This window comes from Myxocyprinus asiaticus, chromosome 13 (genome assembly GCF_019703515.2).
Source record: "Myxocyprinus asiaticus isolate MX2 ecotype Aquarium Trade chromosome 13, UBuf_Myxa_2, whole genome shotgun sequence".
In the NCBI taxonomy this organism is placed as follows: domain Eukaryota; kingdom Metazoa; phylum Chordata; class Actinopteri; order Cypriniformes; family Catostomidae; genus Myxocyprinus; species Myxocyprinus asiaticus.
In genome coordinates this window covers 45816068-45960246 of record NC_059356.1, presented here as the reverse complement: position 1 = coordinate 45960246, position 144179 = coordinate 45816068, and the positions used below count along the sequence as shown (strand labels likewise).

At 38.8% G+C, this 144179-nt stretch overlaps 4 protein-coding genes across 16 annotated transcripts in view; all 4 read left to right on the top strand.

The window, feature by feature from the left end:
- The window catches only part of LOC127450214 (adenylate cyclase type 9-like), a 56391-nt gene extending 16239 nt beyond the window's left edge, over positions 1 to 40152 (top strand). Inside the window, exons 2-10 of the mRNA XM_051714102.1 lie at positions 22036 to 22190; positions 23505 to 23597; positions 25440 to 25675; positions 29572 to 29674; positions 31958 to 32166; positions 32444 to 32603; positions 33636 to 33778; positions 33917 to 33940; positions 35175 to 40152. Coding sequence (XP_051570062.1) covers positions 22036 to 22190; positions 23505 to 23597; positions 25440 to 25675; positions 29572 to 29674; positions 31958 to 32166; positions 32444 to 32603; positions 33636 to 33778; positions 33917 to 33940; positions 35175 to 36462 — 2411 coding nt within the window. The 3' untranslated portion in view covers positions 36463 to 40152. The remainder of the gene's footprint in view (positions 1 to 22035; positions 22191 to 23504; positions 23598 to 25439; positions 25676 to 29571; positions 29675 to 31957; positions 32167 to 32443; positions 32604 to 33635; positions 33779 to 33916; positions 33941 to 35174) is intronic.
- A 4221-nt stretch (positions 40153 to 44373) lies between these two features.
- Positions 44374 to 109241, top strand: LOC127450211 (histone lysine acetyltransferase CREBBP-like). 6 transcript variants are annotated; one of them, XM_051714092.1, is made up of 32 exons: positions 44374 to 45176; positions 57174 to 57624; positions 65207 to 65862; positions 73223 to 73384; positions 76136 to 76379; positions 76691 to 76804; positions 82019 to 82249; positions 82821 to 82911; positions 86635 to 86772; positions 86875 to 86992; positions 87215 to 87383; positions 87515 to 87577; positions 87693 to 87817; positions 89363 to 89545; positions 90207 to 90533; positions 92875 to 93048; positions 96627 to 96804; positions 96900 to 97018; positions 98480 to 98719; positions 99284 to 99372; positions 100063 to 100173; positions 100275 to 100331; positions 103000 to 103077; positions 103170 to 103237; positions 103327 to 103477; positions 103892 to 104038; positions 104130 to 104243; positions 104400 to 104565; positions 104670 to 104837; positions 104919 to 105080; positions 105193 to 105474; positions 106033 to 109241. In XM_051714092.1, the coding sequence occupies exons 3-32, from the start codon at positions 65278 to 65280 to the stop codon at positions 108271 to 108273; spliced, it is 7095 nt and encodes a 2364-aa protein (XP_051570052.1). In that variant the 5' UTR covers positions 44374 to 45176; positions 57174 to 57624; positions 65207 to 65277; the 3' UTR covers positions 108274 to 109241. The 6 variants fall into 6 exon arrangements, with proteins under 6 accessions (XP_051570052.1, XP_051570050.1, XP_051570051.1 ...); XM_051714090.1 differs by lacking the exon at positions 57174 to 57624 and having other exon boundaries at positions 90210 to 90533; XM_051714091.1 differs by lacking the exon at positions 57174 to 57624 and having other exon boundaries at positions 100093 to 100173.
- A 10909-nt stretch (positions 109242 to 120150) lies between these two features.
- On the top strand, positions 120151 to 125371 carry LOC127450998 (butyrophilin-like protein 3). Its single transcript, XM_051715479.1, has 6 exons — positions 120151 to 120223; positions 120938 to 121010; positions 121121 to 121545; positions 121995 to 122267; positions 123405 to 123431; positions 124827 to 125371. Exons 1-6 carry the CDS (start codon positions 120151 to 120153, stop codon positions 125369 to 125371), a joined length of 1416 nt encoding a protein of 471 aa, XP_051571439.1.
- Positions 125372 to 140813: 15442 nt separating this feature from the next.
- Positions 140814 to 144179, top strand: part of LOC127450223 (butyrophilin subfamily 2 member A2-like) — a 145373-nt gene continuing 142007 nt past the window's right edge. For all 8 annotated transcript variants that reach the window (XR_007898933.1, XR_007898932.1, XM_051714129.1 and 5 more), the window contains exons 1-2: positions 140814 to 140945; positions 141114 to 141189. Coding sequence is in view for 6 of the 8 variants with exons in the window: in XM_051714129.1 (XP_051570089.1) it covers positions 141132 to 141189 (58 nt within the window). In the remaining 2 variants the exon portion in view is untranslated. The remainder of the gene's footprint in view (positions 140946 to 141113; positions 141190 to 144179) is intronic.

Below are 144179 nucleotides of genomic sequence, written 5' to 3'. Positions count from 1 at the left end.
AAATGAAATGACCCCTGTTCAAAAGTCTGCATACCCTTAGTTCTTAATACTGTGTATTGCCCCCTTTAGCATCAATGACAGCATGCAGTCTTTTGTAATCGTTGTCTATGAGGCCCCAAATTCTTGCAGGTGATATAGCTGCCCATTCGTCTTGGCAAATTGCCTCCAGGTCATGCAAAGTTTTTGGTAGTCTTGCATGAACCGCACGTTTGAGATCTCCCCAGAGTGGCTCGATGATATTTAGGTCAGGAGACTGTGATGGCCACTCCAGAACCTTCACCTTTTTCTGCTGTAACCACTGGAGGGTCAACTTGGCCTTGTGCTTAGGGTCATTCTCGTGCTGGAAAGTCCAAGAGCGTCCCATGCGCAGCTTTCGTGCAGAAGAATGCAAATTGTCTGCCAGTATTTTCTGATAACATGCTGCATTCATCTTGCCATCAATTTCACAAGATTCCCCATGCCTTTAGAGCTCACACACCCCCAAAACATCAGTGAGCCACCACCATGCTTCACAGTGGGGATGGTATTCTTTTCACTATAGGCCTTGTTGACCCCTCTCCAAACATAGCGCTTATGGTTGTGACCATAAAACTCTATTTTGGTCTCGTCACTCCAAATTACAGTGTGCCAGAAGCTGTGAGGCCTGTCAAGGTGTTGTTGGGCATATTGTAACTGGGCTTTTTGTGGCATTGGTGCAGTAAAGGCTTCTTTCTGGCAACTCGACCATGCAGCTCATTTTTGTTCAAGTATCATCATATTGTGCTCCTTGAAACAACCACACTGTCTTTTTCCAGAGCAGCCTGTATGTCTCCTGAGGTTAACTGTGGGTTTTTCTTTTTATCCTGAACAATTCTTCTGGCAGTTGTGGCTGAAATCTTTCTTGGTCTATCTGACCTTGGCTTGGTATCAAGAGATCCCCGAATTTTCCACTTATTCATAAGTGATTGAACATTACTGACTGGCATTTTCAAGGCTTTGGATATCTTTTTATATCCTTTTCCATCTTTATAAAGTTCCATTACCTTGTTACGCAGGTCTTTTGACAGTTCTATTCTGCTCCCCATTGCTCAGTATCTAGCCTGCTCAGTGCATCCACGTGAGAGCTAACAAACTCATTGACTTTTTATACACAGGCACTAATCGCAATTTAAAAAGCCACAGGTGTGGGAAATTAACCTTTAATTGCCATTTAAACCTGTGTGTGTCACCTTGTGTGTCTGTAACAAGGCCAAACATTCAAGGGTATGTAAACATTTGATCAGGGCCATTTGGGTGATTTCTGTTATCATTATGATTTAAAAAGGAGCCAAACAACTATGTGATAATAAATGGCGTCATATGATCACTATCCTTAAATAAAAGACTTTTTTTTGCATGATCAGTTATATTTTCAGAATCAATGCCAAAATTTCACAATTTCTGCCAGAGTATTCAAACTTCTGAGCACAACTGTATATACACATATTTCCGACACTTGACCAAATTGTGTTACAAAAAAAATCACACGTTTTGCGGGGCTAGCAAATCTGAACAACTAGCCCAACTTGGCCAGCAGGAAAAAAAACTTACTGTTTAGCTCTGCAGTACTCTGCAGTGGTGAAGACAAGGTTAACTGTCACTTAGCAAATGTTTTTTTTATTGAATTTTTACCCACAGAGACTCAAGAGTACTCTCACGACAGTGACTGTCTCCGGAGAATGCACTGCGATTAAGTGCACTCTTCAAGGGTGACATGATTATAGCGGAGTTTAGCAGACCTGCCCTTCATTGTTCGACCTTAAGAGAGTTAAACCAGAGACAGAATGACTGACATGCCAGATTCATAAAGAGGTGATCGACCTTACCAGATTTTTTCTAGTGCAGTGACTTGACCCATAGACTTTCATTGTAAGTGCATTACTGTGAGCTTGATTTTTGCTTGTTTTATAGAACATAATAGAAAATAATTTTGATTTGTCCCTCAGTTTGTAAAAACAAGCAAAAATCAAGCTCACAGTAATGCACTTACAATGGAAGTCTATGGGCAAGTCATTGCACTAGAAAAAATCTTTAAAACACAAAAACTGATGAAGCAATTTGCACAGCACTCTAACCCCTAACCAACCCTAACCCTAAACCGAAGCATACTATGGCTTTAACACATAACCATAAGTTCATCCACCTAGAAAAGTAGTCCAACTGCCAAAAGGGTAATTAAGACAACTTTACAGCTCAAATAACACATTTTTAGGCAAGAGTTAACACAAGTGATTTAACAAGAATACAACCTGCACATTTTTGCTTTAAACCCTCCCGAATGACCTGCCTCATAGACTGCCACTGTAAGTGCATTGCCCTCCCCACCCCCTGCATCATTTCTTGTCATCTCTGTACAGATTCTTTTAAAAAAATTGCACCCACCCCCACCCTAGAGAATTCATTATGTAGTTGCATGGAATCTACAATGTAGCATTTTTGCGGCACACAACATAATTGTCTGTCATTGTCTGTTTAATGACCGTGGAGAGTTGCTTCATTACAAATTTCCACTCTGGCTTTGTGAAATAATGTGCATAAAAAAGTTACCCGAAAAACTGAGTAAGGCTTGACTCAGCATAACAAGTCGCGGCTGTTTTTTCTCTTACGAAAAAGTCCAGAGAGATAAGCTGCCTCTTACAGTATTAGATGGCCAACCTGTTTTTACCAGTGTTTCTCTCTGGCTTGCTACACAATATGTATTTGATTGCATTTGTTACTGATGTTTGTAAGATTTAGTCTGTCATGTGCTTAGTAAACCGTCTATAACTACTGTATATAAAACCAAGCCCTTGGATATCCCTGCTGAAAAAACAGCTTTAAACCAGCCTAAGGAGGTTTGCTGGTGTTAGCTGGTTAACCACCTGATCTGCACATAAAACCCTTTAAAACCAGCACCCTAAACTAGCTTGGACAAACTGGTACATCACCTAAGACTGGTTTAAGCAGTTTTATCAGCAGGGTGTCCCACCCCAACTTCCTGTTTCAACAGGAAATACGTCAACGCAGGACAAAAATCTGCACTCATCAAGCCATTTCATTGGGCCTTTGAAAGAGAGACTTCATGTTCAGTGTACTGAGCACATCTCATGAATTCGCTTACCCTATACTGATCCTTTTTAGACACACAGACACACTCTTCATGCTCTTCAATGGCTCCATGCTGCTGCTAATACCTCGTTAGCACGCTCTGCGGGGAGGTCGCGTGATAGATGGCGATGTGAATAAAAAATGAGATGCAATGAATGGAAGCCAGTCCACAGGAGAGACCCTTTTAAAATAATTATGAAGCAGCTTAAATGTTTGTGAACGGGCTCATTATAGACTAGAAACACCTGGAGAAAACCAACAGCACAAAGGCAACACCTGAAACATGCAGGCAGATTATCACAATAATGGTGAGTCTCGCAGCGCCATGATACTGTCAACCGTTTTCATGAACACGAAAGTGTTCCACGATTCGACTGTTTTCCATTTACGGTCGCCAGTGTTTTCACTCGCATCAGCGTATATTGTTAGCGAGTCATGTCATGTTTAAGGTATTACATCGAGATGACAGTGCCTCACCTGAGTGTGTAGATGAAATGAAGCGATGGTCCGAGGTTAGTTATACTGATATCATTAACTACTTTAAGTTGTTATAACAGACAACAACTGCACAAGTTGAGCCTAAAATGAATTTTTACTCCAAGAAAACTTAAATGGTTGTTATTCTCCGTCTGGATTGCTTGTTTTGGTAGTTTTTACACTGTGTCTCGAGACCGTGAAAATATGTTCTCCTATACCAGTTTAATGCACAATAGACAACTATACTGTAAATAAGCCATTCGTTAGTTGACTTTCCGAAGATTGTAAACACAGTGCGGTGATTTCACTAAACAGTTGTGCCACTTTTGTGTGGAGTATTTCAGTGCAAAAACCTGCGTCTTATTCACTAACCACCTGCAGTCAGCGCTGAAATAGCTTATTATCATTCCTTTCCACGCAAACACACCTCCTTTCTATGTAAATAAGGCTCATTATACTTAAGATTGCCCTTCATTCACAAAACTCATTGTATTTTGTTCGTTGCAATTACATTGCACTATTAACGCCCGAGGAAAGCAGTCGATAAACTGAATTTTATTTAAAAGAGATGTTTGTGTACATTTTCTATTGATAATGGCAGCAATATTCATCAAATAATGATCAAATGATGTAGGACAGTGTTATAACCTGGCATATAATTTATCTATATTTGCGGTGTAGTCGAGCGCACTTTCGGCATGTTAAAGAGATGATTCAGGTGTCTGGATCACAGTAGCATCCTCCGCCAGGGCCGTACTGGGATATCATTTTAGGCCAGGAGTCTCACACTCATCCAGGCCACCCAGTAAACCCACAACAAATTTTAAAACCACTGCTGATGTTGGGGAGAATGATTTAACAATACACTTTACGCTAAGGTTGTATACGTTAATGCGTGAACGTAACATCCCAAATTAGGTTTAAAGACATAACAATGAATATTTTTAAATGCATTTGTTCATCCTAGTTAATGTTAGTTTATACATATTGTTCATTGTTAGTTCATGTTAGTTCTTAGTGATGTTACATTACTATTTGTTTTATAATAAACTGTATTAGTATATGTATACATTAACGTAAGCCAAGATTAAAAATGCAGTAAAAGCTGTGTAATGTTAATGGATACACAACCTTATTTCAACGTGTTACCAATACATTTAATGAACGGCAATCAAACAATGCCTCCATTGTGAGATTACCTTATCTGTAAATATTTTCATGCACTTTTCAACGACTACTAAATGAACCTGTCTTCTTTGTTCCCTTTCTCTGGCTCTTGTTGTCTTCACTGGTTGAATTCTTAGTACAAAAGGAAGGATTTATTTATTTGTTGTAAATATCACTCCATATTGCGATAATTTGCTATCATGATAGGGCCTAAATGAACTTTTACATGGATCAAACACAGTGCTTTTGTGACTACGGTTATTTTTACAACACTACCACTAGAATATTTAAAAAAGAAACATGAATTAATTGTATTTATGCATTATTCTTAATTTTATTCTGTATGATGTGAGAGCATTTATCTGATTTTTATTACTAATAAAACACTACAGTTTTGTTTCTTTCTTTTTCTTTCTACCCTCAATGATGATTCTGAGAAAAAGACGCGCCTGCAGCCTATTATTGCTATAGTAATTAACGCAACTTCCGCAGGTCTGATTGACAGGTAACGTGCTCTCTCATTGCAGTTAATTTTGCGGTTATTTTTCCTAATTGCAGCAGACAGTTGCTTCATACATTAGGATAGACAGCATTATGTTAAAGAGGGTAAACTTTATCATTCAACTGAACTGTGCACAAGCATTTAGACACTTATGTTAGCTGCGCTCTGTCCATACACTGAATTAATGCGCGTCCTTGAATGAGCGGGACGGGTTTTCCATGCATTTACTGAAACCACTCACACAATGTCAATGGTATGACCCATTTTAGGGGTGGCCCAGACTATTTGTATTTAAATTTGTTTATTTTTTATTTTTTTGGATTTTCTCCCCTTTTTCTTTCCAATTTGGAATTTCCAATGCGCTCTAGGTCCTCTTGGTGGCGTAGTGACTCGCCTCAATCCGTCTGAGACCGTCAATCCATGCATTTTATCACGTGAATTGTTGAGCACGTTACCGCGGAGACATAGTGCGTGTGGAGGCTTCATGCTGTTCTCCGCGGCATCCACGCACAACTCACCACGCGCCCTACCGAGAGCGAACCACATTATAGCGACCACGAGGAGGTTACCCCATGTGACTCTACCCTCCCTAGCAACTGGGCCAATTTGGTTGCTTAGGAGACCTGGCTGGAGTCACTCAGCACACCCTGGATTGGAACTCGTGAACTCCAGGGGTGGTAGACAGCGTCTTTACTCACTGAGCTACACAGGCCCCCTGAGTGGCCCAGATTATTAAGTAAATTTGTCTTGTTTTCCAGTAAAACTATTATATTCTTAAAAGGAAATTAATTTACTTGAGAAGCAAAATTACAAGATATTTAGTCCTGTTTTCAAAGATATCTAACTAGTAACATTTATACTTATAATAAGAAAAAAAACTATTTGCCAATGAAGGGAAACAATGCAAAGGGAAAAGAAGTTTATTTTTCTAATGCCACTGGCAAATAATTATTTCTTGCTTTAAGCATAAACCCCACTAAATTGTGTTAGATTTCTCTTAAAAAAAAGGATGTTTATATGGGTTTTTTTTTTTACCAGAAAATAATACAAAAATACTCATTAAGAAAATGAGTGTAGTGTAGAAATGAAATATTTCTGTCCATGTTGGTTTCATACATTCCTGAAAAACATTTTAATCATTTAAACATTTTTTTTAAAAAGGTATCAGAAGTACAGTGCTATGAAAAAGTATTTGCCCCCATCCTGCTTTCTTATGTTTTTGTGTATATCTCATACTAAATTGTTTAAAAAAATCTAACATAAAACAGACAATCTGAGTAAACACAAAATACAGTTTTTAAATGATAATGTTATTTATTGAAGTTATCCAATACCAACTGGGCCTGTGTGAAAAAGTATTTGCCCCTTTAGTTACTAAATCCCCAGTTCTATGAAACTGCATTCATAATGGGATTCAGCTGGACTAGACACACCCAGGCCTGATTACTGCCAGCCCTGTTCATTTAAATCAACACCTAAATAAAACTTTTTCAGCAGCATGAAGTTGGCTAAAAGTTCTCGTCCAGTATGCCAAGGTCGAAAGAAATTCCAGTAACGATGAGCAAAAAGGTGATTGAAAGTCTGGGAAGGGTTACAAAGCTATTTCAAAGGCTCTGGGACTCCAAATAACCACAGTGAGAGCCATTATCTCCAAATAGAGAAAATTTGGCACAGGAGTGAACCTTCCCAGAAGTGGCCGACCTTCCAAAATTCCCCCAAGAGCACAGCGACGACTCATCCAGGAAGTCACAAAAAAGCCAAGGACAACATCCAAGGAACTGCAGGCCTCTCTCACATCAACAAAGGTCACTGTTCATGACTCCACTATCAGAAAAACACTGGGCAAAATATGGCATCAGTGGAAGAGTGGAGAGGCGAAAACCACTGCTAACACTGAAGAACATTAAGGCTCATCTGAATTTTGCCAAAACACACCTTGATGATCCTCAAACCTTTTGGGAGAATGTTCTGTGAACTGATGAGTCAAAAGTGGAACTGTTTGGAAGACAGGGGTCCCGTTACATCTGGTGTAAATCAAACACAGATTTCCACAAAAAGAACATCTTGCAATAATTGAGGGAAACATGAATTCTGCTCTCTACCAGAAAATCCTAAAGGAGAACATCCTGTCATCAGTCCGTGAGTTGAAGCTCAAGCGCAACTGGATTATGCAGCAAGACAATGATCCAAAGCATAGGAGTAAGTCCACCTCTGAATGGCTCAAAAGAAGCAAAATTAAAGTTTAGAAAATGACATTAAAATTCAAATGAATTAGAAAATGATAGAATAGAATGTATTCTGATACATTTTTATGTTTTATTTTTCATATATCAAAGAAATGATGCAGCATTTTCACATAGGAATTTCATTAGATGCAACTCTTAAGCTGCACACAACACATAAGCTACACATTTCTCAGGCATCTTTTGAGTTTAAATAAACTTTCAGTAGTACACCCACATGGCAATAGCCAAATCATACTTTTCATGTGTTATATTTGCTATACTTTACTTCTATGCTGCTTCTCGTCAAATGCAAATTAAATCAATCACTGAAACATCAGCACAATTTTGAGTAAAAAATAAGAAAGTATATTATGTACGTTTATATATACATGCATATAAAATACTGATAGTACAAATATAGTACTCATTTGTCTTTTAATATAGAAATGTATATCCTGTGACAGTGAACTTAGAAATGAAATAATCATAAAAATATGATTAATGGACACAAACAAAAAAAGCAACATGATTACATACTTAGGGTCTCTAATGACCCTATACACTTTTGTACTTAAGCAATTATAAATATATATATATATAGCCATTTTTTTTGTTACACTATTCAGAAGAGCAAGGTTAAGGACTTCTAAAGAGGTATGGGCACAACTCAAATAAATGGATGAAGTAAAGGGGGTGGGATGAGGTCTCAGATCAATAAAGACTCAAGGTATACGTTTAAGGGTTAAACCTAACAAACCTCTATTTGTTAAATGTTTGGCTTGAAAAGTATGCTTGAGCTATCTTTCTTAAAAATAAATGCCACTTGGTTTGATATTTAGTTTTCTAATGCAATTGCATTCATGCATTTTTTAAGTATGGTGCAAGTGTCCAAATACTTTGTGATGTCACTTTATATTATATCTTCCTCATTTCCGCATCTCATGGATTGATGGTGATCAAGGTGTTGAATTCTAACTGTAGAACAGCTATTAAGTGCACATAAGCCATGATTCCAAGAATCTTGATTCCAAGGTGAAACTATCCATCCAAAACACCTTGATATCTCAGTTCGAGGGCAATATGCATGTGTTCACATTCACTTTATAGCTCTTCTAGTGCAAACAGAACACATGTTCACAATGCTCACATTCACAACAAACCATAAAAAGAGCTCACATCCCATATCTACCCTCCGTTGTACTCGGTTCTCATTTTTTCCCTTATCTCCCAAGAGGCCTTGCTGCCTAACAGCCATGGCCATGCAGGAGAGATGGTCGAAGAGGTTCATTCAAGGACAGAGAAGCCGAGCTGTGTATGTGTGTGTTTATGAGCAAAAGTATTTTTACAGGCCTCTTGCGTATAATCGCCATATGCTTACTGGATTCTCAGGAGTAGCAACCTGCTCCTGGATGGAGATCTTTAAGCATATGGCGAGGCAGCAGGGGTGAGCTGTGTGGATCAAGAAATGGAATCTTTCTTCTCTGATATGAGGGAATAAAGGAGACCTTGTGATTACAGTAAAGCCCATCTGTATTTTGAAGGGCATACAATATCGGTTTAGGTTTGCATTTTTATTATCTTATTTTTTTTATCCCCTTTTCTCCCAATTTGGAACGCCCAATTCCCACTACTTAGTAAGTCCTTGTGGTGGCGTAGTGACTCGCCTCAATCCGGGTGGCGGAGGACGAATCTGGATTCGAACTCGCAACTCCAGGGGTGCTAGTCAGTGTCTGTACTCGCTGAGCTACCCATACCCCGCACATTTGACTTAATAAAACCTCCATCTAAAATTCACCTTAACCTCGGCTGATTACACCCTCATTTCACATGGCTTTGGCGCCCCCCGCTGGACATTTCACTTGAAAACTGCAGCCAAACGTTTAATGAAGCACATAATTTCAGTTTTGCAAAAACGTTGCAATGCTCACGTAAATTTCATGAGACCAGACTGTAATTAGGACTGCTGATTTAACACGTTAATTCAGTATGATAAATTATATAAAAAATAATGCGCTAAAGAAATTAATGCAATTAATCATGTCCCCGGACCATAACAAGGAGTATTACTACCATCGGAGCAATTCAAGCTTGAAGTACCACCTGTTTTCAGCAGGAGGCAGTAAGTGAAACTCCAGCTGTATAGACAACATGCAGCTCTACAGACAACAAACCACACTCAGGCTTGCTTGACACTAGCGACAGCACAAGATAAGGATGTGTTATTGTTCTGTTCTTCAAAAACAGCTGGACAGAGCACAATTCCAAATGCAGGGATTTTAAGACGTGTTTTACTAAGTTTAAAATTGCAGTTCAAACTTGACACAGCGAACTATACTGTAAATGCTGTGTTTATGATGCGATGCAACCAAAGTGAGACGCTCCAAAATCATTTGTCTGACGCATTTGTACATGCGTCCTTAGAAAAGCACTTATAATAAGTCTGTCTCTGACAGACTGATTAATTCAATTGCAAAATGGATTGCAGTGGACTGCATGTCAATGATAATGTTCAAGGCTTATGTTCAGAAATATGGAAACAAATATACTGCCTTCTAAAGCCACTTTTATCCTTAACAATGCTTTACTCATCTGCCACATTAATGTGATCATTATATATTGAGTTATTGTTATTTGAGGGCCTTTCTCATCAAATATTTATATATGTGATTAATTAAATGAATTAATTGCCATATCATGTAATTAATTTGATTAAAATTTGTAATTGATTGACAGCTAAAATATATATAATATAATATAATATAATATATGACAATTAATTGTGAAATCTCTAAAGTAGAAAATTAAGTGCCATAATCGCAATTATTTGTGTGACAATTATTCGTTAGCCAAACTTCATAATCGTGACATCCCTAGTCTCGTGCAGGGGAGCTGCGTTTTATACATGCTGTGTCAAGTTAAAAATAGCTTTAAAAATGCTTTCAAGACTCTTGCATTCTACCCTATTTGTGGCACTGTCAAGCTTTTTTAACGCCGTGCCACTGCGTTGAACGGCCCTTAACTGAACGCAAACCTCTGAGAGTTTCACAATTTTCAGTGAATAATGAACATTTATTGGTCATTTTGGTCTATTGATCACACAAAACTATCACATGACTTCTGAACACATAGAATGTAGTATACAAGTCTTATGAATTACTGTTGTGGTACTTTCATTGTGTGTGTGTTTTTTTTAAATTATTATTATTTTATTTTCACACCTTAACAGGGACATTCTGCCAAATGTTTCACAACATTGTTCCAAGACAGTTTGGAACAACATAAGGGTGAGTAAATAATGACAACATTTTCAATTTTGGGTGTACTATTCTTTCTAAAATTTCTATAGCCTGCCCTTTAAGGACAACACCGTGCTATAGTACCTGAGAAAACCTTTTTTTTTATTTATTTATTTATTTTATTTATTTATTTTTTTTTTTGAGATTATGCTGAGATCGTCCAGTTAGCACCGAGCACCATTCCCCCCCGCGTTACAGGCCAGAATCTCTCTCTCTGCTCTAATGAGAGCGTGGACAAAACCTCCTCTGAATCACACACATACTTGTCTTGAATATCTGCAGTGGGCCAATACCTACTTACCCTCCTCCTGCGAGAACTGCAGTCTCTAAATATAACCATTTGTTTAAAGTGACTCACATACTTTTATGTCCACTAAAAGCCGCATCAGCTACATAAAGCGATGTGTGTGGCATCTGGTAATATTAAATTATTAAAAACAAGACCTTTGTTTGAAAATGTCAAGCTACCCTGTTGAAAAGAATAGCTTAGCATTAATTTTTTGCTGGCCGTGGTTGATTTATGCTGGTTAGTGCTGGTTTAGTAATTTTCTTACTCAGTAAAATATATATATATATATATATATATTCTTAAAGGGGTAGTTCATGCAAAAATACAAGTTATGTCATCTCTTACTATTTCTTTAACACTAGATAAATTTACTTGAGATGCAAAATTGTGTAAGATATTAACCCTTATGCACTGTTCATCTTTAAATCACATTCCTGTTGTTCCTGGTCAAAAGTGACCGGAAACAATAAACATGTAATGTTTTAATTGTTATGAAATAAATGTAACAACTCAAAATTAAATAATGTAAAAGTACTAAAGTTGTGCATTTTGGGTGGGGTTTTGGGTATTTAGAATTTTTTTTTATTTTTTATTATATACTAATTGATTTACTTATATGACCTTTAACTTGAGCTTGAATATTTTCTCAAATACTGAACCAATCCTCATAAATTATATACCATTTGAAAGCTTAAAGTCTCCAGAATAAAACTGCTTTATGAGGTTTACGAGGACTTTTTTTTTAGTTTACAAACTGGTAATTACAAGGGTATTATGCTATTAATGTGGTTTATGAGGACACTTCTACTGGGGTGTTCAGCATTGTAGATGGGTTATGGTCTCACCAATTCATTTCGGTGTGTGTGTGTGTTCTGCATTGTGGCTGATTTATTGATTTTTTGGACCAAAAAAAAAAAAAAAATCGACTTTATAGTCTGACCAGTTCAGATTTGTGTGTGTGTTTTGCACTCTTGAGGTTCGGTAGTCTTGCCCCTTCATGTCTGTGTGTATTTTTTCTGTATTGTGGCTGTTTTATTTTAGATTTTATATAATAAATGAAGAAATAAAATCTCAGATTTTTAGTGTTTCCCAATTATTAACTATGGCCGTCACTTTTGAGCAGAAACAGTACAAGTGTAACTTTTTATTTTTCTACCACTTAGACTGATCAAATCAACTTCTTTGTGTGTGTTCACATATCAAATGGAAAATTCACCAAGTCTCTTACCCGTCAGATAAAGGAAACCACTTTTATTGAAGAAACAAAATTGATTTAGGTCAAAAATCACTGAACACTGCATGAGAGTTAAAGGGACAGTTCACCAAAAAATAATTCTCTCATCATTTACTCACCCACATGCTGTTTCAAACTCGTATGACTTTCTTTATTCTGCAGAACACAAGCAAAATTATTTTTAAGAATATATTATGTGTCATTGTCCTTACAATGGAAGTCAATGGGGCCCAAAACTTTCAAGCTCCAAAAAGGCCAAAAAGGCAGCACAAAGTTAATCCAAATGACTTGAGTGGTTTAGTCCATGTTTTCTGAACTATGATCAATTTTGGGTGAGAAACAAACCAAAATGTAACTCCTTCTTAGTGTAGTCTGAGAAGTCTTCTTAGTCCATTCATAAGAGAAGCTCATTCACACTTCCGCTCTTGGTGCATGCGGATGAGTAAATTATGAGATAATGATCATTTTTGGGTGAACTATTACTTTAAAGCTTGTTTTCCAAAAATACATCTTGTATATAATGTATTTTAGACAGCCCTTATTTATGTATTATTCTCACCCCAGTGGCAAATTACTTGTTCTAAGCATGAACATAATGTAACTTAGATGCTCAGCCCATTGATTTATAGCTTCTAAAGGACTTGGACCTTTCTGTGTTTTTACATTTACACTGAATAAATTTGGAATTTATCCAAAGCACCAGTATGCACAGTTTATCCGTTCTTTGACCATCAGCATTGTTGGTGCCATATCCTACCAGTTGAGCTTCATGAACGCTGACAGGCTTGTTGCAGCATTGCTAGACCACTTTCTATGCATGAAATAAATGTGTCCACCAGCACTCCTTTTCTGCACCGCAATAGAGCATTTCTGCATTGAAAATAAATGTCACCTGTCCAAGCATCACGCCCTCTCTTTATTTCTTTTGTGATTTGCAGTCAAGACTGAGAGGGAATGCATCCATTATAAATCTGCAGGAATCAGCATACTGTTTTTGTTCATTCCCTCTGTTTTCTGTCTCTCTTTCTCCCTTTCTCTGTTTATTTATCCCCAACCCAGTCAGAAACTTTCATTTATAAGGTGTGAAATCTTACTTAATCAAGCAGCCATGCTAATAGGTCACTTTCAGTCTTAACCACTCCCTCCCCCAGTGGGCAATCCGACTGGAAGTGTACCAAGTGTTGGGTCTGCCAACACTGTACGTAAGCCCACCTGTTCCAGTCTTCTATCTGAGTTCCAGTCGACAGCATTTGTGGCATAATGTTGATGACCACAAAAAAAGGTTTTTAAATGTTTCTTTAAAAAAATGTACATCGTGGTAATGAATTTTATTTAAAAGAGATGTTTGTGAATATTTTCAACCAATCATATCAGCAGTAATTAATCAAATAATGATCAAATGATGGAGATGAGCATTAAAGCCTGGTATATATCCAGGTGTGAGCGTCAAGCACACTTTCGGCATGTTTAAGAGATGATTTAGGTGTCTGGATCACAGTGATGCTGTAGCTCAGAGGTCCCCAAACTACAGCCTGCGGGCCAGTCAAAATAATTCGGAGGGCCATATTTGGCCCGCGGGCCATAGTTTGGGGACCATGCCTGTCACACGTTTTGACCAGCCTGGACTGGAAGCGTGAGATTGCTTTGGTGGCTTTTCATACCTGTAAGACTGACTATAGGCTGAACCAACAGCATTCGAGTGCAGGCTGTTAAGGATCATATCATTGGTTTCACCCGCTGAACGAATACGCCCCTTCACTAAAGTTCGAGACAGTCCATTGAACGAGATGATGTCTCATTCAAGAAGGAACTGAATGTACTGGTACACTTGTTTGCGAACGAAATGCATGAATTAGACATCATTAACGAGGATCTGCTGAACGACTAAACGAGAGGAGGTGGCAAGTCGTTTGTTCAATTTGTCAATCTCGTTCAACAAGAAAATTGGCCAGATGAATTATGAATCAAATGAAGTGATAAACAACTTATTACAATGGCATACAGACTTTTATTGAAACTCATAATTATTTTTTAGGCTGGTATTGTCTTTTTGTATAGCTTGATAAAACGTCATGCTCAGCAGTTCACAATATGCTAGATATTTGTTGTAATTTGTGGGGAAATGCAGTGCTGAAGTCTCTTAGCAGAACTGTAGACAAGCAAATTTTAATAAATTATAATTAGAATTGTTCAGATCATGAATAACTCTGCTTTTTCCTCGTTCAAAGCAGAAAAGACGGTCATACTGGCGCAAAAGTGTAATTTGCAAAAACGGACAATGAACGAATCAATGAACTAGTTTGAAAAAATCTTTTTACGTCAGTGAACAGAGAAAGCATATACAATGACAATACAGGCCTACCTTAAAGCAAGTTGCTAAGAAATGTATACAATAAAATTACAAATATTAAAATTATGTTCTGTGAATGGATTTTAACTGTAAAATTAATCCATGTAATAAAAGCAGAAGAATAATCTCTATGACAAAAATACCGTAGGCTCACACCAGTCCCCCTTGAAAACACTGCAGAGTGACCTGGTCCCGACAGCAAAAAGTTTGGGGACCCTTGCTGTAGATTCCCGGCAGCGTGTGTCAAGTATGGTGGTCTGTTGCATCCTCTGATATAAAGCGATCAGAATCAGCCTGCAAGATCAGAACTGCACATGCAAATTGCATTTTGTGGGTGTGTTTGCGCCATTTCCGTTGCTAGCGACAAGCTCCAAGTAGGATTTTGCTTAGGGCCTCCATTTGCTCAGAAACAGCCCTGATCTGCATAATTTCTTTAGTGAATCAGGCACTAAACGAGGGCAGAGAATGTGTGTGTGTAACGGGAGCCAGCTGTTAGAGGTTGTAGCCTTTAGCCTCCTTGTTAGGGCACCCACCTGCCATGCTGGAGACTCCGGTTCGAATCCCGCTCGTAGTGGGTTGAGTAGGATTGATTACACATGCAAAAAAAAACAAGAAATATTGTACATTGCACATTTAATTCTTCACTTGTTTCAGAACTTGTGTTGGACTAATTAAATTCTCTAAATAAAATTTTCTTCCTGTCATTATGATAATATGGGGCATGATTAATTGCATTAATTTCTTTAACACATTCATTCTGTCTCGATTTATTCTCTTCTTCTGGTCACATTTCACAGCGAGAGGACAGATGCATGCTAACTTGTCACAATTTGTGAGTAGTGAGTGTTGCATTCATACTTCTTGCAGCATGGTTGAAATAGAGCGACTCTTCACATTGACCTTTTGGCGCTGTCGGCAGGTCCGGGTCAGGGTTTTCTATTTTCCGGTGAATTTTGCCGAAGAGTATCTGGGTGGACGGATGGACAATGAACTGGTGTGAAGTGCCACTTTTGTGTGCGCTGTAAACTGAGGGACAAAGCCATTGATTGGGTGATGAATGGAAAAGCCGACACCAGTGGGGGTAAGCTGATTGGCTATTCATCATGCTGTCACAAAGGTCCTGTGGGAAGGGAACTGGCTACTTCAAACCCACACAGAAAATGATGAGCAACCTGAAAGGTATATACCACAGTATAATGGATGGGAAACAGAACCTTACCAGAAGTAATTTTTCCACTTAAAGGGATAGTACACCCAAAAAATTAAAATTCTATTATAATTTACTCACTTTCATGAGACAAACAAAGTGTTGGAAAGCTGGATTTGGTTTAGACCAATTCAGCCACTTCCCGCACACACGCACTCAAGGGTGTTTAAGAAAGCTTCATTCCCCAGGTACAGACTAAGAAAGGCCCGTGTGTCAGAACTATCCGGCACAATTCCCTCTCAGTTTGAGGTTTTTAAAGCACAGAGGAGTGATTTATGCGGCTCAGCCAAGACTTGTGCCATCATCAATATGATCGTTCAGCCTGTTACTCTGCTGTCTGGGCCAGGCCACGTTAAGCGCCTCACTGTGTGAGTGAGCAAGCGATCCGGAGACAAGGGGTTGTAAGTGGGATGGCAAAGCAAATTTTTAGGGTGCCAGCTGCCACCCCATGCCACCCTTGTGGCCACACCCTTGCTGAGGAGATTGAAGCTAGCGAAGTTATCTTAACACAAAAAATGGCTAACTTTAAAGCCTGTCTCACCAAGGTTGCTTAAAAGTACACTTTTTTTACATATATGATGCTCAACTCAAACTTCACAAAGACAACGAGGCCATGACAAATGCGTGGAGAGAGATTCAAAACAACGCCACGTGTAGTATAAATTTAGACTTCGTTCACCTGGGGTGCTTCAGTTTGTTCAGGAGAAAAAAGTTAGCATTTTCCATTGTATAAATTAGGCTTAAGAGCGATTTGTGCAAAGGGACAGAGTTTGGCTGGTTAGCTTTGTCATCTAGCATCAGCATCGTTTTCTATTGACAGCAATTCAAAAGCAGTCATATATTATGTGGAAATTTGGAGAAATATTGCCATTGAGACAAACAGGAATGCTAATGCTAACAGATAGGTCTGTCCCGGTGTTATAGCTCCTTGGTGACCCAGTGGGAAAGGAAAGTCATTTCAGAGGCAGAGTAAGTTATTACATTTTAATGAAAGATTACGAATTCTCTTTTTCTTTTTTTTTTTTTTTGAATAACATGCACTAGTGAATCGCACACAATAAGACCAAGAATGCATACTTAGAAAGTAACAAGGATCCATTTTGAAAAGTGACATTGCAAAACTTTATTGTATACACTGTTCTTCTCATTTAAATTGGCTTTGATGTTTGGCTCATTTGTTCTTGCAACCCCAGGCAAAATGTCAGTAGTATTGAAACGATGACTCATTAAACATCCCATTAAATGATAAAAGATGACCAGCGACAGCTGGCCGTGACAGCAGGGTGTGATTCAGAAACATGCTCATTGCTTATTCATTCTGAGCTGTCACACTGTGTCTTCACAGAAATTATTTTCCAAGTTCTCTGGTGGTTTATCAGTCAGTGCACTGATGGAAAGAGACAATACTGCATGAATAGAAACAATAGGACGTATTTTTAATAGCCAATTTCCACAGTAAAAGAATAGTTCACTCAAAAATGAGTCATTTAGTCGCCCACATTTAGTTTCAAACCTGACTTTTTATTCTATGGAACACAAAAGGGGTTGTTTGAATGAATGTTAATGTTGGTGTTTTCCATACAGTAAAAGTGGGCATGGACTGGGTCTGTGGAGTTCCAAAAAATAAATAAATATATAAATAAATGTAGTCCATATAACTTATGTGCTATATTTCAAGTCTTCTGAAGTCAAATGATAACTTTGTGTGAGGAACAAACCAAAATTTAAGTTGTTATTCACTGAAAATCTGGCCTTCTATCAAAGCACCATGGCAAATCATGCAAAAACTGAAACATTCAGATGTTATTTGATGTAATTACATTTAATTGGTGTTTTTGGAAATTTAGGCTACTTTAAAATGCACAATGTCTGCAGTGTTGTTTACATTTGCTGCTTTTCGTAGTAAATGTTTACATTTATACAGTCGCCTATAAGTAACCAGCGTAGCATAATTGCGTTAGCTTCTTTATAACTTTGTGATCAGCTCAAACTATTCAACTGCAGACGTCTTCTATGAGCAAATCTTAACCTTGTATGTGTTCACCGTTAATGTCAATACCAAAAGTTTTTCTGCCATTAAGGGAAGTATTTAAAGGAATGTTTCAGGTTCAATACAAGTTAAGCTCAATCAACTGTATCTGTGGTATAATGAAAAAAAAAAATCTTTTAACTCATCCAAGTTATCAAGTTATTTCCAATATACGCTATAAGTGATTTTACCACACTAAAATCATGTTAACACATATAAAGTTTATGTCTTGTGGCTATAGTTTTGAAACAGTATGTATTTTAATGTTTATTGACTGGCCCTATTCACTTCCATTGTAAACGCCTTCCTGTAACCGCAACTGTTAAATAAACGAGGGGCGAGTCAAAATTAGTTTTGTAGTATTCAACATTATGCCACAATTGCTGTTGAATGAATTGGCATTCAACAAATGTCCTTTTCACATATAACCTCTAAACAGAGAATATTCTGTTAAAATTTTGCCCTGAAGACTCATATTGTGAGCGCCTACTGTCAGTAACACCACGAAAGCCCTTGACGCTTCTCGTTTTCTCTTTGTGCTCTTTTATTGCACTCTCTCTGAATTGATTCTCTCGCTGGCTCAAGGTTTGGAGTGCAGCTGAGGTGTTGCGTCTGGAGAGATGACCCGTTTGTGCTGACGATTTTAATTACGTGCCAGATTTTGTTGGAGGTGAAACGTAATCGTCTGGTAATTATGTTGAAGATGGATCCGAGAGCTCCATATTCTATGTAACTGCCTGTTTCTTCATTTGTGATGGAGTGGTGGAGTAAAGTAGGCTATGAATAGAGCCAAGAAAGCACTCGGTCACATTGCTCCCCCAAAATGTAAAAAAGCCTATTTAGGGACAGTTACATGACATTTTCATGACAATTAATAAAGGAGTATTCCAGGGTTCAGTGCAAGTTAAGTTCAATTAACATGATGTTGCTTTCCACAAACAAAAATCACAGTTACAGTGAGGCACTTACGATTGGAGTAAATAAGGCCAGTCTATAAACATTAAAATACACACTGTTTTAAAGGTAAATGATGAGAGAATTTTCATTTTTGGGTGAACTATCCCTTTAATAAAAGGGATGATGGATGGATGGATGGACAAATAGATTAAATGGGGTTTAAATGTGCTTAATTGTCATAAAAATCTTAATGGTCCTAAAAACAGACTTCATTTTCTATATGTAAAATGTAATTTCATATGTTTTTTTCTTGTGCTTTCGGGCTGAAATATGACCTGAAAATTTGTTGACAGTTTTTGAGAGATTGAAAGCATCTCTTACACACATGTTCAGATGTGTGCGCTGCAGCTAGTGTGACGGCAGCACTGACCTTGTCATTTATTCAAACAGCTGTACGTTTTTGTGTATTGAACACAATATCCTGTCCCTGAGAGAGAGAGATAGAGAGAGAGTGAGAGAGAGCGAGCGCGCTCACATGTTCAGGTGTTTTGATTGCTGTGGTGATGAGTGGACACATTAGCCATTCTAAGTGTTTTTCTTTTCTTTAACCTTTTCTAAAAAATTACTCTTAGAGGAAAAAAGCAGCTCACATACAGTGGGAGAGTTGTCTGAGCTACTGTTAAAGCTTGCTTATTCACTTGGCCAGTTTGAGAACATCAGCATCTAGATTTTGACACTTAGTTTTACACAAGTGTTTTTGACCACCAATAACAGTCAGAACTTTCCATCCTTTCTACGATTCTTAAAAAACAAGACAAAAGCATTGATTTTGAAAATGCGCTTATGTCGCCTCAAATTGCTAACTCTGACTTCTGGTCGCTTTATGTTTTAGAAGAATAAATCCCAACACATTTTTTCCTACCAGGTTTTTTTCTTCAAGGTCATGGCAAATGTCCGAAATGTTTTCAAACCTCACTAAACATGCATTCATTTATAAGAGCACATTATTCAGTGGCCCATATGGAGCTGTAGTGACTTATTCCATGTCTTGTTTCTCAGCACTCCCTCCTGATTTCCACACCAGCTCGTGTATCTTCTGCCAGCGTGCCGCTGTTCACTGACAGGTGAATTACGTGCACAAGGACAGAAACACAGATGTTATGTCTAAACAGTGACATTGGACCAGACATTTTTAGTTGCTCTGCTGTCAGCCCGAGCCGTCTTGGTGGAACTGGGCGTATTTTGGTGTAAAGTGAATTTTTCCCTGTCTTGCAATCTCCTTGATGTCGCTATAAAACACTTGACCTCTCACTGTTGATTTTTCTTGTTTCCATCAAGCTTCGTTGTGGGTTTTATTTTTTATCTGGCATCTTTTTCAGGGCTCTCCAGACAATAGATGCTTTCAGCAGGAGACTATGAGGGCGTTTCATCATTACAGTGACTGTTGATTCTTTGTAGCATCTCAATTGAGGCCTGATTACTTCAGAGACAAAAGCACTAATGGCTTATTGATGATGGATGGAGAATTCAACACATATTAAAATAAGAAAAATTTACCTAATCTGGTTTCCATCTCTAGTTTGATGATTTAGAGGAGTTTAGGCTGGAAGAGTAACTGGCCAACCAGTTAAAGCAGCTTAATTCCAGCTTGGCAAGGTTAAATTAGTCATGAGGGGCTGGCTACCAACCTAGTTTCCACTGGTCAGGCTGGTCCAGTTTGCTGGTTTAAGAGGGGTTTTGGAAGTTCAGCTGGCTGACCAACTAAACCACTTGAACAGCTTGGTTATTCTGGTAGACCAGCTAAACCAGTCTTACCACCAGTACAGTACAGCCATATTATATCTGGCATTAATTGCCATGATTGAAGTGAAAATATTTGATCAAGTCCTAAAAAGATTAAATTAGCATCTAATTTCCCAATTAAATAATGTGTTTTTTAAAAGCCTTGTCTTCTTTTTTCCCCACAATGTGTATTTTTACACAAACTGTAACTTTTCCTGCATTAATCAAACTCAAATCATTTAACCCTCTTTCCAAAGTTATTTTAAGAAAAAAATATCAAAGAAATATTTTCTTTCACATTAATGTTTATCAAAAACAACAAACCAAACACACCAAGATGGATGGATTGATGGATGGATGGATGGATTGCATGGACAGATGGACAGACGGATGTATAGATAAATGTACAGACAGACAGACAGACAGACAGACAGATAGATAGATAGACAGATAGACGAATGGACAGATGCATAGACTGATGGATATATATATGTACAGACAGATAGACAGACAGATGGATGGATGATGGATGTGTAGACAGGCAGACAGACAGATAGCCGAAGGACGGACGGACAGATGGATGATGGATGGATGGATGGACGGATGTATAGATAGATGTACAGACAAACAGAGAGACAGATAGTTAGGCAGACAGACAGACAGATAGATAGACGAATGGACGTATGTATAGATGGATGGATATGGATAAGTAGATGTACAGACAGATAGACAGATGGATGGATGGATGGATGATGGATGTGTAGACAGGCAGACAGACAGACAGACAGACAGACAGATAGATAGACGGACAGATGGATGATGGATGGATGGATGGATGGATGTATAGATAGATGTACAGACAGACAGAGAGACAGATAGTTAGATAGATAGATGAATGGACAGATGCATAGACTGATGGATATGGATAAATAGATGTAGACACAGATAGACAGACAGATGGATGGATGGATGGATGATGGATGTGTAGGCAGGCAGACAGACAGCCAGACAGACAGATAGATAGATAGACGGATGGATAGATGTATGGACAGATGGACGGACAGACAGATGGATGGATGGATGGGCAGAGAGACAGATAGTTAGATAGACAGACAGATGATAGATAGATAGATAAATAGACAGATAGACAAACGATAGACAGATAGACAGACAGACAGACAGATGATAGATACGTAGATAGATCTATAGTCTATGTACCTGTATACTGTTGTCTTTTTGGTGCTGAAATTGTGGCAAAAATTGTAGTGTGTGCATCTGGCTTTACACACACTACTCTGTTGCAGTAACTCTCTCTTCACGTTCACACACCATGTGTTTGCTTAGAGTTGATTGATGAATCCATTTAAGCGCTGTCAACACCGGTCAATGCACAATGAACCAAACTGATCTGAACAAACACGGCTGGGATTTCATGGTCACTGTTTGTAATGTGTGTGTGTGTCTATCTTCTACAGGTCTCAAGACATATCTGATATCCGGGCGTAAACTGAAGCATGCCCAGCGGAGCTGCCCTCAGTCTGGTCTGGCAGGTGCAGCCACGTCCTGTGGCCACACTCCTGACTTTACGACCTCAACCTGCGCTCTGACACCTGGCCCGGACAGAGTTAAAGTCAGTATTGCCAAGACTTTGCTCACAATGTACACAAATCTGAAAATATAACTTCATAAATATGTTCATCAAATAATTTGGTGAACAGATCAATATAAATGAGCATATGAATAAAAATTGTTTCTGCATGTACCTCTGTGATGTATTTGGTTTAATTTTATGTTTTAAGTCACTCTTGCATGCTGCTTTCTTTCAAGTGATTTTGAACTGGGATATTCCATTTACTAATGAAAAGAGCTCACTGGAAAGAAACACAGAATGCTGATGTATTGTATGAAACATTGCCATGATTTGTGACTTCCATGAAAGATCACAATAAGCACGTTAATAAGTGACCGTGGCCAGACAAGCACTGGTGGTAGATCTTTGTGATAATAATGTGCCTGTGTGCCATATATCCACCTCTTCTTTTTTTATTTTTTTGGATTTCCTCCCCTTTTCTCTCCAATTTGGAATGTGCAATTCCCAATGCACTCTAAGTCCTCGTGGTGGTGTAGTGACTCAATCCGGGTGGCGGAGGACGAATCTCAGTCGCCTCTGCATCTGAGACCGTCAATCCGCGCATCTTATCACGTGGCTTGTTGAGCATGTTACAGCGGAGACCTAGCGCGTGTGGAGGCTCACGCTATTCTCCGCGGCATCCACGGACAACTCACCACGCGCCCCACCGAGAGAGAGAACCACATTATAGTGACCACGATGAGGTTAAACCAACATGACTCTACCCACCCTAGCAACCGGGCCAATTGGTTGCTTAGGAAGCCTGACTGGGGTCACTCAGCACGCCCTGGATTGGAACTTGCGACTCCAGATGTGGTAGTTAGCATCTTTATTTGCTGAGCTACCCAGGCCCCCTATCCACTTCTTTTAAATTTGATCGATCTTATGCAGCTTTCATTCATCCAAGCAAGCCTTTCAAAGGACACCATTACGCAGCAGCCTTTGCAAAGCATACTCTTGTCGTTGCACTCAATACTGATGGAACCTTAGGTTACAAGCGATAAGGGAGGGCAAAATTCGGAATTTTAACTGATATTATTTTAAATGAAAAGGATATTGATTTTCAGAATATAATTTTGGCTTTTCTCTTTTGACTTGGGCCAAAGCTTTTTTTTTTTTTTTTTCAACAGGGCTGGCAACCACCCATAACAACCTTACAGAACATCATGATCAAAGTGTTTCTCTCTTCGGGTCAATGACTCTTTCCATATGGAATATTGTTTGTAACTTTGTTTGTCTCTTAACAGTGTTTGTCTTGGCTTTTTCCATTGCATATAATACCGTTTCACATTTTGCCTGCTTCTCTCCCATCAGTCTGCCTGTCCCTCGTGTAGCATGTTGACTTCTGAAGACGGAGCGGTTCTTAACAGCTGCACAGATCCAGATCACAAGACCATCAACAGCAAGGTGCGTATCTTACACCTGCCTGATTATAAAGTATAATTACTTTACACCCAACTAAACTACATTATTCAAAGCAACATATACAATATCAGGTTGTTTCAGTAAATAAGATAACAAGAACCTTATTGTAAACAAATTGAACTATTTATTCTCATTACTGTAATGCAACAAAAACAATGATATATAAATTAAATAAATACTTCAATTTTATATATTATGATAGTATTTGTTTCACTGCCTTTAAATAAAATTATTTATATTATATTATGGTCATTTTTTTATTTTTGATGTATTTTTTTGGTACTGCTTTTAAACCAAAGGATTTATACTATATTATCGTTGTATTTATTGTACTGCCTTTAAAAAAGTGTTTATAATATATTATGGTATTATTTGTTGTAATGCCTTTCAATCAAATTATTTATACTATATTATGGTAGTATTTGTTGTACTGCCTTTCAATCAAATTATTCATATTATAATTTAGTAGTATTTGTTGTGCTGGCTTTAAATCAAAGTATTTATACAATATTATGGTAGTATTTATTGTAATGCCTTTAAATCCAAGTATTTATACTATATAATGGTAGTATTTGTTGTTCTGCCTTCCAATCAAATTATTTATACTATAATATGGTAGTATTTGTTTTTCTGTCTTTAAATCAATGTATTTATAATATAATATGGTAGTATTTGTCATACTGCCTTTAAATCAAAGTATTTTTACTATATTATGGTAGTATTTGTTGTACTGCCTTTAAATCCAAGTATTTATAATATAATATGGTAGTATTTGTCATACTGCCTTTAAATCAAAGTATTTTTACTATATTATGGTAGTATTTGTTGTACTGCCTTTAAAGTTGCCCCCGGTATGTTTTTTGTTGTTGTTGGTGCTAAACTTAAAAAAAGAAAGAAAACGTGCCTTTTAATGCCTACATATACAGTATAATGTATATTAGCCTTATCAACACAAAGGAGTGAGCCATTTTATTTCAAAAACGTTAACAATATCATTTCCATCAGTGTCATTTCCACCACAGAATTTTATTAAACACAATACAGAATTTGGAATGAGCTGGAAATGACACTGTGGTGGGAATTTTCATGACTTTCAGAAAACAAAAACCCATAAATCTCCTGTGGTGAATGTACATACACCGTTGGACATTGTTAGTAGACAAATTAAATCAACTAGTAAGAGTGTGAACAATGTTTTAATAAGACTTTACTTTCTAGATGTCCACAGTGCTAAAAGTGCCCGAAGAAACACCCAATTACAAAACAAATCTCAAAACGAAACTGTCCGAACACATTACAGTAAGGAGAATTTGGAAATAAAATGCACTTAATTGAAATCATGAAAATAATGTCCCAATCCAAAAAGTCCCAACAGTTCTTTAATAGGACTGTTCATTTTCCTTACGTAAAATATAATTTCTTATTATTTTCTTTTGATTTTGCCACGAAATGTGACCTGGACATGTTTTTGTGAGATTTACACATAAAGGGCACAACACTATTTCAAATTCATCGCCAGCTCTGTCATATTATAGGTGATGTACCTATATGTAAATAAATTGACTCACACGGGGCGTAGATTCCAGGGGGATGGGGGGAGGTAACCACCCCCCCATCCCACCCCCAATAATAAAAACAAGCAAGTACAACCCCCCCAATATTTATACCAAGATCAATGGAAAATTAAAATTCTTCACACTGTAACCCCCCCAATGTTCAAGCCAAATCTACGCGCTTGGACTCACATAAGAGCTCTTGTTACTTTATTTTATTTTTAAATGCCCTCATATTAACAGCATTGTGTGCTTACTCAATCTTCCTCAGGGGCCCCAAGGCCAGAGTCCCAAGACCTTTAATGGCTTATTAAGCCCTCACCTGGAGCAGCCGCTGACCCAGAGTCAGACGTCACTGTGCGAGATGCTCCATGAGAAGAAATGGGGCGGAGGGGGCGGAGTCAGTGGCATGGGAGTGATGGACCATTCCGCCCTCATCCCACTGCGCTCCAAAAACTTCCGTGAGAGGAGCGACGCTCACTTCGTGGACGTAATAAAGGAGGACAGGTAAGACACGGCAGCAGTTTTAAGGTCATGTAAGGACAGTGTCCACTGGGACAGAAATGGCACACAAGATTTAATGTTTTTGTTTAAAGGCTGCCAACGGAGGTTGTCTTCGTCCCACTGGGACACTGGATGCACTGTAATGTACTGTACAGCGATGTACTGCATGCGTCGTCCCCTCCTGAGCAGTCCATTTTTCTCATCTTCCTCTCAAAAGCAGCGACTTCACTAAATAATTGCACCACTTTTTATATGTACTGTTTGGTGATTTTTCTTTTGACATTTAATTACTTGCAGAATATGAATTATAGATATCTATATTTCAATTTTCACTGGATAAAATGCTAATTCTTGATATCAGTTGATTTACTACTAGCGAAAATGCATATTTGTGAAATTAGTAATTAGGTTTGCACTAGCAAAAACATAATTCTTGAAATGAAAATGACGTCATTACTCACGCAAATACCCATTCTTGATATGGAATTTCAACTAATAAAAAACAATTACTGATATCTGTAATTGCATTCTTACTAGCAGAATTTCACAATTATCCATCATTCACTCCTGTTCAAAACGCAAGAATAGATATATATAAAATTTCTTACTAGTTAAAAATCCAAATATACATATCAGCTATGTACTGCTTACTAGTAAAAAATATAATTTGATATCCATAATTAGATTTTTGCTAGTAAAAAATATCCATTCAACAATTCTTTTACAAGCAGTACAAAATCAGCTAATTTTTGATATCTGTAAATTTATTTCAGCATATTAGATTTTATATTTCAGATACCTGGAGATGGATTTCTGATATCAATAAAATGAAGAGTAATTAAAGACATCTTAAATGGCTTTCTTACAAGTTACAATATGATTATCTATAGAATAGATACCTAAATAACATTACTGATATCTGCCATTGGTGAAAACCAAATTACAGAGTTTTACTATTTGCAATTCAGTTGTTGATATCAGGAATGGACATTTGCACTAGTAACAATGTCATTATTGATATCAAAAGTTATAATTTTTACCAGTAAGAAGTGCATTGTTGATGTTTATTTTGAATGTGAACATCTAATAAAGTTATTATAGATATCTATAATTGTGTTTTAAGCAGGAGTGAATGACAGATCATTGTAAAAAATGCAGTTGCAGATATTTAAAAAAATACATCTTTTACTACTACTTTTACCCCATTGTTGATTTAAAGCAGGGGTCGGCAACCTATGACATGCCAGCATTGGCACGTGGAGGGGTAATCACTGGCACACCAGCAACGGCGAGAGAGAAGTAGGCTATTTTAAAAAAAAAAATGTATCCCTTTTCTCCCAATTTGGAATGCCCAATTTCCACTACTTAGTAGGTGGCGTGGTTACTCACCTCAATCCGGGTGGCGGAGGACAAGTCTCAGTTGCCTCTGCTTCTGAGACCGTCAATTTGTGCATCTTATCATGTGGCACATTGTGCATGACAACGCGGAGACTCACAGCATGTGGAGGCTCATGCTACTCTCTGCGATCCACGCACAACTTACCACGTGCCCCATTGAGAGCAAGAACCACTAATCACGACCACCAGGAGGTTACCCCATGTGACTCTACCCTCCCTAGCAACCAGGCCAATTTGGTCGCTTAGGAGACCTGGCTGGAGTCACTCAGCACACCCTGGATTCAAACTTGCGACTCCAGGGGTGGTAGTCAGCATCAATACTCGCTGAGCTACCCAGGCCCCCAGGAGTAGGCTATTTTATTTATATGAAGTTGTTCGCACCTGCATTCCGATCTACATCTTGATGTAATCCTTCCTCATGATCATGCAGCATGTTTTCATGAGCTGAATGGGAGGCTAAACAAAAGTTAAAATGTAACGAGGCTGCAGAACCCAACAGACTCATGCAGCGTGTGCAAGCCATTTGCGCATCACGAGCCGGCAGCACTTCACTTTTGGTTAATCGTGCGAGTAAACATGCCCGCTTTGCTTCGGTCAGACTGAGCAGATGACATCCTACATTCAGTGTTTCATTTGTTTCTTTTTGCTTTCAGAACAACACATGATGTAATGAAAACACCACTATTAATCCTTGAAATTTCGCATACAGGTACCCTTAAACCATGGTCACACTCAAAATTACATTAAACGATTAAAAGAGAAAACATAAACCCACATCGTGGGGTTCAAAAATCTTTTCAAGTCTATTCAAAATATAAATTAAACCTGGAAATAAAGTTTTAGGATTTTGCAGGTGCGATTCACATTTTAAAAGTGTTTAGCCTCCCATTCAGCTGATGAAAACATGCTGCATGATCATGAGAAAGGATTACATCAAGATGTAGAGATTGGAATGCAAGTGCGACAAACTTCATATAATAAAATAGCCTGCTCATCTCTCGCTGTTGCTTGCGTTGTGCTAATGATTACATGATTACAATGACATAATATAAGAAATATTAAAGATTCCACACAATTTCGTGATCAGTAATCGGGGCTCGACAATAAGGACTGCCTGATGGCCCGGGGCCAGTGTGAGAGAGGTCCGGGCCAGTTGCTAGAACTGTCATTTGCCCGATCGGGCAGTGCTGTATTTATAACATCAGTGCAAGCAAACAACAAGCGAGAGAGCACAAAAATTACACGGAGTGAAAAAAGTCTTCTATACGACAAGCGAGCGTGATTCTGTTTAGCTCGCAAAGATGCGCGAGTGCATAATATACTTGACGTGCCAAGGCACAGTCGCGTGGCCTAATGAGGCCTAATGTCTACCTACTGTATATTACACATCACAGCCAATTTAGTAGCAAGGTCTCCTCTCTCAGGAATTCATATGCTTATTACATTCAGCCAATAATCAAATCTTTAACTCAGTGATTAAATCTTTGATCCTGTGTGTGAAAACACTACACATGGCCAAAAGTTGCATGACAGCAGGACTAAACGGGTGACCGAAAACACATAATCTCCTCCACAGAAATCCTCACTGAACAACTCATGTGTAAATGGCAGGATGGCTGAGGTTAATGTGATGTATTTATGAATTTATATCTGTAAAGCGCTTATACGATCTTTTTTTTTTTTTTTTTCACCCAATTTGGAATGCCCAATTCCCAATGTGCTTTTAAGTTCTTGTGGTCGCGTAGTGATTCGCCTCAATCTGGGTGGCAGAGAACGAATCCCAGATGTCTCCACTTCTGAGACCGCCAACCCGCGCATCTTATCACGTGGCTTGTTGAGCGCGTTGCCACAGAGACATAGCGCGTGTGGAGGCTTCACGCCATCCACCGCGGCATCCACGCTCAACTCACCACATGCCCCACCGAGAACTAACCACATTATAGTGACCACGAGGAGGTTACCCCATGTGACTCTACACTCCCTAGCAACCGGGCCAATTTGGTTGCTTAGGAGACCTGGCTTGAGTCACTCAGCACACACTGGATTCGAACTAGCGAACTCCAGGGGTGGTAGCCAGCGTCTTTTACCACTAAGCTACCCAGGTCCCCCAAAGCACTAATGAGATTCCGCATATTTTATGGTGAAGTGTGTAGTTTCTTCGCAACTTGTATCACTTGCAAAAATACTGTAGTTGCTGTTTTCAAACAGGTTTCCTCATTTTTGATTGGTTGGGAAATATAGTCCCGTCCCAAATTCTCGCCATTGGTTGTGTCACTGTTGCTGTATCAGGCTGGTTAGGATGCTAAAACAAACAGAGGAATGTTTTGAAAGTGCCATAGAGCCACAGTGTTAACACTTGTCATGGAAAACAACTTACAAATGGATTACTTGTAGTTGTCAAAGAAAGACAGAATTTTAACATGAAAAAATGACACACTTTACCTGTAAAACAAGTCATTGTTTTCACAATGTGATGTTGGATTTGTGTTTTGATTTTGCAGTCTAATGAAAGATTACTTTTTCAAACCACCCATTAACAAGCTGAGCCACACATTCATAGACAAATCTCTAGAGTCGGCTTACAAGACCAGCTACCAGGAAGAGGTAAGTCACTCTTTCCATTTATCTGTCATCTTTCATTTCTCGTCAGTGTACACAATATTGCAGTTTCATTTGTAAACACTTAACTCACTGGTCAGTGGAAGACTGCAGCAGAGGAAGATCATTGCAGGGCAAGATGAGGACAACTTTGTTACCCTGTCTGTACTGCCCTCTGCTGGTGTGTCTTTTGAAATGCTGAAAATAACATGCATGGATGCCATTAGGGTCCAAATATAATTAATTGAAGCTGTCAGTGGAGGGTGAATTGAAAAAAATACACAAGCCTTAAATATTTCTTACTGGCAATGAAACTTTTTTTGTATAGTATGTAGTCACTTTTTCTCCCTTGCTTATTTGTGACAAACAATTATAAGGCAGTTTCTTGGTTTAGACATTTCGATTTTGTTCCTTATATATGCGTATTGGTGGCTCGATGTGAGGAATATTCCACATATGCATCACCACATGGAGTTCTAGTGCCTTGAAAAGGGCATTTAGGCATTCTAGGTAAACTTTTGATGTAAATTTTCCACTGAAGTAAAACTTGTTGAATTTAGTACCCAGTTTATATGTCTTTAATTTGAATCATTTTGTTGCTTTTATAACCGGTCCTGCTCAACCCGCTCCGAACGGGATTCAAACCGGTGTCTCTGGCATGGGAGGTGGGTGCGCTAATGAGAAGGCTAAAGGTTATAGCCTCTAGTGTTAGTTGCTAGTGCGTCTCTTGAGGCCAGGGGAGTGAGGTTTACACATAGCACAGCACAGCTACCTACCAGCTGGCAACTATTACACTCACCCCCCTAAACCTCACTCCCATATGGGTCACGGCATCACTGTAACTGGTCCTGCTTGACCCGCTCTGAATGGGATTTGAACCATCGTCTCTGGCATGGGAGGTGGGCGCACTAACGAGGAGGCTAAAGGCCACAGCCTCTAGCGTCAGTTGCTAGTGCATCTCTTGAGGCCAGGGGAGTGAGGTTTACACACTGCACAGCTACTTACCAGCTGGCTACTGTTACACTCACGCCCTAAACCTCACTCCCATCCGGGTCACGGCACCACTGTAACTGGTCCTGCTTGACCCGCTCGGAGTGGGATTTGAACTGTCGTCTCTGGCATGGGAGGTGGGCGCGCTAACGAGGAGGCTAAAGGCTACAGCCTCTAGCGTCAGTTGTTAGTGCGCCTCTTGAGGCCAGGGGAGTGAGGTTTACACACTGCACAGCTACCTACCAGCTGGCTCCTGTTACACTTTCATCAGCAAGGTTCAGATTATTGCTCTTACAATTCAATTAAACAGTTTTTACAGTTCAGTCACTAGCCAGTAACTGTTTTATTTACTCACAAAAGCCAATTTTTACATCGCAAAAAAACTCGTACTCAATATATTTGTCTTGTTTTCCAGTTTTTTAAGCATGAATATTACTGAATTTGTTAGGTTTCTCTGCAACAAGACTTAGTATCTAACGTCATTTGGCTTCTCAAGTAAATGTATCTTGTTTTAAAGATGTTTCGATATTTCTACTCTAAAACAAGCATTAATTTAGGACCCTCCATGGCGTGCTTAAAGGAAAATGTATCTGTTGAACACAAATGGAGGTTTTTAGAAGAATATCTCAGCTCTGTTGTTCCATAAAATACAACTGAATGGTGACCAAAATTTTGAAGCTCAAAAAGGCAGCATAAAAGTTATCTATAAGACGCCAGTGGTTAAATCCATGTCTTCTGAAGCGATGTAGGTGTGGGTGAGAAACAGATCAATATTTAAGTCCTTTTTTACTATAAATCTCCACTTTCAAACAGCCCTCCTAAATGCTTTTCTCTCCTAAGAGTTCTTCTTTTTGTTTTTGCCGATTCGCATTCTTCATGCATATCGCCATCTACTGGGCAGGGAGGAGGGATTTATAGTAAAAAAGAAATAAAATATTGATCTGTTTCTCACCCACACCTATCATATCTCTTCTGAAGATATGTATGTAACCACTGGCAATGTATGGATTACTTTTATGCTGCTTTTATGTGCTTTTTGGAGCTTCAAAGGTCTGATCACCATTCACTTGCATTGTATGGACCTACAGAGCTGAAATATTCTTCTAAAAGATGAAAGTCATACACATCTGAGATGGCATGAAGGTGAGTAAATGATGAGAGAATTTTCATTTTTGGGTGAACTATCCCTTTAACAGTGCACTTCATGACAGGTTCTTCCTTAGCAATATTCTTTCAATTAGAGGTCTCGTTTAATTTGATTACAAATCCCCCTCTTTTTGTCTTTCTGCTCATTCTCAGGTGGAGACACAGGCTCCTGTTCAGACCTTTGCCAGTCCCACATTCAGCTCTTTTCTGGACATGCTGCTATGTTGTTGTGTTCTTCTGGCTCTCTCATTGGCTTGCTTCCTGCGACCACTGGTTACCCATCAGCCGTTGCCCACACCGGCCCTCATAGTGGCGGCAGTCGCAGCAGTGCTTGAGTGTTTGGCTCTATTGCTGGCAATCCGGTGTGCATAATGTTTAAAGGAATAGTTTAACTCAGCCTCATGTTGTTCCAAACCCCTATGATTTATATTCTGCAAACCATTTTCCATTTTTTAAACTTTGTTACGCCAATCTTACAACTACTTGAAGAGTCAGGACTATAGCAGCATTATATGTTGCACAAAATGCAATAACATTTGATATTATTTTTGGTATATTTTGCATCTTTTTTGAAGTGCACATACTGTAGCTGTTGTTGTACTGTCCTGATGAAATACAATCACATTGTGTACTGTGCAGAAGAGCATTTTACCTGGGCACGGTTGTGAACTGCACCAGAACTCTCCTCTGGGCGATCTCCGGCTGGATTCCCCGTCACATGATCGGAGCCGTGCTGGTGTCTTTACCTGCAGTGGCTGTGTTCTCTCATATCACCTGCAATATGCATCAATCCATACAGGTATATAGAAAACCAAACAGATTTCCAGATTTGTTGTTTTTTTTTTTTCTTCTTCTTTCTTTTGGTATGGTATTTTGATTAGAGGTCTGCATGGGCATTAAGTTGAGGCATAAGCCCTGCCTGTACCATCTGACCATCTGACCTGACCCAACCAGTACAAATCACTTACTTATATATGTATGTATATACTTTATTACACTAATGAAAATGTACATATATATAATAAATACATTTTTATTAGTTGCAAACCCGAACCTAAAGTTATACGGTTGTATGAAAAAATATGCAATGGTAAGTGTGACGAGGAGGAGGGTGGGGTCTCCTCGGCTGATAAGCCCGATTGGGGGCTGGCCCGGCCCTGCCCTCCTCCTCATCACAGTATCATGTCCCAAATTTATAGTGATACCATGGTATTTTTGTTAGAGTAACATTATAAATAGTGCCTATTAAACTGACATACCCCTCTCCCTCTCCTCCTTTATTACACTATAGCCCAGAATAAATATGTTTTTGGAATTTTTGCAAAAAGTGTCCAGATCTTTCACTGAACTAAAAATAAGTATTTATAAGTATTCAGAGTTAATATGTGTTTCGTGGAACACAAAGGGAGATGTTAAGCAGGATGACAGCCTCAGTCACCATTCACTTTCATTGCATTGAAAAAAATGCAATGTAATTGAATGGTGACTGAGACTTTCAATTGGCCTATGATCTCCTTTTGTTTTCCTTGAAAGAAAGAAGTCATACATGTTTAAAATAACAATAGGGTGAATAAATGATGACAAAATTTTCATTTTTGCATGAACTTTCCTTTTTAGTGTTTAGGTGAGCACAGATCAATAAGGTTCATCTCCATTAGGCCTCGCTACAGAAGTTATAAATATGCCTGGTGACTATTGAATCACAAATATGCCATGATTGAAGCAATTTTATGCTACCTTCAGGATGCTAATATTTGCAGGCATTTGCAGATTTCTGCTAACTGCAATGCTAACATGAGCATGTTTAATTCTGTCTAAATCTGTTCCCTAGTTCACCATGTTCACCTGCTGTGCTGTCATTATCGCCATCATCCAGTACTGCAATTTCTGTCAGCTCAGTTTCTGGATGCGTTCAAGCTTGGCGACACTAACAGGACTCACTTTCTTTAGCGTGCTGTGGAGCCCCCCCTGCAGGTTAAAAGATTCATGTTTGTGAATTATGATGTAATTTCTAGAGATGCTTTTGGCCGATGAGGTTAGTGTCATTGATAAGTTAACATGTTATGCTCATGCTAATTCAGTGCTAATTCTTGTCTCTCATTTTTTATTTAGCACTTGGGAACGTTTATTTTTGAGGTAAGTTTGAGACACACTTTGACCACGTGGGTACGTACTTCTGTACCTATTTATTGTTTTGATTTTGGCCCTGCAAACCTTGTAAAAGCTCCCTTACAAAAAATCTAAAGTTCAGATGAACTTGCTAGTAAGTCTGGTAAGTCTGTCTAGTCTAAAAGTTTGAAAACAACACTTGAGGCACTGTACCTCACTTAGTCCACTTGGGGGGACAAATTTAGTACTTGACCAACATGAATACAAGCAGTGTTACAGGTAAAACGTTGAAAGAACATTTGAGTAACGTTTTGCATACCGTTTTTATAACCACTGAAAAATATTGAAAGAACAAGTGCATTGAACGTTCCAGTAATGTTTTGCATAATGTTTTAATAACTTACTGAAAAACATTGAATGTTTCTGTAACGAGAGCATGGAAGGTTCTAATAACGTTCTGCAGAGCGTTCCTATAACCAAGGAAAAACGTTTAGAAAACATTTGCATAATGAGAAAATTTCACATTCCAGAAACGTTTTGCATAATGTTTTAATAACCATTGAAATACATTGAGAAATTGTTTTATAACAAGAGTATGGAACGTTCTAATAACGTTCTGCTTAACGTTCCCATAACCAAGTAAAAACGTCAATACAACGTTTAAAAAGCTAGACGTTCTTAAACCTTTCAGAAATAACGTTTTCACAACCTAATGGTAACATTAGGAAAATGTTCTTAGAACATGAAATTGTTTGCTGGGTTATTTATTGTTTTGATTTGGGCCCTGCAAACCTTTGTAAAAGCTCCAGCTTTAAATTGTTTCTCTTTTTTCCCTACTGTAAAATACAGTTTAATCTGGAGCTGCATTTTGTAACATGCTAGCTGGTTTCTAGCTGGCCATTAGCTGGTCCAAGCTGGTTGACTATTTTGAACTAGTAAAAACCAGCTACCAGCTGGTCATACCAGCTTTAAGGCTAGCGTTTACTTAAAAATTAAGTAAAACATGTCTAGCATGGCCGAACGCTCTAGCCTTTCAAAATATATTCTTTATACTGCTTTGTGATGACGAAATTTATGTGTCATGTGTACTGTGCATAAGGTGTAGCGGCACGTGGAAAACCATTGTATATTTTGGCCTTTAAGTTGCTCAAGTTGTTTTTTACACAATTCAGGTTTAAGCTTGATTCTCCAACAGTGTTGAAAAGCTATGTAATTCTCGCTTTGCTTTGCTAGCTTTGTCAAATATTTCCCTCTCAACCAGATCCAGTGACTTCAACAGCAGCGGTACTGATGTCCAGACCTCTGCAAAAGATGTGGTCCAAGTCCAGGACCTGCTCGGCCCAGAGGCTTTGGTGGCCTTTTTCCTGTTGATTCTACTCGTCTGGTTTCTCAACCGCGAGTTTGAGGTCAGCTACCGGCTACACTACCATGGCAACAAGGAAGCAGACCAACACCGCATTAAGATCCAAAACATGCGCGACCAGGCGGACTGGCTCTTGCGAAACATCATTCCCATCCACGTGGCCGAGCAGCTCAAGGTAACCCAGAGCTACTCAAAGAACCATGACAATGTGGGGGTCATCTTTGCCAGCATCGTCAACTTCAGCGAGTTCTACGAAGAGAGCTACGAGGGCGGCAAAGAGTGCTACCGCGTCCTGAACGAACTTATCGGGGACTTCGATGAACTCTTGCGCAAATCGGACTTCTCCAACATTGAGAAGATCAAGACGATTGGTGCCAGCTACATGGCAGCATCAGGCCTCAATACGCAACAGTGCAGCGACCAAGCACACCCTCACGCCCACCTGCGAGCGCTGTTTGAATTTTCCCTGGAAATGATGCGCGTGGTTGATGACTTCAATAAAAACATGTTGGGCTTCAAGTTCAAGTTACGGATCGGGTTCAACCACGGACCTCTTACTGCTGGAGTTATCGGCACAACCAAGCTACTCTACGACATTTGGGGCGACACTGTAAATATCGCGAGTCGGATGGACACTACAGGTGTGGAGTGTCGCGTTCAGGTTAGCGAGGAAAGTTATTGTGTTCTCAGCGGAATGGACTACGAGTTTGATTACCGTGGTACCGTCAACGTAAAGGGTAAGGGACAAATGAAGACCTACCTTTACCCAAAGAGCACAGACAGCGGTCCCGTGCCGAAGTACCATCTCTCGGTCTCACCAGAAATACGAGCGCAGGTGGACGGTAGCATTGGTCGCTCACCCACCGATGAGATCGCCAATATGGTGCTTGCCGCCAATGCCGGTAGAGTTGGTCCATCGTTTTCTGTGAGCTCAGGTCTTACTGGACAAGGATACATTGGGAGAGACTTCACTGAGAAGGTATCTGGCAGTGATCGTACATCCAAGACCCAGCGATCCGCATCTGCTGTTGGCCTGACTGGTATACCAGAGACCACCTTGTGTGGAAGTCCAGCTGCATTTGGTAGACCACAAAACCTAACTAGCCAACCAGAAAACCATGAATCAAAGGCCACGACAAAAGAGAACAAAGATGTGCAGTACACTGGTGAACTGACAAAACTTTAACTCTAAACAAACCAACAGTGTTGTTCTTGTTGGTTGTCCCTGCTGATAAAAACAGCTTAAACCAGCCTAAGCTGGTTTGCTGATATTAGCTGGTTTTAGTTGTTTTCCCAGCCTGGCCAGCTGGTCGGCCAGCTGGTCTCCAAGCCTGACCTCCTAATAAAACCAGAAAACAGACCAGCTAAGACCAGTAATCCATCTTGGGCTGGTTTAAGATTTCTAATTTAGCAGTGTTAACCCTTTAAAAGTGGGTTTGCAACCCTTTAAGTTTGTAAGGATAGGCATGTTTAAGGATGTACGTATGCTAGCATAGATTTGTATCTGTGTATGTGGAGTGGAGAAGTCTATATAATTTAAGCACATAATCTTACAACTAATGTTTATACTGCAAGCCCAATACTGCAGCACAAACAGACCTAAAGTACCCTCCTTAAAGGGATAGTTCACACAAAAAATTAAACATCTGAATATCTTTTTTCCATGAAACACAAAAGGAGATGTTAGGCAGAATGTTAGCCTCAGTCACCATTCATTTTCACTGTCTATAAAGAAGAATATGGATTTTGGAACAACATGAGTAAATTAGGACAGCATTTTCATTTTGTGCAAACTGTCTCTTTAAACAGGCCATTTTGAGCATTATTTCCCTTTAGCTCTTACTATTTTCTGCCTTTTGTGAATTTTTTTCTTGTAATGAAGTGCCTTTATGATGATAACAATATGTATGAGGCATTTTTTAAAATGGAAAACCGATTTATCAATCCAGTGTTGCATGTAAATTTAATGTTAGAAAAAGCTTTCGTTTTTTGTGAAAGCAATTGACGTATTTTGGAATATTTGTAGATATTTTTTGAGTTCATCGATCAGTATTTACGAGGCTGCTTTGACAATTTTACAAATCAAAACTCTAATTGCAATGAGTTTACAGTATATTGCAATTTTTAAAAGAATAGTGCATGCATGGTGAACAGTGTCTGTATTAGCAAAATTGAATAATGTAGAGCAAGCTATTGGCTAAATTCACCTAGAATCCAAAATATCAAACATTTCTACAGGAAATTTTTCATCTTTACTTCATTTAGCTCTACTGTAGGTCCATGTTTGCTTTGCTGACGCTCACATTTTTGTGTCCTCCTAATATTGTTTTTTATTTTTTTTGCTATTCATTCTGCAATAGATTGGATGGCTGACCAAAACCTGAATTGCAAACATTGCAGAATTTTCAGAATTGCAAACAACGAGGTCTTACATGATGTGGGAACTTTGCCATAATGCGCATGAGATCATTTAGTCTTAAAGGACAAAAATCTACTGTGACTTCTAACAAAGAGACTAAATGTGGGGAGTTGGTTTCATAGGGAGTCAACATTTCAACAGGTTAAAGTTAACATTCACAGTTACATGTACCTGGTCTTATTGTGCACGATTCATCAGTGCACATTATTTTAAAGAAAAAAAGTCTTTGTAATTTTGTAATCTAAATGTAATCGACTTTTCCATCTGCCGTCATCCTATAGGTGATGTTAAAATGGGTTGTGAACACAGTTTCTTGTAGACTTTAACTGCTATAATTGTTGACTTTCATGGCTGCACTGAGATCTTGGAGAAGAAAAGTGAATAAAATTTGTTATATTGTCAAGAAAGAAACTTTATTGAAAAAGATTGGACATTTTTATGATTGGATTAATGAAGTCATTTTGCCAAATAAGTCACTGCAGTGGCAGAACAGTGGCATGAGGACTGGCATGAGCGCTGTAATGATCAAAGTAACGCACATTTTCTGTGCCAGATAAATGTAAAAACTTCTGTGAAAATTAGAATAGGTTAAAGTATAGCTTTGACTCTGCCTGCTTGTCAGTGCAATAGTAAAGGGTAAATTATTGTATGGGATATTAGAAAAAGGTTAACATTGTGTCGTCGCTATGTAAGTCATTTTGCACTAATATAGCATTCGTTACATGTCACTGCTTTAGAAATTTGCCTTTCGATAACAGTTTGATTTATTTGTTTTGTCCCCTTTGACTTTGTAATGGGCAACCTTCTTTGTTTAAAAGGGTTGTGTGTTCAAGGTTTTCTCTTGTTGTATTTCATGTAAATTCAGATTTAAATGAAAATGGACATAGTAGTGATATTTTCAACTGATTTTACAGTGAAATCAGAAACCATAGGTTGATTTTTCTTTAGCCAAAATCGGTCTGTGCTTACCGAAATTTGAAACACTGCCCCCGGTGGCCAAAGCGGTAAGTGTTGTTGGACATATGGGAATGTGTGAGCTCCATTATCAACATGATGACACAGGAAGTCTGCATGTTGTTTCCGAGAGTTCCAGTACGCTATGATTCGCCACATTATACCAACTCACAGACAAACGGCATCTCCTATTGAATATTTTTGCATCGGCTCCAGTATGTTTACCTTCCCTTGTTAAGACCGGAAGTGTGTTGCGTCAACAGCGTAGGTGACTCGGGTTCAGATCTCACGTTGAAACCAGCATAATCAGTGACAAGTGCAATTCAGAGGATTCATTTCCCCTCTACCATTACATTTTTACTCCACTGATGGTTATGTTTAAGTTTGGTGTTTGGGTTGGGGGGTAAAGTTTATAAACCATGCATACCTGTTCACTGTATTACAGCCTGTACAGCTGAAAACGACTCGCTTCACAACTCGCTTTTGGCGCCCCTCTGTGGACATTTCACTCATAAAATGGTGCTCACACATGCCCATTCGCCCAACAACAGTTATGGCTTTGGCCACTGGGGGCAGTATTTCACATTTCGGTAAGCACAGACTGATTTTAGGTAAAGAAAAGTCAACATACTGTTTCCAATTTCATGGTGAGATCAGTCTGGATGTTTATAGGGATTGTGCTCTGATTAAACGATTGAAAGAAAATGGGAAATATACAACGTTTTGACACGTTTGTGTGAGTTTGCTATCTGCCAAGGACACATACTAAAAGGGAATTGTTATAAAAAGGTGATTGATTTGCCAGTATTTCTCATTGTATGTATTAGTGCCTTTTACTCGTTTAAAATGCATCTAAATGGTCAAATGACGTCATCCTGTTCATTTTCCTACACAAATACTATATATTCACTGAATTCTTGTGTATGATAAATGTCATCAGATTTTTAGCGCCGTGCCTTTTCTTAATAGGAATTTGCTTGACACGTCCATTCCCACTGTATAGTCTTTTTGAATGTGAATTAATACTGTGTTCATTTAGTTTCTGCTGCCTGAGACTTTAAGTACGGAAATCATATTTAGGGAAAATTAAAGGGCTGAACTATTGCATGATAACAGAAGAGCCAATATTGTAAAAACTTTGTTTGTTTTATTACTTTAGCTGGACCAATTCATGATTCAGAGCAATTTGACTTTAGAAATGTGTGTACGCTACTTGACACGTAAACTTGTGGCTTTAATTGAAGTGTTACACTGGGACTTCTTGCCAAAGAGTGTATTTATTCAATAATGTATGATTTTGACTTGGTTTCTTTGAAGACAGCTTAATAGGTCATTTATAAACTGTGTCCATCTGTATTAAGATTTCTCTTATGTTTGTACATATGCATTGCTCTGTGTCAGCATATCATTTTTTGAATTATTTATACTGATGCATGTGCCATACTGTTACATCAAAGCCAATGGATGAAAAGGGAAAGCTAATAATATAGTGTTGAAGTCTGCCATCTGTCTTTTGATTTGTAATGAATCTGAATGAAAAATATCCTGCATTCACACTACATCAGAAACAAATAACCATAAGTTTTCATGCCATGTTCACAAGCGTAATATTGTAACACTTTTGTATAAATCCAGCCTGTTTGCTCAAATTTAAAAAACTGTTTCTGCTAAAATACCAAAGTTATTACAATTATTGCTACGGTTAATCAAAAATAGTTCACCCAAAAATGAAAATTCTCTCATCGTATACTCACCCTCATGCCATCCCAGATGTGTATGACTTTCTTTCTTCTGCTGAACACAAATTAAGATTTCTAGAAGAATATTTCAGCTCTGTAGGTCCATATAATGCAAGTGAATGGTGACCAGAACTTTGAAGTTCTCATAAAGGCAGCATAAAAGTAATCATTTGTAATATTATAGGTGTTGGTGAGAAACAGATCAATATATAAGTTCTTTTTTTTTTATCATAAATCTCTACTTTTGCTTTCACATTCTTCTTCTTGTGTTTTTGGCGATTCACACTTTTCCTGCACATCGCCATCTACTGGGAAGGGAGGAGAATTTATTGGAAAAAAATGACTTAACTATTGACCTGTTTCTCACCCACACCTATCATATCACATCTGAAGACATGGATTTAACCACTGGAGCCTTATGGATTACTTTTATGCTACCTTTATGTGCTTTGTGCAGCTTCAAAGTTTTGATCATCATTCACTTGCATTGTATGGACCTACAGAGATTAAATATTCTTCTAAAAATCTTTGTGTTCTGCAGAAGAAAGAAAGTCGTACACATCTGGGATGGCATGAGGGTGAGTAAATGATGAGAGAATTTTTGGGAGAACTATCCCTTTAATGTGCATGACATTTTAAGCAGTGCATGCTGTGTCTGGCATTGCGTCTAGCTATACACTATTTTAAACATATATGTATATATACAGGTGCATCTCAATAAATTAGAATGTCGTGGAAAAGTTCATTGATTTCAGTAATTCAACTCAAATTGTGAAACTCGTGTATTAAATAAATTCAATGCACACAGACTGAAGTAGTTTAAGTCTTTGGTTCTTTTAATTGTGATGATTTTGGCTCACATTTAACAAAAACCCACCAATTCACTATCTCAAAAAATTAGAATATGGTGACATGCCAATCAGCTAATCAACTCAAAACACCTGCAAAGGTTTCCTGAGCCTTCAAAATGGTCTCTCAGTTTGGTTCACTAGGCTACACAATCATGGAGAAGACTGCTGATCTGACAGTTGTCCAGAAGACAATCATTGACACCCTTCACAAGGAGGGTAAGCCACAAACATTCATTGCCAAAGAAGCTGGCTGTTCACAGAGTGCTGTATCCAAGCATGTTAACAGAAAGTTGAGTGGAAGGAAAAGTGTTGAAGAAAAAGATGCACAACCAACCGAGAGAACTGCAGCCTTATGATTGTCAAGCAAAATCGATTCAAGAATTTGGGTGAACTTCACAAGGAATGGACTGAGGCTGGGGTCAAGGCATCAAGAGCCACCACACACAGACATGTCAAGGAATTTGGCTACAGTTGTCGTATTCCTCTTGTTAAGCCACTCCTGAACCACAGACAACGTCAGAGGCGTCTTACCTGGGCTAAGGAGAAGAAGAACTGGACTGTTGCCCAGTGGTCCAAAGTCCTCTTTTCAGATGAGAGCAAGTTTTGTATTTCATTTGGAAACCAAGGTCCTAGAGTCTGGAGGAAGGGTGGAGAAGCTCATAGCCCAAGTTGCTTGAAGTCCAGTGTTAAGTTTCCACAGTCTGTGATGATTTGGGGTGCAATGTCATCTGCTGGTGTTGGTCCATTGTGTTTTTTGAAAACCAAAGTCACTGCACCCATTTACCAAGAAATTTTGGAGCACTTCATGCTTCCTTCTGCTGACCAGCTTTTTAAAGATGCTGATTTCATTTTCCAGCAGGATTTGGCACCTGCCCACACTGCCAAAAACACCAAAAGTTGGTTAAATGACCATGGTGTTGGTGTGATTGACTGGCCAGCAAACTCACCAGACCTGAACCCCATAGAGAATCTATGGGGTATTGTCAAGAGGAAAATGAGAAACAAGAGACCAAAAAATGCAGATGAGCTGAAGGCCACTGTCAAAGAAACCTGGGCTTCCATACCACCTCAGCAGTGCCACAAACTGATCACCTCCATGCCACGCCAAATTGAGGCAGGAATTAAAGCAAAAGGAGCCCCTACCAAGTATTGAGTACATATACAGTAAATGAACATACTTTCCAGAAGGCCAACAATTCACTAAAAATGTTTTTTTTTTTTTTTATTGGTCTTATGATGTATTCTAATTTGAGATAGTGAATTGGTGGGTTTTTGTTAAATGTGAGCCAAAATCATCACAATTAAAAGAACCAAAGACTTAAACTACTTCAGTCTGTGTGCATTGAATTTATTTAATACACGAGTTTCACAATTTGAGTTGAATTACTGAAATAAATGAACTTTTCCACGACATTCTAATTTATTGAGATGCACCTGTGTTCAAAAGTTTTGAAACACTTGACTGAAATGTTTCTCATGATCTTAAAAATCTTTTGATCTGAAGGCGTATGCTTAAATGTTTGAAATTAGTTTTGTAGACAAAAATATAATTATGCCACCACATTTATTTCGTTATAAAACAAATGTTATAAAAAAAAAAAAATTTTTTTGAAATGGATGACTTGGACCAAATAATAAAGCAAAGCAGCCAATAAGTGCCCAACATAGATGGGAACTCCTTCAATACTGTTTAAAAAGCATCCCAGGGTGATACCTCAAGAAGTTGGTTGAGAAAATGTCAAGAGTACATGTCTGCAAATTCTAGGCAAAGGGTGACTACTTTGAAGATGCTAAAATATAACACAGTTTTGTTATAGTTCCCATAGTTCCATAATTGTTATTCCATAGTTTTGATGACTTTACTATTATTCTAAAATGTGAAAAAAAAAAAAAAAAATAGAAAAGAATAAAGGAGTAAATGACCCCAAACTTTTGAACGGCAGTGTGTGTATATATATATATATATATATATATATACATATATACACACACACACACACATATATACACAGTACTGTGCAAAAGTTTGTGGTCATTTACTCATTCTTTATTCTCTCTTTTTTTTTTCTTCTTCACATTTTAGAATACTAGTAAAGTCATAGTAACCTATTGTCTATCTTATTATTTATATCTTCAGCTTTAGTGTGTCAGTAGGAAATATAAATGTTCGACTCCCAAACATTATGTTTGCAAATAGAAAAGATTAGAATAGAAGAACAGGGAGCCCTGCAACAGATGACATGGCCCCCACAGAGCCCCCCACTGAACATCGAGTCAGTCTGAGATTACATAAAGAGACAGAAGCAATTGAGACAGCTGAAATAGATAGAAGAACTGTGGTGAATTCTCCAAGAAGCTTGGAACATCCTATCTGCCAACAACCAAGAAAAACTGTGTCCAGGTGTACCTAGGAGAATTGGGGCTGTTTTAAAGGCAAATGTGGTCACACCGAATATTGATTTTGTTTACTGGACTTTGTATGACATTAAGTGATAAATGAAAACTATTTATATCATTATTTTTGAAGACATCCTCACTATGCAACATTTTTCACAAGTGCCTAAAACTTTTGCACAGTACTGTATATATGCATTTTTTTTTATTTTGGTAGAATTATTATACGTCCAGTTTATGACCTAATAACAGAGAGATGTGTGGAATATGTGTATTTTTTTCCCATTAATTTGCCACACCCCTGGACTATGTAATCGAACTTCTAAAAAGGCAATTCAAATGAAGAATTTAAACTGTGATTTGTAACAGCATCTAAATATGTGCACCCTCCTCTATGCATTCATAATTAAATGCATATTCATCACACTTACATGAGATCTTCTACAAACAGTACATTCTACTTACATTTTTATTTTATTTTTTACGCCAGAGCTGCCTAATGCTAGTTTATTACAGTTTTATTGTATGAACAATGGCTGTAGTTACCTACGTTATGTAAAAGGTAAACTAAAAATTGAACAGACCCTCTCCAGCTTTATTTCAATGTAAACCACGCCCCCTAGCGGCTGTTATTGTTGTGATCACGTTACGTGCGCGTTTGCGTAAGGGGCGTGGCTGCGCAGCCCCTCCCCCTCAGTCTGGCTGGAAAAAGAAAAAAAAAACTTTTTTGTATCGGAGGAATCAACAGCCGCCATCTTGTCGCGGACGAGCGTCAGGATTTCGGGAGAGCATTAATTCATTTTTTACGTACCCGGATCCGTCGGAACCAGCCCACCTATCTTCCCTGCGACGACATCGACCAGCTCCGGGCCAAACCGAGGATATTTGCTGGGAATATCAGCGGAATGGAGCCGTTTTTGTGGTCGGCTGGAAAGCCCCTGCATGTCTGATTTTCCCCTTCAGCGCGAGCGGCGCTCCTGTGCCACTCGCAAATATTAAAATATAATTATTTCCTCGCGTTTTCCATTCGTATTTACGGACTTCGTTTATTATTCGATTCGAGCTGGACATGGAGCTCGAAGGTCTTTATTTTTATTCGCAGAAAAAAGCCTCTTTGAAAAGACCCACACGAACCACTTGAAGGAATCGGAGGCATCGGTGTTTTTCCACGTCGTTTGTTCTCGGTTTTAACGATGATATAATTGATTTTCGGGGGGTTTGGGGCGATCATTACGGTTAATTATGCGGGTTTTGGGTGTTGGATTATCATGGGGTGACTGGCGGTGGCGGAGCGGGGCGCTGTCGAGTCGCTGTTAATTATTGGCTCCTGATCGCTGAATAATAATAGAAAACTCGAGGTTTGATTTGATTTATTTCGCTTTGTCCCCCTCTCCTGGGCTCTGGAAAGACGCATTTATTGCTTTTACGTGTTTTTTTGTCAAGTAAGGCAACAGGATGGCGGATAATCTACTGGATATGGGCCCCCCGAACGCAAAGCGGCCCAAACTGAACTCACCTGCGCTGTCCTCCTCCGACACTCCAGGTAAGATGCTCACATGTCCCATATGAAATCGTTCAGGTCGGGTCCTTTTAAACCTGTCAATCTCAAATCGATTAGACCAGGTCTCTCAAACTCACCTGTCCCATAAGAAACCGTTCAGATCGGGTCCTTTTAAACCTCTCCATCACAGATCAGTTAGACCAGGCCTCTCAAACTCACCTGTCCCATATGAAACCCTTCAGGTTGGGTCCTTTTAAACCTCTCCATCACAGATCAGTTAGACCAGGCCTCTCAAACTCACCTGTCCCGTATGAAACCATTCAGGTTGGGTCCTTTTAAACCTCTCCATAACAGATCAGTTAGACCAGGCCTCTCAAACTCACCTGTCCCATATGAAACCCTTCAGGTTGGGTCCTTTTAAACCTCTCCATCACAGATCAGTTAGACCAGGTCTCTCAAACTCACCTGTCCCATAAGAAACCCTTCAGGTTGGGTCCTTTTAAACCTCTCCATCACAGATCAGTTAGACCAGGTCTCTCAAACTCACCTGTCCCATAAGAAACCGTTCAGGTCGGGTACTTTTAAACCTCTCCGTCACAGATCAGTTTGACCAGGTCTTTGAAACTCACCTGTCCCATATGAAACCGTTCAAGTTGGGTCCTTTTAAACCTCTCCGTCACAGATCAGTTAGATCAGGTCTCTCAGACTCACCTGTCCCATAAGAAATGTGAAGAAGCTGGTTAGATGCACATATCCCTTTTAAAACCAGGTCCAAGTAAGACCATCACCTGTCAGATTCAGTGTTGGGTAAGTTACTCTAAAGAAGTAATTAATTACTATCCACTAATTACATCTTCTACAGTGTAATTGGATTACTGTACTAATTACTCTGTCTGAGAAGTAATTGCATTACTTATTATTACTAATTACTTTCTAAAACCCTGATCAACCTCGACCAGATGAAAAATACAATGATAGACATGAAATTGTTCTTTTAATTCAGATAAATCATATAAAATCAAATAAATTATTCATGAACTGGCCAAATAATTTAAAAGGGCAGCATTAAATTAGAAAACATATTTTAACATTAGACGTTACATTTCTATTTTAAATTCACTATTGTTTTATATAGAATTGTTCTATATTCTATACAGTATTTAACACAATTACATCAGAAGTAACTGTAATTAAATTACTGAACAATTAAGAGTAATCCCTTACTTTTTTCAATGGAAAAAGTAATCTAATTACAGTTATTGATTACTTAGTAATGCATTACACCCAACACTGGTCAGATCACAACCCGGACCACGTGAGACTTTCACCTGTCCTTCGGAAACCTGGTCCAGATCGTGGTTTTGCTCAGCATGACTCGCCTGTATCGTAGCAATTCAAGATGTCCTTATTTCCCGGTGTGAGAGGTTTAGTTCACATTCAGGGATGCAGAATTAGTGCATGAACAACCAATAAATGTTATGCATTTGAACCTATATACCTTAGAATGTACACCACACACACAAAAAATTAATTCTACTAAGTTTTACTTTATTTTGCACATTTTTGCACAGTTTTTCCTAAGTAAGGCTTAATGGTATAAAATAAAGTAAAACCAACTTAACTTCCAGGGGTGGGAGAAAAAAAATCGATTTGGCGATGCATCGAGATACTTTCTCCAAAGCATCTGAAGTGGCAATTAAAAAAAAAATCGATTTAGAATTTTTTTTTTTAGATAACCGATTCAAATAGTTTGGGAATTCTAAAAATCGATTCTCAAAAAAAATCTGAATTGATTCTGAGTGCGGTTTAAACTGAACTCTTATTTTTTTTTTTTTAATCGATTCAATGATTCTCCAACCATCTGAATCGATTTTCAAAAAAAAAAAAAATCTTAATATATTTATTTTTCTCCCACCCATAAATAACATGACATAATATTGATTAAATACTGTAACTTTTACCCACAAATACGATATACATGGTACTTAAATAAATGTAGTAAAGTTTAAATGAACATGTCACGTTTAGATTTTTCCTTAAAGTACTTCATCTTTTCTGCTAGATTTACTTCACCACAAATTATCAGTTTTTTTCAGTACAGTTGTTTGCATTGAATAATGAAAAATGTAGTAACTCTTTCAAACATATCCCTGAGTTGTAAAATGGTCTATATTAATAATTGAAAATTGTGTATAATGTCTTAAATTGCTTTGAGAACCGATAGTGACTTTAGATCAAGATTGCTCTGGTTTTGCTTTGAAACAGCTGGCCGTGCAATAACTGTTGTGGTAAGTAATGATACTGACCAGATCTTATCTTAATAAGCTCTTCTGAAACGATCCTGTTGTTCTAGACAAGCTATTCCTGAAGAGGTGACTTCCAACAGTCTGTTCAGGGTGCATATAGGTGCTAGGACTGTGAATTAGAAATTCAATGACAATTAAAGAAATCATTCTTGGAGAAAAGTAGAAGTTTGCGTGCACCATCTGTTGAGATTTTTAGTCAGCGGAATTTCAGTTTTATGCAGGGACGTTAGTTCATGTGTATGCACTTGCATATCTGTAATCAATATCTGATCCTTCTTTTGGCAGTTTTGTTTATGATGATTGATTAGTTGCATGTGTTCTCGTTATGAGGGTGCAGACATTTATAATGTCTGACACTTGCAAATTTGGCTATAATCTTGAAAGGAATAGTTCATTCAAATTCTATTATTTATTCACACTTAAGTTGTTCCAAACATGTATTAATTTCTTCTGTTGAAGCACTAAGTAAACGTTAGGCAGAATGTTAACCTCAGTCACCATTGACTTTCATTGTATGGAAAAAGATGCTATGAAAGTGTATGGTGACTGAATGCCAAAGTGTACCTGTTCTCAAATGTAGGTACTTGCATTTCGTCTACGCTATTTTTATTTGTCTGTTTATGTACATGTGCATCATAAATGCTGCGTTTTTTAGGATACTGTGTCAAGTAGTTAAAACTTTGAAATTTGCATTTCGAGATGCGTTCTGTTGTGCTTTGTCCAGCTGTCTAAAATGCCAGAACTTTTCTACCAAGTGGAGCCTACAAGGTTAGCAACAAAAATTAGACATTTAATGGGCGGTACACTGGCCATCTTTTTTAATTGATGTCTTATGGAGGAGGCGCTTAAGTGTGTTGAATAAAGTGCTTTTTTGACCGGCTGTCCGCTAATCTTCAACATGTTTAACACTGAGCAATCCTTTTGGAATGAAATATGTGGCGTTTACAACGAGAATGTAAAAAAAAAAAAATATCTTTTTAAGAGAAGACACCGACAATTTTGCGACAGGTAGGTGTCAGTTTACTGCTCTCCCCATTCATTTGTATGAAATCCGCAGACGGTGACTTAGGGGCCGTTTACACGACAATGTCAACTAAAAACTGAAAACTTTTTATGCCTTTTCGCTGTTCGTTTACACGACAACTGCGTTTTGGGGCCTGAAAACGGGTTTCAAAGTGCAAGTTTTTGAAAACGATGCCGTTATGATCTCCGTGTAAACATACAAAAACGAACAAAATTTGTGAAAACGATGACGTCATGTGCACGTGTATTACCTGTTCAGTCTATAGGCATGCACGCGAGTACTTCAAAACAACACGCGAAACATTCAGAACTACACTGGTGGACTACAGGACTGTTTGTGCTGCTCAAGACTTGTAGTAATAAAGCAACCTCATCGTCCGTCCAGACAAAATTGCTTGATGCTTTCGCCATCTTCATTGTTTTTTTTCACCGCTCTGTGGAAGAATGCTTATGTGTGCAGGCACATAGTGTTTCTTTACAAAGTGACATCGCCAACTACTGGCCTGGAATGCATAATACAGCATTTTTAGTAGTTTTTGCGGATCCAAGTGAACGGGGATCGTTTTGAAAAAATTAATACAATTAAAAACAGTATTGTATTTTAAATGGTAGATAGCACTTTCTTCTGATTTCTGTTTAGCCATCAAATTTTAGTAATTTATTTGCACATGAAGAAATTGTTAATACAGTTGAAGTTAGAAGTTTACATGCACCTTAGTCGAATACATTTGAACTCAGTTTTTCACAATTCCTGACATTTAATCATAGAAAACATTTCCTGTCTTAGGTCAGTTAGGATCACTACTTTATTTTAAGAATGTGAAATGTTAGAATAATAGTAGAGAGAATGATTTATGTCAGCTTTTATTTCTTTCATCACATTCCCACTGGGTCAAAAGTTTACATACACTTTGTTAGTATTTGGTAGCATTGCCTTTAGTTTGTTTAACTTGGGTCAAAACATTTTGGGAAGCCTTCCACAAGCTTCTCACAATAAGTTGCTGGAATTTTGTCCCATTCCTCCAGAGAGAACTGGTGTAACCGAGTCAGGTTTGTAGGCCTCCTTGCTTGCATACACTTTTTCAGTTCTGCCCACACATTTTCTATGGGATTGAGGTCAGGGCTTTGTCATGGCCACTCCAATACCTTGACTTTGTTGTCCTTAAGCCATTTTACCACAACTGTGGAGGTATGCTTGTGGTCATTGTCCATTTGGGAGACCCATTTGTGACCAAGCTTTAACTTCCTGGCTGATGTCTTGAGATGTTGCTTCAATATATCCACATCATTTTCCTTCCTCATGATGCCATCTATTTTGTGAAGTGCACCAGTCCCTCCTGCAGCAAAGCACCCCCACAACATGATGCTGCCACCCCCATGCTTCACGGTTGGGATGGTGTTCTTTGGCTCGCAAGCCTCACCCTTTTTCCTCCAAACATAACGATGGCTATTATGGCCAAACAGTTCAATTTTTGTTTCAATAGACCAGAGGACATTTCTCCAAAAAGTAAGATCTTTGTCCCCATGTGCACTTGCAAACTGTAGTCTGGCTTTTTTATGGTGGTTTTGGAGCAGTGACTTCTTCCTTGCTGAGCAGCCTTTCAAGTCGATATAGGACTTGTTTTACTGTGGATATAGATACTTGTCTACTTGTTTCCTCCAGCATCTTCACAAGGTCCTTTGCTGTTGTTCTGGGATTGATTTGCACTTTTCGCACAAAACTACATTCATCTCTAGGAAACTGAATGTGTCTCCTTCCTGAGCGGTATGATGGCTGCGTGGTGCTATGGTGTCTATACTTATGTACTATTGTTTGTACAGATGAATGTGGTACCTTCAGGTGTTTGGAAATTGCTCCCAAGGATGAACCAGACTTGTGAAGTTCCACAATTTTTTTTTTCTGAGGTCTTGGCTGATTTCTTTTGATTTTCCCATGATATCAAGCAAAGAGGCACTGAGTTTGAAGGTAACACCTGTTTATTATTGAAGGAACACGATGGCACGTAACAACAAAACGAACTGTGACTGGTTGTTTTCATGTCTCAGTCGCTTCACATGCAAGCAGGCGATTCTCGGCGTCCTCAAGAAACAAATAGTCCAAAGGGGAAAATTTATCGGCCGATGCGATAATTAAAAGAAAATGCAGAATATTGCCCGATTTATCGGCCTCAGTGATATATCAGAATCAGCTTTATTGCCAAGTATGCTTACACATACAAGGAATTTGTCTTGGTGACAGGAGCTTCCAGTGCACAACAATACAAAAACAGCAGCGAGACATAGATAATAATAAAAAATAAAAACTAATTATACACATACGTACAGTCACACACATACATACATACATACACATGACATATCAGTCGACCACTAGTAAAAACGCGTAGGTTGTTACCTTGGTATAAAAGATCTCTGAAGAACATGTCTCTGTGACCAGCTCTCTATAGCTGCGCTGTTTGTTTTAAGGTGCACTGACTGCCCCCTGCTGACACGGCTTGTAAAAACACACGTACTTCAACCTTGAATTGCTCTGATGGTAGGAGAATTCAGACTTTTATTACAGAATTTAATTTACATATGAGACAGGGGGCATAATAATTTTTTTTAACATGTAATTTTTTAAATATAATTACACTAAATTCTGAATTCTGATTCTGTTACAAGTTAAGCTCAATAGACCTTATTCACAGCAGCGCCAACTTTGATTTTTAACGGGAATGACAACGAGGCTGTGAGTGATAGATGTACAGCCTCTTCAGTGGGCTGTACTGCAGTTTAAAGTGTGTTTGGATCATTCTGCAGACAAAATGTTGAAAAATATCTTTCTAAGAATATTCAATAGACAAAAAACTCCAGACAACATGAATTGTGGAAAATCAAATGTGATCAAGCAGCTTTTTACAGGTTTATACCGTGTATGCCATTGAAGAGATGGTAAGTCTATCGCTCACAGCCTCGTTGCCATTCCCATTAAAAATGGGAAAAGATGGCGCTACCGTGAATAAGCTTAATCGACAGCATTTGAGGCATAATGTTGATTTAACACAAAACATTTATTTCAACTCGTCCCTCCTTTTCTTTAAAAATAAATAAATAAAAAATAAAAATTAATTAATATAAAATTAATATAAAATTTTATAGAAGCACTTGCATTAATTCAGTGAAAAAACGTTAATTATTTTAGCTGGAAATTTGTTCGGTCATTTTTGGAGTCGTTTTAGGGTTAACTGCATTATGTTGTCATGGAAGTGAAGTTGTAAAATTGGATATAACTTTACGATTTTAAGTGATTTTTATCACCCTTAAATCATGTTAACACACATTGTTTACGTCTTGTGTATATACTTTTGAAACAGTGAGTATTTGAACGTTTACGGATTGGCCCCGTTCACTTCCATTATAAGTGCCTCACTTTTTTTTTTTTTTAAGAAAAGGAGGGACAAGTTGAAATGATTATTATTTTTGTTAATGAATTTAGTTCAAAATTTTAAGTTCAGGCTGATGTCTTGCCTAATAACAAATTTGCACTTGTCATTTCATTAGTCCTGTTTTAGAAAGCCAAATATACCAGGCTTTTTTGCCTAATCACATTTTGTTGAAAAGCTCCGAGGAGAACACCAGACTTGCATGTTAGGCTGAATAAAGGTTGGGCTATTTAGTGGATCGTCCTAACGCAAGTCAGTTTCTCACAAAGCAGCATGAGTCAGCTGTGTTGTTTTGTGCCAGATAGTTTTGTTAAAGTGCATAACTTAAGACTTGCACCAGGCAATTTCACAGCTCGGCATGTAAGAACCGTTATATCCTGCCTCCCTAATTCCTCCCATGTTTTCGTATTACCTTGCAGTTTTAATGCTAGATGAATTTTGAGATTAAAATCACAACAACATATCAAAGCGACATCTACAACTCTTGCAGTTGAAGCATAAAACTGCAAGTTACTTGTGGAGGAACACTTTAACGTCAGTTGTGATTCGGCGTTGCTCTTGTAACGGATGAATCTCATAGTTTGAAGACTCAGAGATTACCTGCAGAGCGGAGTCATGACAAGAAGTTAAACAACGCTTTTAATTACATTATATTTTAATTTGATTATTAAAGTGTTTTATCCTCTACACAATACACATTAATGTTTGTGTTGTACTACACACATCAATTTAAGAAGTGAAACTCGTGAAATGGCTTATATAGTCCAGTTGAAGTCCCTTCATTTTCATATTACAATCTACAGACTCAGTGGAGAATGCAAGTGAACCGCAATCCTACAATGGCGGGTCTATGCACTGCACACAATGAGACGATAATATAAAAATGCAAAATGAGGTTTTAATGATGATGATAATGAAATTCTTTATTGAACATTAAAATAATGCAGACATATGCAGTGTAACAATTACAATAAGAAATGCTTAATCGTTTATGTGGAAGTTACAGTAGAGAGATGGTTAAACACTAATCAAATTAATATACATTACTGTACTATGAAATCGGTACATTATGAACAAATTGAGATGAGCGTACATTCATGGGGATCTACCTTGTACCTATAGTGGCTTTAGATCTGTTTAAACAGGCGATCTGCTAGAAGGATCAAATGGCAAGTGTCCGTACACTGATTTATTGCTCCATAAATACTTTATTAACTTAGACTTGCTTGCAGCGTTCAGACCATTAGGTCTTCATCATGCAAAAAAAAAATAAATGTTTCTGCTATTAGGACAAAGGAAAGTTACAGTAACTTCATTTCTATGATTGAGTTAAAAAAAAAACTGAAAAAATAGCCTCAGACAACAGCGGCACACTTTAGATACACAATTTGGGAATCTCAAAACTGCACCAATGTTATAAAATACTCAGAAGTCTTGAATATTGGTAAACATGTAACAGAAATTTCACTGGAAAATAACAAAACTTATGAACACATCGCGATAGGTAGACATCAGTAATATTCGATTAAAGTATCACAACCAATATAAGCTTCAGCTACCCTACCATAAAGCACATCCAAACATTACATCAGGTACACAACTTCACCAAACAGTTTCGCTATCCATTAGGGGAGTGATTTCACTCCTGAAACCTCGACTCTGACTGAACAGTGAACAGCTGTCGCACCTTCTTTCTGAGCTTACGGACATGATGTAAACATGCAAGGACGAATGACATATGCCAAATACGTGAATAAAAATCTTCATTGTAGACTTACCGTAATGAATCGAAGACAAGGACAGGGTTTTTGAACCTGGATTTTTTAAAAATGTTTTTACTCAATAATGAACTTTTTTTTTTTTTTTTTTTTTATTGTAACCCAAAAATCTTACATAGTTCAGCTTTAAATTTTTTTTAAAATAATGTGAGTGTGGGGGGTAGCTCAGTGGTAAAAATACGTTGGCTACCACCCCTGGAGTTCGCTAGCTCGCTAGTTAGAATCTCAGGGTGTGCTGAGTGACTCCAGTCAGGTCTCCTAAGCAACCAAATTGGCCCGGTTGCTAGGGAGGGTAGAGTCACATGGGGTAACCTCCTCGTGGTCACTATAATGTGCTTCGTTCTCGGTGGGGCGTGTGGTGAGTTGAGCGTGGTTGCTGCGGTGGATGGCGTGAAGCCTCCACACGCGCTGTGTCTCCGTGGCAACGCGCTCAACAAGCCATGTGATAAGATGCGCGGGTTGATGGTCTCAGACGCGGAGGCAACTGGGATTGTCCTCCGCCACCCAGATTGAGGCGAATCACTACGCGACCACGAGGACTTAAAAGCGCATTGGGAATTGGGCATTCCAAATTGGGTGAAAAAGGGGAAAAATCCCCCCCAAAAAAGAAGAAAATAATGTGAGTGATGCTGGCTCATGCAAAAGTCGCTTCAATGCTAGAGTGTTGTGGGTGGTTTCCAGGGCGGGTTCTGTGTGGTTGCTATGGTGTCCTAAGTGGTTTGTTTTATACACAATATTCAGCATTATATATATATATATATAGTAGATTAAAATGGCACTATCATTAATCCTCTGTAAACTTTAATTTTCTCTTGCGCAGTCAGAGCATATAACTCTTGCACTTCAAACGGACATTCGATCTGTCTTTCACCCGCTTCTGATGCTCCCTTTAGAGCTGTCACGATTATGAAATTTGGCTGACGATTAATTTTATGATGATTAATTGTCTCTTTGAGGGCTTTCACGATTAAGTGTTAGATAAGTTTTCATATTTCTGCATAAGGTGCATGTGTGCTACATACGCCTTAAGAAGCCATTTTCACATATTTAACTTCAAATATATAAATCAAAAAATAGAGATATACGAGTTCCTTTAAGGCTTTAAAAACTTATGAATGGCATGAATAATAATGTTTTAAATATCAAAATATTTAGAAATACTTCAAGTATATTTTTGGTCAACTTTAGTTTTGGTCCATTATTTTAAACAACATTATATTATGCAATAGTAAAAAAATGTCTGTCCTAATTTCTTCACTTTCACATGTTATTTTAATGCTCTTATTAATTAATTAAACCCACAAGCGCTAATTCCTCATGAAGCAAATCCTTTTATATTTTGTTTCATTTTATCCTTTACATATTTATCATTACTCCACTGCGTGTCATTAACACCGCCTGTCTGAACCAGCTATAACTGATAACATTTGCCATTACACAATCTTTTAAAGTGAAACCGGAGTGCTTTGTATTTACTATCAAAGTTATATTTGTTCATTTTTTCGCGGGAGTTTGGCGCGAGCTTCTGCTGGCGGCGTGCGCATTAAAACAGGAGCTGGTCTGGTTGCCGTCTGTGGTGCTTCGTTTAAAATGACCTTATTTGGGCATTAAAATGCAATTGAAATTTGAAGTGCGCGGTTAGATCAAATAACCACGATCAGACGATTATTGAATAATCGTGACAGGCCTGGCTCCCTGTTTTACATTCGCTTACATGGTTTCAGTTTCAATTTTCGCAGTGTCAGCCGATCTCATTGTACAACACCTGTGGCTGCTAGTGTGCAGTCGTATTTTAGAGCTCCCTATGTCCAGTGAAGTGCAAAAAAAAAAAAAAACATGAACCGCTACGTATCGAGCCACAATTAACCATTACACTTAGGGATGTCCTGATGCTGCGCTTATGTATTGGTACTCATACAAGTAAAAATGCTCTGATACCAAAAACCGATACCATCTGATGTATGAATGTCATTACGTAAACTTTCAGCGCACAAATTAAAATCACGTTATGTCCAAAAGCTGCGATTTAATGAGATAAATATACTGTAGTTTGCATGTAATTCAAATATGAGCGCTTGTGAATGTGTGGAGACAGTGTTGTTCTGACGCCGGCTGCTCAAAACGTTTTCAAGCTCCTCTTCGGCTCATACAAAGAAAATACTATCAAGAACATCGCATGCTCTGTTTGTAGCAGATGACAGTAAACAGAGTGCAGTTTCCTGTTGTAGCGCGAGGCACATACAGAGTACACTTATTTAATCAAAAAGCAGTCTTGCGTGGTTTAATTATCACTTTGAGTCACATAGCGACCGGCTTTCGTAAAGTCAGAGCTCCTTGGTCAAAACAACACAGAAACTGTTCAAAATAAAAGCTCTTTCAAAATAAAAGCTAAGTTTATAGGAAAAAAGTATGACAGAAGTATATCTATATAATTGTGATATTTTCATTTGATTAAAGTTTTAATGAATTCATTTATTTAAATACCATTTTGATGATAAAATTGAAATAAACTATCGGACTCTGTATTGGCGAGTACCAAAAATGAAGTATTGGTACTCGGACTCGTTCTCAAAAAAATAAAAAAATAAATTGTATCGGGACATCCCTAGTTACACCCCTAATATATGTGTGTATGTGTGTGTGTGTGTGTGTGTGTGTGTGTGTGTGTGTGTGTGTGTGTGTGTGTGTGTGTATATATGTATATATATATATATATATATATATATATATATATATATATATATATATATATGTATATACAATATATGTTTTTATATGAATACATATGGCATATTATAATATATTATGGCTGAGGTCACTCTTCAGTACAAGTCTGTTTCTTTTTTTACCCATTCAATCATTGAAAGTAATAATATAATCCCTTTCCTTAACAAGCCGCATGAATTGAGGTATCATGCATGTCCGTAGCGCAATCGTATCATATCTGAAATAAGCTTCAGTTTATTGCAGCATTTGTCTTGCTTAGCATTTAGCGAGGGCTGGAGTGATGCCATTTGTCAATAAATGGTCAGTGCATTGGTGTCTTCATTTATGCACTCTCTTGTTATTCCAAACCTGTATGACTTCTTTCATGGAACATGAAAGGAGTTGTTAGGTGTTAGGTATTATGTGGTATGTTGTCCTCAGTCACTGCCATCCACTTAAACTGCAGCTTTTTTCCCATTGAAATGAAAGAGGATTGTGACTGTGGATGTCTTTCTGCCTCACAACTCCTGTTGTTTTCCACCTTGGAAAGAAAGTCATACAGGTTACAACATGAGGGTGAGTAAATGATTACCGAATTTGAATTTTTTGGGTGAACTAACATTGTAGCTGTTTTTTGCGCCACATTTACCGTAATATTGACTGTTTGTGTGTTTAGTGTGTGAGAACGGCAACATATGCACACGTCTTCTAGTGTGCGTACTAATTTGCGAGTTGTGTTAAGTCTCTGTGTTTTTTTTTTGTTTCCCCAAACTTTTTCCCCCCAATGTACTGTTGTCGCAGACGGTTCCAGTAGGTGTGTTGTTTGCCAGTTGGGTGTTGCTGCTCTTGTTATTGTGAGCGTGTGGCAGCCGTGGCTACGCTATTATTCCAGCCGTGTTTGCATTAGTGTACATACAAACACAGCCAAGCGTATAAACGCTGCCCTCCACCAGCTTTAGGCAGGCAGCTGGCTGCACAGTTTAATGTCTCAGCTGAAGCATGACTGATTTGGGGAAGGATGCTTTGGGGAGAGCGCAACAGATCTCAAAGAGACACGGAGCAGCTCATCGTCTCCCTCCTCATGGGAGATCTAACACACTCCGAACAACTGCTGCCTGGTTTTACGAATGGCACGATGCTTTCAAGAGAACCTCAAGATGCTCTGCAGAAGGAGTGGACTAAGAATCACTGCAACATCCAACATTCGACTTTAACTTTGTCAGGTGTTTTGATGTCAACATTTCTCTGTTATGTAAGTTAACTATTTTATATTGGCTTATTGAGGAATGCAGTTCCTCCTTTTTGATGCTTATGTGTCTGTTTTGTTGAACTATTTTTATACAGTTGCAGCATTATAAAAGTTATAATTATAAACATTAAGTAAAGTGCCCGTTGCCACAATTTTGCAAGTTGTATTGTGCAGTTATATGTTTATGCCCCACACAGTTCAATTACGGTAACATTTTACAAAAAAGTTCTATTTGTTAACATTATTTAACAACATTACTGTAGTTAACATGAACTAATGAACTTAATGTTAGTTACAACATATACATTTTTAAAATCAAAAGGTGTATTAGTTAACATTAATGCGCTATGAACTTTCGATGACCAATTGTAATTTTATTAACTAACGTTACAATTAATAAAGGCTGTAAAAATATATTATTCATTGTTTGTTCATGATACCTAATGCATTAACTAATGTTAACGAATGGAACCTTTTTATAAAGTTACAAAAATTACATTGAAATTACAATAATTGTGAATTGCTAACATTTATTTGTTTTGAAACAGTTATGAATAGTTCTGTTGTCAATATCAAAAGGTCATTGTGACATACTGGTAAGCAGTAAAAACCATGAGAGCATCACACACAGCAGAGATACGATATCACAGCAGAAAAATATATCCATTACAAGCTCTAAAACTGCTCCAGTGAGAAATCATTAATAACTATGATTTATTTACTATCTTTGGTGTTTTGCTGTAACACAAATCACTAATTATTAAGCAAATGCATGAAGACGACGTGGTGCCGTTATGGTTAAACTGTAATTGCTGTGATTAGTGTGTAATCTGATTTAAATTGGGATCCTCACAGAATAGCGCTGAGATGAGTGACTGATGAGTTATTGAGAGCACCTGGGGCCGGTTGCACCAGCTGTGCGTAAGTTCAAACTTAGCCTAGTTGCGGCGTGAATGGGCACTAAGTCACAATTTAAGCACTACTAAATATTTGAGCATTGCACCATTAAACGTAACCCTACGGATAAACTAAATATTTACGGAAGCCGCCGACCAGGAGTAACGCTTGGAGTAAAAAAGCAGACTGATATTTTATGACATCAATGAGCTCATGTTTTGCGTGACAGGTATCAATCATTTCGACATACAGTATGATGTTGACATTTACGAGAGAGAGAGAGAAAAAAACGTGCATTTAAGCAGCTCTTCAGCATGAAACCAGTCTAACGGTGCAGTGCGTCACCCAGTGTCAAGTCACATTCAAAATATATATAGGATATTCAAATGAATAAATGTCTGTTATTCCAGCCTGTTGTATAAGTATTTATTTTAGATACAGTTCCTATATATTGTTATTTACACAGGGCAAATATACTATTTATTAAATGTACTTTTATTACGTATTGTATTTTAATGGGGATTTAATTTATTACAGCTGACATTTACGTGAGCAAACAAGGTTTGAACATCAACCGTTACAAGATCAAACTGAAGTTCATGGCTTTTTAACACTTCTGTGTATAAATATGAAGGCTGTTTATCGGATAAATACAGGTAAACGTCATATTACGCGACTACGCATTACTTTACAGAGAGCTTACGACCTACTAGTGAAGTCTTGCATTAAGAACAGGTGGTGCAACCGAATTAAGCACTGACTTAGTTACAAACTAACTAGTAGTTACTAAGCCCTTAGTGTGAACTTTACGTCCTAACTTACGTGAGAACTTACGCACAGCTGGTGCAACCCAACCCTGGAGAGTGTGCATGTTTGATTGATACCACAAGTGAGCATATTGAAAGGAGGGAAGCTGAAAGTGCTCATGATCGCTCAATTCAACGTCTGATTGTCATGACTCACGTTTCATCACGTGTACTCAGATTTGTATACGCATGTTTATTTGTTGTTTAATTCGTTGTCATACCCGTTTGCAGTCTCTTTATCCTCTCTGTGCTCACAGTGCAGCGAGTCAGAATTACTACCGTAATGACTTAATATTCATACATGCGTAATTCTTACACATTTTTAAAAACAAACCTGCATATTCATCTGAATAACAGCATGTCTAAAAGTTTAAATTTGTGAATACTTAGAATTGCCAACAATTCACCCTCCACAGGCCACTCTGTCATGCATCAAGGGCTGAGAAAGAGCTCATTCATTAGAGTAGCAGTGTATGTGTGATTCCCTGCGTGCTGCAAAAAAGATCGTCCTTGATTCTAGGCACGATCAGCCGATCGGCGATCACAGACTTAAGACGAAGATCGGCCGATTTTGATCGGTCCACACCTAAAAACATTCAAACTAAAAGTCCTTCGTTCGGCTTGCCTTCAAAATAAAAGCTTAGTTTAACCAGAAATGTGAAATTGAAGAAAATGCATAATAAATATATTACTACTGCATAGTAAAATGTAATATACAATGAATATTAATAAATAATAGTAATAATAATAATATATCAACAGTAATTACATTATTTCTAGGCAATATCTCGCAAGCAAGAGTGCTGTTGCACTGAATAAAACCTTCATCAGTGCTTTCATTAATACTGTGATGGTCTGCAGTGCAGCACTTTATTGAATAAAAGCTTTCCAGATGGCAGACAGTACAAAAAAAGTTTTTCCCTTCAAGAACTGTAGAGAAAATAATTTGTCCTTTTTTTTGTTTTGTTTTTTTCTTTGGATTTGTCCCCTTTTTTCCCAATTTGGAATGCCCAATTCCCAATGTGCTTTTTAAGTCCTCGTGGTCGCGTAGTGATTCGCCTCAGTCCAGGTGGTGGAGGACGAATCCCAGTTGCCTCCGCATCTGAGACCATCAACCCGTGCATCTTATCACGTGGCTTGTTGAGCGCGTTGCCATGGAGACATAGCGCGTGTGGAGGCTTCACGCCATCCACCATGGCAACCACGCTCAACTCACCACACGCCCCACCGAGAATGAACCACATTATAGCGACCACGAGGAGGTTACCCCATGTGACTCTACCCTCCCTAGCAACCGGGCCAATTTGGTTGCTTAGGAGACCTGGCTGGAGTCACTCAGCACGCCCTGGGATTCGAACTAGTGAGCTAGCGAACTCCAGGGGTGGTAGCCTGCGTATTTTACCACTGAGCTACCCAGGCCCCCAATCTATGTCCTTTGATAATGATTTGGCTCGAATTTAATGGAAAATATGTGAGTTTTGCTCTGTAGCGTGGCAGAAATTTAAGCAGCCTCTGGAGTCATAGCTGGGTGCCGATAACAGATGGCGAGCGATGGTGTGCGTACCTACATTGATATAGTTGTTTCGAATTTTAGATTGTGCGATGTCACCTGCCAGATGCGTCCGGTGTGCGACCCCCCTTTAGCCTTAATACATGATAAGGCAGAGTTATTATAGGGTTTAGAGCTGAAATGATTAGTCAACTTTATCTACAACGTCAACAATAAAAATGTATGAAACTAATGATGGCATAAAAACGCAGCACTGCAGCTTGCGCCTGACTGAGGAGAGGAAGAAAACACAGCTCACAGTCCAGATGCACTCTAAACTTTGCAAACAGCTTCAGGTGATGTAGATCGCAAAGTATGAGGGAATTAAACACCCTAGCGTTACATCTTTAATGCAGTTATATTTAATGCATTATAGCTTTATTAAAGTTCAAATAATACAGAAGTAGATCATGTAAATAACTACAAGCTCCGAAACTGGCATTTCTCTGTGTGGTCAGCGCCGCCTCTATGAGTTACGTGAATGTCCCGATCTAGGGGGGTGAGATTGAAACTGCACCTGGCTGATGCACACTCTGTCGTAGGGATGCTCGTCCCTCGAGCGCACACGCTTAATGCAGCTAGATTATAACGTGATGGCTCGCGACTCATTGAGTCATTATATATGTGTCACTGTGCATTTCTTATCATGAAGAAAATTGTCAATACGCAGCTTTATTAATAAGAGAGTTGTTTTTCTTTTTTTGCGAGTTAAAGATGGATCAAAGTGAACAGAAAGGTGAGAGAGGGCAGTCTTCTCCCCATTATAAACTGCAATAAAATACATTTTTGATTTGTTTTTGTTTTGGCTTGTTTTCCAATATAAATATCTAAAACTCCTTTAAAACAACGTACATTTACTTTAGCAGCTATACTGCAGGAAAAAAAAATGTTATCTGAGAATGTTGAATATAATATTAAAAATACAAATATTTTCAAATATCTAAAAATCCTTTGAAAAAGATGCATTCACCTGAGAAGCAGCATATAAAAATTTAGACAAGTCTAAATGTCTTATATGTTGCTTCTCAAGTAAATGTATCTTGTTTTAAGGATTTTTAGATATTTTTAAATGGAAAACAGTACAAAAGCACTTGATAACAATAGTATTTTTTGCAGTGAATTTCTTTACTGAATTAAACTTAATAAAAAGTGCCCCCCCCTTAATTCAGTGAATGTCATTTAGAGGTATTTTTGAAAGATGATTTTGTCCTCTTTATTGTTAGTAAGGATGTTTAATACAACCTTTTAACTCTGGGCACAAGCTGAATAATCGGTTAAGAGCTAACGATTACAATAATCGCCCGAATAATCGTTCTAATAATCATTAGATTAGTCGATTATCAAAATAATCGTTAGTTGCAGCCCTAATTGTGTTTAGAATTTGGGTAGGATCAGTGGTGATTTTATTTTTTTAAGTGCAAATAAGGCTTCTAGTAAGACTTCATATGTATTGCATTTACAATGTTTAAATTTATTGCATCATGAAAAGGATACATATGTAATTGTGTGTAAAATTCTTACTATGGATTTGGGTCGCAGTTTTGAGAACTTGATGATTTTGCATGTTTTGGAACACTTGACTTGTCTATTACTTTTGACTTCACTCTGCCTGGAAATGAGTCACTCCCTTCACAGACTTGAGCGTAAACCCACCGCCGAGCCTTTGGTGACATTTAAAGCATTTCTTTAATCCTTCTGAGATGTTCACATTTATGACATCCTGAATTTTAAATTAGTTATGTTTAGGGATAGTTCACCCAAAAATGAAAACTCTCATCATTTACTCACCCTCATGCCATCCCAGATGTGTTTGACTTTCTTCTGCAGAACATAACACAACAAAAAATATATTGGCTCTGTAGGTCCATACAATGCAAGTGAATGGTGTAAAATTTAATGCTCCAAAAAGCACATAAAGGCATCATAAATGTAATCCACAAGACTCCAGTGGTTTAATCCATGTTTTCTGAAAAGATCCAATCAGTTTTGGGTGAGAACAGAACAAAAATATAACTTTTTATATTTCACTATGAATTTTAACATCAGCAGTCAGCTTGGTGATCATGATTTCATGCTCTATTACACTTTCTAGTGCTCTGTGCATGTGTCAAGCACTAGAAAGTGTAATCAAGATTGAATCAGGATTTCGCCTAGAGACTGCAAAAAAAGCACCTTTTTGGAGCTTCAAAATTCTAGTCACCATTCCCTTACATTGTGTGGACCTACAGAGCTGAAACCTTCATTTTTGTTCTGCAGAAGAGAAGTCATTCACATCTGGGATGGCATATTTTTGGGTGAACTATTCCTTTGTTTGATAGTTGTGCAAAAAAAAAAAAACATTTAACCGAATTAATGTTGCTGTGGGAAGCAACAGGCTAGCAGGAATTGCTTAGAGCAAGAATGCTTTTCATTTATTGTCGGTGAAAGTTTATCAGTCTTCGCTTATGCAAATCACCATTCTTCATTTGTCTTTAATATTGGTTGTATTGGTATCAGTGCAGTGGCCAAGCTAATGGCTGGGGGGGACAAGTGGGGTAAAAAATTAGCTGCTGGAATAGGTCTTATTTTTTGCCTTAAGGCTCGGGTATGCTTTGTTTTTTCCCGTTCCGGGTTGTCTCGCACTAGGGCTGAGTGATAGGGCGATATAATCGGATATTGACGATATCTTACTGATATCCTGATGCCGATTGTGACACTCATTGACAGACGATGATAAACTATATCGGGAAATGGCAAAACCATGGATCTGGGAAGCTGCCAAATAGAGGCCTATTAAACAGTAGCCCGGGGTGTGAAACTATCACCCGCCATCCGTCGCATGCAACGAGGCTGAATCTAGTTCGCCAGCTCCTCGTCCAAATGCAGGTATTTCATGTGTGGGTAATTTTGCTCAGCTACACGCAACAGGCGGGCGACCTGTAAGATGTCTCAAAGTGTCGCACGACAAGAAATGCTGTTAGACACAAAGACGCGCTCTTGAAGAAACACACTTTATTCTCTTTTTAAAAACGGACAAAAGCTGTCAATCGTGTCTGATTCGCTGTTTGTTCAGAGGCGTGCAGCATGAGCCTGTCTTGTGAAACGTGCATGTAAAGTTTAATTTGTCTTAAAACTGTTTGCAATAATAATGTCGTCTATGAGAATGCTGCAAATGATCTCCGATCATCTCAGGAGGTGCTGTGAGTTTAGTTCCCTTTATTTCCACGGAGCAGTTTGCGGGTAACATTGTGAACGCAACACTGCAGGTTTGGTAATATATATCTTTGTATTAAAGAAACAAAGACGAAAGTGATGAAATCATAAAATAATACAAGACACATTCACCTTGAACCTAAAATTGAGTTCTATATTATTTTCTTTAGGCAGCATTAACTGTATTACTAGAACGTGATACAAACACAAATTCAATAAGAACACTCATTTGGCAGCATTATTTTGGGAACACAAGGACATTTATTAGGCTTATTTACTATGATTATTATCTTTAAATTTATTCATTCTCATTAATTTGTTGGCTGTTAGTAATTTTTCACCCATTGTTGTTGATGGATACCTGCGTGATGGCAAATGGGGCCGTTGGATTTAGGGAGGTGGTTATATAAGATTTTTTGTTATTTTAATTGCTTTTTTTGTTTAATTTAAAAGTTAATTTAAAAATCAGTGCAGAACATGCTGCTGATGATGAAATTTGCGTCACGCATACTGGCCGCGTTCCGATTAGCTATGTAGACAACCGACTTTGGCCTTTAATATTCCCCATAGAGAATACAGAGACATTACAGCATTGACATCCTTCGCATCTTTCAAACTAAAACAAAAAGTAAAAAAATACAAGTGTCTGGATTTGGTGACATTTCTTATTTAACAAAATTTTTGTTGGTATGGATGGTCAATGATATTATGATTAGATAATGATATATGATTATATAATGCCGAAAAATATGTATATATTTAAATAAATTTAATGATAGCTATTGAGACATGCACAAAAGTTCTCAAACACTAAAATTTACTAAAATAAACAAAAAATGCATTATCCATTAAGGAAGCTGTTGCAAGGTTTTGGAACTGACATTCCAAATTCCTGTCGGCCAAGCAGACGCATTATTGGTCAGTACCGATTAATTTTAACATTTTCAGATATCGGCCAATTTACTTTACACTCTGAATGGAGATGAGTCTTCCCTTCACCTAGCATTATACTAAAATGGCCAATACCAAATATTAATGAACTTATTTGCTAAACGTTTATCGCTAAAATGGTGCTTGTTGGTTAATCAGTTAGACAAGAAACTGTACTAATGCAATTCAACTACTTTTTCTTTCTTTCTAGACTTTGTGTCCCTGTTCGACTTGGAAAATGATCTTCCAGATGAGCTGATACCCAATGGAGACCTTGGGCTTATGTCCATGTCCTCTAACGGGGATGGAGGGGTGGGAGGCCGGATGGGGGGCTCTGTCCCAGACGCTGCTGCCAAACACAAGCAGCTGTCCCAGCTCCTGCAGGCAGGGAGCGGCCCCAGTCTAGCTGGAAACCTCAGCTCCGTCAGCCCTCAACCTGGAATGAATCAACTGGGTGCTTTGGGGAAGAGTCCGATGGGCCAGGGCTCACCTGGTCACCAGACTCAGCCTCCGAAGTCTGTCGGCACTCCTACCGGTCAGGGCAACAATAGTCCGGGGATGGGTCTCAATGCTGGCTTCAACCAAGCCATGCTGAACAACAACAACCAGACTCATGGACTCATGGGGCAGAACATGGCTCCACAGGGGCAGATCATGAATGGCGTTATGGGGCCAGCCGGAAGAGGAAGGCCAGCTCCAGGAATGCAATACCAGGGTCAGGCCATGCAGGGGGCGCCAGTCGGAGGCGGTGCCATGCCAGGGGTCAGTGTTTCTGGCAGCGTACTCGCTGAGACGCTTACCCAGGGTGCACCACAGATAGGGGCACACAACGCTATCAACCACCAGCAAGCGGGAAACATGAACAAGGTAAGATGCCATTGCCCACTTCAAGTCCCATTTGCAACACACCCCTTAAAAGAATATTCTGGGTTCAATGCAATTTAACCTCTATCGACAGCATTTGTGGCATTATGTTGATTACTCGATTGAGCTTAACTTGTATTGAACCCAGAATATTCCTTTAAGTTAAGAATGCTTTAGTGATAATTGTTAGGGTACGATTACTAGGGTTTCTTAATATTCAAAGTGGCTGCTCACATTGGACACGTTCTTGCGTTCAAAAACAGCTAGACGGAGCGCTCCTTTTAACTTGACAATGCGTCTTTAAAACGTGTCATTTGTGGTGTCATACGGTGAAAGCACAGCAAGACGCAACACAGCTGCCAAAGTCGTCAATCCGATGTGTGTATGTGTACACATACCAACAATTTAAAAGTATTGCAGATGTGAGAACGCTCTTTTGATTCAACAACCTAAAGCAAGCAAACACAAATTCAACTAAGCTAATTGTTTCAGTTTCGACCAGCACCATGAATGTGTAGTTTCAGTTTCAACCTATAATTTTCTCTACAAATGGTACAATAAGAAAACATGGTGTGATTCAGAGAACTTCATGTTGCATGGATTTGAGAATGAAATGGGAAGGTTTACTGCTTGTAGCATGATGATCAGTTTTGCCGGTTTGCTTAATCAATTAAGAACCATCCTATGTGTGAAGTGTGTAATTTCTGCGCCACTAAAGTTGCCAAGGAAAATTGCATAAGTTATTTTCAAATTGCTTTCCCGGATACTCCCCCGACTTTCATTGGCTGAACAAACAGATACTCCCACCCCAAACGATTTATTTGAAATAATGTTGCTGTGTTATGTTGGGCTGGTTGGGATGCTCAAACAAACATAAAATCAACCTACGAATGGCTTTCTTATATTGCTGTCTCAGTCTTTAACTTCAATTTTTTTTTAACTTTTACACGTTTAACAGATTGATGTGCCCATGCTTAACCCTTGTGCGTCCATAAAAAAAAAAAACTACACTCAGGACCTTAGAGGACAAAAATGTCCACGTCAATAAACTCATAAAAATATTATATATTAATATTATTTTCCACTTTCACTGACTTTTTTTAACCAACATCAGTCCTGATCATAACTACAAATATTCATTCATTTTCAGGATTTTAATCCTTTAAATGCCAGTTTGTTTACATAATGCCACTGTTGTTTTTTACACACACACACACACACACACACACACACACACACACACACACAAAGATTTCTCAATACACACATACAAAACACACTCTGACATCCATACCAACACACCCACACAATTTTAGCTGTATCATTTATTCAACTGGCCTGCAGTGCTCTATAATACAGCAAACAGAAAATAGGGAAAAAGCATGTATTTGCTCCATAGGCTAAACATGAGAAAAATGGCGCCATCTGGTGGACAATATTAAAAATAAAAAATTTGAACCCAGGGCTCCGGAATGAAAGCATAATATCGTAGAATTCATGATTTTATGCTTTTATGGCATTGAGATCAAATATTGCCATTTTAATGGGTTTCAATGGGGGACATTTTTGTCCTTAAGGTCCTGAGTGTAACTATTTTTTGTACACATTGTATTATAGATGTATTACAGGAACTGGCATTAACACAGCCAAAATGATCGAAAAAAAAAACCAAAAATGAAAAAGACAAAAATGTCCCAAAGGTCGCATAAGGCTTAAGCTTTTCAGACAGTTACAGAAGGGAAGAGCTTGTAGAAAGGTAGTTGTGGCCATTGCACATGTCTGATTGTTGTGGTTTTACAGGAAACCAATCGGAAACCAGTCTGCTACTCACACTACGTTTCTTCACTCATCAAACACTTGCTGGGTTCATATTGAGAAATCAGTCGATCGATCAAGTCTCCTCACAGTGCAGCCAAACAAATATTTTGAATAACTTTACAGAAGCTGCAAGAGCATTTACAGGTTTCCATACCAACAGTGTTTGCTCAAAGGTGAATAGACGTGCTATTGGCACTGTTTTGTGTGTTTGCATTGCAAACAGATTATGAGAGTCACAAGTGCAGCTGAAGTGTGTGAGATCAGTCCACATCAGTGTTTCAGTAACTGTGCTCGCTGTGAAGGTACAGTGTTATGTACTGCCCACTCTATCAACACATTTAAGGTACCACTACAACCTTTGAAGCAATGCTTTTGTTACAAATTCAGCAAATACATTTCAAGATAATTACAGTCGGACTAAGTATTTAATTGGTGGTCTACTGTATGTACACATGCTTTTTCTTTGGATGTTCATAGCATCTCGTGCTGAGTGTTGTTTTAGAGATGTTTTTTAGCTAAACACTTCTGTTTTATATGACCCAGTTAAAATTTCCCTGCATTCTTTTGTGCTCTTCATCATAATTAAATAATCGTCTGAGTGTGATTATTTGATCTCACCACGATTATTTAAGATAACCGTGATTATTGTGCGCTTCAAATTCCATTCACATTTTACTATCCAAAAAGGGAAGTATAAGAATATATAGACATATCAGGAACGGCATATTTTGTGTCTCATTTTCCGGTGTTAAATTGCATTGTGAGTGCTCAAAATGAATTCTGACCGTCTCAGTGAGCCTCACCGTTGACCGCATTCAGGGCAGCTCCTGGAGTGCAAAATGAAGATGAACCACTTCTGAAGCACTGTGATATGCGAGTGCTGTCTGTGGGATATAAAAGAGGATTTTGATAGTGAACATAAAGTGCTTTGGTTTCACTTTAATGTAATGTTTGCATAATGGCAAATGTTCTTGGTCATACACACAGTGTTAAAGGATAGTTCACCCAAAACTAAAAATTCTCTCATTATTTACTCCATCCCAGATGTGTGTCTTTCTTCAGCAGAACACAAACGAAGATTTTTAGAAGAATATCTCAGCTCTGTAGGTCCATACAATGCAAGTGGATGGCGATCAGCACTTTAAAGCTCCAAAAAGCACTGACAATCGTAGTAAAAGTAATCCATACGACTCCAGTGGTTAAATGAATGCCTTCTAAAGTGATACAATTGCTTTGGGTGAGAAACAGATCAATATTTAGGTCCTTTTCATTATAATTGTTCACTTCCAGTGGCTCTCCAGTGCGCATCCATGAGGGGAATCAGTTCACATGGCCTCTCGCATGATGCAAGTGCGCTGGAATGTTCAAATGAAATAAAACCAATGAAGCTTGTGAGAGGCAGCGAAAACTGATTCACCTCATGGGCGCGCATTGGAGAGCAACCAGAAGTAAACCATTATAGTGAAAATAAGTGACTTTTTTTTTAATTCAAAACAGCGTATTAAGAGGAAAGGTAAGGAGTTTCCATCCTTTACTTAACAATTCTCCAGTGCAGAGAATGGTTATGAAGAAATGTCAGTATCAAACCATAGGTGGTGAAAAAGGCTGATTAATCGGCTGGAAAAAAAAAAAAAATCCTAGTCCTTATTTACTTAGACGGGCAAAGACACGGAGACTACAAGAGTCCAAAATGAGTAAATTCCAGATGCAGTTTATTGTTCAATCTAAATAAAAGATTTGGACTTTTGACTATTATCAAGCCCAAAACCCACCAGGGACTCTTGAAATTATGGAGACTTAGCTTTTACAATCTTAATCTTTCTAACAAGTCAGTCCATCGTCAGCCATCTTTTGAACGCTCCCGGGTGGCTGTTTTTCTATGTAAACAAGCTGCATGCCAGTGCAGCTCCTATCTACTTAAATGGGGAAAGACAGAAATCTCCAAAACAGTTGGTCAAGATTATGATCAAAGAACATATTTCAAATGAGCAGTAAAATCTGACAACGCTGGTATCATAAGTTGTGCTGCTTTACCTCAAATCACGCTAAAAACAAAATATTCCCAGTTTGTATGGATAATGTGCATGTGCATTCTCAAGTTGATTGACAGGCAATGTCTTTATCAAATAGGTGATTGGCTCTTTTACCTTTAGGGCGGTACTTCCTTTCCACATCCCTTGACCGTTGGGCATTCCACTTTCCTCCCATTCATTTTATGACCCGTCTCTGCTAAATAGTCTGTTACAGTGCTCTATATTTAAAGAGATAGTTCACCCAAAAATTTTAATTCATTATTTACTAGTGATCGACCGATATGTTTTTTTTTTTTTTAATGGCCGATGCCTAAATCCAGAGAGCAGGGTGGCCGATAGAATGCCGATATATCACACATTTTAATAAAGTAAATAACAAACATAAAATTGCTAAAAAAATAAATAATAATAAACTCCTATTTAGCACTATATTTACTCAATTTCACGCTAAACTTTAACTTTGTAAAAAAGAATCTAAAAATTATTTTTTTAAAAATGGTAGATAGCAGTTTCTTCTGATTTCTGTTTAGTCATCAAATTTTAGTCATTTATTTGCACATGAAGAAATGGTTAATACATTAGGAAGAAGGAAAGAACAGTACACACAGTAGTCCAGCAACCATGGATGGCATGTCCACGTTAGCAATCGCATTTTCTAAAAAAATACAGAATCAAATCAATTGTACATAAAGTGCATAGTGAATAAGACATTTACTTATAGCACACACGAATGCTTTTACTTTGAAGTTGCGGTTCCAGCGCGAGCAGCAATCTCCTGACAGTTTCAACAGCCACTGACCATCATGATTTGTGAATCAGGAATTTTTGATCCTGATCTTGAAGTTTTGATTCTGGCTGATGGAATACGCGCTTCAGAGGAAGATATTAGATAAGCGCTTGACGGGAAGAAAACGCTGGATTTTCGTGAGGTTCATGAATGACATATTTTTAAAGAAGATATCTGCATATTTGTAGACGGTATATAATAAAAGTTTTATTGATATTTGCCTTCTATCATTAGAAAAGTTACAGGGAACTGTTGAGGAGAGACTGTTAGAATGCGTGCTTTAGAGGAAGATTTATGAGCGCTCCACAGGACGCTGGATCTGCTGAAGTTGTGGTTGGTTTATCTGTTTAAACGAGATATGCGCATATTTGTGACTGGTCGTTTACATGTCTCGGTCGCTTCACATGCAAGCAGGTGATTCTTGGCACCCTCAAGAAACAAATTGGCCAAAGGGGAAAATTTATCGGGCCATGCCGATAATTAACAAATTCTGAATATCGGCTGATTTAACGCCTAGACGATATATCGGTCGACCACTATTATTTACTCACCCTCATGATATCCCATGTGTGTATGACTTTCTTTCTTCACCAGAACACATTTGAAGAAAAATAGAAAAATGTCTTAGCCCAGTAGGTCCTTAAAATGCAAGTCAAAGGAGATTTCTCTTTTGAAGCTCCAAAAATCACAGACAGTAAGCATAAACGTCATCCATACAACACCAGCTGTTAAATTAATGTCTTTTAAAGCGACATGATCACTTGTGGTGTGAAAAAAGATCAATATTCAACTACTTTTCAACTGTAATTCCCCCACTACTTGGTGCAGGTTGCCAGCTTGAACAGGGCCATGACGATTTGCTTTCGGGTCGGAACCGGTGGCAACCTGCGATAGGCACAACATCAGGACCAATATTACAATCCTATCAGAAGGGCAACTGTTCCCTTTTGATTGCTATTCCTCCTCTTCTGATTGCATTTATTTGTGAAATTAAAATGACAGTTAGCTGGCTAATTTCAATGAATTGTCTCAATTCTCTCCCCATTTTACCTAAACATAGAGGGAAAAATAAGGGACATCTGAGAGGTGAAAGGTACACAATTTGCGATATACACACATTTCTGTATGGAAACGGCTTAAAGGCAGATTTCTTTTGCGATAAACCAAAACTTACGTGACAAAGTGTTTTTTTAAGCATGATGTCATCATGCACAAACATTTTTTCGATAAAAGGCCATTTGAATGGAAACAGGCAGAAGATGTCAAATTTCGCAAAAAAAATTTTCCCGCATTTTCACTTTGTTGATAACAAAACAGCACGAAAAGTGGATGGTAACTAGGTTATTGTGAGTAAAGAAACAGGTACAGATCTAAACCAAAACTAACCAAGCTACTGTACAGTGTTCCTCCTCTTCACTTGTGAACAGCGCTGCTCTTCTGGCTATGATGCACGTCTCAGGTCTCGCGTGTTTCAAATGGCAATTTGATTACGTCACACACATATATCGCTGCTGAACGGAAGCATGATTTAGAGTTTAAAAAAAAAACTTTTGGTTTTTTTAACCAAAAGTGATCATGTCGTTTTAGTAGACATTAATTCAACAGCTGGTGTTGTATGGATGACATTTATGCTTACTGTCTTTTTGGAGCTTCAAAAGTCTAATCACCATCCACTTGCATTTAAAGGACCTTCTGAGCTAAGATATTTTTTAATTTTTCTTCATACGTCATACACACCTGGGATATCATGAGGGTGAATAAATGATGAGAGAATTTTCATTATTTTGGGTGACCTATCCCTTTAAGTATTTAACAAATTAAGCTTTTATCGCCTAAATTTACCAGATAAATTTTTTGTTTGACAATTAATCTTCATCCAGTGTTTCTAAAGTATACTATTTTGACCGTGAGACCATACGGATGCATTCGCACTACGACTGTTTCGTGATACTCTCTAGTACACTCAATGCCAGACGCGTTTGCAAACCATGCAGACTGATCGTGTGTCTAAAAAATCTGGGCTGTACACGCTTGCTGGGCTGATGCCAAAATGAGTGTTGTTTGTCCAATGTTTAGATGCATTATTATCAGTATTCATCAAATGCATTGTTTTTTGTGGCGTTTGAGTTTGTCATTGTTGGGTCTCACATGATGTCATTACCATGCGCAAAGCAGATAGTGCTATATTGCTATAAGTAGCTTGTTTTTTTTCCACTTATGACGTGACAAAATTAACATGGAAGAGATGGGATTTGTTTGATACTTGATTGCATTGTACCTGGTTAAAGTGAGAGAGCGAGCGAGCGAGCAAGTGATTGTTCAAAGAGGTGTACTGCTCAGGACAGGGACTTCCCAAGTCTGGCACTTTCTGCAGCAGAGTGTACAGCGTTAATGGCTGCAGGCTCGCATCATTGCTGATGAAGTGTGGGATGGGCGCTCGAGCGCTGAGAGCAGAAACATGCTGTGAGAAGCATCACTGCCTCCTGCAATACTGGCCACTAATCTGTGGACATCTCCAGAATTGTGAAATACTGCTGGTGTATATACCAACTACTGAGACAACCTTAGAGCAAACACAGTGAAGCGAAGGGAAGCAAAGAGTGAAGCGTCCCAGTGCTGTTACATCAGAAATATCAGCGCACTTGGAACGCTGTCCAAAAAGATTGGAGGACCGAACTTGCACATGGTAAGCGTATTATTGATTGTACTTTTTCTTTCTCTATAGATGGGTCTTGCGACCACTAACGGCCCGTTCGGGCAGCAATACGCACAAGGCTCAGTCCAACAGATGACCAGTGCCGGGATGAACGCGCAGCTCCAGAACAAGGCAGCTCTTTCCAACAGTCTGCAGCCCACCCTGAAGGGTGCTTCCAGTGTGCCAAATCTGGTGAGTAACCATCCACAACTTGCTCCTGTTCAGTCCAGAACACCTTTGGGCTTGCTTCCCTCGGCAGCACATATCTATTCAGAGGCTGTTTATTCTTTTGGACAGCTTATTGACATTTGTGTGCAACATAATATGACACAAAATCAGAAAAAAATGTCAAAAACAAATGTTTGGTACTTTTTTGGTGGTTAAACAGTTATAGTCGAAAATAGACCTATGCGACTGCAGTGTATTGTAATTGCTGTAATTATTAGGGGTAGACCGATACATCGGTTTTACCGAACTATCGGTTATCGCAACAAATCTATGCCGATAGTTGCTAATTATTTGTTTTTGATTTGTTAGTTTTTTTTTACATTGGTTTTACAGATTAATCTGTGCCGAACTATTGGTTATTGGTTATCTATGCCAATAGTCGCCATTTATTCTTTTCTTTTTTTATTCCTCATCAATAAAACTCATCTGGTGGTAAACAAAACTCTTAATTTGGTGAGTTTCTGGTAAATATAAACAGGGTTCGTACAAGGTGCTTGAAGTACTTGAATTTGGCTTTTTCAAATTTAAGTCCTGGACATTTTTACCAAGAGGTGCTTAAAAAGTTCTTGAATTATAGAAAATCTTAAAATACATTGCTTGAATCATTTAATAAATTAAATGTATTTATTTATTTTCGGAAAAACACGACGACAGACCACCTAGACCGCTGCCTGCTTCAGTAGCGCATAGACGGCGCTGTCACGTGGCACCTCTTACTTTTGGCAGCACCTTTTCGGAATGGGCCAATCACAGTCAAGAGTTACTGGAGGATTTAAAAAATATATATTTTATAGATACTGCTGTTGCGGATTTAACAAGTATGAATCCTTGCAACTGTCATTTTTAATTACAATTTACTCTCCAGAGTGAAAAAATGATATGAGATGTAAAACGTTTTGAATGATTTGAATGCAGATCAATGGAGGATTCAGTTTCGTGAGCCATCTAGCGCCACCTTGTGTAAAGAAAGCTTTGTGTCTCACAAAATAGGTTATTTCTGACAACATTTGGGACAGTATCAAAATATGTTGACAAACATGTCCCTTTACTTTTTTGTCATGAAAATGCTTTAAAATAGCGATATTTTTAAAATAATTTTATAACCTAACCTTCAATGATATGAAATGGCTTGACTCTGTTTAGCGAATCGTTTCAAAAATATATTTGAAGTTGTTCATTGCCTGAAAAAAAAATCCTTGTTCCCTTCATCTGGTACACCATTTCTATGACATGTAAAGTTATTTGTGTATTTATTTTGTACTTATTTTTAATAAAAGTATTAGTGCAAGGCCGAACAAGTGTGCAAAAAAGCAAAGCAAAAAATTATTATTAATAATTGTAGTAATTTAAAGAGAATGTTTGTTCCTTGATTTCATGTTATTGGTTTTATCAAGTTAAAAAAAACTTTTTAAAGAATGTTTAAAAAAAAAATTAAATACAAAATGTTATAGAAAATAATTTTTAATGTTTAAGTTCAGAGGCTGCTTAAATATGCATATAGTGATTTTTTTTTTTTTTTTCCCAGCATGTTAAAAAGTTATTCACATTTTAACTAATATTTTCAAACAAAAATATTTGGTGTTGACCCCCATTTAACCCTCGTTAGTGTTAACTTGCTTTGTTCGTGAAACAAAATTAAATAATAAAAGAAAGAACAACAGCCAAGTTGTCTTTTATGAATAAAAATGAATGTCAACATGTTGCAAAATGTTTACCCTCAGCAAAAACTGAACGGAAAATTTCAATATTTTGTAAGTTGGAAAGTTAAAATGTTTTGAGAATGACCTATTTGCAGTTTGGGTCAGTTCCTCACATAAATCTGTTGTGTGACTTTAGAAAACATGGAACACAGCACATGAGTCATATGAACTACTTTTTACGAACCCAGTTATTCACTTTTGTTGGAAAGCGAAGTGCGTTTTAAAGGAGCACACTACAACTGCACATCAGTTTCGTCATGAATGAACCAAGAATTGTTACTGTGAGAATATGTAGTTAAAGATGTTCATTGTTGTATTTGTAATAAGTGGTGATTTATAAAAATGAATTAAATGGTTAAAATATTTTTATTTAAAATGATCAAAAATAATTTGTTTTAATGACATCTCGAGCATAATCCTTGAGAACTAATAAAAATGTGCTTGAAAGTCCTTGAATTTAAATTTGAAGCATCTGTACGAACCCTGTATAAAGGCGATAAAAAGCTTAAGTTGTTGCATACTTACAAATGCAGCACTGTAACGAAGCAAGGTCTGTCATTTAAAAATAAAAAAAAGTCTCTGGGGTACTTTGTGTTTACATATAGCCAAAAGTCCTGTGTAATACACCAAATCTTAATTTTCCTGGTAATTATTTTGAATTGTGGATTTTGGTTGCACAATAAACTGCTTTTGGTGTTTTATTAAATTTGGATTCTTGTAGCCTCAATGCTTATAACAGATTAATTGGTTATGGGCCTTTTCCACCACCTCAGCTACCATTTCGGCAAAATCCACTATCAGTCGACCTCTAGTAATTATATACTGAAAGTGCTTATAATGCATACAATTGACTAATAATGTGAAACAATGTAAGTTCTCGCCATTGTTTCTAAATTCTTCCAATTTTAAATGGATTATACTTTAAAAAATTTTTTTATTAAAGTTCTTTACATCATAATACCACAGTGAAACAGCCATAAAGGTTCTTCTATCTAATGTAAACTCCTCCTTCCAGCTGCAACAACAGGTGCCCTCTGTGGGCATTGTCCCGGGACAGGGGGTGTCGACAGGTCCCACGGCCGACCCGGAAAAGCGCAAACTGATCCAGCAGCAGCTGGTTCTGCTGCTTCACGCCCACAAGTGCCAGCGGCGCGAGCAGGCTAACGGCGAGATGCGCGCCTGCGCCCTGCCCCACTGCCGCACCATGAAGAACGTCCTCAATCACATGACCCACTGCCAGGCTGGCAAATCCTGCCAAGGTGAGCGAGGAAGCAAGACGCTCGTGTTAATCTATAACAGGACTGCGACTCTTTCCCAATGTGCTGAATTTATATAGAAGTCTTTGTCTGTCATGTGCTGACGTGAAAGCAACTGCATATTTCTCTAGGTGCTTGTTAAGGGTTAAATCTACTTGTGTGCTCATTAGTCATCAATTTTTTTTTTTAGGTTTTAAGTTGCATTCTTGAAGTTTTACACAGTCTTCACAGCATCCAAGTGTGTGATTGCGTAAGGGGGCAATTTATTTTACAGCCAAGTGAAGGTTGTCTTTCTTTTCGGTCTGTTTTTGCAGTGGCACACTGCGCCTCGTCTAGACAGATCATCTCGCACTGGAAGAACTGCACCCGTCACGACTGTCCCGTCTGTCTGCCACTGAAAAACGCCAGTGACAAGAGGAACCAACAGCGTAAGTCAGCATACTTTAACTGAAAACACATTAGTTATGCTAGACACCCTCAGTGATCCACTCTTCAGTGATTTTGCACAACTTGAAACGCAATCCATTCCTTAACCTGACATATTTTCAAGTGAAACCAGATATTCGTTGAGAAGAAAAAATGTTGGGCGAGGCTCAGTTTTATCCGTTGAGAATTGGCAGGTGGTTGTAGGGAAAATGTCGGAAATGTAGAAGGCATTTGGGATGTCAGCTGAAAGGGAAGTCATTTCAGAGGTGGAGCAAATTATTTTTTTATTTTTTTTAATTAACTGGCTTTTTACAAGGGATGCTCCGATGTATCGGCCACTGATATTTATCGGCGGGGGGTCATAATTTAAATATAATGTCAGCCGGTCAAATGCAGGCACACCAAAACACATACAGTATGCTTACTCACAAACATCAGTATAGAAGGATTATCATCTGCGGATTGGCACATGCAAGTGTGTTATAGGGCTTTACTGGTTGTTTAGATCAGTGTTACTATTAGAAATAATTATTATTTCTTTAGTTATTAATTAATATTTAAATTAATTAATTGAATCTAACTCATTAAAACCTCATATGGGGCTCCAGTAAATGTAGTGCGCTACGTTTAGGAGCAGGTTTGGTTATTAGCAATAATTAATAATAATCAAAGATAATTATTAATTATTAAAATCAATAGAACATTGATGAGTATCAATGTTAGCTTTTTTTAATCCGTTAAATCAACAATTATCAAAGATAATCACTAATCATTAACATCGATGAAACACTAATTAAAATTAACACTAGCTTATTGATCCTTCAAAATCAACAGTCATCAAAGATTATGATCAATTATCAAAAATCAATAGAATATTAATAAGGGTTAATATTGCCTGGGCACCACCCTGGAATCAGGGACTAATAACCAGATAGTATAACAGTCTCAATATTAGATTGTTTTCTTAGGAAAATCGACATCCAAAGAATATCGATTTTCGGGGAAAAAAACAATGAATGAAGGCTTGAATCGGAGCACTGACATCCGGTCAGCATGACACAGGTGTATGCAAAACAAACCAAAACACTTCTCTTTGTAATATAACAAAGTTTATTTATGCAGTAATATAAATTAATAATTAATACAATGCAGTCAATAAACTTCCAGCTACAAACTAAACAGTGATATGATTAGATATGGAAATCAAAATAATCCTATAACACATGAGGGTGTGTGTGTGAGAGCGAGTGTGTGTGTAAGGAGGGATGCGCATAAAATGGCGGATGTGACTCTCGTGGAGAGTATGTCACAGGAGACTTCCGGCCAGAGAATATGGCTGCGAATGTGGGCGGAGAGAAACCAGTCAATGGTGTCTACCAGTTACCGCGTGTATCCGCTTGTACGATAGCTTAGGGACAAAGCTTTATCACGAAGCTATCTACTAGCCAAAAATGTGTGCGAGAATGTTTGTGAGGGGCCGCGCGCGCGTGGTTAGTACGAGAGAGAGAGTGAATAAAGTGACGGCCCTAAAGCCGATTCCGCGATTGTGGGAGAGAAATCAGCTGTTAGTTTATCACTCAGAGACGCGGTGGACGGCTTGTGAACCGTTCAGTGGTCTTTGATTCTTTAATGGATAAACTCAGTGTGCCGGTCTCACCCGCGTTGGCGGAAATGCACAGCAGTCCAATGTGGTCATGCATTCTCAGCATATCTCATTCATGATAATACCCTGAGTATTAGCCGCAATAAGCGGACTCGGTGGTCCGTAAACTGTACAAGAAATAACCTTGATACACAAGAATAACACACTATAATATTCTATCTCTGCCCAGACGTAAACCTCTTACTTGAATCGCATGAGGATGCAGAATGTGTGTTCATCCTTCCTTTAACTCCGACTCGGTTCCTCGAGGCTCGGGTGACGACGGGAGGCCGTTTCCTCGCTCTGTCGTTGGGCGGTACGGCTGCTGATTCTCGGCGGGCTGGCGGAGAAATCGGAAATGTCGACTTGATTGAAGATGGAAGAGAAATCTTTCCTCTCTTCACTTCTGCAGGCAAACGGATGAAGATGCGGATTGCTCGGTGGTCTCCTTCGGATCCGTTAGAGTGTTCGGTGGAACACAGAGTAATCTCAACTCGTCCAACGAGATGGAGATTGTATGGCCACAGTTTCAAGTCGTATGTTACTTCCTTGTGCCACGAGGCTACACCTGAGAGCAGCGATGAGCTGCATCTACACACGGTGAGCAAAGTTGCTGGAAGCAAATCCCGGAAGCATTTCAGAGGTATTTCTACTTCTGATGATGTCATGGTTGAGGTGCGTTCTGTCGTGTGCCTCATCCAATAGGAGTTGAGAGTCCGATCCTTTAGTGAGCAAGGCTTCATGGGATTTGTAGTCTGTTTTGGACTCCCTTTGTTTGATTTTTATCAGTAAGATTTATGACTTGGTATGTGGGCTTGAGTTAGGTTTTACGACTGTGTTAGGCCTGCCTTTGTCGTCTATCTGAATACATGAGGCCCAACAGCGTGCAAGTCCAGCAGAATTCTCAAAATTTACAGGAGCGCAGAGTGGGATCAGTTGTGCTACTCAATTTTTGACTCAGGATAAATCCTGAAAAAACATCTGCACAGAATGGGATGACTCCCAAACAAGTCAAGAAAATGGAGTGGAGCTTGTTATTAAAAGGTGCAATATCTGTGGTGTAGGTTCATGAAAGCCAACACAGAGTGGAAACATTTAATCTGCAAACTGTGTGGCATGACGATAATCACTCGTAATGCAAGCAATTTGATATACCTCAAAATGAAGCATGCAAAACTATATTATGAAAGCCAAAAGTTGCGCTTCGCATTAATTTGGTCAAAAAAATTTTTTAATTTATATTTATTTAATATATGTTTTCTGCAAGAATTGTTTACATAGTTTTGGATATTACATGTTTATTTTCGTTGGATTTTTGTGACTAATGCATTATTTTCTTTGTTGCATTGCTTTGGGAAGATTTTGAGTTTTTGGAGGAAAGTTGTTAATAATAATAATAATAATAATACTGTTCAACAGCATATCAGACTGAAATGTGGCATAATGTGAAATTTTGCATTATGGTAAGAATGATGTTTTTTTTTTTTTTTTTTTTTTTTATTTAAAAAAATTACTTGGACTATTGCCAATTTCCAAATTGAGAGAAAATACTTCCTCTTACATAATTTTCTCTCTATTTTGAAATTGTTGGCATTTCATTTTCCAGTTTCCAAATAAAGAGAAAATCATATAAGAGGAAGTATTTAGAACAATTTAGTTCACTGACTGGATTATCCAAAAGTAGGCAGTGGCATAAGATTATTTAATATCTATATTATTGATTATTGATTTTCCAAAAAGTTTACTGCATCATGATGTATATCGTTATCATGATATAAAATAACTCATATCTTGATATAACATTTTGGTCAAATCGCCCACCCCTTCAGTAAAGTGTCAATTTTGATTTCATGTTGACTTTGATTTAATTGGAATGATTAATACAAAAATGCAAATTCTACTTTAAAGCAAATCTACTAGCACAGGTTTGATATTGTATGGCTGTTTTTAAGTGTAGAAGCATCAGTTTGTCTACAGCCTCAGTGAGTCTGTGATGTGGGGTAATTTCATATGAGTGCTGCCACCTATAGGTGATGCGTTCATTTCTGCTGCGCTCTAAATGTGAAAGCATGAGATGAGCAGCAGATTCCAGCAGGCAGCAGAGCTGTAATCTGACACCATGGGGAGGGGCTCCTCTCCTCGCTTTACAAAGGAGGCGAGGCTCAGAGAGCTCCTGGTCTCGGATTGGAGAGTTGATGACTTGACTCGTTTAAATCCCCCTGTAGTGGCAACAGAAGCACGTTCTCTGAGTCTCTCATGCAATTCTGCTCTCAGCCACTGCTAAAAGTGCTCAGTGCATACAATATTGTGGCTTTCACACTTTAAATGCCCATGCTTCCATTGAAAGTGGCATTACTGCAAAATTGCAACTAGACGTTCCAAAATAGAGATTAAAATTAGTCTTTTTTTTACATTTAAATTTGCATTTACTGAGCAGATGCTTTCAAATGAGACTTACAAATTGGGATATTTTTGTATTGATGCGTTGTTATTTTTATTTTTTTATGACAACATGAAATAAATAAGAATGGAAAATAAACTGATGATTTTAAATTTTGCATGTACATTAATTCACATGACACACTTATGCAGGTGACTTGCAAATTTCACAAAAATGTTTGCACACATTTGAAGCATTTGCATTTAACTTGCGTAATGTGAAGTATTTATGAGTGAAATGGAGTGTTCAGTGGGAAATAATGATTTGAATTTATCACACAGGATTTGACTTAAAAAGTATGCAGTAATATTTTTGGTTAATATTGTTTTTCCATGCTCATTAGGTACGTGCGCAAAGTCCATTTACATTTATGCATTTGGCAGACGCTTTTATCCAAAGCGACTTACAGTGCCCTTATTACAGTGACAATCCCCCTGGAGCAACCTGGAGTTAAGTGCCTTGCTCAAAGACACAATGGTGATGGCTGTGGGGATTGAACCAGCAACCTGATTACCAGTTATGTGCTTTAGCCCACTACGCCACCACCACTCCCATGCCCCTTTTAGAGGCATAAAAAAATTATGTTTTGATTGAATACTACAAAAGAAAACTTTTCTACAGAGTAATGTGCACTCATGAATTGTATACAATACAACCATGAACATTTGTCTGGAAAGTTGAAATGGGCATTTTTGAGTAATTTTGTAGTCGAATATTCTAAGCCAAAAAAAAAAAATAGATTACTTGTAAATTAAAATAAAATGCACGTTAACAAGAACACGTACGTGAATTTTGTTTATTCACAAACATTACCCAAAACGGTTTCAAAATAAGATAACCAACAAACTATGCTTTTCTTTGGGAAAAAAATTTAAATGAACAATAAGCATTAATTAAAATGGAAAACAGTAAAAAAAAAAATAACAGCAAAAAAACATTTGCACTCACCCGGAGCTTACGTAGAAACCAATACTGACATTCATGAGGATAATGTACAGATATAAACTCTGAGACTACAGAAAGGCTATCACATTTTTATCATTTAACATGTTATTATGCAGAAAACAAAATTGTAATTTTTGATACTTTTGTATTAATCCTTTATTTTTTATTTTTTTTTCTTTTCATTTGCAGCAATGCTGAACTCCCCTAACACTGGCATGCAGGCTCCTCTGGGTCCCGTTGGCACCAGTCAACCTGCAGTGCCCACTATCAGCAGCGGCACACATATAGACCCCAGCTCCATGCAGAGGGCGTATGCAGCTCTGGGCCTCCCGTACGGGAACCCGTCAGCTGCGCAGACACAGGTTGCAGGACAGCAGCCCACGCAGACCCAGCAGCAGCTGCGCACCTTGAATGCATTAGGTAGCAACTTTAATTCACAAAAGAATCTATAGTGTTACTTCAGTTGCCTAATCGATATTAGGGGAAAGTGGAATTTTGAACAATTCAGTCTTCTGAATTTATTTATAAAATGTAATTGTCATTCTATAACCTCATCTTGCATTATTATATAACAAACTTGAATAGTTCCGGCGTGTTCTTAGATTTTACCCCTTACCTGTGGTAAAATCACTGTTATGCATAGACTCGTGACTTTTATTATGTGCATTTAATGAACATGCACAATGATTTTCCCTTCCATAATTTCATTTGGTAGATGCAATTTATATTATCTCTTAAATTAGATCAATTCAACTATAACAGTTGAAAGAAAGTAAGAAGAAAATGGTCACTAAGGAGAAAACCCCCTTAAAATTTGAAGTGTTTAAATTCACCTATAAATTGGCACATTTAGTGCGTTGTAGTCTTCAAACAGTGAATTTTATTGCATCAGGTGTCTTTGTCATTACGCATTGAAAGGTCATGCTTGACTGGTCATCATACGTGTCATATTCGTGTGTAACCCCTGTCTGGTTTCCCATGACATCTTCAGGCACTAACCAGATGAACATGGGCGGTAACGGTCTGGGCGATCAGACGAATCTTCACACTGATTCCTCTCTCCCCTCATCCCTCAACAGCAAGTGAGTCTCTTCACCTCTCACCCTTCACCTTTAACCTCCTGGAAACATTCATCTGTAGATTACAGCCATGGACAAGCCCAAACCAGAGTGGTTGTGGGATGATTTTACAGCAGATCTCTAGCTGTAATGTGTTATGTCAGAAGAGACTGTGATGAACTTAGAAAACATTTTTTGGAAAATGTCAATGTCAGATTATCAGAACATTTTAAAAACAGAATTCGAGGGGGCCTGGGTAGCTCAGCGAGTATTGACGCTGACTACCACCCCTGCAGCCGCGAATTTGATTCCAGGGTGTGCAGAGTGACTCCAGCCAGGTCTCCTAAGCCTCCAAATTGGCCTGGTTGCTAGGGAGGGTAGAGTCACATGGGGTAACCTCCTTGTGGTCGCTATAATGTGTGGTTCTCGCTCTCGGTGGGGCACGTGGCGAGTTGTGCATGGATGCCGTAGAGAATAGCGTGGGCCTCCACACGCGCTACGTCTCCACGGTAAGGTGCTCAACAAGCCACGTGATAAGATGCCCGGATTGACTGTCTCGGGCACAGAGGCACCTGAGATTTGTCCTCCACCACCCGGATTGAGGTGAGTCACCATGCCACCACGAGGATTTAGAGAGTGCATTGGGAATTGGGCATTCCAAATTGTGGCGAAAAAACCAACAGAATTCTAGTTCAAAAAGCATGTGCCTTGTTGTTAGAAATGCAACGTTTGTATTCATGGTGGTTTAAATCATTTTTTAAAAACATTTGAAACAAAATGGCAAGTGGTGATACCATAAAAAAAAATAAAAAAAATACTTTAAAAGGCCTGTGTCAAGTTCTTAGAAATTTAATATTTGTATTCCTAGTTTCAATTCGTTTTTAGGAGGGGAAAATTTTTTTTCAAGCAAAATATAGTGTAACCATTAAAAGGAAAAATCTTTTAAAAATCCAGTCCAAGAAGCATGTGCCAAGTTCTTAGAAATGTAATATTTGTTTTCATGGTGGTTTATAATTTTTTTTAAAGACTTTTCAACCAAATTGTCAAGTGGTGTAACCATAATGAAAAATCTTTAATTATCTAGCTTAAAAAGCACGCGCCAAATTCTTAGAAATATAATATTTGTATTCATGGTGGATTCATTCATTTTATTTTATTTTTAATTAAACTATTTTAATATTCTTAATCTTGAATCTTAATCATTTATTTTCAAGATATACAGTGCATCCGGAAAGTATTCACAGCGCTTCACTTTTTCCACATTTTGTTGTTACAGCTTTATTCCAAAATGGGTTAAATTCATTAATTTCCTCAAAATTCTACAAACAATACCCCATAATGACAACGTGAAAGAAGTTTGTTTGAAATCTTTGCAAATTTATTAAAAATAAAAAACGAAAAAAAATCACATGTACATAAGTATTCACAGCCTTTGCCGTGACACTCAAAATTGAGCTCAGGTGCATCCTGTTTCCACTGATCATCCTTGAGATGTTTCTACAACTTGATTGGAGTCCACCTGTGATAAATTCAGTTGATTGGACATGATCTGGAAAGGCACACACCTGTCTATATAAGGTCCCACAGTTAACAGTGCATGTCAGAGCACAAACTAAGCCATGAAGTCCAAGGAATTGTCTGTAGACCTCCGAGACAGGATTGTATCGAGGCACAGATCTGGGGAAGGGTACAGAAAAATGTCTGCAGCATTGAAGGTCCCCATGAGCACAGTGGCCTCCATCATCCGTAAATGGAAGAAGTTTGGAACCACCAGGACTCTTCCTAGAGCTGGCCGCCCGGCCAAACTGAGCGATCGGGGGAGAAGGGCCTTAGTCGGGGAGGTGACCAAGAACCCGGTGGTCACTCTGACAGATCTCCAGCATTTCTCTGTGGAGAGAGGAGAACCTTCCAGAAGAACAACCATCTCTGCAGCACTCCACCAATCAGGCCTGTATGGTAGAGTGGCCAGACGGAAGCCACTCCTCAGTAAAAGGCACATGACAGCCTGCCAGGAGTTTGCCAAAAGGCACCTGAAGAACTCTCAGACCATGAGAAACAAAGATTGAACTCTTTGGCCTGAATGGCAAGCATCATGCCTGGAGGAAACCAGGCACCGCTCATCACCTGGCCAATACCATCCCTACAGTGAAGCATGGTGGTGGCAGCATCATGCTGTGGGGATGTTTTTCAGCGGCAGGAACTGTGAGACTAGTCAGGATCGAGGGAAAGATGAATGCAGCAATGTACAGAGACATCCTTGATGAAAACCTGCTCCAGAGCGCTCTGGACCTCAGACTGGGGCGAAGGTTCATCTTCCAACAGGACAACGACCCTAAGCACACAGCCAAGATAACAAAGGAGTGGCTTCGGGACAACTCTGTGAATGTCCTTGAGTGGCCCAGCCAGAGCCCAGACTTGAACCCGATTGAACATCTCTGGAGAGATCTGAAAATGGCTGTGCACTGACGTTCCCCATCCAACCTGATGGAGCTTGAGAGGTCCTGCAAAGAAGAATGGGAGAAACTGCCCAAAAATAGGTGTGCCAAGCTTGTAGCATCATACTCAAAAAGACTTGAGGCTGTAATTGGTGCTTCAAGGTGCTTCAACAAAGTATTGAGCAAAGGCTGTGAATACCTATGTGCGTGATATTTTTTTTTTTTTTTTTTTTTTCGTTTTTTGTTTTTAATAAATTTGCAAAGATTTCAAAAAAAACTTTTCACGTTGTCATTATGGGGTATTGTTTGTAGAATTTTGAGGAAAATAATGAATTTAATCCATTTTGGAATAAGGCTGTAACATAACAAAATGTGGAAAAAGTGAAGTGCTGTGAATACTTTCTGGATGCACTGTATATCTAGAGTTAAGTACATTTAAATCATGAGTATTGTGAAGTTATTTTGGGTTGTACCGTTTGACATGTCATAGTCTTGACTAACATGTCAGATCATAAATACAGTAGGTTAAATTATCTGATAATTTAAGAGATTTACTGATTTTGACACAGAGGGCTATATTGAGACCGCACTATGTGCAGCGCAACAACCGGAGCCCTACGTCTAATCCAATTTTCGAGAGAGCGCTAATTCTAAGTGCAATTTTTGTGTGCAAAACGCAAGTGGGTGAGGAGTTTGCGCTGTCTGTGAGTGTTTGCTCATAATCTGTAGGTGTATTGTATTTTAATGAAGTGTCACAAAGTGCAATTTTCCAGAGAAATGGGGCTAAGATGTTTCAGTAGCATGTCTATTCTTGGCACAAAGTCTTACGCAGACGGTGCAATAACCAGAGAAGAACCTTAGAATTAAATTGCACTTGACCCAGCCCATTTGTGCTTTATGCGTGCAATTTTGCCATGCCCACTGACTTGTAGCCATTTTAAAATAGGTTCCAGAGTCATTGTTTTATGTGGTTGCCTTGTCAAATTAAATAAAAATTTCTTCCTGCATGTTGGTTACACCGCATTGACTTTGATTTGGCATCCAAAAGTTTTAAAAGTAAGGATAATATTTTACAACAAATCTGCTGACTGAAATCTGCTGAAAAAAAAAAAAAAATTAATTGATCAATTGAAGTCCCCAAAAGAAATCAAAATAGGTGTGATTTAATTAATTAAATTAATAGATAAAGACTTAAGATGTGCATCATGTCATTCATACTAGTCAAAAAAAAAAAAAACTTTAAGAAAATGTGATTTTCTGGCATTTGATTTCATTTGGCGTGACGTATGAATTCATAATCCTGCTCACACAGTCTGATGATGGCAGACGGGTCAAGTATGGGTGGCACAGGGAACTTGCCCACAGCGGCGCCGCTGTCCATGCCCGGCATGAAGAAGCCCTGGCACGAGCATGTTACTCAGGACCTGAGGAACCATCTAGTGCACAAGCTGTGAGTCTGAGAGGAAGCCATATCGCATCATCTCGACATCATAACAGCTGTCACTGTTTTTAGAGCCATTCTCACTGTCTGTATCCTCCTGAAAATTTCCAGAGTTCAAGCCATATTCCCCACACCAGACCCTGCAGCACTGAAGGACAGACGCATGGAGAACCTGGTAGCTTATGCCCGTAAGGTTGAAGGGGACATGTATGAGTCTGCCAACAGCAGGGTAAACTACCTAAATGTCAATGCTACATTTTGAAGCCAAAAATTTAAATTCTGTCATTTTTGTTTACCTTCATGTTGTTCCAAACCTGTTTTCTTTCAAAAGAAAGTTTATATCCATGAACAAAGGATAAACTATCCCTTTAACCTTCCATTATTACAGTGGTTTTGTAAAAATGCACCAGGTGGCCCATGTTTCTCATATCTCTAAATGTCTTGTTTTCAGGATGAGTATTACCACTTCCTGGCTGAGAAGATCTATAAGATCCAGAAGGAGCTGGAGGAGAAGAGGAAGTCCAGGCTGTCAAAGCCACCCATGGGCCCTCAGGGTCCTCAGCAGCCTGGCCTTCCACAGCCTAACGCTATGGGACCCGCACAAGCCATCCGGCCACCAAGTTAGTTTCTCCAAGTTGTTCCCTTCGTTTTTTTCTGGGATGTTAATCTGCATGAAAGTTCTGCAGGCCATATCCATGTTTAAGAAGATCTCGTGTTTCCAACTGTTGAAAATTTCCCATTATTTCCACAGATGGACCTGTTCCCATGTCCAATGTGCCAAATTCATTGATGGCCCGCATCCAAGTCCCTCAAGGTATTGTCTTTAAATGTGTACACTATTCATCTTTGTGCAGGAATAACTCAAAAGCTTCAATCTCCTTCTAAATGGAGAAAAAAAGCTCAAATTGTGTTTTCATCTTTCCCTGCAGGGATGGGTCAGTTCAACCCTGTGACGATGCAGAATGTGCAGATGAACCAGTCACCGGTGGGTGCTCCGCGAGCTGCGTCCCCAATGACCCACCCCAATCAGATGGGCATGGGCACCGTTTCAGCGGTGAGCATCACTCTAAAGCCCTGTTCCATAACGTAGTGAGCTGCCTTGTTGTCTCAAATCAAATCCCTTTATTGTCACTCAACCATATACACAAGTGCAACAGTGGGTGAAAGTCTTGGGTGCGGTTCCAAGCAACATAGCAGTATGACAATTACAATAAACATCTGATTTACACAACACAGTTTACACATCTGTTACACAACACAGTGTACACCAAATAATATACAATATACAGTATACACAAAATAAGAAGACTGTATACAATAAAAATACACTGTACACCCCCCCCCCCCCCATATAATCAGTGGAAATAAATATGAAGTGTTGTATTGACATTCAGCTGTCGGTTGATAGTCAGTTGCCGGTGTGTTATTAAGTGAAGTATAAAATGTGAGTCCAGTCTGAGGCTAATAAAGTGCGGTGCTGATATGTATCGTGAGCGAAGTCTGATTGCTTGGGGGAAGAAGCTGACATGAAGTCGGCTGGTGCGGTCCTGATGCTGCGATACCGCCTGCCTGATGGTAGCCGTGAGCAGCCCATGGCTCGGGTGGCTGGAGTCTCTGATGATCCTCCGAGCTTTTTTCACACACCGCCTGGAGGGAGGGAAGCTCACCTCTGATGTGTCTGGCACGATGATGTCTACTGCCTTCTAAGGGGCCATTCTCACTGAACGCATTTTTCCGTCCACCTGTTTTGCAATGCTAGCTAGCATGCGCTAGACCAGGGGTGGGGAACCCTTCTCCTGGAGAGCCACTTTCCTGCAGAGTTTAGCTCCAACCCTGAGCAAACTAATCAAGGTCTCCAGGATTACTTGAAAAAATTAAGGACAGGTGTGTTTAATTAGGGTTGGAGCTATACTCTGCAGGACAGTGGCTCTCCAGTTGAAGGGATCCCTACCCCTGCACTAGACGGATGTCTTCAACAGTTGCACCTGATCTCACGCAGGAATGCCGCATTTAATAGATGCTGTGTCAAGTTAAAAAGAACTTAAACTTTAAAAAATGTCCCCTGAGACATCTGCGTTTTGTTCTATTCGTTGGCCTGCATCTAGATCTTTTGCGCACAAAAACATGTTTGGCCTTAATGGCCCCTTACACAGCATTCTTACCCAAATGGAACCTCGTAAGTGACTGGTCTAGAACATGACATTGGTCCTCATGCTAAAAAAAATAGGGCTTCTCATGCGAAGCACACAAGAGAGCTGACTCCAAATTGATTTTGATAGCATTGGCATGTTGCTAAACTAATAATGTGATTTGCTAATAAGCATAAATAGACATTTCACGCACTACTTTTGGGTAAAAAAAAAAAAAAAAAAAGGCAATTTTTAATTAGATGATACCGTAAGTTTTTATTTTAGTATCGGCAAAAGGAGGCAGCAGCATCCAACCTTTTGGAACGGCCTTAGTGTTGGGAAAATGCTGTCAATGCAGGTGTTTCACTTTGGAACATAAATGAGTAAAGTGAAACTTTAACTTAGAAACTTTTTACTTGTTGACTCACATGCAGTGTTTTCTAATGTATTTCTGTGGCTTTTTTCTGCAGATGAGTATGTCTCCCTCCAGGATGCCACAAGCACAAGGCATGATGGGAGGTCATGCTAACAACATGGTGGGCCAGACAACCAATCAGAACCAGTTCATGAACCAGACACCGTTCCCAGCCTCAGCAGGAGGCATGAATGTGAATGTAAACCTGGCCCAGCAGTCAGGACAAGGTGTTGTACAGGTGAGGATTCAATAAGTTCACATACAGTATATTTATCTACAGATATATTTCCTCTCCTTAGGGGTTTCAGTTTTTTTGGAATTTCTGTTCAACACACATCTTGGTCGCATTTCACCTCAAAAAAAATATATTCTGCATGAAGAAATTTTGTCATGGAAAACCTGGAAACATCAGGCAATTTTAAGATGATGATGGAATGATGGAAATTAATAAATTCTCAAAAGTCATGGAAGTGTCTCTAGTGAAATATTTTTCTAGGGTTTGTCTGCTCTAAAATATTTCATGAGCTTGGTAGATGTTGCTTTTGTGTACATTAAAACTTGCTCGCAAGCCTGTCTGATTTGTGAGCGAATCTTTCTTTATAGTCAATTTTCATTGAATTAGTCAAAACTGTTTACAGTTTGAATTTATTAGCATCTGAATCAGTAAATACTAATAATAATTTAAATAAAATTTGCATTGCAGTAATGGGAATGTTTATTTTTTTTCCTCCTTTAACATCCCTAATTCAAATGAAAGCTCATTTCTTTTCTACTTGTGAAAATGCAACAAAATCAAGTGACAGACATTTGTAAAGCTTGTTTTATGACTACATAGTTTGAGTGTGTGTGTGTGTGTGCGCTTTATCTCAGCTAGTATACCCTCCATATCTCCTCTGCAGCAGCAGCCAAACGCTAACCTGACCCTGAATGCCGTGGCCTCCCTGGGCCCTCAGTCTGCTCTGTGCTCCACCCCTCCTCCACCCTCTGCCTCCACCCCAGCAGCTGCTGCTAACCTACAGGCACTCCAGGCTCAGCCCTCCACGCCGGTCTCCACTGGGGGCCAGGCCACGCCCACCCACATCCCCAGCGGCTTACCCCGCACTCCCTCCGCCCTGGGCTCCTCCCCTGCCCCTTCCCAGCCGCTCACGCCCCTGCAGTCCCAGCCTGAGCCCCCCATGCAGATGCAGCAGCCCACCTCTGTGCAAGCCCAGCAGCCCAGCACTCCGGTGAGGATGGACTTGAAAATACAGCCTCCATGTAAACAAATGTGCCTTCAAATTTTTGAAATTTTGAAATTTTTATTTATCGTCAAACGGTACGCCAAAACGTTCGTAGTGGGCATGGCCACTTTTACTAAAACGTTTATAACTTTTGAATGGATTGAGATATTATCACCAAATTTGGTACACTTATGTATGGGGCCATTCTGAGGACACAGACAAAAATTGCACGCCTCTGCCTCTTGGTTGCACAATAAATAATAATAATTAAAATGTTTTAACATAAATAAATAAAAAACTATGGAACGGTTGGTCCGATCGACATCAAGGTCTATGAGGACAGTTACATATCTTAAAAAACATGGCCGCCATCAACCAATCAGGTTTCATCAGCTTTTATATGGGGTTAAATAAGGCCGATCAGAACGAAACCTGGTAGGCCTATTTGTCTCTTGGAACAAGAGGTCTGTGCAAAATTTGAAAACAATTGGCCTTTGGGAGGCGCTATCACGTTTTACATGCGTGTATATCATTGTATTATACCGCTGAGTTTCACAAAGAAACACAATATTCATACCATATTGTAGATGCTCCTCATTCTTAACAACTTTGCCTCAAGTACCATTGATGTGAAGTAAAACGTTCATTAAATACTTGAGATTTAAAAAATGTACTTTTAATTTTTTTTTTTAACTAATCCTAGGCCGTTCGCTCGAGTTGGAACCAAACCAGTGCAGAAAGATTCAGCAGATTCCCAGTATGACAAGTTATCAAAGGAATTTTGAAATTTTGATTCATCGTCAAACGGTGCGTTAAAACGTACATAGTGGGCATGGCCACTTTTACTAAAATGGTTATAACTCTTGAACGGAATAAGATATTTTCACCAGATTTGGTACACAAATGTATGGGGTCATTCTAAGTTTCTAAAATAATGCGTATATACCTCTTGGTGGCACTATAATGGTAAAAAACTTCAAAATGGCACTAACTATGGAACCGTTGCTCCGATCAACTTGAAAGTTTGCATGCAGTTTCTGTGTCCAAGGTGCCATCAAGGACTATGAGGACAGTTGCATATCTTGAAAAACGTGGCTGCCTTCAACAAAATCATCGTTTTGCATCTATTTGAACTAGTTCTAGGCCGTTTGCCCGATCGGAACCAAACCAGTGCAGAAAGATTCTCTGGAGTCCCATTATTAACAATTATTTAAGTTTTAACTTTCGATTCATTGTCGCAAAGCTACACCAAAACGTACGCAGTGGGCGTGGCCACTTTTACTTAAACGGTTATAACTCTTGACCGAAATTAGATAAGTTTCTCAAAATATGTGAAAGTATGTGTAGGATCATTCTGAGGATACAAGTTAAAAAAAAATGCGTGCCTATGCCTCTTGTTGGCGCTATAACAGTGAGGAATGTAAAAAAAAATACCATATCTGTGTGCTACCTTGCCTGATGTTTCTCAAAATTAAGGCACTTTAATATAGTTTTAGTTTTAATACTTAATTTTAATAATAATTAAATACTTAATACATAATATCTGTTGCTTATGTACTTAACCTTAAAGGCTTGAATCCCGTTAATCGCTGCTTGCAGCTATATTTAGGATTGTTATTATTATTATAACGAGTATTACAGTAATAGTTATAATAATTAATATTCATAATGTGACTTGTTGGTAAAGATTGACCGATTAATTGGTTTGACCAATATTTTGTCCCGATAATCACACTTCCACCAAATTGATTCAGATTTTTTATATTGTGTCTACTGATAAATGCTATTATTTTTCTTTTTGAGTATGACAATAATAGTAATTATAATTAACATTCATAGTTTGTCTTTGTAGTACAGATTGGCTGATAATCGTTTTGATCGATATTTTGTACCGATATTCACACTTTTCTATGTAATTGATTATCAGTTTTATATATATATATATATATATATATATATATATATATATATATATATATTATTATTATAACAATAATAGCATTTATCATATATATATATGCTATTATTGTTATAATGTGTGTTTCTGGTAGAGATTGGCTAATATTTTGTACCGATATCCCAATTTTTTGCTTAATCTGTTATCTGTTCTTCAACATCTGGTCTGCTGAGTGTGTTTTTAGTGGTATTGTGTGAAAAAACAAACAAAAAAAACAGTAATATAACAAATGCATATTGTAATTGGACACATAAAAATAACCAGTATCATATCGGTCATAGAAAACAATAATGGTCTATCTGTACTTTGTGGTTTTGCCTTTGTCACATGATCGCTGTCTGTGTCAACTAGATGACACCTTATGTTGTTCTTGTGTTTTCAACCCATTAGCTCTCTCAGATGGCCGCTAGCATTGATAACAGGGTTCCCACACCTGCGTCAGTGGCCGAGACCCACCCACAGCAAGCTTTGCCCGACTACACTGGTGCTGAGCCCAAAAGTGAGCATCAAGAAGACGAGCAGGAATTTGAGTCTGGGAAAAAACAGCCTAATGTCAAAATGGAGGTCAGTACTGAAATGAAACTTGGTCAGTTTTAAAAATGTACTAACTTAATATGCTCTCCTTGGGCTGGATTCACAAAATGTTCTTAAGAAGAAAATTCTTATTAACTTCCATTTTCTTCTTAATTTCTAACTTAAAAAAGTTAACAATATTTTGTATTCCTGAAAAAACGTATTTAGAAAGTTATTTTCTTTTAGCTTAAGATTGGTCTTAAAAATCATTGTAAATAACATCTTAAAGTCAGGATAACTTCACAGTTGTCTTAAATTCTAAAAGCTAAGATGTTTTAAATGTGATGCGTTCCATCATGTTGAGTCTGAAGTCGCAATGGGCTGTTTATGTAGAAATGTGATTTGAGACCAAAACACGTTTCTGACTGTTTTGTGGTTAATTATATTTTTATTTTCAGCTTTCAAACCGTGTAAATGTTATCACCAAATTCAAACAATAAATGTTGATTTGAAGCTTCTTAATGTGGTGACCAATCATGCTAATTCAAACGGATGCGCTGCATATAGCGCTCTTTCCGCGATCTTTAGAATTCATAGAAACATAATTATAACATTAGAAAGCTGAGACTTTTTTTTTCACCCACCATTCACATCCCAGTCGGAGTTGGGCACAGTGGAGACAGCCTCCGCCACCCTTTCCCATATACTCTTAATTTCCGACATGATATAATTATCAAGCTTCCCAAAGAGAACTTTTTCCTTGCATTAATTTCCTTAAGAACCTCTTGTCTACTAAAGTTTTGTTTCTTTTCTTTTCCTCCATGTAAAATGTAAAGTTATCAAATGGATAGCAGCAAGTAAATTCTCCTCTGACAGTTAATGTCATTAACACATCTCATGCACTTTACATTTAAAAAAAGAATCACGAGGTGCTTGCTATTTAAAAAAAAAAAGGCCAGGGATTTTCAAAGTCAAAGACAGTGGGCCTCCCTTGTGACACGATGTACACAATGGCAAGAAAATTGTCAAGCCTTTAGGCAATTAGCCAATTAGCTTTTGATAGGCTAATTAGAGTCAATTGGAGGTGTACCTGTGGATGTATTTTAAGGCTTACCTTCAAACTCAGTGCCTCTTTGACATCATGGGAAAATCAAAGGAAATCAGCCAATACCTCAGAAAAAAATTGTGGACCTCCACAAGTCTGGTTCATCCTTGGGAGCAATTTCCAAATGCCTGAAGGTACCACGTTCATCTGTACAAACAATAGTATGCAAGTGTAAACACCATGGGACCATGCAGCCATCATACCGCTCAGGAAGGAGCTAGGAGATTCTGTCTCCTAGAGATGAACGTAGTTTGGTGCGAGAAGTGCAAATCAATCCCAGAACAACAGCAAAGGACCTTGTAAAGATGCTGGAGTAAACAGATAGACAAGTATCTATATCCACAGTAAAACGAGTCCTATATCGATATAACCTGAAAGTGCTGCTCAGCAAGGAGGAAGCCACTGCTCCAAAACCACCATAAAAATGCCAGACTACAGTTTGCAAGTGCACATGGGGACAAAGATCTTACTTTTTGGAGAAATGTCCTCTGGTCTATTGAAACAAAATAGAAGTGTTTGGCCATAATGACCATCGTAATGTTTGGAGAAAAAAGGGTGAGGCTTGCAAGCTGAAGAACACCATCCCAACCATGAAGCATGGGGGTGGCAGCATCATGTTGTGGGGGTGCTTTGCTGCCGGAGGGACTGGTGCACTTCACAAAATAGATGCATCATGAGGAAGGAAAATGATGTGGATATATTGAAGCAACATCTCAAGAGATCAGCCAGGATGTTAAAGCTTGGTCACAAATGGGTTTCCAAATGGACAATGACCCCAAGCATACCTCCAAAGTTGTGGCAAAATGGCTTAAGGACAACAAAGTCAAGGTATTGGAGTGGCCATCACAAAGCACTGACCTCAATCTGATGGAAAATGTGTGGGCAGAACTGAAAGCATGTGCAGGTAAGGAGGCCTACAAACCTGACTCAGTTACACCAGTTCTGTCTGGAGGAATGGGACAAAATTCCAGCAACTTATTGTGAGAAGCTTGTGGAAGGCTACCCAAAATATTTGACCCAAGTTAAACAATTTAAAGGCAATGCTACCAAATACTAACAAAGTGTATGTAAACTTCTGACCCATTGGGAATGTGATGAAAGAAATAAAAGCTGAAATAAATAATTCTCTCTACTATTATTCTGACATTTCACATTCTTAAAATAAAGTAGAGATCCTAACTGACCTAAGACAGGAATTGTGAAAAACTGAGTTTAAATGTATTTGGCTAAGGTGTATGTAAACTTCTGACTTCAGCTGTGCACAGCTGGCCACATCAGTGGATTCATCGATCTGGAGTGCAAAAAATGGGCTGTGCCTGATGCTGTCTAACACTTGCTCCTTCACATCCTGTGCCATGTCAGAGATGCGCTGACCCACCGTGTTGTCAGAGACTAGAATACACTCAAGCTTAGAAGCCGCTGCCTTTCCTACCATCAAGGAACACATATCTATGGCTGCCGGCAGATTCAGTGTCTCTCTGATGTTGTTATACGGAAGGATTCGAATTTGGTGGTCTCAGAAACCGCTCCGTTGTAATGCTTTATTGGTGGGCTTGACAAATATCAGAGAATCTTCACAAAGATTCTTGATAAATATATTTTTTTGCCTATTATTTTCAGAACTGTTTAAGTAATGTTTTAAATATAATAGTTAAACTCAATTCATATATGTATATGTACATTTTCCACTCTCCACGCCTCCCCTGACATGCTCTTGCACCCCTCTGAGGAGGCGTGCCCCACACTTTGAAAACCCCTGTTGTAGGCTATTAGACAAGGCAACTCCATTAGCAGGCTGATAAGACAATGTCAAAGCCTGTCTTTTTATTATTAAGAAAAAAATAAAGATATTCTTAAGAAAATATTTGAGAACTTAAGGTTTTTTTTTTTTTTTTTGAATTGCACTTAGGAATGTTCTTACAAACTTCTTATAATTTATCCTAAGAACTTTCTTTATTTTTTTCCTTAAGAATATTTCTGTGAATCCAGCCTTAGGTCTTATTGTGTCAGGTTCTTTGCTGCATGGTATTCCGAAGAAAAGTTTTCATAATCTTTGATCAAACTGTAATAAATTCACCTCTAAGGCCACGTCCATGCCTATGCGTTTTCATTTGACAATGCATTAATTTAACTACGTTTTGGCCTTCTGTCCACACTGAGACAGTGTTTATTTCTAGGGAAAATGGAGCATTTCAAAAACGCTCTCCCAAGTGGATCAATTTTAAATCGCCATCTTTGCACTTTAGTGTGGACAGGGAAAATTGAGATATTTGAAAACGATGATGTATTTGTTGTCATGGGACGCAGTCATATGATACATTCAACCCAAACAATCAAGACGGTGACCCATGTTGAAGCATTGTTGTGCGTGCTATCCACTTTCAGTGTGAATGAGCAACTTTAGAAAACATTTGAAAACGGCAGTGTGGACTGAGAGCTTTTAGAAAACAAAAATGCAGTTTTTGTGGTTTGATGGTTTGACTTTTTTCCATGAGTGCTGAAGTCATTTTTGATGATGTTACAGGATGAAGATGTCAAACCTCCACAAGTGAAGGAGCAGCCAGAGTCTGTAGAACCTAAACAAGAACCGATGGAGACAGAAGAGAAGAAACCAGAGACAAAGACAGAGCCGAAAGAGGAGGAAGTGTCCAGCAGCAACAGCACAACGCCAGCTGGTCAATCCGCCCAGTCACGAAAGAAAAGTAAAATCTTTATTCTGAAAAATGTTTAAACCGCCTCACTTCATTGAAATAACTGTTACTTGATAGTCATATAACATCATGGTGATCCGTTACAGTATTTAAACCAGAGGAGCTCAGACAGGCGTTGATGCCCACCTTAGAAGCTCTGTATCGGCAAGACCCAGAGTCCCTGCCCTTCCGACAGCCTGTGGACCCCACTTTACTGGGCATCCCGGTAAATCACATGAATCCATTTTTATGTTATGTTGGTAACACTTTACAATAAGGTTCCATTCGTTAACAATAGTTAATGAATTGGGTGTCATGAGCTAACAATTAACAATATATTTGTTACACAATTTATTAATCTTTGTTAATGTTAGTAATAAAAATACAATTGTTCATTGTTAGTTCATGTTAACAAATGGAAGGTTATTGTAAAGTGTTACCATTATGTCTTTATTTTTCAGAGACCAACATAATGGAATTAGGTCATTCCTGTTATGTAGTACTTTTTTTAACTAAAACTTTTATAAAATTAATGAATGAATAAAATGAAGGGTACGCTAGACTTTTGTAAATATTTACAAGATACAAGATCAAGTACTTTAAGTGTATTATTTATAACTTGATTATTTACACAATGGAATTATTATTTAACATGATGGAAATAATGAGCTAAAGTTAGCCATGCTCAGTGAGGGATTGAGTTAACTAGCATTAGGGTGAACAATGAAACAACAGTGGATGTGTACGTCAAGACCACTTGTTTGAGGAGGTCATGAGGTATCTGCATTAGTATAACTCGTGTCTGAAGAAATATAAAGACATCTTTACGAGTCTGAACTCATTAAAGGTGTAGTCCAATATCTCAGCAGTCGTAGCGCACATGCGCGCCCAGTATTCTTTGAAAGGCTAGCGTTCGACTGTATGCAGATGGTAAGCGTTTGCATCAAAACCAAACTTTGGGCTTAATGCACACATATCGTCCATGGTTGCTGGACTACTGTGTGCACTGTTATTTCCTTTTTCCTTATTGAATTGCAATTTCTTTTTGTGCTAACCATTACTAAAATGGGAAGACTGCACAGAAACCAGCAGAAACTGCAATCTAACATTCAAAACTAACACAATCTTACTTTTCTAAACTTTTCTGTGAAATTGAGTAAATATGGTGTTAAATAAGTTAATTCATTTTTAGCCCATGTATGTAAATATAATTTACTAATAACATTATAGCGGCCATCCTGCTCTCTGGATATCAGCATCGACCATTAAAAACGCATATCAGTGTTTATTCTCAAAACAACATGTTTAAAACGTTGCGATTAGTTAAATAAAAAATGAAGTAACTGGAATATTTCATTTTTGTTTAGTTGAGTCTCATTTTAGATGTTTGCACATAGCACCAAGCAACATCCGCTCAAACTAAAGGACTGAAATTATTTAAAATTTTCTCCTGCCATGATTATTATATATTATATATATATTATATGAATAAAATTATTCCCTGCTATAAAAGTTGTGTAATATTTTATCTAATATATGAAAACATACATGATGGAGATATGAAAGTGTACTTCATAGAAGGAATTGCCCTATATTTTTGAGAGGGTATCTTTTCAAATATTTTAAAAGAATGAGATAATCTCCCATGTATTTTACAATTTCGTTTGTGTGTGTTTTGTTTTTTAAGGATTATTTCGACATCGTGAAGAACCCCATTGACCTCTCCACCATCAAGAGGAAGCTGGATACGGGTCAGTACCAGGAGCCCTGGCAGTACGTGGATGACATCTGGCTCATGTTCAACAATGCATGGCTCTACAACCGCAAAACATCTCGCGTTTACAAGTACTGCTCGAAGCTGGCTGAGGTGTTTGAGCAGGAGATTGACCCCGTCATGCAGGGTCTGGGCTACTGCTGTGGACGCAAGGTAAGAACTGCGGCCTGAAAACAAATCATGACAGTCAACTTGGAAAGGGAGCTCCACTTGTATGTGAATGTTCCATACAAACATGGTCCCATACTAATTAACCAAATTTACACCATTTAAGGACGTGTTTTGCATGCAGTTCGCTTTAAATCCACTGTGCAGGTTTCTTATGATGTGCACTGTGAACGTGAAACGCTCCATGTTCACTTTTTCACGGTTGTGATTTTTAAAAAATATTTTAGTCCATTACAAGTTAATGCATATATGATAGTAAGTTAAGAAAGAGAACCAAAAACAGATCTGATTTCACTTTTTAAGGCTAGGGACAGTCAAAGAGAACTGAGTTTCTGTTCTCAAGATTAAATATTTGGTCCACTTAAAGTGTGTGAAAAGGCCCTAAACATGCACAAAAATTTTTTTGCATTTGAATGCACTGTTTTTTATTTGTTTTTGTGTTTGGTTTTGTCATTGAAAAAGCCTCTGTGAATAAAAAATACATTCCTAATGAACCGTGCTTTAGAGAAATGCCCCTTAAATTTTGTTTCCACATCTCTTACTCTGCAGTATGAGTTTTCACCTCAGACTCTTTGCTGCTATGGCAAACAGCTTTGCACAATCTCCAGAGACGGCACATACTACAGCTACCAAAACAGGTAATGAATGGCATGACGCGGGAAATGGGTAGGGAAGGGTTGCGGAATGAGTCAGTGATGCACCAGAATAACAAATTCATGATCTAAAGCACTATGTGGGTTTCTTTCGACTGATCCCTTGTGGTTTGCATGCCTCCTAAACAGTCACAAAAGCATGTTCATAGATAAATTTTGTGGGATTTGAACCTACAACCTTTGAGTTATCTGCTCAACTCAAAAACTGATAGGTTACACCACCCTGAGTTTGGTACTTTAATTCAAATTCTTATAGCAATAAAACTCCTAGCCCCTAGTATTTGTGTAAATCCTGAAGACTTTGTAAGTGATCATAATTTTTGAGAAAAATAACCCAAGTCTTTTCTGTGACATTAGTGCATGTACTTAATCACATTGCACTCTTGTATTGTCTAGTGCCTTTTTTATTTCTACAATGCATTCACTTCATTATTTTGTGGTTTACAAGAAAAGATCATACCTTACCAAAGAATAGTGTCTACACTCTGCATGACATAACATCCTGTCAGTATCCATCATTTGTTTTGATATGACAGCATAGCATGTTCATTTGTAACCTGTGCTCTACTCGGCCTGTCTGCTGTTTGTTGTGTCTGTTCCCGACCCATTCTGCGCTCTTGTGCTGTGCTGCTGTCCGTGTGCCGGTTTGCCTGTGCTCTTGTGTGCTGCGTCCAGTTCACCCAAATATGGCCTTGTTGCCGACAGGTATCACTTCTGCGAGAAGTGCTTCAACGAGATCCAGGGCGACAGCGTCACCCTGGGAGATGACCCAGCGCAGCCGCAGACGTGCGTATCTACTCTTTCAGTTAAATTGAAAGCATTCTGAAGAATGAGTTGTGCATGTGCACATTTCTGAAGATGAATTAATGTTGTGTGTGTCTTTCTAGTATGATATCGAAGGAGCAGTTTGAGAAGAAGAAAAATGACATGTTGGACCCTGAGCCGTAAGTGTCATCATTAAATGCCCTTTTTAAACCAGTGGGTTGCGATGAGGGTATGTTTGGAATGGCATACTACCATACTGCTGATACTATTTCTTTGTATTATGTATATCATGCGCTGTATACTAGTGGTCGACCGATGGTGATATCCAGAGAGCAGGGTGGCCGATACAATGCTGATGTATCACACAATTTAATATAGTAAACATAAAATTGCTTATATATAATCTCTTTTTAAGCACTACATTTACTCAGTTTCACACAAAACTTTACGTTTGAATAAAAGAATCTAAAAAAATATTGTATTTTAAATGGTAGTTTCTTCTGATTTGTTTAGTCATCAAATTTCATTATTTTATTTGCACATGAAGAAATTGTTAATAAATTAGGAAGAAGGAAAGAACAGTGCACACAGTAGTCCAGCGACCATGGATGGTATGTCCACGTTAGCAATCGCATTTTTCGCAGTTGCAATTGTACGTACAGTGAGATAAATAAGATATTTACTTATAGCTCACGTGAAGCACTTTTACTTTGAAGTTGCACTCACGCTCTCGTGCGATCTCTTGATAGTTTAAGCGGCCTGGATTGCCTGCTTGGATTGTCACAGACTAACCATCATGATTTGTGAATCAGAGGAACATTTGATATCTGCAAATTTGCAGATGGTATATAATAGAAGTTTTATTTATATTTGCCTTTTTATTATTAAACAAGACAGTTAAAAGTTACAGGGAACTGCTGAGGAGAGGCTGATAGAATTTGTGCTTTAGAAGTAGATAAATGAGCGCTCCACAGGATGCTGGATTTGCTAAATTTTTGTGAGGTTTGTTTATTACATCTGTGTAAACGAGATATGCTCGTATTTGCATATGGTATATGATATTAGTTTTATTGGTAATTGCCTTTTTATCATTAGACAGTTCAAAGTTACAGGGAACTGTTGAGGAGAGAGAGGGAGAATGAAACAGACGAACACTTTAACATTATGAGCTCAAACGTGTCTGCCGCGGCCCTGATATGCGGACCGTTTAAATGAGACCGTGTCCATTATTTTAGTAACATGATGGCGTGTAACAACAAAACGAACCGTGACTGGTTGTTTAAATGTCTCAGGTGCTTAACATGCAAGCAGGCGATTCTTGGAGCCCTCAAGAAACAAATCGGCCAAACGGGAACATTTGTCGTCCGATGCCGATAATGATAAAAGTCAGAATATCTGCCGCTTTATTGGCCTCGGCGATATATCGGTTGACCAATACTGTATACAAAAACTTTCTGTATGCATGGAATCCTGAGATTGCCCATTATATTTGTCAAAATGTGCAGTATACAATCAGAGTACACAGCATGAAATATTATATGCCACAATGCAATGCACTCAATTTGACTTTACATTTCTAGTTGATAATTGAACTGGAAGAAATTTGAGCCTCAATTTTTAACATCCTCTTCTTGACTCATTGGATTGGTCTGGCAAAATACATTTTCACACAAGTGCATTAAAAATGCAAAATAACTAAAACCTCAATTCCCAAAAAGTATACAAATGCCAATAAAAACTAAAAGTGATTTGTATTGAAAACACTGCAACAACCAGTTATTTTGTTTTACCTTGTGAATTCGATATATATATATATATATATATATATATATATATATATATATATATATATATATATACACACACACACACACACTAATTTTTAAATCATATGATTTCAGCAAGCTTAAAAAAACTTGGGACAATCGAGTGTTTACCACTGTGTAATATCACCATTTCTTCTAATGAAAAAAGTAAAAAAAAAAAAAAAAAACATGCGCATGTGATTTTCCAAAGTTTGAGTCCAATTATGAAAATGTTCCTATTTTGCATTTTTCTAATTTGTTTATTTTTCATTACAAATTATATTATCCGCATAACAGTTTGAGTGAAAAATTTGTTCATAACCCGATGATTATGATATAATCATGATCCTGCATGTGAATTTTCATAGAGCATCTTGTGAAAGTGCTTTAATGAAAGAAAACCCGTTCTTTTGTTCAAATGAGTTAACAGTTCATGTCACAAAAAAATTGGCTTATTTGATTACTGATCATGAAATTGTGTGGAATCTTAAATATTTCTTAATTATGTCATATGATTTTCAAAATCACGCAGAGGGGTAATCACTAGCACGCAAGTACAGCAAGAGAGGAGCAGGCTATTTTATTTATATGAAGTTTTTCGCACCTGCATTCCAATCTCTACATCTTGATGTAATCCTTTGTCATGATCATGCAGCGTTTTCATCAGCTGAATGGGAAGATCCATTTCGCCATTGAAGTTGGCATGGTGTTAAAAAACAAACCAACAGAAATCCTTATCCAGTAATCACAAATGATGGGAAAAGTTAATGGCAAAGTCATGGAAACTCATTGGTCAAACAGTGTTGGGACCTTGATAACTAAATGCCACTTTCTGAAATAAACATGCAGCGTAGTGTGATCATTTGATAGTATGCAAAGAAATGTATGAAACGGTAATATGCTACAATTTTTCAAATATTATTTGCAAAATAATGGTATGCAGTAATACAGTGTACACTGTGCAGTTTGTGGTTAAGCAGTATACTGGTACCCTTTTTCCGAACATAACTAAAATTGTAATTTTAACACTTTTCTTCAACAGTTTTGTTGAATGTAAAGACTGTGGCCGTAAGATGCATCAGATCTGTGTGCTGCATTATGACGTCATCTGGCCATCAGGGTAAGAGTGACATCCTTAAACTTTCCTGCAGTTCACAATTAAATCATACACATTATTCACTCCCTACAGCTGCTGTTTTTCTCTCACAACAGTTTCATCTGTGACAACTGTCTGAAAAAGTCTGGCAAAACAAGAAAGGAGAACAAATTTTCTGCTAAAAGTGAGTGCTTTTAAAGTGTCTACCTGTTTGCCTCTTTGTTTCTGTTTATTGCAGAGTGAAGTGAACCCTGTTTGTGCCTTTCTCATTAGGGTTACAGAGCACCAGACTGGGCTCGTACATTGAAGACCGGGTGAATAAGTACTTGAAAAGGCAGAATCACCCAGAGGCTGGAGAGGTGTTTGTGCGGGTGGTCGCAAGCTCGGATAAGAATGTAGAGATTAAACCTGGAATGAAATCCAGGTACAGCCTCATGAATATAGATTATTGCCGTTTTAGTGCATTTTAATGATTTTGAGACACTGAGTTCTAGTACTGAAATCCATTAGAATATGTATTAAAGATTTTGAAATATTCATTTTTAAGTAAACTTAGACATGAGGTAGTATTTGCAAACCATTTTACTTTAATAACATGATGTGTTTGAGTAAAACAGGATATTAACGGAAGAAAAATGTAGGCTGGGACTCAATTTTGTCAATTTATTTCTTTGAAGTGACATGCACTCATGATTCATGCACAATAAGGCCTGCAACGTGTATTAAGAAAATTAACAAAATACCATTTTGATTTTGTACTGACTTTAAGAAGTTTTTTTTGTGTGCCATGTACCTGAACTGAAAAATGCTGATTTTGTGTCACATATTTTCTCTGCAGGTTTGTTGACTCAGGAGAGATGTCAGAGAGCTTTCCCTACAGAACCAAAGCACTTTTTGCATTTGAGGAAATTGATGGAGTGGATGTGTGTTTCTTTGGAATGCATGTCCAGGAATATGGATCTGAATGTCCCTTTCCTAACACCAGGTAGCATTGTGCAAATACTGATTAGTCAATTAATCAAGTTTGAACGGGCTAAATTGACTGATTCCCTGTCTTGCGTTTTTCCTGTTTTCAGACGGGTATACATATCATATCTTGACAGTATTCACTTCTTCAAGCCTCGGTTGCTAAGAACTGCAGTTTACCATGAAATTCTCATTGGTTATTTGGAATATGTTAAGAAACTTGGGTAAGTTTTGAACCACTTTCACCAACATACTGAAGTCACTTCAAATGCTTTGTATTATATGTAAGTAAAAGTATGAATAATTTTAAGTTTTATTTTCTATGGATCTTTAAGTTTATTTACTGTACACTAATGCATGTGATTTTTCCCCATATGCAGATATGTAACAGGTCATATTTGGGCCTGCCCACCCAGTGAAGGGGATGACTACATCTTCCACTGTCATCCTCCTGATCAGAAGATCCCCAAGCCCAAGAGACTCCAGGAGTGGTACCGCAAAATGCTAGACAAGGCCTTTGCAGAACGAATCATCCATGACTATAAGGTGTCTTTATTAATGGCTTTTAATGGGTTTGCACTCATATCAGTTTTTTTCTGTAGGTCTGTTACAAATATGACTCACCCACTGACTCTCTGTGTGTTTTGCAGGACATATTTAAGCAGGCCACAGAGGACCGGCTGACAAGTGCCTACGAGCTGCCCTATTTCGAGGGTGATTTTTGGCCCAATGTTCTGGAGGAGAGCATCAAGGAGCTGGAACAGGAAGAGGAGGAAAGGAAAAAAGAGGAGAATACGGCCTCTTTTGAGACAATAGAGGTAAGTCGGGGAGCAAAGTGGTGTGATTTAATATTTAGAGTAGTGCTAAGCCTTTCATTAAAAAATCTTGTTTTTCCACAGGGAGCTCAAGCCGACAGCAAGAACGCCAAAAAGAAGAACAATAAAAAGACCAACAAAAACAAGAGCAGCGTGAGCCGCGCCAACAAAAAGAAGCCTGGGATGCCGAATGTAGCTAATGATCTGTCCCAGAAGCTTTATGCAACGATGGAGAAGCACAAAGAGGTCGGGCCTGTTTTATTAAAAAACTAATTTACCCAGAATGCCATTTCTACTGCTCGGAATTCAAGACTGTGGTAAATGCTGACCAGATCACCTCTTGCTTCCACAAATCCAGGTATTCTTCGTGATTCACCTGCATGCTGGTCCAGTGGTCAACACCCTTCATTCGATCATGGACCCTGACTCACTGCTGACCTGTGATCTGATGGACGGACGTGATGCCTTCCTGACACTTGCCAGGGACAAGCACTGGGAGTTCAGTTCCCTACGCCGCTGTAAATGGAGCACTATGTGCATGCTGGTGGAGCTACACAATCAGGGCCAAGACCGATTCGTGTACACCTGCAACGAGTGCAAGCACCACGTAGAGACACACTGGCATTGCGCCATCTGTGAGGTTAGTACCTTGTTTATAGCTTTGACTGAGCAACTTGCCATTGTTTTTCTTTTTTGTAATTCTTTAATATTTTTTAATGTCAGCAGAAGTGGTAATTCATTATGACCTGTCATTACTAGACACTGGGTCAAGGGCTATTCATTTCTATTCTTAGGGAGACACTTTCCTGTAGAGTTTGAACTGAGCCAACTAATCATGGTCTTTGGGATTACTAAAAATTACAGCCAACTGTGTAAGAGCAGGGTTGAAACTAAACTCTGCAGGAAAGGCGCTCTCCAGGAGTAGAAATTAGTAACCTTGCAGTAGGGGTTGATGTTGCCTAGTGGCTAAAGATCAGAGCTGGCAAATAGAAGGTTTCAGGTTCAAACCTCTCAAGGGGTGAACTTTGCGTTATGACCATGGGGCTGAACCTGTAACAAAAAATGTAACGCCAGTCGAAGTGAAGTGGCATTAAAACAGTTCCAACGGCCAATGTCATGAAGTAAAAAATCAAGATTCGATTAGATGATTATTTCAGAAATAAGATAAACATTAATTTTGTTTCTGATCTTCTTCCAGGACTTTGATCTATGCATTAACTGCTACAGTGCCAAGGGCCACAAGCACCAAATGGTAAAGTGGGGTTTGGGCCTGGACGACGACAGCAACAACCAGGGCGGCGAGGCCAACAAGAGCCCGCAGGAAAGTCGACGCCTCAGCATCCAACGCTGCATCCAGTCTCTGGTGCACGCCTGCCAATGCCGCAATGCAAACTGCTCACTTCCGTCCTGCCAGAAGATGAAGCGTGTGGTGCAGCACACCAAGGGCTGCAAGCGCAAGACCAATGGAGGCTGCCCCGTCTGCAAGCAGCTCATCGCATTGTGCTGCTACCACGCCAAGCACTGCCAGGAGAACAAGTGCCCCGTGCCCTTCTGTCTCAATATCAAGCACAAGTTGCGACAACAGCAGATTCAGCAGCGGCTGCAGCAGGCTCAGATGATGCGAAGGCGTATGGCGCTAATGCAGTGCAGAGGAATGCCTCAAAGTCTGCCCTCCCCAACTACCTCAGGAGGTCCCGGGACACCTAACTCTCAGCAGCTGCAGCAGCCTAATACACCTCAGACCGCACAGTCATTAGCCAGCCAGCCGCAGCAGACACATCAGAATGTGGCGGGAATGGTGCAAGCTTTCCCCAGCCAAACCTCTACACCAGGGTCCCAGGGTAAAACAGGACAGCAGTCCTCACCTCTGCCCCAGCAGCAGTCTCCCCTGCCCATGCCCCCTCAACAACAGCCACAGCCCTCGCCACAGCAACACACGCAACAGGCTGCAATGAATGTTGCAAGACAAATTGAAATGATGACCAAAGTTAAGCAGCAGCAGCAGCAGCAGCAACAACAACAACAACCACCACCACAGCAAGATTACAGAATGAATATGAATGGCATGCCGATGAACCAACCACGCATGATGGCTCCCATCCCAATGGGACCACGAGGTCCTCAGATGGTTCAGAACATGCAGCCCGGCCAGTGGACACCTGGCATGCAAGGGCAAATGCAGAATCCGCAGGCACCTCCACTGCAGCAAGTGCCCCAACCGCAGATGGCAATGGCACCTCAGCAGCCCCAGGTAACACAGACGCCCCAACAACCCCCCATGATGCAGCGCCCCATGATGCAGCAGCCAAGGCAGATGCAGGGTGCCATGCCTCCACAGCAGGTGCCTCAACAGGCCCCAACACAAGTCATGCAGCAAAGAGGGGTGGCCAGCAGTATCGCGCCAGGAGCGCTTCAGGACCTGCTGCGCACCTTAAAGTCACCAAGTTCTCCGCAGCAGCAACAGCAGGTTCTCAATATCCTCAAGTCAAATCCCCATCTCATGGCGGCATTCATCAAACAGCGGACGGCGAAATACCAGGCCAGCCAGCCACAGCAACTGCAGCAGAACCCACAGGCCATGCTCGCAGGTCAGCCGGGAATGCAGAACATGGCCGCCATGCAGGCTGGCACTGTGCAGCGACCTGGCCTACCGCCTCAGCAACCTCAGCCCGCCGCTACTCAGGCCATGGCTAACCTCGGACCCCAGGGACAAATGATGAACGCCGCACACAACGGAAACCAGCAGTTGTTTCGCCGGCAGCTCATGCGACAGATGCAACCAGGCATGCCTCCAGGACAAGGGAGATTCCCGCAACCTCAAGGAGCGGCGAGTTACTCTCAAATCCGCATGCAGCAACAGATGGCCATGCAAGGAAGCACTGGGCCCATGGGTCAGATGGCTCCTATGGCGCCAATGGGCCAGCCTGTCATGAGCATGGACACCCAGCAGAATATGCTGCAACAGCGCATTCTGCAGCAGCAGCAACAACAACAGCAGCAGCAAATGCTAAAGCAGCAGATGGGCTCGCCGGCACAAGCCGCTTCCATGAGCCCACAACCCCACATGCTTGCAGGACAGCCTCAGGGAGCTCACCTGCCCGGACAGGCCATGGCCAACGCGTTGGGCAACCAAGTGAGGTCACCTGCTCCTGTGCAATCACCCCGCACCCCTTCCCAACAGCCACCACATTCCAGCCCATCCCCGCGCATGCAGCTTCAACCCTCCCCACAGCATGTCACCATGCACTCTGGCTCCTCCCACCCCAGCCTGGCGGGGCCCATGTCAGGCCCCATGGACCAGGCACACCTGTGCACACCTGAACAGAGTGCAATGCTTCCACAGCTGAACACGCCAAATCGTGGAGGGCTGACTAACGACTTGAGTATGTTTGGCGACACCACGGGAGACACATTAGAAAAGTTTGTAGAGGGATTGTAGCATTAAGAGACATTTTAGGAGAATGGTGTGCGTTTTCTACACAAGTTGTACTTAAATAAGAGAACTCGACCTGAAGATGACTAAATAATGGATTGTAAGAGGTTTACACAACTAATGGACCGCTTTTTCTTCCCTGTGGTAGGGATTGAAATTACTGTTTAAAGAGCAGAATCACAAAGGGGTTTTTCTGGGAGGGATGTTCAGTCCTGGTCTGTGTTACGTTTTTAATTATTTCGTTTTTGTTTTTTCTGGGGCGGGGGGTTTATTTTGAGCGATGGACTTTTTAATGGAATTTCTCAAGGCAAAATATTTGATTTTATTATTGAAGACTTTCATATTGTATGTTTGCAAACTTGAGATGCGTTCCTTTGTGTGTGTTTAGGGACTGTAAGATAATTGGTGTGGAATTTGGATCCGGAGAAATCCTCATTCCGAGTTGATACGTATTCACATTACAAGGTTTGGAAAAGGACACGCAGCCCTTTTCTCTAAACTGTGGAGTTTGTACAGAGGACCTGTATTCATTTGTACAGAAAGGAGTGTGGCTACTGCTCACACACATACACGAACACACACGAGCAAATTGTGAAAATTGCTCTTTATTTTTCAAGGTGCCCAAATGTGTTTAATTTATTGGCCTGGATTCTGTAGTTGTTGCTTAAGGTGTAGGAAAAATGTTCCTCTTGTTTTCTCTGTTTGATCTCTGATACATCAATGAAGTCTCCTCCACCTCGCGGATGATGTCGGAGCTTCATCTGACTGCTGATTTGTTCAAAGAGTTCTTCAGTTTTTTCTCCTCCATGAAACTTGAATTGAAGGTGAACGATTCTTTAATGTAAATCATGCAGCTTGATGACAGTGTAAATAAAAGCAAAAAAGATTGAGATCGCTGTATAAACTGGTTAAGATTAAGAACTTGTTTCGTACTTATATACCATATTGTTAAATAAACTGTGTGCAACAGACAATGGTTCTTGTGGCTTTTTGTTTTTAATATTTGTGTATTGTCAGATCTCTGATTTCTGACAAACAGGATGAAACTGAAACTTGGGGTGGATGATACACCAGTTAAATCATTACACCGGTAGAAATGGATCAAGTTGTGAGTATAACTTTTGTCGCATTTTATGCAAAATGGCGGCACCTTTTTAGGGCTTCGCGACAAATAAAAATGTTTTATGTTTTTGCCTTTTTTTAAAGCTTGTTTAACTTAAGAACAAACCCCCCACCCCCCCTTTATTTTTTTCTCCAAATATTTACTGAGGTTTTAATTATAATCCACATCACGTTGCATCAAAAATTAACACTTGTTTCACAAGTTTAAAAGCACTGTTCATATATGTGTATATCATAAGTATATTGTTATCGACCAAATAATCAGTAAATCATTTTTTTTATTTTTTATTTCTTTATAAAACTAGGCTTTCAAGAAAAAATGACAATCACAAATATTTTTTGTTGATTTGTATTTTATTTAGTACTTAAGAGTTTCACATTGCAAATGGAGTTGTTTTGAGTGACATGTACTTAAATGTTTGTCCTAGTCTGAGTGAGAACATGAAGTTTACACCAAACGCTACAACACTGGCACCTTTGCGCCTCCTGATGTCCGGAACATGGCACTGCAGTTTAGTTCCCTTGAGGCGCAATTCACCATTTCTGATCACACTTGATTTTTAATTTTACTGGGTTGAATACAAACAAAATTATGAGATGAGCTTTTTTATTTGAAAATGAAAAATCTAAGAAAATGTTGGGTCACTTTTGGACAAAGCACAGAAGGAAAACCATTATGAGCTAATCCATGTCATTCTTGAATTTCCCAAAGACATCAGATAAACATGAAAATGAGAAGTCTTGAAAATTTGACAGCTATGAGTATGCTCAAATTGGACTCATTTTAAGTTAAAAGTAGTGAAAGAATTTGTCCAATTTTATTTGAGATTTGTGACTGATGTCAGTTTACAGCATGTGTGGAAAGCAGTGTCCTAGTGCACAAGAATGCACTTTAAAGGAATATGATGCATTATTATTTTTTTGTGCAGTGTCAGATTTAAAAATAAAATAAAAAACCTCACACTCAGGACCTTAGAGGACAAACATTTCTGCATCAAAAAAACTGCCATAAAAATATTAGATATTAATATTATTTTCCACTTTCGCTGACTTGGATTTTTTTTAACCAACATCAGTCCTGATCATAACTACCAAATATTCATTCATTTTCAGGATTTTAACCCTTTAAATACCAGTTTGTTTACATAATGCACGCACACAAAGATTTCTCAATACAAACATACAAAACACACTCTGACATCCATACTAACACACCCACACAATTTTAGCCGCATCATTTATTCAGCTGGCCTGCAGTGCTCTATAATACAGCAAACAGAAAATAGGGAAAAAGCATGTATTTGCTCCATAGGCTAAACAAGAGAAAAATGGCGCCATCTGGTGGAAAATATTAAAAATGTAAATTTTGAAGCCAGGGCTCCAGAATGAAATCATAACATCAATTCATTCAAATATTGCAGTTTTAATGGGTTTCAATGGGGACATTTTCGTCCTGAAGGTCCTGAGTGTAACTATTTTGTGTACCATTGTATTATAGATGTATTACAGGAACTGAGGTTGAAATATCAAAATTCCCCAAAAGATATACACCTTTGGCTAAATTTATGACGTTGGCATTAACACAACCAAAATGATCGAAAGAACAAAAATGAAAAAGACAGAAATGTCCCGAAGGTTGCACAAGGGTTAAGTTAAAAGTAGTGAAATAATTTATGTCCATGTTTATTTGAGATTTATGACTGATGTCAATTAACAGCATGTATGGAAAGAAGTTGACTAGTACACACGAATGGACTTTAAATGAATATTCTGGGTTCGATACAAGTTAAGCTCAATCGACAGCATTTGGGGCAAAATGTTGATTAACACAAAAATAATTTTGACTTGACAGTCAACATTATTCCACAAATGTTGCTGATTGAGCATCAAGTTGTATTGAATCCAGAATTTTCCTTTCAAATCTGAATGATAAACAATGTTAATTCCTAAGACAAAATAATGGTACACGAAGTATTAACAGAGATGTAACTGTTCACAGGACATTTCACTGGTATCTTCATTTTGCAAATGAAATCTGTTTAAAGCAAATCTCCTTTCTAGGGAAGTTCAGGGGTCGCAATCTGCTGAATTTATGATTTTTTTCTCCAATCTCCAACCTGTCTCACATACACATATTAACACAGACAGAGAAACTGCAAAGCAAAATAGTCTTTTATGAGCTGTAAAATGCTTCTCCCACCAAAACCACAGATGTCACACTTTCACATAGATGCTCAAGTCTTCATATCAACAGCCTTTGCTTGTGTTTAGTGTCTGCAGCAATGGGTGAGCGTGGTGAGTGAACAGCTCCCGCTACAAGGCTCTAATGATGGCAAAACTAGAGTCCAGCGGGGTGATTTACAGTATGGCTTTCAGTTTCTCCAGCGCTCGAGTGAGAAGCTGATTCAGATGCAAGATCATTGGTCAAGAGTTTTCTTTGAGGCCAACAGTGATCATGGCGTTATCGTAAATCTGACATGTAAAAAAAAATAAAAGCTGAAAAATGAACCTTGACTGTTGTGCGTGAAAATCCCAGAAACGGTGTTACCGGCATAGCCAATGTGCACAAATGTTGTAGGCATGCCTGTTTACACTTTGATGTCAAAAAGCAGAGAATAATCTGATGATTTCAAATCTCATGTAAACACGATTATCTTGCATTGTCAAATTTCTTGCAAGTTGATTTTTTTTATTTTTGTTTATTTATTTTTTCTCCAATTTGGAATGCCCAATTCCCAAACTTTATGTTGTAATTATAATTTTTTTTTTTTACTATATTCTTTCAGTTTGTGTGACAACATATAGGGCTCTATTTTCATGACCGCGAAATCAGTCATTGTGCTAAGACATCTGAGGAACACGTCTATTCTCTGTTCAAAGTCTAAACTCAGTTCTTATATTTGCAGCTTGGAAATTCAACTAGCAGGTGGTAATAAAGTTCAACTCTAAAAATACAAAAGAACATCAAATTATGTTTTAGAAAACAAAAATACATGAGTTTTGTGTTAAACTTTCTAGAGGTCATGGTTTATTTTTCAATGAATATTATTATTGTTGGTTGTATTGACAATTGTATTTATGATCTAAATTGTATTGGTAATTTTCCACCTGCTGTACAGTGATATTTACGCCACTGCAAAAGGGCCGGTGGAAGAAGCTGGGCAGAGTAAAATGTTTGGATTTGGGGTTATGGTTAGGTACAATTTCTTGACAACTTTGTTATTTTAATTAGTTTTGTTTGAAGTGTAATTTGAATTTAGAAATATTTTTGGTTAACGTTTTTTGCGTTTCAATAAATGAATTTAATTTTTAAAAGAAAATCTAGTGGTGGAAGTGAAGTGCGAGCAAAATTGATCAAAGATCGCTCGGTCTGACCTGGAAGGCAGGTACAATCACTGTTAATGCTAGCCATGACTTGTGTGTCAGTAGATCAATATGATTAATTATACTAACATTCCATATAATTACAACATGTTCTATATAATTTGCATATTTCCATGCGTATATAAAGAGCGCGTCATAGAGATATGCCTGACATTCAACAAGGACGCAATTAATGCGCAAAAGAACGCAAGTCAATATTTCTGTTATTACACTTCCAACTTCCTATAAATGTGCTGTGTTTGTTTATAATCGCTGGTGCTTGACAGGAAATGGAATATATAATGGGACGCAGACGGTTCAAAAACCAGAGAAGAACCTCCGAATTAAATTGCACCGGACGCAGCTCATTCACACTATTTTGCCAACCAAATTGTGCATAAACTTAGCGCATGCTTGCACAAAAATACCAAAACTTCATGCCCATGGACTTTGCATGTTAGACATACTGTTTAGCACTGTGCTTAGTGCTCTTAAAATAGGGCCCATAGGCTCCAAAATTATAAAATGTATATATATATATATTTACAAAAGATGTGATAAGATGTGCGGATTGACGGTCTCAGACGCGGAGGCAACTGAGATTCGCACTTTAAGTCCTCATGGTGGTGTAGTGACTCATCTCAATCGGGGTGGCAGAGGACGAATCTCAGTTGCCTCCGCGTCTGAGACCGTCAATCCACACATCTTATCGTGTGGCTTGTTGAGCGCATTACCGTGGAGACATAGTGCGTGTGGAGGCTTCACGCTATTTTCCGCGTCATCCACGCACAACTCACCATGCGCCCCACTGAGAGCGAACCACATTATAGCGACCACGAGGAGGTTACCCCATGTGACTCTACCCTCCCTAGCAACCGGGCCAATTTGGTTGCTTAGGAGACCTGGCTGGATTCACTCAGCATGCCCTGGATTCAAACTTGCGACCCCAGGGGTGGTAGTCAGTGTCAATACTCGCTGAGCTACCCAGGCCGCCAAAATTATTAAATATTGTTTAAAATTACAACTGTATTTATGCATGTCGTCTAGCTTATTTATACACTATTGCAATGTGCAGAAAACAGAACACAATGACCCATACATTTTTTTTTTAATTGTTGGTTAATAAGCACATCTGTACCCTACAATGAATTTGATGAGATGTCACACTCTCTATTGATATTTTTATTCAAAATGTTCCAAATATTATGGCATTTTGCCTAGGATTGAGTATTCTACAGTGCATCCGGAAAGTATTCACAGCGCTTCACTTTTTCCACATTTTGTTATGTTACAGCCTTATTCCAAAATGGGTTAAATTCATTATTTTCCTCAAAATTCTACAAACAATACCCCATAATGACAATGTGAAAGAAGTTTGTTTGAAATCTTTGCAAATTTATTAAAAATAAAAAATGAAAAAAACCACATGTACATAAGTATTCACAGCCTTTGCCATGACACTCAAAATTGAGCTCAGGTGCATCCTGTTTCCACTGATCATCCTTGAGATGTTTCTACAACTTGATTGGAGTCCACCTGTGGTAAATTCAGTTGATTGGACATGATTTGGAAAGGCACACACCTGTCTATATAAGGTCCCACAGTTAACAGTGCATGTCAGAGCACAAACCAAGCCATGAAGTCCAAGGAATTGTCTGTAGACCTCTGAGACAGGATTGTATCGAGGCACAGATCTGGGGAAGGGTACAGAAAAATTTCTGCAGCATTGAAGGTCCCAATGAGCACAGTGGCCTCCATCATCCATAAATGGAAGAAGTTTGGAACCACCAGAACTCTTCCTAGAGCTGGCCGCCTGGCCAAACTGAGCGATCGGGTGAGAAGGGCCTTAGTCAGGGAGGTGACCAAGAACCCGATGGTCACTCTGACAGAGCTCCAGTGTTTCTCTGTGGAGAGAGGAGAACCTTCCAGAAGAACAACCATCTCTGCAGCACTCCACCAATCAGGCCTGTATGGTAGAGTGGCCAGACGGAAGCCACTCCTCATTAAAAGGCACATGACAGCCCGCCTGGAGGACTCTCAGACCATGAGAAACAAAATTCTCTGGTCTGATGAAACAAATATTGAACTCTTTGGCCTGAATGGCAAGCGTCTTGTCTGGAGGAAACCAGGTACCGCTCATCACCTGGCCAATATCATCCCTACAGTGAAGCATGGTGGTGGCAGCATCATGCTGTGGGGATGTTTTTCAGCGGCAGGAACTGGGAGACTAGTCAGGATCGAGGGAAAGATGAATGCAGCAATGTACAGAGACATCCTTGATGAAAACCTGCTCCAGAGTGCTCTGGACCTCAGACTGGGGTGAAGGTTCATCTTCCAACAGGACAACGACCCTAAGCACACAGCCAAGATAACAAAGGAGTGGCTCTGGGACAACTCTGTGAATGTCCTTGAGTGGCCCAGCCAGAGCCCAGACTTGAACCCGATTGAACATCTCTGGAGAGATCTGAAAATGGCTGTGCACCGACGCTCCCCATCCAACCTGATGGAGTTTGAGAAGTCCTGCAAAGAAGAATGGGAGAAACTGCCCAAAAATAGGTGTGCCAAGCTTGTAGCATCATACTCAAAGAATTGAGGCTGTAAATGGTGCCAAAGGTGCTTCAACAAAGTATTGAGCAAAGGCTGTGAATACTTATGTACATGTGATTTTTTTTATTTTTTTATAAATTTGCAAAGATTTCAAACAAACTTCTTTCACATTGTCATTATGGGGTATTGTTTGTAGAATTTTGAGGAAAATAATGAATTTAATCCATTTTGGAATAAGGCTGTAACATAACAAAATGTGGAAAAAGTGAAGCGCTGTGAATACTTTCCGGATGCACTGTAAATGAGCTGTCTTGCACCTTAACACTCTGCTCTGTGGTGGTCACGATGCCCTCATGCATAAACAGCCCGTAGTCATCAGAAAAGTGAGCATGTTTCTCTGGATCTTTCTTACTCTGGTCCAACAAGATGCGAATGACACGCTGCTGTAAAGCATCCCTCAGTTTCCTAAGAGAAAATAAATGTTTGTTATTTTTCACTCCAAATAATGAGAATATGAATGAAATTATTCATGACATTAAAAACAGTTATTTTCTACAGTGTTTGTACCTGATCAGGGCACTTTTCTGCAGCAGCTCTCTACTGAGGTTTAAAGGAATATCTTCACTGTCCACAACACCTGCAAACAAAAAAATGTGACGAAATTTGCTCTGGATTTGCACAATTTAATAAACTACACCATTAACATTATTTTTTAGTCTCTGTAAAAAATAAATCATTTTAATTAGGGTGGGCAGTAACATTCTGCTTCTGTATTTTTGTGTAGTTTCAAGACACTGATATAATTCTCTATTGGTGTGCCCATATATCTACATATACGTCATGAGGAATGATGAGGTAATAACATGCACTGACAATATGTGTCATGTAATAAACAGCTGACCATCTGTTTATTACATGACACATATTGTCAGTGCATGTTATTACCTCATCATTCCTCATGACGTATATGTAGATATATGGGCACACCAATAGAGAATTATATCAGTGTCTTGAGACTATTTGGGAAAACATGTTTTATTTAACAAAATTTGTGCTTTTCCCCACAAGGTGGAAACGAAAACGATGAGTCATCACTGGCTGTCAAGTTCAGATGCATTTTTGATCGATTTATTTTATTTTGTGAGCCATGACTGCCACATTAATAATAAATGAAAAAATAATAATAAATAAGTGCATGAACGGATTTACGTAAGTATGCAAATATTGGAATAATACTGAGTTTGATCACATTTCTGGATATGTCCAACTAAGCAACAGACTACATAACTGCAGAAATCTGATGCATCTTTGCAAAGTGAAATACCATGTGTCAAACACCAAAAGCCTGGTCTAATATAATAAAGAACGGTTCCCACATGTTCGTTCGATCACTATTAGTTAATTAACAGCACGTCCGTAATAAACAATAAATTAATTAAACGTGCCTCCACTGAATGTTGCTGGTACTATTCTGTTTCTTATCCCTCTGCTGGATGATAACAGCCTAGCATTGGCCCAATGAGAGAGATTCAAAGAGTTTTTGAGTGAAGTTATCGATCGGATCATTTCTGCTGTTGTAGTTTGACAGTAATCTGAGATGTTGTAGCCTACATGCTTGGAAAGACTTTCAACAACAACAACAACAACAACAAAATTCTTTGGGTTTGTAAACCACTGTAATCTCAGGGAGAGTGAAAACAGCAGTTTAATGTGTAATATACAGAACTACATTCCTGAAGAGACTTTTCCCTCTTGCATTCGCACAAAAAAACAGGAATATTGACATAATCTAGTGCTGACTGTCTCCTCTAAAGTTATTTGTGCACAATACAATAGTAACAACCAAAGATGTGAGACTTTTAAGACAATCATAATAGTCCTGACATCAATGAACTGCTTTCAGAGTGTTACAACAATAAATAACCATTTGCAGATACCATATGTGGGATTCAATCCAGGGTCGCCGGCATGGGAGTCAGGCGCGCTAATGAGGAGGCTAAAGGCTACAGCCTCTAGCGTCTGTTGCTAGTGCACCTCTCGAGGCCAGGGGGGGTGAGGTTTACACTGCACAGCTATCACTTGCTAGCTGGCCTCCGTTACACTCACTCCCCAAAACCTCACTCCCATCCGGGTCACGGCACCACTGTAACCAGTCCTACCCGACCCAAGCGGGATTCGAACCGGCATCTCCGGCATGGGAGTTGGGCATGCTAACAAGGAGGCTAAAGGTTACAGCCTCTAGTGTCTGTCGCTAGTGTGCCTCTTGAGGCCAGAAGAGTGAGGTTTTACACTGCACAGCTATTATTAGCTGGCCTCTGCTACAAAAGTAAAGATTTATAGTGAAAAGGGAGTTACATTTTGGTCTGTTATCACTCAAAACCAACTGGATCACTTCAGAAGACTTTTATTAAACCAACAGAGTAGTTTGATGCTTTTATGTGTTTTTGGAGCTTTTGAGTTTTGGTACCCATTCACTTGCATTGTATGGACCAACAGAGATGAAATATTCTTCTGAAAATCTTAATTTATGTTCAGCAAAAGAAATAAAGTCATACACATTTGGGATTGCATGAGGCTGAGTAAATGATGAGAGAATTGTCATTTTTTGGTGAACTATTAGCATGTGAAAAAAGCGGAGCAGGTTGATGCAGGTTTGCAACGTCTTTTAACTCTTCCAAAGATCGCTTCAATGTCGCTCCATCACAGACTGTTGTAATATGCATGAAAATTTTCTTCAAGAAGCCTGATTTTTTCTTCTTTTTTTTTTTTTTCAGGACGTTAGTGATATTAAAACACAAACATATTGAAAGAACTTTACAGTGGATGGGTAACTGAGTGATCGGTGATTATGCTATGGAGCGAACTCTATTTGCACTGGGGAGCAGGAATGGATCTAGAGCTAAGTAATTAAAGCTGTGTTGTGCAGTTTTGGCTTCTTTAGCGACATCTGTGGTTGAAACCTAAAATTGCAAGTAACTTGCGAAGGGACATTTTTACATGAGTCGTGTTTAGGCCTGCACACTGCGTGGATGAATCTCATGGTTTGAGAAACAATCATTACATGACAAAGGCAAACATGAGGGCTTAATTACAAGGACATGGGAAAACACATGACAATGACAACCAATGAAAAATCAGCGGTTTAGGCTCTGGGTTGGGGGTTGGGGGTGACCAGAAGGGTGGGGGTTCAAGCCCCAGTACCGCCAAGATGCCACTGCTGGGCCCTTGAGCAAGGCCCTTGACCCTATCTGCTCCAGGGGTGCCATATCATGGCTGACCCTGCACTCTGACCCCAGCTTAGCTGGGATATGTGAAAACAAATAAATTTCACTGTATATATGCAAAAAATGTATGTATAATGTGTGACCAAAATAAAGGCTTCTATGCGTTTAAACAGATAAACTCTTGAAATCTGATCAAATTTTGGCCAATGGAAAGTGACAACAGCTTGTTCAGTTCAGCAAACTGAGGTAAAACAAACACACACTCAAAAACATACTTGAAACTACAGCAATGTTACAAAACACTCAGAAGTCATGAATATCAATTAACAATTTACAGTAACTTCACTGGAAAACATAGTGTGACAGGTTCTTAGTTCTCTTGTAAAGGAGAAAGCGGAAGCCGGATAAACAATCTATGTTTCTTTATTTCTACTCACTTTTCAGTATTTTCATCACTGTTTGCTTTTCAGCACAACATTCGCACACACAGCTTTGTGCATCTCTCTCTCTCTCTCTCTCTCTCGCTCTCTCTCTCTCTCTTCTGGTGGACTGGACTGCTCTTTTATATCCCTCTCAGCTCTCACTGCAAACACAAACAGCTGTTAGAGATAACTTCCCACAGGTGTCAATCCTTACTGTTCTTCCTCTCATGGCCTCGCTCTCCACACACGTTGCTCAGCCACGCCCCCATCACCACATATCCCCATCGCCGACTCAGGCCGGGGAGCCATCCAGGCTGTGACTTACTCCCCCCCCCCATTTCTACAGAGGAAATCCACCACAGCCATCTGCGCCCCCCAGCCTGTGGACCACCTTGACCTTAAAAGGCTGGAGCGCTAGATACCAATGGGTGATCCGCACTTCGGTATCCTTCATGTGATGGAGCCAGTGGAGCGGGGCATTGTCTGAACAGAGGGTGAAAGCATGTCCCAACAGATAGTACCGGAGAGTGAGGACCGCCCACTTGATGGCCAAACACTCCTTCTCTATCGTGCTGTACTTAGTCTCCCTCAGTGAGTCTCCCTACATTTTAAGCTAAGTTCAAAACCTCAAATCACCTTGTGTTTCGGTGGAGCCTGGTCCTACATCCATTTAGCCTGGTCATACAACATGTTGCAGGAAAGGACAATGTGATAACTGACACTTTGTCTCAGATGCCTGTTGTCCCTTAGAGGGTTAGAGATGTGTTCCCCACATCAGAGATGAAAGTGGATGTCAGAGGAATCACTTTGCATTGTTCCCCTTTATTTTAGGATTTGGATAAATGTATATAACTGTGATAATATAAAAAAATAAAAAAAAGAAAGAAAATGGTGGGGGGTGAAAATAAGGCTTTTTTTTTTTTAAAGGGGGGAAGGATGTTAAGAGGTAGTTAGGGATAGTATTGACGAACACAGAAGGTGGAGCCCAGATGGCGACATTCACCTTTGGGGAATAAGAAAGGCGCACATGCGTCAGACGATGCGGCCAGGGGTTTGAGTGTGGAACTCGTCCCGCTGAGAGTGTGAGGATATACGGCTCTATGTGAACCACTCTACCTCTTTCTCTTACGGTGATTGTTTCCAGGTGAGGAGTATTACTTTTGTCTTCATATCACCGTCATTTTAAACCTGAACTTTACCGACTGATGCCTGGGCTGGTCCGGGAAACCCGATCTCAACACTGCACGCCACCGGGCCAGAGTGACGCCAAGCCATCAGGTGAGTGGCCTCTCTCTGGGTGACCCCTAGCTGACACACACATATATCTATCCATACATTTGAGGAGGACTGACTCCCACATTATACTGCATCACGTAGGGATCATTGAATTTGCAGTTTGAGCACGGAATCCTGTTCAGCGGATCCCCAGACAGGATGTGTGTTTACAATTTTTGAGAAAATGAACCTACAAATGGTTTACTTATAGTTGTCTCTGCATATTTTCTTTTAACACAGAAAACATTACATCCTTCAGCTTTAAATAGGTTATCTGAATTGTTGTACATGCTTGAAAGAGACACAACAATAAAAATGTCTTCCTTGGGATTTGTGGCCTATTGTAAACTCAGGAGAGTGAAAACAGTTGTTAAATGTGTAATAAACTGATCCCAAGATTGTTAAGCAACCAAGAAACTGAACTTTGATACAGGATTGAGTCAGGAAGACTCTGAATGTGAAAAGAAGAGATTGAAACTAAACCAACTCTAAAACAACAAAGTTATTCCCTTACGACAGGGAATAGCAAATAAAAATAATTTAGAAGGACACTGAAAATTAAACACTGCCAGTGTTCAGTTAAAGGTAAGTCATGAACTAAGAAACAAATTTAGCTGAACAAGTCGAGCCTTGAGTGTGGCAGGTTTATGTTTTAACATAGACTGAGTTTAAAGATTTAATCTAATAATGTTTCTGTTTTCATTTTCATTTTATTAGTTGTGTCTTTCCAGGATGAAGTTAATTTGTGTAACTCTGCTCATTATTTGTGGAATTCAAGATTCAAGATCAGGTAATTATTCACACTTTTTTAAAGACCTGAAGTGTAACATGTTTGAAAGAGATGGAGTTAATACTTACTTATTTACTTAATTATTATCATTTAATTTATCTACTGACCAGATTTTGCCAAGATGTAATCATTTTGGTGTTTGCTGAAATTTGTCTTTTTTCCCTGTTTTTCCCTCTTCTAACAGAACAGTATAATGTAGTTGGACCCACTGATCCTGTCCTTGCTGTAGCTGATGAAGATGTGATTCTGCCCTGTACCATCAAACCCGACACCAGTGCTGAGGACATGAGAGTGGAGTGGTTTAGACTCGATTTACAAGACTCAGTAGTGCATCTCTATGAGGATCATAAAGACAGAAATACAGATCAGAGTCAGTCCTACAGAGGGAGAACACAACTGTTCAATCAAGAACTACAGAAAGGAAACGCATCACTCAAACTCTCAACAGTTCAAGTCTCTGATGAAGGACTTTACAAGTGTTTAATTCAGTCCAAATCCTGGTATGATGACATCACTCTTAATGTCACAGTTGAAGGTGAACAAACCATCGAAAACTTAATTTTCAATGTTAACAATGAACAGACCGTTCCTATCCGAGCCTGCTGCTCAACTCTTGTCCAGGCTCTCGTAATATCCAGAATGGACTACTGCAATGCTCTTCCAGCTGGCCTTCAGCATGACCAATTAAACCTTCACAAATGATCCAGAACACGACACCATTTTGGTCACATTTTTTGTGCTGGTCTGTTGTCAGCAACAAACTAGCACAAATAACAGAATTGCTTCTCATGTTTAGATCTTTTGAAATGTATTTAATTTCCTGTTACAGAGGCAAAATGACTTATTGTAATTGGCCTGCAGTAATTCTATTGTGCTGAAACCATAAGCAATTCCTGTAATGACATTTTGCAATTCTTATTCAGTGTTATAGGCAGAGAAAACTAATTCACCCAAATGCATGCTCTTAATTCTTGATTTCTGTAGCTGTAGGAACTCCTCCACTGATCACAATAGATGGGTTTGATTATTCTGGAGGGGTTCATCTACAGTGTGAATCCAAAGGCTGGAACCCTGAACCTGAACTTGTGTGGTTGGACCATGAAGGAGTCGCTTTGAAATCTGAAGCTACAGACACACAGAGAGACACAGACGGATTCAGCGTTAAACACACCATCACTGTATATAATAGTGACAGCAAATACCACTGCAGAGTCCAAATGAGACATCATATGCTGGAAACAGAGATTAATATCTCATGTAAGTACTGACATTGGTTATGTTTTTATTTTTCATGTTTTCATGCTAAGTTGATGCAGCACAAGATTATATTGGATAGGTACATTTCACTGGACACAGTGTGCTCAGTTGCTGATTCTCAGTTTTGTTTTGTAGGTAAAATGTTTAATTCTTGGAAGGTGTCAGTCATCTGGACTTCAGTCGCTGTCATGTTAAGTGTGATTGCTATAATACTGATCACTACGTTGGCTGTTTTTGTTAATAAAAACAGAGGTAACAGTCTTGTTCGTTTGGTCATGTTTAATATATTTAATGAACATGGAAGACTCGGCTAGTTCTCACAGTTTTTACTTTTACTGAACATTGAGCAGGAGATGTGAATTCTCATGAAGTCTTATTATTTTCAATGCTTTTTTCTGTTGTTTTTATTCTGACATCTCTTTAGTTTACAATCAACATTTACAGAGTGAGAAGAGGATAGTGGAAAATGGTGAATTTGTTTATATGACTTTACAAAGTTATCAGTTATTTTTAATTTAACAGTTAGTATTTGATCAGCAAAACATTTAATTCCAATACATAAACTGCTTAATGTTTTCCTGGTTTTCTATATTTAATACATTAGATGTATGATGCACCATTCAAATTATCCAGTTACTAGGATGAACATTTATGTAATGCCAAAACAACTTATAAATACATCTAAATGATCTTAATTCATGTTTTATATTTGTCGATGTTGTTCCTCAGTGTTAAGACATATTTATATTTCAATGCTCTTTTCTCTTGTCCTGATTGTACATTTTCTTCAGAACGCCATCAACATTTTGAGAATGAGAAGTGCAGCATACAAAAGAGTAAGTTTGTTTTATATTGCTTTCATTTTTTTCATTAAGTGTGCTCTGATCTCCAAAACAATCATTTAAAGACATACTGTGTAATCATATGTACAATAAATAGGTTCTATTTGATTTTGCTGTAGTTCAGATATATTGCAATTCTGATATACCGACGGTTTGAAATGTTTTAGGTTTTTGCTGCTTTTCTTATTCTGTTGTATAAGCTTAGTGGTGGCAAAAATGAATGATCTCACTATTGATCGTAAGATGAACCCCATTTTTGGACCCTATATAACTCTATATTTCCAATTTGTTTTAGTCATCACACTTTTAAGAAAACATGCAGGTGAGTTTTTCCACTATGCATTTGTTTGTTTTCCATCTGTGTTGTTTCTTTGTTGTATCACTTTGTATTGTTTTCATTGGTCTTAATTGTCCTTTAATTAACCCTAATTAATTATTTTTAAAGGAATGATACAATTTCTTCTTCCCTGAAAAACAATACAATTATGCACTTTTTATGCTATTTAGGAACTTTTTACTTGTACATTTCTCAAGTACACCATCCACTGTCATACGCAAATGAGCAAATTTATGTTAACCTCACTTCAGTAAAAACCTATACTTCTTTAAGTTGAAACATGAAGAAAATATGAGAATGTGTCATGTATTGGGGGCAGATTGCTGACATCTGATGGAAACAAAGAACAATTACATGACTTGAAAATCATGTCATGACAATAATCAGTCCCTCCAGGATTTCATGGCACTTTTTCCTGACATTTGCGGCCCAAAATGACTGAATTTGCTGCGGCTTTTCTCAAATTTGTGTTGTTTTGCAGTGAAAACTCGCAAATCTTTCATTATATACCTTTCATATTTTATATTGAATGCAAAAAATCAGAATATCACAACAACAATGTGCGAATAAACCCGTGTTTCGCGTGAGTCGGGGGGCATATGGGGGGGCCAGGCTTCGGGCCCCCTACTAGAACTGCCTCTGGTCACACTTCTGGGAGCACAGTGTGTGTGTGTTCCTCCACCATTATTACTTTACTGTGCAGATCCATAAGATATCTTTTCAAGATTTTTAAGATTTTATTCTGTAAATGTGTTTCAATTATAGTTTATACAAATTTATTTTTATTCAAAAAAAGTGCAAGTTTTTATGTGCATTTTGGAGATTTTATTCGCATCTTGGTGTTTCCATCCAGCAGTTTTTATGCGATATCCCAAAATGTGTATAAAAATATGTGGATGCAAACCCAGCTATAGAATAAGCATTAGCATTTTGTTACCAATAATTTATTTAAAAATAAATGATGAATTCAGTAGAGTCAATTAATAATAAAGTCAAGAAAATAAACAGTAATAAACAGAAATGAACAGTAATGGACTGTGAAAATTACATTTCTATAAAACATTTTAAAATGGCAAATTTTCTGCAGTGGTAAAATTTCTTTTGAACAGCAAAAATGAAGAAATTTCAAATGCATAATGTTTTGCACTTTTGTGGTCTACGTGGCTAAGTGGTCATTTTTTTATGACCACTTAGACTAAGTCTTTTACCACTCAGATTGAGGAAACAAAAATGAAAATCGTTCAGAAATGACCAAACAGTCCAGGATGGTTAATTGCTCCATGATGTTTTTTCACTATTGTTTAATATGCTCTGAAAAGTGACGTTGGGTCCTAGAAAAGAGCTATAAAATATTATTATATTATTCAATCCTTTTAACAGTGACTGTGACTCTGGATCCTGATTCAGCTCATCCACGTCTCATTGTATCTGATAATGGAAAACAAGTGAGAGACGGACACACAGAACTAAAAAAGGATGAAGACGAAGAGCAAAGTGACACCTTTGATGAATGTCTTGGTGTCCTGGGAAAGGAAGGATTCTCCTCAGGGTGTTTTTACTTTGAGGTGCAGCTGAAGGGGTTAACTGAGTGGTATTTAGGAGTTGCTAAAGAATTAATAAACAGAAAGGGGATGATCAATCTGCTTCCTATAAATGGATTCTGGACTGTGGCTCATAAAAATGGGTTCATGTATGTGGCTTTAGAGTCTGACTTTGCCTCTCTTTTCCAGACTGGGTGGCCACAGAGGGTGGGTGTGTTTGTGGATTATGAGGAGGGTCTGGTCTCTTTTTTTGATGTGGAGGACAGGTCTCAAATTGTCTCTTTCACTGGCCTGTCTTTCACTGAGAAACTATATCCATTTTTTGGTTTGGGGTATCTTTGTTCTAAAACCACTGGACAACTGATCATCTGTAATGATTTCTAACAAGATCAATTACTAAATGTACAATACCAAAAATACAAGGAAATGGTATTAGAAACATGTGGTGTAGCGGACTAAAGCACTGCACTGGTAAGTAGAAGGTTGTTGGTTCAATCCCCACAGCCACCATCATTGTGTGCTTGAGCAAGGCGCTTAACTCCAGGTTGCTCCAGGGGGATTGTCCCTGTAATCAGGGCACTGTAAGTTGCTTTGGATAAAAGCATCTGCCAAATGCGTAAATATAAGTATAGTAATGCAATTAAAGGTGTTGCAATATATGCTGCAAGTTTTTTTTATGGAACACCACACAAAATATCCCCATTACCTGACAGTATAATAAACAACGCCTGCGCCAAACACCAGTCCAACCTTCAAACAATATACCAATTGTCCAGATGTGTAGACTCAATAAGTATAATCCAAAGTCAAAAAATGTGTTTGCTCCCAAATAGGAAAAAAGTCTTACATTAATTTATTTATTCAGAGGCCGCAACAGAGTAAAAATGCGCAAAAGTGCCAAGTGCACATTTTTTTACTCTGATGTGACCTCTGAATAATAAAAATTTGAGTGCGAACTCATTTTATAACCTTCCTATACCTGCCAGACATGACTAAATTAGGTGTCCTGAAATGTCAAAATTTCAGACAGTGTATGATTGTAAAGATATTCTTTGCGTGTGAACAAATGGTGGCAGATTAGATTCCTTTAAACATCGCTATGATTTTCAAAGAAAATTGGTCCGAGTATTTCCGTGGTTTAAAGGGGTTCTGATGGAATCCAATAAAAGATCGGTCTTTTTCCCACCACTTCTGTCTTTGACAGGTGGTGATGTTGCCAAGTCTTTTGGACTTGTATATTAGATTTCTTTAAACTTATTCTATAGACCATTTCATTAGTATTCAGCGGTGACGTCACTGACCCATGAACATTTCCTGCTTGTTGTCAAACTATTTCAAAACAACAGCACGAGGCGCTTCATTCGTAACTTATGTTAAAACGAACAAGGGTGTAGATTTGGCTTGAAACTTTTGGGGTTGCTGCGTGAAGCATTTACATGTTTCCACTGATCATGGTATAAATAATTGGGGGTGAGGGGGTTGTACTTGCTTGTTTTGATTATTTAGGGGTTACCTCCCCCATCCCCCCCAGAATCTATGCCCCTGAACACAACTGTCATAATGGCTCAGAAATGCGTCCGAGACATTAGCGTTCCTTTGTTATTGTTTACATGCTTGAAATGTCAAGTCATTTTTATTTGTATAGCACCTTTCACAACACACATCATTTCAAAGCAGCTTTACAGAAGATCAGGCATTAACAGAAGATAAAACTGTAATATCTATAATGTCTTAGAGTCATCATTGTGTAGTTTGATAAAATACGATTGTGAATTGTGTTTAAAAATAAGTAATTAAATAATAATTGTATTTATAACCCCAGTGAGCAAGCCGAAGGCGACTGTGGCAAAGAACACAAAACTCCATAAGATGTTGGTTAATGGAGAAAAATAACCTTGGGAGAAACCAGACTCACTGTGGGGGTCAGTTCCCCTCTGGCTAACATCATGAATATAATGCCAATATTAGTTATGTATAGTGCAAGTCATGGTTTAAAATGATTAAACTAAGTAAATGTTAAGGGTCAGTGATTAAAGATTTTGTATACTATATATTGTAATAGAGAAAAATTGTTGAAGATTGTGTATGAACATTGTACACTTTCATGAGAGGTCTCTGGGAGTTGCTGCAAAAAGCAGGTTTGATCATACTGAGCTGACTATTATCATAAGGCTTGCATTCATTGCGGTAAATAGCCTATACCACACTATTTTAGGTACTCATTTTACTCATCTTTTGTCATGTAATCTTCATATACATTTTTACATATAATTTTTTTACATATACATTTTTACATACTTTGGTTGTCTAGTACAAGGAATAGTTCACCTAAAAATGAATGTTGTATTTATTTACTCACCTTCATGTCATTCCAACCTTGTATTATTTCCTTTCTTCTGTAAAACACAAAAAGACACAGGCAGGATGTCAGGACTTCTGTTTTCCATACAAAAAAGTGGATGGTGATTCATACTGATCTTCAAAACACACATAAATATGCCATATAGGTAGTCCATCAAAAGGGCCGTAGCTAGGTATTCGTGGGCCCCCCACCGTTTTTTTTTTTTGTAAAACATTTTTTAAACATTGCATTTTTTATTAGTATTTTTAAAGCGTATTAATGCTCATGTTTAATACATGCAAATCCATTTTACTCTGTGATTTTTTTTCCTTTTATTCACGCCACTCCAAAGGCCCTTCCTCAATAACAGCATAATGCCATAATAAATACAACAAAGTCAAAAGAGCTGATTATATCAGGTTGTTAACAAACAAGTTAGCAAATTCACAAAAGAAACATATAAACAGTATATATATATATATATATATATATATCATACCTTTTAAAGTGTAGATCTTTGCAGATATTTTGCAGATTAATTGCTCATATTTTCACTCTATGTGAGTTTGTTGCATGTTTATATCTGCAGTGTTTTAATTCCTTCCACAGATTATTCTTGAGAAAACTGAAAAGCCCAGTGCTTTGACAAGTGCTGTTTCTGCCATCCTTTAAACAAAGTAAGCCTCAAAGACTCAAACAAAGTCACAATGTAATATTTTTATTTTCTGCATTTTTATCAGGCGTGAGTATTATTCAGTAAGCCGCACTTCAGCTCCCTGCGATATGAATAAAATACGAAAATGACTATGTACTGCTCATAGCTTTACTGTTTGCTGATTTTATTTACACTGCTGTTATTGTATTTGTTGTAACTTGCAGTTATTTGTCATTCTGTGATTATTCAGAGCTCATCTTATACTTAATATGTTGTTTTTGGTTGTCACCATTATTGTGATTTGTATGTTAAATAATGAAGGCCATGTGAGTTACAGCATAAGAAGCACATAAAAACCGTGCCACTGTGTAAGTGATTCCAAAATCAAAGTCATGGTATTATTTTGACCTTACTCATTTTATTGAATTCTCACTCCGTTACGGGTCTGCGGGGCCATGTTGGAGCCCAGGTGGCCGCCTAAATCACCTGTAGGATGGGTGGTACTTGCGCATTTCCCAGCGGCCCACTGGGAAAACGCCCAGTGCTCCCGATGACCAGTCCGCCCGTGCATCCAGCCACAGTATTGTCACAATGTATGCGTGCAGTCATCGTTTGAAGTCCGTTGTTGATTAAAGCACTGAATCCAGCAGAAACTTCGGCAATATCCTCATATGTTGAAGTGCTTATAAGAGACGCCACTGCTTTCAGCTCACAGTCATTGGCCGGAGCCTGCCGTTTTTCATTCCTCATTTGCATAAAGCAGAGGAATTTCAAATATGTTAACACTCTTGACCACCCTCAACGCTTGCTCCACGCCGCTGTCAATCCCACAATCCACCTCGAGAGCGTGGCGCTCGACTTCCATAAGAATGAATTGAAAACGCTCGCTCACCACGTGCCAGTGGACACATACCGTTAGTCTTCTGAAACCTAACCTAGACTTTAGATTGATTCGAGCGCTCACTCACCGTACTCATCTGTCTCGTTCGCATGCCACTCTGTTTAACAACATACAGCGGAGGGAAGGAACAAAATGTTTTTGAGAGGACGGAGGGGAGAACTTGTTGAATGATTAAAACTACTTGCAAGATGCATCGCACAGGGCATGCTTTATGGATTAAACATTTTATATTGTGCCACAATACATAAAATAATTATACTTGATTTTATATGATCCATTTTACTGCAACTTTTGACCTGTGGGCCCCTAGAACCGTTACCACCTTTCCCCCCACTAGCGACGGCCCTGACTCTACCCCAGTATTCCCAGTAGGTGGCAGGAGGAGACGGATAACCAGATAGAGAACACAAACAATAACAAATTCAATTCAGTTCGAGGCTAAAACACCCGGCCCCTAATTGTGGAGTACACAATTAGAGAAATAGGGATTTTCTACCTTTTCAACTTCAGAATAGCTACAGTTAGCCTGACTGTTTTCTGAGTGTTTCCAGCTTTTTCCCAAACAGTTCACTGCAGCAAAAGTTAACCAGCAAATGGTGACATAGAAGGTCTCAGAATCAGGAGTGCATTTGTTTAATTCTCGCTAATATCCTGACCAATAATTTGTTGTGGAGATCATTTAAAGCTTGTTTTGCCATTTTGGGTTTGGCCCACTTTTTTATTTTATTTATTATTATTTTTATTTTTTCCAGGAGTGTAGACACTAGCAGAATTTTTATTATGATAAACATTAAACTTGATTAAAACTTGATTCTTACAATGCTGAATACACTAAACTAATTCACTTGGTGGTGTTGTGTTCTATGATCTCAGCTGAATGAAAATGCACGTGCACAAACATGAACACACAGTTATAAACACTGCACGTTATTTAGTCTAACATCAATTAATTACAATACAGCATGTAATTATTACACAATTATTTTAGTAGCATGTACTGACATATATTGACATACTCTTCTACTCTAAGAATGTCAGATGGCTACATGTCATCTTCATTTGCTCACCACAGTGGATTGTAAAGCGGCACAAATAGTGGGATTATTGTCAGGTGTGCGCACTCATGTCAATGAGCAACAGACAGGGGCAGAGTGGCCATGGGGAGTTAAATGAAGGGGGCGGTAAAATGAAGGGGGCCCCGTTCAAAGAGCAGGTGATAATGTTACAGGCTTTCTCTCCCTTTTGCAAGGAGGAAGAGTGCTTGTTAAGTACAATCTGCCCAGGGCACTGCGCATATATGTTGAGTGCACCAGTCAATTTAGACTAACAGACCAGCTCTTTGTATACTTTGGAGGCGCTCCAAAGTCATGACAGTCTCTAAACTGAGACTATCCACTGGATCGTAGAAGCAATTGCGTCTGCCTATGATTCACAGGGCACAAAGTGCCCAATTAGGGTTAAAGCCCACTCAACCAGAGGCGTAGCTTCCTCTTGGGGTAAAGGGCCTTTCCTTGTTGGACATCTGCCTGGCTGCATGATGGGCCTCCCCTAATACTTTTGCTAGATTTTACAATCTAGATGTCTCTTCCATATCTTCCTAGGAAACTGACATTAGCCATAAGGTATTGATGCTGTTCCACCATGTGTGAAAGATCATTCTATTGGTAATTGTACAGACTACTGGCGCCCCCTAGTGTCTGTAAAGCATTAAGGGTTGCATTTTCATCCTAACATTACATATTTACTCCACTAATGGTTAGGGTTAGGTTTGGGGGGTACAATTGTAAAACAGAGAAATTCCTTATATCTTTGGAAATCCATGTTCCCTTTCTGTTGTACTGAGTACAGTACCCATCAATGATGTACATATCATTATGTACACTCTTAAAAAAAATAAAGGTACCAAGAAGGTTTTTTTGCAGCGATGCCATAGAAGAACCATTACTGGTTCCCCAAAGAACCTTTAGTGAAAGGTTCTTAAAAGAACCACTTGTGAAGAATGTTTTTATATTTTATACAACCTTTTTCCACAACAAATAACCTGTTGTGCAATGGGAAGGTTTCATGGATGTTAAAGGTTCTTCATGGAACCATAGATGCCAATAAAAAACCTCTAATTTTAAGAATGTAAATCAAACTGCATTAGAATACAAGTATTATATGCACATTTTTACGCACATTTTCTTGTACATTTATGTTGAATTACTTTACAACTTTATCTTTATTTTTTATTTTTATCAAACTGTAATAAATATGATTAAACACAAATGTGTTGAATTGCTGACAGTTTTGTTCTGCAGATAAAATGATAAATTCTTTGAGGATGTCAGTCATCTGGACTTCAATTGCAGTTGTGTTCAGTGCGATTGCTGGACCAATGATGGTTGTTTTTGGTTATAAGCACAGAGGTAAAATTCTTATTTGTTTTTACATATTAAATACATTTTATGTGAAAAAATTTGGGAGACTGGGTTAGAAAGTATTGAATTAAAAAATATATTTACAAATGTAAGAAGAGTTTGAATTCATCTAGATAACCGTTACTAGAGAAAACAAACATACTGTATGTAATTGGACTTAAACCTACTGGATATAGCCCAATTTTAACAACATTGTAAATCAAGATTATTTTTCATTTATTCCATTGCCAGATGTACTCTTACTGTCTGTTAACATACACATACACCTAAATTATCTTAGTTTTATTTCTGTTGTATATTGATTTATAAAGGCATTCATTCATTATTAATTTTGACTCTGTTTTGATCCGCAAAACATTTTGTTTACACAAACAGTGTAATCATATCTAATAAAATCAGAAACATAAACTGTCTAACATCAGCCGTCAACTTCTTGGTTTTCTCATTTTCAATTTACATTAAATTTACAGAATGAGAAGAGGAGAATGCGAAAAGGTGACAAAATATTTAATTACCACATATTTTGTAATTATATTTAAGTAAAATGGGTAAAATTATTCAGCTATTCAGATGCATGAACAATCTAAAATCTTGGTTTTATCATATTTTATATGTTAGATTTACAGAAAGAGAAGAGGACAGTACAAGAAGGTGAATTTGCTTATGTATATTTTTTTGGTGTCTAATTTTATCTAAATTTTTTGAGTGCATATTTTTATTTAATTACCACACATTATACATTTGCACATATACAGTGAAAATCTTTTTTTCACATATCCCAGCTAAGCTGGGGTCAGAGTGCAGGGTCAGCTATGATATGGTGCCCCTGGAGCAGATAGGGTCAAGGGCCTTGCTCAAGGGCCCAACAGTGGTAACTTGGCAGTGCTGGGGCTTGAACTCCTGACCTTCTGATCAGTAACCCAGAGCCTTAGCCACTGAGCCACCACTGCCCCTTTTAAATGAATTATGTTTGATTTACAGCAATCCAGATATGTAAACAGTCCAACATGCTTTTGGTTGTCTCATATTTAATTTAAAATAGATTTACAGAATGAGAAGAGGAGAATGCAAGAAGGTAAATTTATTTATATAGTTATTAATTCATTATTTATTATTTAAGTCTGTTTTGATCCACATAATATTTAATTAACACATTCTGTGTACACATAATAATCACGTAATTCCAGAATAATTCACAAGGTTGCAGATAGACATTTGGATCCTTTTTTTTTTTCATTTAAAAAAAAAGAAAGAAAAAAAATAGTTTACTAATGCTTTCTCATATTGAAACATAAAAATGATTTAAATTTATCGGTTAGGTTGGTAATTGTTGTTACTTTGTGTAATGAAACAATGATACAATTGTAATGCTCTTTTGTCTTGTCTTGACCTTCCTTATATTTAATTTGTCGATCTCATTCAAAACAACAGCAGGTGGCGCTGTAATATCGGAAATTCTTCAGGACCAGCGCAGTAGTTGTTATTGTTTACATTACTGGAAAGGTCTATAGACTCTTTATAACTCTTTATAATTTTTTTGTGATCACACATTTAAGATCTCACCCTGTGTATTTAGTTTTCTTACTCTACAGAATTTGAACCAAATTTGTTTTCAGTACTACAGTCTTTTTCTTCTTCTTTTGGCTGCTCCCATGTTTGATGAATTTGAAATATTTCATAATTTATTACGGTCCCTTTAAATATATGAAATTTGTATGCATAATTTATAGTATTTACATTGAGTTAACATTATGTATAACAATTGTTAAAATGGTACTGTCTCTTTAAGAACAGTGGCTGGTCAGCGAATGTTTCAGTGGAGAGGTTTCTTTACCACATCCATGCTTTGCGTTTGAATTATTCTGACTATAAATAACAAAACAGGTATTAAAAGAGACTTAAATGAAAATCGATTGCGTAGATCTCAACTTTAAAAGAAAATTGGCCCCAGGGCACTTGCTAGTCATAATCCGCCCCTGACTACAGTACATCAATAAATTTGTATAGGCACATGCTTATTTTATTGATTGATTGATTGATTGGTTGATTGCATAAATCCTTTCGAAAGTTCTTATGCATTGCTGGAATCAGTATGCAACATGCAGCTTGCAGCATTATTTGTATTTTGTGTGTCCCAGTAGATGCCACGTCAAATGAAACACTAGGGGGAGAGAAAGACCAAAGATATGTGTGATAATGAACATACTTGCATTTTTTCCTAATGTGAATTAAATTAGGCATTGATTACGTTATTAATGCCTTTTTCTGACATTTCATTCTTTACAACAATCAAGAGCTACAGTGGCCCCAAGAAATATTTGAACACTTAAGCCACACTTAAAAAAGTATGCATATATTTGATACAATATTCACTACTAGTCACTTTGGGGCATGTTTGTATTTGGAAGTCTTGCTATGACTGTTAAAATGGGTGCCAAAATAAACACGTGCCAAAGACGCAGTATGTATGGAAACCAGCCTAACAAAAGCAAAGCTCTGTTGTTGCCAGAAAGCATAGCACATTTTGCAACAGGTAGGTGTCACACTCCTCATAGGTAGACCTCATAGGTCCTCTCATTCATCGGTAAGGCATCCATAAATGGTGATTTACTGTCATAACACTCAAAAAAGTATTTTACTGATGTCATGTCCATTATATGACTGACTTAGAAGACTCACATCTTTGGTTGTTACTATTGTATTGGGTACAAACAACATCAGAAGAGACAGTCAACACTAGATTACATCACTGAGGGGTTCCCAGTTTTGGTTCCTTAAACCAAAACCAGTTGCTTAAAGGAATAGTTCACTCATAATGATAATTCACCCTCATGTTGTTCTAAACCTGTATGGCTTTCTTTCTTCTGCAGAACACAAATTAAGATATTTTAAGGAATGTATGAGATGTTTTTCTCCATACAATTCAAGTAAATGGGGATCAAAATGTTCAAGCTTTAAAAAAGCACATAAAGGTAGCCTAAATTAATCCATACGATTGATGCATACGCAGAGCGCTGTACACAAACCACTTTGGCTATTTTGAAAAGGAGGGTTGAGTTTTCTGGGATACTTTTAAAATGTATCACTGTTGCCAAAAGGTTAATAATAAACTAGAAAATGCAAATGCAATGTCTTATTATTGTATGATGACACTGGGATTGAGAACCTAGCAACCAAGTGCAGCATCACCTTATTTCAAATAAAAAATTACTTAAAAAGTGAGTTATGAATGGACGATATTTTTGAGACATGCACCTTTCAAAGCTTTCACAGTGGAAGGTAAAAGTAAAACTGATGACATTGTGGCATTGCCATTGGGCTGGATATCAAGATTCATAGTGAATAAGGACCACAAGACTGATAAAAGCTCCGGCATCGCAATCCTCTGCCAGCACCCACCTTCGACAGCCATCAAGGAGCTGTTGGGCAAAGGCAATCGCATTCGATGAACGGCAGCATTGCCGGTGTTGCTCCGGATTGTGGCCGACCCGCTGCAGGATGGCCCACTATAGGTCCGTGTACTCCAGGATACTCACGACCAGCAGTTGTTGGGCTGCAAGCTGTGCTTTGTCGGACAGCAAGGGCAGCAATTGGGCTGCACACTGGGTGTTGGGCCAGCCCCACACTCAGCCACCCACTCGAAGAGCTCATTGAAGGTTTCGGGTTCATCTTGCGGTCCCATTGATGTGGGGTTGCGGCCGGTGTCGCTGCTGGAGTGCTCCCCTGGGCCATCAGGCTCTGTAATACCGGTCGGTCCTCTGCCTGGGCTTGGAGCAGGAACTGGAAACGCTGTTCCTGCTGCGCACTTAGGTCCAGGGGGGCTTGATGTTGCATTTGTGGATGCCAGCAAGAGTCGTGATGACATCAGCTAATGGCGAGGACTCCATGACAACGTTTTCTTCCTCCTAATCCCGGGTTTCGGCACCACTGTGATAGGTTCTTTGCTTTCTTGTAAAGGAGGAAGCGGAGATGGCGAAATCCAACTTAAAAAGGTATTTTATTTTTTCAATAAACAAAACTTGTTTTTCGACTTCATAAATACGCACACACACAGGCTTTGTGTGTCGCTCTCTCTCTCCGGTGGTCTGGATCACACCTTTCACAGCAAACACAAAGCAGCTGTTAAAGGTGATTTCCCACATGTCAACCCTTACCGCACTCACTCTCTCGCTCTCCAGAGAAGTCACTTGGCCAACCCCCATCACTACAACTTGATTTTACAGACCCAGTAGTGCATCTCTATGAGGATCATAAAGACAGAAACACAGATCAGAGTCAGTCCTACAGAGGGAGGACACAAATGTTCTTCAATCAAGAACTACAGAAGGGAAACACATCACTCAAACTAGTCTCTGATGAAGGACGTTACAAGTGTTTCATTCAGTCCAAATCCTGGTCTGATGACATCACTGTTAATGTCAGAGTTGAAGGTAAGCAAACCAGTATTGAGAGTTTAGTTATGATACATGCTTTGTATATGACACTGTTCTATAATATTTTTGGTGCTGGTCAGTAACAAATTAACGCAAAGAGACAACTTTATCTGTTTTTTCATTGTTGATCTCTGTAGATGTAGGAACTCCACCACTGATCACAATAGATTAATTTTATTATTCTGGAGGGGTTCATCTACAGCATGGGGTTCTTAACGGGGGCAGGACGCCCCCCAGTGTGCATTTAAAGGATGCCAGGGGGTGCTGAGAACAAATTAGTAGAGAGGGGGGTGTTAGGTTACAAATGGGGGGGCGTTAATCAGTCATGTTAATCAAATCTATCTTCAAGTTCCTGTTTGCATTAAAATGTTTATCTAGACTCCATTATACGGGTTGGTATGCATTTGTACCGCAGTTCACCTGATTCTGGAGTCTAGCGACACACCTGAAGTATCTGGTTTAGCAGCGTCAAATACACAGGTTAAGTCACAACGCTGTTGACCATCGATCACTCTCACTTGGTCGAAGGCCTGCTTGAGGGTTTTGTCTCGCGACTGCTCCAAAGGAAAATCCCCTTTGGGAAATCCCCTGAGGATGGGAGGGGCTGCAGCCTCTCCTCCTCTCACGTCATCCTGACGTGGAGCTGACGAAGATGGCCCTGGCTCCACCTCCCCTGCCAGAGCATCGCACATTTCACATCTCGTTGCTTTTGTTCAGGGGGGACGGAGTGGTAGACAGGCCGGATGGCTCCCCGGCCTGAGTTGGGCGATGGGGATATGTGGCAGCGGGGGCAGGGTCGAGCATCCGTCCGGAGAGAGAGTAAGAGGTAAGGGCGCTTACACCTGAGCTAGATTATGTCTAACACTTGTCTCTAATTTCAGTGAGCATAGGGAGAGCGGCATATAAGCGGCCACACCACCAGTGGAGGGGGAGAGAGAGTCAGAAATCAAGAGTCCCGCTGAGTAGCTGAGGAGTTATTGTGAAGCTAATGAGTTTTTGTGAAGCTGTAAGCCCAGAAAAGTTGACCATAAAAAGGAAACCTGGTTCCCTGTGTCCTCCTTCCCTCCTACTGTGAAGTCCGTTCCAGTGTACATCACTGTGTTATGTGTGCTGCTCTCAGAGCAGGAGAAATCTAAAGGTTTACATCAATGTGTTATATGTGCTGCTCTCAGAGCAGGAGAACTCTATAGGTTTACATCAATGTGTTATATGTCCCAATATGCATTAAACCACTATAAAATAAAATTAGTACAAAAGTAAAAGTGAAAAATAGGTGAACCACTGAACAAGCCTAATTTAATTTACAGTAATAAGGTCAGAATTATGGAATTTATCAGAAATCACAGAGAAAATATAACAGATTTTTTATTTTTATTTTTTTATTTTTTTAATTATATGAAATTGTTAACATCATAACAAGCTTTTGTTCATTTAAATGTATTTGTAGGCTGTGCATAGGTGGATGGTTAGAAGAGATGGAGGGAACTTGCCAGTGAATCAAAGAAATATTGTGATTCAAGCAGTGGTGTCAATGAAATCCTGTTAACGGTAACATTCTTTACAAGTCACAAATCACTTTATTATTTAGAAATTATGTGAATACTTTCAATTACATTGGATTGCTCAAGCATGTACAGTATATTTATTTAGCTTTGTTGTATTTGAATTGGATGTTATTATGTTTTTTAATAAACTGTCTTTAAATTAATGTAACATGTTTATATATGTAACTTAATGTTGCACCTTTTCTTTTCAGGAAGAAAAGTTTAACAACATGTCAACGAGAAAGTGTGAGGAGCTGCATACTAGTCTTGGTAGTTCACATGTTTCTACATACTTGAAAAATCAGTGGATCTGTTTTGGAGCGTTATGGTCCAATTTTGGCAGGTCATTCTATCATCATAACAGTGAAATCAACAAAAATGCAGAGAGGTAAAATCCTTAATATATTACAGTAAAATTATATTGAAAATAACATATGACAAATGTTTTTTGAGGATGTTCCAAGGTCATCTTTTTGCCACAGGTTTTTCCTTACAATGAAGTACCAGTTTCTGAAAGGAAACACAACTAGCAGAATTGATTAGATGCTTCGCTGTGGTGATGTCTGAATATGAAATATTACTGGTAAATATAGTTTCACTCTATAACTGTTGTTTTTAATGATGACAAATTGTAATTAACAATTACAAAGGTCATGTGACCAAGTTTTGTTAATGTTTGATTGATTATACTTAATGCAGTTGATCAGAAGTTGAAAAATGTATCAGTTTTTACAGTTACAATTTATGTTTCAATCATACAATGTTCTTGCACATTTTTATCTATGAAAATGTTTTCATGATTTTTTTTGTATTAAATTATAATTGCTGTGTTGAATGTCCCGAGATTCGTGGCTTATGTTATTTTATGTAAACAATTAAACAATGGATCAACAAAAACATGGATTGTGCGCTGATTATTTATTTATATAGACTGATTGTTTTATTTATGATTAATGATGCATGAATGTATGAATATATAAAATAAATGATGAAAACTGAGGTTATGAGAACATTAAGGGAACGTTAGGGGAACGTTCTGCAAACCTACAAACAACATTAAATGTACCGTAAAAACGTTCCTGGCTAACAAAACAAACCTAAAAAAATGTATATTCTGGGAATGTTCTGGGAACCAAAAACTAACGTTTCCAGAACGTTATGTGAACCAAAAATTGTTAGCTGGACTGTTACTGGAAACACCTGAGCCACACTAAGTAGAATGCGGTTGTGCAAGTTGCCCATTGCATGCGTACAAAAGGACAGGACACGAGATATTCCCAATGTGAGTAAAGTGGATTTATATTTTGATTATGATATGATTTTAAGTTATCTAAACACATTTTGAAAATAACATTTGTGCATTGTGAAACTGAGTACGGTAATTAATGCTCTGTGGAATACTGGATACATTTGCCATTTCTGCGGATCGACTGCCCCCTAGTGGCCAGATGCATTGTGTTGTTTTAATTGTGTTGTGTCTTTACTTGTTTGTGTTGTGAACTTTTGTTTGCTTTGCAAATTTCTTTGTATTGTGCACCTCCGGACCACCGTAAATCACTATGTAACACAATTTTTGTTCCTGGGTAGTAAGTGTTATTTCCTAATTGCTTATGCCTCAAAAGTATTTAAAATGGTTATTATTCCCCACAAACTTTGCTTTTGTGACCAGGACAGTGATATTTTGAAATTTACCTATTTCCAATGAGAAAATGGGCGAATTTGTGTCTTTTTGTTCACATAAAGTCAGAAAAAACAACATATGAATTCAAATTAACATGTATTTATACTAAAGTAATACAAAAATGACTACAAAAGATTTAGAAGTGAGTAGTTTTTCGAGATTTATGATTATACTGTAAATCACTTTCATGAATCAGCCCCCAAATGTACTTATCATACTTCAAGGCATCCAGCAAAGTCTTGATGCTGTTGTAATCCTCTTTGAGGTGAGCCAGGGGAAGAGACAGGTACTTGTTACCATTATGGAGCAGCGTGGCTTTGAGGTTCCTGGATGAGCTGTCAATGCAGAGGCGCCACTCATTCTGGTTACAGGCAATTCCGATTGCCTGGAACAGACTGGTCACATTTTGGCAGAAGCAGAGCCTATCTTGACGGGTGAAGAAGCTGAAAAAAGGTTGGTGACGCTTCCTCTGATCTGCGACTTGCACACTTTCATCCAACAAGTTCCATTGCTTGAGCCTAGATGTCAAAAGCTCAGCATTGGACTTGGTGAGACCAAGATCTCTAATAAAGTCATTGAGGTCTTTTTGGTTGGGGTTGTATGGGTTTCTCTCCTCAGCTCTACCTCTGAAGTTATCATCTGGATCTACAACGTCTTCCTCGCTCTCTGACTTGCTGCTCTCTTCTAAAGACGGCTGCTCTCTCTCTGGAGGAGTGGGTACAGGGAGCTCATGGCAGTGTGGCACTGGGGCGATGGATGATGGAGGTCCGGATACGTGACAGCAGGTGCATTCTTGCCAGTCCGACATTTGGAAGGGTCCACCATGCAGAAGTAGCAGTTGCTTGAGTGGTCAGTGGGTTCCCGCAAAATTCTTGGGATAGCGAACTTCATGGCTCTTTTTTCCCTCTGTACCATCCTACAAAAATACATTTAATTCACCCATGACTAATGTGTAAGAGATTCACGCAACATTTTCCATATATATATATATATATATAATTTTTTTTAATAACATTGAAAATTGTAAAACATTTTAAAATTAATTTTTTTTTTACAATTTCTAAAATTAACAAATTTTATAACATAAAATTCCGAGCAACAATTGTCCATCTTACCTTCCAGAGTTTTTTTGCAGTGCTCGCAGGTGAAATGAGATGCCCAGGGTTTGTCTTGATCCCCGACAAGCATGCCGAAATATGCCTTGTAGGCCTCACACATCTTAGCAGATGCTTCCATGGAGTACTTTTTCGCTCATGTCTTGATAAATTGCTGCAGACATAGCAAAATGCATCTGCCGGATGCTTGCAGCCTCTTGATGCTATCTCAGAAAAATGCAGATATGTATCCACTTAGGCAGCTGGAACTAAACTGAACTGGTGGGCTTAAGGCCCCTGTATTTATAATACTATTTATATTAGGTTATATTTATATTTATATTATAAAGTTACTCCAAGTTTACTCAGCAATGAATCTATCTGGAATGTTCTGGAAAATAGGTACATTTCAAAATATCACTGTCCTGGTCACAAAAGCAAAGTTTGTGGGGAATAATAGCCATTTTCTACACTTCTGAGACATAAGCAATTAGAAAAAAACACTTACTACCCAGGAACCAAAAAACAAAAAAACAAACAAACAAAAAAATAAATAAACGGTGTAATACTTTCTTAAAGTAATCTGCCCAACCCTGACGTCCACAGCACACAGAGAATGGTTTCAGCCCATTGTTTATCACCTAGAAGGGAGGGGCTGTGACATCACTTCGGATTGTGAAATGATATAGTAAAACTTAACAGGCAGGTTTAATGATGGATTTTTATGATGTCCTTGCAAGAACGTAATATAAACAGAATTTATTCAGAGACTCACAATTATTAACACTCACTGAGTTTAAGGTAAGTTGTGGACTAATTGAGATCGAGAAGTTGAGAAAGACTTTTTCCTGAACAGTGTACGTCAAGCATGAATGTCAATTGAGGACAGGTAGATGTTTTCAACATTTAGCTTGAATGTAATTATTTTTAATGTTAAATACTTTAAACACCAGACTAACCAGTTTTCTTTTAACAGAAAGTGATCAAAGTTGACTGTATGAAATAGTCAAAGGTAATTTGGCAAAGGTAATCATTGTAATATTTTTTTTCTTTATAGCATTTGTGTCCTTCAGAGATGATGTTCATTTATACGACTCTACTGATTATCCGTGGATTTACAGATTCAAGATCAGGTAATATTTTTGCATTTTTAAATAGAGATTATTAACAGTTGTTGGAAATGGAAGAGCTGATGTGGGGGAGGACAGAGCTTCTGTTTTATATAGAAAAGAGTAAAACAAGGAAGAGTGTTTTTTAGGAAGGGTATGTCTCTATTGCAGGGTTATGAAAAATACATTAAAGAGATGTGGCATAATGAAGGGAAAAATTATAATTATTTAATGTTTTTCTGTTGTAAATCTCCAGAACAGATTGACTCTGTCTGATTTAAAAGAATAGTTCACCCACACATGAAATCTCTTACCATTTACTCATCCTCATGTTGTTCCAATCCCGTATTTCTTTCATGAAACACAAAAGGAGATGTTAGGTAGCAAGTTTATGCTGCTCTTCTCAATACAGTGAAAACATATAGTGACCTGGAGCTGTTAAGCTCTAAAAAGTATAGTTAAAAAAAGAACCATAAGACGAAACAGCAGTGGTGTGTCCAGATGTTTTTCATTGGGGTGGCCGATGTGGGGCATGAAGAATAATCCAAATTTTCAGGAATTTCATTAATATCATCATTTAAGTGAATAATCAACAATCGCAAAAAGCATATGGAAGATTACGAATAACATGCTCTTTCAGTTATATTTTGTAATATATTTTGTGATTAGTCTATTTTGTAAATATACTTAGTGAATGTGAGGACTGGTATTTTCCTCTTTCAATACATTTTCAATCACTGTATTTTAATGCATTTTTGTTTAGTATCTACCATTAATTTATTCATGTGACCCTTTCTCTAATTAAACTTTATAGTATGGATTGTAAAATATTAGAGTTATTCTATCTCACAACACTAATGCTACTAATGAAATGCTACCTCAACTAAATTTGTTGGACCTGCTTAATATTTTACAAGTGATGGGTGCAATTACGTGTCATGTATCTGACATGCATTTTCATCATGCTCCATTTTCAAGGACTCACCTATTCTCTAATCCCTTCGAAGGCTTTACCCTCCAGAGGTTGAAGGGTGTAGGCCTCAAAAATATTGTTTCCCTATCTGTCACTCACTCGACATTGTGTCAATATAGTGACACTAGGGGTCACTCTTAGGAGCCCGAAACACCTCTGGTCTTTGATAAAAGGCCAATAAAAATTGGTGAGTGGTATTTGCATGCCACTCCTCCGGACATACGGGTATAAAAGGAGCTGGTATGCAACCACTCATTCAGATTTTCTCTTCAGAGCCGAACGGTCATGCTCATTGAGCTGAATTCTCACGACTGTTCATTCACCTCTGCTGGATCTGACGGCGCATTTCAGCGGCTTCTCCCTCCTCTGCACTGGTGCACTGCAGAGAACGCCCCGGGTGCTTTGGCAGAAAAAAGAGAGTATATTTTTCTGAAAGAGTATATTTCTCTAAAAGAGCAGCACACACGGAACGTCTTTTTAAAGACGTGTCTTTTAAAGATGACTTTCCGATTGTGTGTTATTCCTGGTTGCGGTCATTACCTCTCAACTTCAGACAGTCACGATCGCTGTCTTTCGTGTCTGGGCATTACCCACATGGAGGCAGCATCCGTGGATGGTTCATGTTCTCACTGCGAGAACATGACCATGGCAACGTTGTGGTCGTGGCTTGTTTTCATAAGAAAGCAAGCCACCCCAGCGGCTCCCCGCCTCGGTCCTTCTACCTACGGATTTGAGGCCAACTGGGGGCGATTTGGGGACTCCAATGGGATCGCCTCCACCGGGTATCCCCCCGCGGACCTCCCATTTCCCAGCACACTCGTCTGCCCCGATCGGGCTACCGGATGAGTCCGCCGGCTCGTCTCACGGCGAGTTCGACCTCTTGTTCAGAGCCCGCAAAGCTGATGAGCTCTCGAGCGCAGCATCGGAGAGCGGGCTTGTCCAGTTGGACGCAGAAGCCTCAGCTGGGCTCCCCCCTTTGGGGTCGACTGCCCTGTCACAGGCTGATGCAGAGATGACGGACATGCTTTCCTGGGCGGCCGCGAGCGTGGAACCCTCCGCTCTCCCCGCTCAAAGCAGCCATGCCCCGCTCCAGTGCCTTTCTTCCAGGAAGTGCACGAGGAGCTGAAAAAATCGTGGGAGGCACCTTTTACTGCCTGGTCCCGATTTCTCAGTCCCCCCACCCTCACTACCCTCGATGGCGGGGTGGCCAAGGGCTATACGGCGATTCCCCCGGTGGATAAGGCGCTCGCGGTGTACCTATGCCCTCAGATCGCCACCACCTGGCATGGATGCCCAAAGCTCCCGTCCAAGCCCTGTAGGTTCATGTCGTCCCTGACGGCCAAAGCCTACAGCGCTGCTGGACAAACCGCCTCTGCCCTGTACACCATGGCTCTCCTGCAGGTCCACCAAGCCAAGGCGCTAAAAGAACTGCACAAGGGTAGTTCCGCCCCAGATTTGATGCAGGAACTGCGCTCGGCGACCGACCTCACTCTCCGAGTGATAAAGGTCATGGCGTGGTCTCTGGGGTGGACGATGTCCACATTAGTGGTCCAGGAGCACCACCTGTGGCTCAACCTGGTCAAGATGGGTGAGGCCAACAAGACACGGTTCCTTGCTGCCCCCATCTCCCAGGCTGGCCTATTTGGTGACACTGTCGAGGACTTTGCCCATCAGTTTTCGACGGTGAAGCAGCAGACAGAGGCTATCCGGCATATCCTGCCCCGGTGCGGCTCAAGATCCCGCACCCCGTCTGCTCGTCGCCAAAGGCGTCCCCCTGTGGTGACTGCACCGGCTCTGCCGCAGCCTGCCCCTTCGGCCCGGCCCCGGCGTGAAGCCCACTGCAGGAAGCAGACGAGACCCGTCTCATGGCCAGCCGCTAAGAACCTACAAAAGTTGTCATAGCATCCCTGAGACGGGCGACCCATGGTTGACGAAACCCACTGCATTGGAGCTGGTAGTAAGACCACTCCATCCCCCGGTGGAGGGCTGGGTGGAGAATCTTTTGCTGCCTTTTTATTTGATTTCGCCGCATGCCCAAGTG

What these genes read in the sequence shown, in the direction of transcription:
- LOC127450211 (XM_051714087.1), top strand. Translation starts at nt 45,089, where the DNA reads ATGGCGGATAATCTACTGGATATGGGCCCCCCGAACGCAAAGCGGCCC. An exon ending in AAGCGGGAAACATGAACAAG is followed by an intron (nt 65,863 to 73,222) that starts GTAAGATGCCAT and finishes CTTTCTCTATAG; the next exon opens with ATGGGTCTTGCGACCACTAA. An exon ending in GCGCACCTTGAATGCATTAG is followed by an intron (nt 82,250 to 82,820) that starts GTAGCAACTTTA and finishes TGACATCTTCAG; the next exon opens with GCACTAACCAGATGAACATG.
- LOC127450998 (XM_051715479.1), top strand. Translation starts at nt 120,151, where the DNA reads ATGCCTGGGCTGGTCCGGGAAACCCGATCTCAACACTGCACGCCACCG. An exon ending in AACAGAGATTAATATCTCAT is followed by an intron (nt 122,268 to 123,404) that starts GTAAGTACTGAC and finishes AATTTGTTTTAG; the next exon opens with TCATCACACTTTTAAGAAAA. An exon ending in ACTTTTAAGAAAACATGCAG is followed by an intron (nt 123,432 to 124,826) that starts GTGAGTTTTTCC and finishes TCCTTTTAACAG; the next exon opens with TGACTGTGACTCTGGATCCT.